This window comes from Podarcis gaigeae (assembly GCF_964106915.1).
Source record: "Podarcis gaigeae genome assembly, chromosome: 1".
Lineage (NCBI taxonomy): Eukaryota > Metazoa > Chordata > Lepidosauria > Squamata > Lacertidae > Podarcis > Podarcis gaigeae.
The window spans coordinates 14998464-15142642 of NC_139678.1; the positions used below are offsets into that span (position 1 = coordinate 14998464).

Genomic DNA, 144179 nt, shown 5'->3' on the forward strand with positions numbered 1-144179 from the left:
GTTATGCGCTTCATTTCTCTCTCTGTCTCTCTCTTTGTGTGTGTGTGACAGAGAGAGCGAGAGAGAGAGCTTCTCTCATTTGCAAATCATAGATTATATTTATCTCTACTCTTCATCCTTGCCAAACTCTCAGAACTCTTGAATTAAGGAACTATGTGCCTGCATGTTGGGCGCTGAATAAAGTCAATGCTTGGAACTCCTTTGCTGTTTTTGCTTAATGAATACATGACAAAGGAATATTGTTTCCATTTCAGGTTTGTCTCGGTATGCATTGCCCAGGTTTGCAGAGATGAAGGCAATCAGTAGTGATTTGCCCCCGCTATAATATTAGCATTGGTCATAGAAGATCATTGAGTTGGAAAGGACCCTGAGGGTCTTCTCATCCAACCCCCTGCAATGCAGGAATATGCAGCTGTCCCATGTGGGGATCGAACCTGCAACCTTGGTGTTATCAACACCACACTCTAACCGATGGAACTATCCACAGTTGCTCATAGGACCAAGTAAAGGTTGGCAGTCCCTGGTGTAGTGGATAGTATGCTGGTCTTCAGGGTAAGGTTTAAAATGACTGTTTCAAAGCTCCAAACTTCCTCTCGTCCTGCTGCTTCTACCAGGGGAAACCAGTAAAAAATGTCTTGGACACCCAACTTGCTCCAGCCAGTGTGGCCAATGACCAGGCATGATGGGAGCTGCAGCTCAGCAACATTTGGAGGGCTCCTGGTTTGAGGAAGGGCTACTGAACGCCGTAGTAAATGCGAAATGCCAGCACCTGGTTAGCTTTCTAAAAGGGAGCAGATGGCACTGTGGACTAAACCACCGAGCCTCTTGGGCTTGCGAGTTGGAAGGTTGGCGGTTCAAATCGGCATGATGGGCTGAGCTCCCTGTTGCTCTGTCCCAGCTTCTGCCAACCTTGCAGTTTGAAAGCACACCAATGCGAGTAGATAAATAGGTACCGCTCTGGCGGGAAGGTAAACGGCATTTCCTTTTTTAAAAAAAAGGTAAAGCGACCCCTGACCATTAGGTCCAGTCGCGGACTCTGGGGTTGCGGTTGCTTTATTGGCCGAGGGAGCCGGCGTACAGTCATGTGGCTACCATGACTAAGCCGCTTCTGGCAAACCAGAGCAGCGCACGGAAACGCCGTTTACCTTCCTGCCGGAGCGGTACCTATTTATCTACTTGCACTTTGACATGCTTTTGAACTGCTAGGTTGGCAGGAGCTGGGACCAAGCAACAGGAGCTCACCCTGTTGCAGGGATTCGAACCGCTGACCTTCTGATCGGGAAGCCCTAGACTCTGTGGTTTAACCACCCGCGTCCCATAAATGGCATTTCAAAGCACCCTGGCTTCCGTCATGTGTTCCGTTGTGCCAGAAGCAGTTTAGTCATGCTGGCTGCATGACCTGGAAAGCTGTCTATGGACAAACACTGACTCCCTTGGCCTGAAAGTGACATGCGCTCCGCAACCACATAGTCAAATTTGGCTGGACTTAACCGTCCAGGGGTCCTTTACCTTTCACCTTAGCTTCCTAAAAATGAACCTTTTGTCCCCTGTAGCTAACGAATGAAGAGGGAGGAGCATTTCAGGTGGCGCTGCTTTTTCCTATCACCTTTCATCAGATCTTGAGGGAATGTTGCCTACTCTTGTGTGTGTTCTTGCACGCATACACACACACACACACGGTAGCCTGAGTGAGTTGGCATGGTAACTCCCTCTTGCTAAGTTACTAGCATGTACAGTTCAGGTCCTGATCAGCAATTACAATGTCAAAAGCCTCCAGGAATGTGTGTGGAAAGTGCTGCTCGTTAAGTCGCTTAATCTCTTTCGAGGAGGGGGTAGGAATGGGTCTCATATTGCAGGAGCACCAAACAGTCCTCCATTGAAAGGAATCGCCTTTGTGAAGGACTCAGCAGGTGTGTGTGTGTTTGTGTGTGAAGTTATTAAGCCCCCATCGGGCCACGCATTCATCGCTGAGAGGCGCAGGGAAAATATATCGTGAACTGCATGGCTGCGTGGGTTGCGGAGAAGCGTGCATTGCAGGCGTTTTCTGTGAACATTCACCACTGGATTCAGGCTCCTTGGGGCTTAGCCACTCTTCCTCTTGCCCAGAAGAATCGCAGGAGTCGGTGGTCCTCAGCTGTGGGTCAGCAGCCTGATTCTGCATGCAAAACCAATGGATGGAAGAGTTTGACCTAACCCCTCCAGCCTACTAGGCTGTTCCTCCAATTCATACATAAGTATGGGAAAAGGTGGTGGGTGCTGCAGAGATGTACACAATCGAGTTTGTGTAGGCTTTGTCTCCTTGGAGAAAATGCTATAGATTTTTTTTTTTTTTGTAAAAATAAAAAAGCCCCGTTTATTTCCTTTCTCTCTCCCACCTTTTTTTTTTTTTTGCACGAACCCCGTCTCGTAATGCAAGGAGCAAGCTTAATTTCCCCCCGTGATTCATCTGATTAATGGTGCCTCCTCCTGCCAGTTCTGAATGGTGAGTATTTAATCCTATTTAACTCCCGGGACTTGGTGTGTCATTAGAAGACTAAAAGGCATGATGCGCCAACCAGATGGTGATTCAAAGCGATCATGTGGGAGGCAAACAAAGGCACGCTTGCCTTTCTCTCCGCTTAATGATTATTCCATTTCAAAGTGCCGGGGCCTCGTCCGCGCAAAGAACACGGGGCAAGGCCACCCTCCCACTGCAACGCCGTGCAGAATCAAGGACGGATCAAGGACGGCATGGCGTGACTTAGGTGCGGCAAATGCAATTATCTGCTTTGCTGGCAAAGATGCTGGCCGCGTCGCCAAAGGACAGAACAGCACAGAGGAGGAAATGAGGCAACAAAGGCACCCCTGTCACAATGTCCATCCGAGCACGGAAGTGGAGGAGGACATCAAAAGAAGAAACTCTTGCTTCTGAGCCTTTTGAATAAGAGTGTCCCAGAGCGCAAGGCTTCTGGGTTAAGAGCACAGTGGTGTGGGGCAGGCGCCCCCAAACTCGGCCCTCCAGCTGTTTTGGGACTACAATTCCCATCATGCCTGACCACTGGTCCTGTTAGCTAGGGATGATGGGAGTTGTAGTTCCAAGGGCCAAGTTTGGGGGCACCTGGTGTGGGGATTCTCAGTGGCATAGCAGCTCCTGCCAGTGCTCCTGGCAGACCAAAGTTGTTCAGCTCTTTGTAGGAAATAGAAGTTGTTCAGCTTTTTTTAGGGGAGCAACAAAGGTTATTGAGCTTTTCTGGGATAAATCACAAAAACTTCAGTAGCGGGCAGTGGCTCCACCCTTCTGCAAGCTGGCCAAGTGAAGACCATTAAGAAACAATACAGGGCCCATGAGGGCTATTGGCAATGCAAGAGAACAGCCACCCACCCTGAGGTGTGAATAGAGTGGTCTGGAATTTTGCCAAGTAACTGGGTGTGAGGTGACATGAAAAGAGAGTCTTGAGCAAGGGTGACTGGGAAGAGGAAGGAAAGAAGACCGGAATCCATCTTGGGTAGGTTGGCTGAAGGCTAACTGCACTGCTGTAGGGGACAAGCTCCTCTTGAAATGACCATGCTGAAAGATCTGGACTCCCTCCATGCAGACTGAAGGCGCAAATAGGTGAAGGAACCATATTTCTTAAAGCTACGACAGTCTCTGCCGTATCTCCATTCTCCAAAGGACCATAGACCCTGAGTGAGTGCCTGGGACCCCATGGGCTTTTGCCATGGCTCAGCTGAGAGAGGGGAAGGCACCCAACTTTTGTAACAATACATAGGGCCATGTGGCCATGACTTCTCCCATCTCATTTTCCCATGGCATGTTTGCCTGTCCTGAAGCATCCCACCTGTGGGAGCTATTCTTTTGCCCCCACAATGTGTGAGAAGAGTAAGTGGAGGTAGGCTAAAGCTCTGCACACATCCAGTGCGCTCCCGCTGCTGGTTTTTGAAGCGGCACGCGCATGACTTCCGGCACAACCCATATGGATCCTGTCATTTCTTGAGAAATGCTGCTTGATGTGTTTTTCCTCAAACCAGCTTCAACCTGACGAGAGAACGTAAGCCACACACACTCACTCTGAAGTTAAGCCAGGTGTACACATTTGAGACAGCCGCTGCGCATGCAGAGATGACCGCTTTGCTTCTGGGGTGCAGGGTGCTGCAGGGGCAGGGCAACCAAACAGGCAACGTGAGCTGGGGGGAGACACCCCCGTCTCCTCTCTGCAGTGTACGTTGTTGTTGTTTAGTCGTTTAGTCGTGTCCGACTCTTCGTGACCCCATGGACCAGAGCACGCCAGGCACTACTGTCTTCCACTGCCTCCCGCAGTTTGGTCAAACTCATGTTGGTAGTTTGGAGAACATTATCCTCATCTTCCACCGTTATAACTTTTATATGCCTGTTGTCTTTGTCCATGGAGGTTTCTTGGCAGGGATACTGGAGTGGCTTGCCGGTCCCTCCTCCAGGTGGATCACTTTTGGTCAAAACTCTCCACTATGACCTGTTCATCTTGGGTGCCCTGCTCGGCATAGTTCATAACTTCTCTGAGTTATTCAAGCCCCTTCGCCACGGCAAGGCAGTGATCCATGAAGGGGTCTGCAGTGTACATTAAGGTGGAAATATGACTTGAAACGCAGTGGCAGAAACCAAACAACCTTGCTGCATCTTAAGCCACCAATGTGTACATAGTCTAATGTGTACATGCATTGTAACTCTAGACCAGGCATCAGCAAACTCGGCCCTCCAGATGTTTTGGGACTACAATTCCCATCATCCCTGACCACTGATCCTGCTAGCTAGGGATCATGGGAGTTGTAGTCCCAAAATATCTGGAGGGCCGAGTTTGCCTATGCCTGTTCTAGACAGTGGCAACTGGTGCCCGTTAGGCCTTGTGGGGCTGAGCGCAGGGGCCCAAGCCAACACACCAGTTCCCACTGCACTTTCAGCAGGATAATTTGGTGGTGAAATTCCACAGCCAGTTTTGCTCTGTGACTGTTGTGATAGTGGGACTGTGATGGCCTGGGAATCTGATTCAGAGGCTGAACCTGAAGAATCCCAGCCTCCAGAACCGGCTGAGCCAGGGCAGGGGCTTGAATCTGAAGGGCCCGTACCTGTGCCAGATCCTCAGGAGCAGACACCAGATGTATCAACTCTGGCTCCGGAGGTGATTGAGGACCTGTTGCCTGCAGGTGCTCCTCTCCCAGCCCTGTCAGGGGAAGGTGAGGTTGCCTCTGGGTCCAGTAACCCTCCAGCCTCTCCTGAGCTGCAGAGGCTCAGGCCAGAGAGGCGGAGGGAACTAAGTTCCCGCAGGAGGAGTGCTCACCTCCAGGCCAGGCGAGACGAGTCACCTGTGGACCGGGGCCGCCCTAGGCCCCAGAGGAGATGAAGGCCAGTCAGCCCAGTCCCAGGTTGCGGGAGCAACATCGCTGGAAACCTGTTCCTGCCAGCACCCTGACCTGCTCTTCCAGATACAGATAGGTAGCCGTGTTGGTCTGCCATAGTCAAAACAAAATAAAAAAAATCCTTCCAGTAGCACCTTAAAGACCAACTAAGTTAGTTCTAGGTATGAGCTTTCGTGTGCATGCACACTTCTTCAGATACACCGAAGTGTGTATCTGAAGAAGTGTGCATGCACACGAAAGCTCATACCAAGAACTGACTTAGTTGGTCTTTAAGGTGCTACTGGAAGGAATTTTTTTTGTTTTGACTGCTCTTCCAGAGTTCCTGACCACGCCCGGCTCCTTGCCTTGGACCCCACTTCGCCCTGGACAGACAGCCTCCAGACCCTCGACCCAGGACCGGACTCAGACCACCCCGCATGGTAACCCACCCCCCCTCCGGACCAGCACAGTGACCTTCTGTGAAGGTTTTCTTGCCTCTCATTGCAGCAGAGGGGTTCCTTTCCCACCTGAGATATTGAGAAACATGGAGAAATGACCACACAGATAGCCATCGTTAAACCAAACCGTCCACACGGTCCACCTCTCCACCAACCATCCTCTTCGGGCACAATCATCATGTCCTGCCTTATCTTTTCGTGATCTCTGGTTGCCAAGGGAATATCGTGTTTCTGAGTCGAAATCTGAAGTTGTCTAGCGGCTTCAGAAATTCTCTGCTTGGAGCAATATCACAATTTTTCAAATGAACGCCCTGCTGGCGATCTTTCCAGTGCCACATGGCTCGGATGGCATTAATTTGGCCAAAGGACAGAAAAATGAAAGCGCTGCTATTTGCACTCTGGGCGCCCGATACTTATCTATCACAATTTGACAGCCAGGCTTCTATTTAAGGATCGGTGCTGAAGAGAACGGCATCTCTGGGGAGACTTTCTAAATGGGTCATGCTTGATCAAATATATATATATATGAGTTGTCACTGCAGTTTGACAAAACCTGGAGCTCGAGCAAGATTTTAGGTGTCCAGCCAGGTGGAATTTCAGGGGGAGGGGTGTCAATCCATGGCTCTTTCTCATTCTGGGAGGGTTCCTGCTACATAGATGTCTCACGAGGGGCTTCACAGAGGCCTGTGAACATTCATCACCAGCATGTCCATTGCAGGATTTATCAATATGGCACCCTTCAGGTCTTCTGCTGGCACCTACAAAGCCTCTGAACACCCTCCACACTGCCCCCTTGGCAGGGGCGCCATCTTGCCCTCAGGATTGTGGGTGCCAGTTTAATTCAGAAGGAGTAAGCTCCACAGAGGTCCAAGGATTGCATCCTGACTATATCTCACGTCGGGTGGATCTTGTCCATGTTAGAATATGATTTGATCATTAGTAACAAAAGATTGGCAGTGGAAAAGAACTGAGTCAGCTGGTTTGACCATGAATCCAATAATAATAATAATAATAATAATAATAATAATAATAATAATAATTGTCAGAGCTGCCCCAAGGTCCCAGCTCACAGAGGACCAATGCCAGGTCGTCGTTATATACAAAAGTCTTTATTGAAGTTCAGTTTCCATTTCAAAGCCGTAGCGCGCAGCTCTACATCTTAAACCCTAGACTGCCGAAGTTCCGTCTGAATCTCCTCCCCCCTGACACCAGTTTAAGATTCTAGCCCTGCTCCACCTCTTCCTCTGCCCTCTCCTCCTCTGGGTCCTCCTGTCCGCTGAGGCATTCCCCTTTCTGGACTCTTCTGACGCTTAGTCGCCTGACTCCTCCCCCTGCCTCCGGCGGGCTTTAGGACCTGGTTCCCAATCCTCGTTCTCTGCTGTCCCGCGCGCCTGTACATTTGAACTTGGCTCTCGCGCCAACCCAGTGACCTTCCTCCTGACCGTTACACTGCTTCTATCACTGCTTCCCTCTTCCGGGATGCTGGCTGGACCTGACCTCCCCTCCGTTGCCTGACTCTCCGATGGAGGCGTGGTCAGCCCTGACTCATCTTCTCTCTCTGCTGGGGGAGATGCTGGCCCCAATACCTGGGACTCTTCCCCCCCCCCACTATGCTCTGGTGGGGAAGCTGGTCCTGATCTCCAACTGCTGCTCTGGGAGTCCCCGCTGGCCCCTTGCTTCTGGAGTGTCCCCCTTGGGACCCCCCTTGCCCTGGCCACCGGCGCCCCCTTCTGTGAATCTTCCGATTCGCTGGAGAGGCTCATGGAATCTCTCGGGCCACTGTCATCTTCTCCTACGCTGCCCTCAGATTCTTCCCCTTCGCTCTCCATTTCCTCCCTTCCCTGTGCTTCTGCTCCTGAGCCCCTGACATCCATCCCCCCTCGAAGCCCCCCTTCCCCCCTCTCCCTCTTCTGGTGTGGGTTCCGGGTACTCCAGTGTTGTGGGGGTGAGTGCAGGATACAGTTCATCCCCCCTGGGGTGCCGCCAGCCGGCTGGATCCTGCCAGTCCGTGACGGGCTCGTCGACGTCGATCTCCTCTGCTTCCATTTCTCTGCAGGTGTGCTCGAACCCAGGATCCTCCCCCAACACGTCCATGTCCCCCTCTCCCCCGTTGCCTCGGGTGACGTTGCGTGCAAGGGCCCTCCCAGTAGTTCCCTGCTCCACCCCACCTCCGGTTGATTGTCCCACCAATAAGAGCGGTCTGTGCCAAAACCAGAAATTGATCCCTCTGGGGAGCTAGTCTCTGGCGCCGTTTCCTCAGCTGATGAGAACCCCTGGAACGTGCTGGCTGAGAGTGTGGGTGTGAAAAGATATTCATCAAAATAATCTGCCGGCATGGGTCTGTGTGGGAAGAGTGCATGAAACTCGTCTTTGAGGTAGTGCTCCTCCACCGCATAGTAAGGAACCCACCTGTTGTCGCTTGCCGGGGTACCTTCCCTGGCTAGTAGATATTCAACCCCCTCTTCCCCCCATCTCAAGTCTAAAATCTCTGTGGCCTCGTTGAGTGGCACCGCCCTCGATGACCCCCCCTTCGTGGGTCTGGTGCGTTCCCTGGCGCCTGAAACCTGTGGGGTGCCTTATAGGGTGTGAGCACTGATCTATGAAAGACCGGATGCATTCTGGAACCCTCCAGGAGTGTCAACCGGAAGGCTACTGGATTGATCTGTGCCTCGACTTGATAAGGCCCTAGCTGCTTGTGTCTGAGCTTCTTCTTAGCTAACGATCTGGCCGGCACTGCCTGGGCTGCTAACCAGACCCAGTCCCCCACCTGGATGTCCTCCCCAACTCTCCTGTGTTTGTCTGCCTGCATTTTGTAGGCGTGCTTTGCTAACTCCAACTGCCGTCGGAGTTGCTCGTGGACCTCCTGTAGCTCCGCTGCCAAGGCCTCTGCTCCCTGTGGCTCCCCTTCCCCCACTCTTTCTAATCCCGAGAAGGTTCTGGGATGCCGCCCATTATTGGCGAAGAACGGTGTCACCCCCATGGACACGTGCTTCGTGTTGTTGTAGGCAAACTCGGCCAGCGGTAGGTAGTCCACCCAGGTCGAGGGCTGTTGATTCGCGTAGCATCTCAGGTACTGCTGCATGATGGCGTTGACCCTCTCCGCTTGTCCGTTGGTCTGCGGGTGCCGTGCCAATGCTAAGTTGATCTTGACGTTCAGGATGCCCAGCAGCTTCTGCCAGAAGTTCGAAATGAACTGGCGACCCCGGTCAGACAGGATGGACCGCGGTAAGCCGCGCACTTTGAACACGTGGTCTATGAACAGTTTGGCGCTCTGTTCCGCCGTGGCCACCTTCGCGCAAGGAATGAAGTGCGCCATCTTGGTGAACATGTCTACAACCACGAGTACCGCCGTCTTGCCCCGCAAGCTGGGCAGATCTGTGACAAAGTCCAGGGCCACTCTCTCCCACGGTTCGAGCGGCATCTGTAGCGGTTCCAGCAGTCCCGCCGGCGGCCTGTGTACTGGCTTGGCCCTTTGGCATGTGTCACACCTAGTAACGTACTCTGTGACTTCTCCCCTCATCTTGGGCCACCAGAAATCTCTGGCTACTAATTTCGCCGTCTTGTCCTTGCCGAAGTGCCCGGCGCTGGGCGCATCGTGTAACTGCTGCAGTACTTTCACGCGGAGTTCGTCTCCCGGCACGTAGAGGGCCCCTTTGCGGATGAGCAGTCCGTCGCGTATCTGAAACTCGTCGTCCTTTGCTGTGCCTCTTCGCACCTCCTCCATCTTGGATTGTGCGAAGGAATCCGCCTGCAGCGCGCGACATACCGTGTCCAGGTCCACGGTAGCTGAAGCGCATACCCACGCTTTCGGTGCGAAAATGTGTTTGGCCGCCACCGGTGCCGCTTCCTCGAGATACTGCGGCTTCCTGGATAGCGCATCCGCCATGACGTTGTTGTCTCCCGGGATGTATTCTATCCTGAAGTCGAAATCCGCAAAGAACTCCACCCAGCGGATGTGTCTCTGGTTCAGGAACCGTGCTGTGCACCAGTACTCCAGGTTCTTATGGTCCGTGCGGACCTGCACTGTGTGTTTGGCTCCGATGAGGAAGTGCCGCCACGCCTTGAAGGCTGCATGAATGGCCAGCAACTCCCTGTCCCAGATGGTGTAGTTCTGCTCCGACTTGCTGAGTTTCCTGGAGTAGAAAGCACACGGCCTCCAGTCCCCTTGCGGATCTTGCTGCAACAGGACCGCCCCCACGGCTCTGTCCGAGGCGTCCGTTTCAACCCTCATTGGTCGGCTGGGGTTGACGTGTAGCAGCTGTTCTTCGGACGCGAAGAGACGCTTGAGTCTCTGAAAGGACTGCTCCGCTTGGTCCGTCCAGACGAATTTCTTCTTGGAGCTGAGGGTGTCCGTGATGGCAGCTGTCTGCATCGCGAACCCCTTGATGAACTTGCGATAAAAGTTGGCGAAGCCGACGAACTTCTGGACCTCCTTCCGATTGCGCGGGCTCTTCCAGTCCAACACCGAGCGGACCTTGGTGCTGTCCAGGGCGAGTCCCTTGTCGGACAGCTTGTAGCCCAGGAAATCCACCTCCGTCATGTCGAACTGGCACTTCTCCAGTTTGGCGTAAAGTCTGTGCTCCCGTAGTCTCTGCAGAACTTCCTTGACGTCCTTCTCGTGAGCCTCCTGCGATTCCGAGAAGATCAGAATGTCGTCCAGGAAGCAGACGCACTTCTTGTAGAGAAGACCCGCTAACACGTGGTGCATGAAGGCTTGGAAACAGTGGGAGCCATTTTGCAAGCCAAACGGCATAACTCTGTATTCATAGGTGCCCAACGGCGTAAACATGGCTGTTTTCCACTCATCGCCTTCCCTCATGCGTATAAGGTTGTACGCCCCTCGCAGATCCAACTTGGTGAAGATGCGACCCTTCCTCACCGTCGCCAGCAGGTCGTCGATCTTGGGCATGGGGAATGCCGTGGGCTTCGTCCTCGAATTTATGACCCTGTAATCAACTACAAGCCTCTTTTGGGGCGTGTCTTTTTTCTTCACAAAAAACACTGGACTGCCCCCCACTGCTTTGGATTCTTGGATGAATCCCCGCTTCAAGTTGTGATCTATGAACTCCCTGAGTTCCTGCAGTTCGTCTTCAGACATGGAATACAGTTTTCCAGTCGGCAGCGTCGCCCCCGGCAGGAGGTCAATCTTGCAGTCGTAGGGCCTGTGGGGAGGCAGCTTGTCCGCTTCCTTCTCACAGAAGACCTCCAAAAACGCCTTGTACTTGTCGGGTACCACTTGCAGCATGCCCAAGTGTAGCTGTGGTTCATCCTCTTTCCCCTCATCTTCCTGGCTGGTCAGGATGCAGTGTTCTGCGCAGTAGGAGGAGCAGAAGGTCAATTGACGCTGGTACCATGCTAATGCCGGGCTGTGCCTGTCCAGCCAACTCATGCCCAATACTACGGGTGTGTCTGACAGGTGAGTGACGTTGAAGCTGATGACTTCGCGTGATTCCCAATTCGCATCACCATAGGCGGTGTTTGCTGTACCACCTGTCCTCCGAGTAGCTCCCTTCCATCAACGTTCAGGGGCATAGTGGCTGGTAAAAGCGCTATGCGATGTTGCGTGACGAAATCCCCTCCTATAAAGTCTGCATTACTGCCAGAGTCAATGGTAATAGGGACTTCCATGGTGAGTCCATTGGGGAGCTGGAGTGATGCAGTGAGTTGCACCACTGGTTTGGGTGGGAGGGGGTCTGTGGGCTGTAAAATCCCTGGGGACTGCTTCACTGACTCGCCTGGCTGGGCCCCAGTGCCTCTGTCTCCAGCCAGACTCCGTCGTTTCCCTGCAGTTGTTCCCCCTGCTGAACTGCTTCCTTTACTGTTGCTGAGGCTGCAGTGTGCTTGTGGAGCCTCTGGGGACACTCTTTCGCCATGTGCTGAGCACTGTCACAGATGTAACACTTCCTGCTCCCTCTAGGAGGCTTCGCCTTGACTGCTCCTGGTGTTTGGGCTCTGGTTGCTGTCTGAGCCCTGGCACCACCTATCTCCATCGGCTCTTCTCCCCCTCCCAGTGGAGGCGTGGACTGGGCGCGCGCTGTCTCTCTGGGAAAGAAAGGAGGTGATCTGGCTGGTGTGCGTCCCCAACGTCCTTCATCCTTGCTCCAAGGGCGTTCTTCCAGACGCACCCCGATCGCCAGCGCTCTTTGGACGACTTCCTTAGTGCTCTGGGGTCTCTCCCCCCTCGCAATTTCATCTTTCACAGCCCCATTCAGCCCCTCCCAGAACAGGTCTCAGACGGCCGCTGAGTTCTTTTCCCATCCCAGCGCATTAACCAACGCAAAAAAGCGGGAGTGATATTGTCTCACAGTGGCTTTGCCCTGTTTCAGTCCATGCATTTCCCTCCTGGCAACGTCCACATCCACTGCAGATTGAAAACAAGCGTCCATAGCCTTAATAAAGGCATCTGAATTTTGGAGGGCGGGATCATTGTCGCGCCAAAGATTGCGCAGCCACGCTTTAGCTTCCCCATGCAGATGAGTTAGTATGAAGCCTACTTTCTCCTCCTCATCTCTAAAGTCTTTCTGAAGCAACTTGAGCGCGAACACTACGTCTGCTCTGAAGTTAGGATACTGCTGCAGGCTCCCATCGAAATGAGACACGAGGCTGCCCCCCCTCTTTCCGAGGCCAATCCCCTCCGGCTTGGCACCTGGCAGCCCCTGCTTGCTCAAAATTTCCAACCTGGTTTGCAGATCCTGGCAGAACGCGGCTGCTTCCTCCTCTCTCTTTCTGGATGCTGCTACTTCCATGGAAAGCCTCGTGACTGCTTCTTGCAGGGCTGTCATTTTCTCCTCTGTATCCATCCTTCCCTATCTTCGTGAGCTCGCAAAACACCAAGCTTTGCCCCTCGCTGCGTCAACTCACGCTGCAAAGGTTTTAGGGAGACGGAACTTACTGTCAGAGCTGCCCCAAGGTCCCAGCTCACAGAGGACCAATGCCAGGTCGTCGTTATATGCAAAAGTCTTTATTGAAGTTCAGTTTCCATTTCAAAGCCGTAGCGCGCAGCTCTACATCTTAAACCCTAGACTGCCGAAGTTCCGTCTGAATCTCCTCCCCCCTGACACCAGTTTAAGATTCTAGCCCTGCTCCACCTCTTCCTCTGCCCTCTCCTCCTCTGGGTCCTCCTGTCCGCTGAGGCATTCCCCTTTCTGGACTCTTCTGACGCTGAGTCGCCTGACTCCTCCCCCTGCCTCCGGCGGGCTTTAGAACCTGGTTCCCAATCCTCGTTCTCTGCTGTCCCGCGCGCCTGTACATTTGAACTTGGCTCTCGCGCCAACCCAGTAACCTTCCTCCTGACCGTTACACTGCTTCTATCACTGCTTCCCTCTTCCGGGATGCTGGCTGGACCTGACCTCCCCTCCGTTGCCTGACTCTCCGATGGAGGCGTGGTCAGCCCTGACTCATCTTCTCTCCCTGCTGGGGGAGACGCTGGCCCCGATACCTGGGACTCTTCCCCCCCACTATGCTCTGGTGGGGAAGCTGGTCCTGATCTCCAACTGCTGCTCTGGGAGTCCCCGCTGGCCCCTTGCTTCTGGAGTGTCCCCCTTGGGACCCCCCTTGCCCTGGCCACTGGCGCCCCCTTCTGTGAATCTTCCGATTCGCTGGAGAGGCTCATGGAATCTCTCGGGTCACTATCATCTTCTCCTACGCTGCCCTCAGATTCTTCCCCTTCGCTCTCCATTTCCTCCCTTCCCTGTGCTTCTGCTCCTGAGCCCCTGACAATAATAATAATAATAATAATAATAATAATAATAATAATAATAATAATAATATCATTTATACCCTGCCCATCTGGCTGGGCTTCCCCAGCCACTCTGGGCGGCTTACAATATATCTAAAAATATAATAAAACATCAAACATTAAAAACTTCCCAATACAAGGCCGCCTTCAGATATCTTCTAGAAGTCAGAAAGTTGTTTATTTCCTTGACATCTGATGGGAGGGTGTTCCACAGGGCGGGTGCCACTACTGAGAAGGCCCTCTGCCTGGTTCCCTGTAACTTCAGTTCTCACAGTGAGGGAACCAGCAGAAGACCGTCGGAGGAGGACCTCAGTGTCCGGGCTGAAAGATGGGGGTGGATACGTTCCTTCAGGTATACTGAGCTGTGGCTACTATGAAGAATCTAGCTGCTATGAAGTAACTGCTCAATTTCTCTCTTCACTCTTTTCTCTCTTACAATAACCTTTATTTGGTGCTTCTTTCCCCCCAACAGATGGCTGTTGATAGATTTGTATACTATCCATCCCACCGGGTTGCCTCAGCCACTCAGGGAGGCTTCGAACAAATCATAAAACCACAGTAAAACACCAAACATTTCCCTATACAGGGCTGCCTTCAGGAATGTCACCAACGTTCAGGTATGATGGGAGTTATAGTATAGCCCCATATGGAGGGCTACTGGCTCCCCATTCCGCTTCATCCAAGAGTGTGCCAAGCTCTCTCACCGCCCCCTCATAACTCTCCCACAGAAAACCTAGCACCTGAAAGTGAATGGTACCCTTTATATTTTCTTATGGCGCAATTCCAGTTACCTTCCAGGAGACTTCAGTTCTTTTGAAGCTCACACAATATGTACCGCTCTGCCATTAGTGTTCCAGGAACATCTATCCGAGGTCAAGCACAGGGTGCAACATGAAGTCCTCCCCAAGGGGTATGTGTAGGATCAAACTGAAAAATCCCACTTTAGAAAACAAAACAGAAAGAGAATACAACGAAACTTGGTTCTTTTGAAATTGACATTTTAGTCATAAAGCCTGGGCAAGCACTCAGGGTTTTAGAATGGGGGCGAGAGGGAGCAGGGGCGACTTACGCATCAGCTCTGATGTGGTTTGAGAAGAAATGAAAAGGGATAAAAAGAGTTTTCACACACACACACACACACACACACACACACACAAACATCCAAAGCTTTTGTGCTGCTAGTGAGATGTTTCGAGAAAGAACTTGTGAAGGGAGGCCATGCAAGCTGCATTCTTCAGCATATTATGTCTTTGTATCTTTATTGGTATAATTTATTGTTAATTATGAGGAGGTGGTTTAATGTTATTGTATACTGAGAAGAGAAGACTCCCTGGAAAAGACCATGATGTTGGGAAAGATGGAGGGCACAAGGAGAAGGGGACAACGGAGGACGAGATGGTTGGACAGTGTTCTCGAAGCTACCAGCATGAGTTTGACCAAACTGCGGGAGGCAGTGGAAGACAAGAGTACTTTGCATGCTCTGGTCGATGGGGTCACGAAGAGTCGGAAACGACTAAATGACTAAACAACAACAACATACTGATTAAGATGCTTTCAGTTATTTTTTGTGACTATTCAAATGTTGTCATTTTTTCATAATTAAATCACTCTCGATGTTGTAAGACACCTTGAGTAGGGTTTAATTGTGAGAAGGAAAACATACAAAGAAATTCTGATCACTGTTGGTGGAAGCGACATAACTTCCACCACCCTCCACACCTGAGTGTAGGAGTGGATTCTGACACTAGGAGAGCATATATTGTTTAGCTATTATCTTTCCTTGCTCACTTTAGTGAGATCAGCAGAGGACCATCCCTTGTAGCTCAAACTTTGAAGCTAAGTCGAGGTTGATTTAACCTTCTAGAAATAATAATCCAGGATGCTTTAAGGCAGACTGGATTTTCCTTGTATTAGCCCTTTCCTTCCCCCTCAAAAACAACTGGGCTGCAGAGCTCAGACATGCACGTGTGGTCAGCCTGGAAGCACAACAAAGAAAAAGAAAGATGTCCAGGCAGGAAGGAAGTATGTAGTGCAGGCATAGGCAAACTCAGCCCTCCAGATGTTTTGGGACTACAACTCTCATGATCCTTAGCTAACAGGACCAGTGGTCAGGAATGATGGGACTTGTACTCCCAAAACATCTGGAGGGCCTAAGCCTGATGTGGTGTTACAGCCTCCTGCCAAAGCAGACAAGGGAAGTGATCTTACAGAGTTCTCTCTAGCAAATTTTGCAGGAAAGCTCTGTGAGCCTCAGCACCCTCAACAAACTACAGCTCCCAGAATTCTTTGGGGGAAGCTATGACTGTTTAAGGTCATATTACTTTCAAAGTGTTGGTGCTGACCTTTAAAGCCCTAAACAGCCTTGGTCCTGTATACCTGAAGAAGTGTCTCCACCCTCATCATCCAGCCCAGACACTGAGGTCCAGCTCTGAGGGCCTTCTAGTGGTTCCCTCACTGCGAGAAGTGAGGTTACAGGGAACCAGGCAGAGGGCCTTCTCGGTAGTGGCGCCTGTCTGTGGAATGCCCTCCCAGCAGATGTTAAGGCAATAAACAACTATTTTACTTTTAAAAGACAACTGAAGGCGGCCCTGTTTAGGGAAGTTTTTAATGTCTGACACTGTTGTTTTTAATATTTGGTTGGAAGCCGCCCAGAATGGCTGGCGAAACCCAGCCAGATGGGCGAAGTATAAATAATAAATTATTATTATTATTATTATTATTATTATTATTATTATTTAAATGCATGGTGTGGATGTGACCAAAGACAGGATGAAAGAAATCTGCTTCTTTAAACGTCTCTCCTTGTCAAGCAGATAGAAATGTATTTTCTGGTGAACTTCTGAATTATGAGCAAGAATCTCCTCTACAGTAAAAATAGTTCTTATTTTCTGGGGCCGTGCTGCCTACCTACCACAGAGCAACTGCTTGATGTTTGCTGAGTGGCAGCCAGGAAAAGGTCTGTCCTTTTTCTGAGCATGCAGAATGTAAATGTAAATAATGTCCTTTGGCAAGGAATATCTATGCAGTTTCCATTCAACATCTGTGGAGGACAGTGGTGGCGACTACTGGAAAGCACGACTGAGTGAAACGAAAGGCCACAGGCACGGACAAAGGCTTCCAAGGATCAGGCCCCGAGTAATTGGATGCATTAAAAAATAATGGTGTGCTCTGCTGAGCTGGCTTAATAGGGAACTGATGAGGGTGACATTTAGCAAAGAGACAAAAATTGATATATAGCCTTGGATCACACAGAATATGTCTCTGTTGGAGTCCTCACCTACTCGCCGTTTCATTCGCTAAAGCCAGCTATGCATGTGGCTTCTGTGGCTTCTATACTGACAGGTTCATTTTAAGAATCATAGAGTTGGAAGGGACTTTTGAGGGTCATTTAGTCCAACGAGGGATGGCCCAAGATATGGCACCCCAAAATGGCGACAAGGAAGAAGGGTGAGGAAAGATTTACCTCAGGTACAAGGCGGGAAGAACAGTTTTACATCAAGATCTGCTGCCCTGGTGGATCCTGCCACCCGAGGCAGTCTCCTCACCTTGCCTCATAGCTGGGCCGGCCCTGAGTCCAAGCCCCGGCAATACAGGCAAGACGCAGTGTTGAATTCTTGGAAGATGCAGCACCATAGCCTGCCAAGCAGGTACCGGCCAGATATTTCGGCCTGCAGTTTCTGTCCGAGCCAGCCATCCTGTTCATGGTGCCAGCCAACCATGCCCTTTCCCAAGTGAAATATACTTGGAGTCGAGAGTGAATTTCATGCTCTTTATTCAGCTCATAGTGGTGAGGAGGAATGGAAGTCCCCCCACAATATCTGCTTTATATACATTATTTACACAATGGGCTGCAAGTGATTGGCTAATTCCGGGATTCTCCTGTAAGCCAATCAGGTTTGGATTCACTTCCACCTGTAGCTGGATTGGGTGGCTCCTGCAGACCAATCATACTGCTGCATTGTTCTAGGACCAATCAGACTGCTGCATTTTGGATCCTATTGTTCTAGGACCAATCAGACTGCTGCCTTTTGGATCCTATTCAACTCAGTACATAACACCAAGCTACACCATTCCGTTCCCTTCCCCCCGTCAATAGCCAGGCAGTGTTCTCTGTCCACTGAGCATGCACAGTCTTCATTGGTCGGTCTTTGGCAGCGTCCGATTTAGGGCAGTGTGAGCAGTTCCCCGCACAGGTATCGAGCCGAGGGGGCATGAAACTGAGAAGATCCATGATTGAGAAGATCCATTTTGGGGCACCAAACTTTGGTCTCGCCCAGGGCGCAATATTATGAAAGATTCCCTGTTATTTGGTCCCATCCTAGGTTTTCTTGTGCAAACCTTGCTTCTCCCTCAGATGTGGCAATGCCTTTCTTTCTGGTTCATGGATGGTGCTAATTTGATGAATAAAGGATCTTGCTATTCCTATACAGCAGAGAAAGGGAGCCTGGTCAAGTTGACGTGACTGAAGCAAAGATTTTGTTTTGAATCTGTGTATAGCTGTGCACACAACTAGATCTTTATAACACATTCCTTCCCTCAAAGAATTCTGGGTACTGTAGTTTACCCTTCAGAGAGCTGCTGTTCCCAGAAAGGCTTAAAAAACTACAGTGCCAAGAATTCTTTGAGGGGCGGGAATGTGCTTTCAAAGCTTATTGAAAGTTGCTTGGAGTTGCTGCATGGCAAAAAAGGCGACCAATAAATTTAAATAATATCCCCTATTGCGACTGAAGCCATGGCTGCTGCTGCTTCCTCCTCCTCCTCCTCCTCCTCCTCCTCCTCCTCCTCCTCTTCTTCTTCTTCTTCTTCTTCTTCTTCTTCTTCTTCTTCTTCTTCCACGGTAGCCTTGAGGGCATTCACAGTGCGTGTACATTTGCAATTGAAATTACTGAACTGTACTTTTGCCCTTTTGTGCTGCAGGGTTACGTTCCTGATTACATAATCCATACAAGTCAGTGTATGGATTTCCCTGTTATCCGTGCTTCCATGTAGCCCTCCAGATGTCGTTCAGCTACAACTTCCCTGACCGCTGGGCCATACCGGTTGGAGCTGATCCTTAGTACAGTGGTACCTCAGGTTACATATGCTTCAGGTTACATACGCTTCAGGTTACAGACTCCGCAAACCCAGAAATAGTACCTCGGGTTAAGAACTTTGCTTCAGGATGAGAACAGAAATCGTGCTCTGGCGGTGGAGCGACAGCAGGAGGCCCCATTAGCTAAAGTGGTGCTTCAGGTTAAGAACAGTTTCAGGTTAAGAACAGACCTCCGGAACGAATTAAGTAATTAACCTGAGGTACCACTGTATATTGGATAGCCAAATAGAACCTTCATGTTCAGATGCAGTATACCTTTATTTATTTACTTCGTACAATTTATATACCTTTTGATTGTGAAAACCAACCAACCAACCAACCAACCAACCTACCTACCTCAAAGTGGTTTACCACAAGAATAAAACAGTAAAAACAACAGCTACTGAAAACATTCAAATTATAATTAAAATCGGCAATGAGCTAAAAAAAACAGATGAAAGCACATGTAAAAATTATGCATAGCTGAAAAGCAGACACTATGAGCAAGTAGCAGAGAAAGTCACTAGCTTCACTTGCAAACTCCCAGAAACTTCTGAGTTTTGATTTAGGAATTGGAATAGAATAGATAAGGCCTTGGACTTCTCCAGCGAGGCTGTTCTAATGTTCTTGACATTTCTACATTGAAATTGCTCTGTCCCAGACTCTCCCCAATCACCTTTCAGCAAGGCTTCAGCAACTTCTATCTCCCCTCCAGACATTTCCAGCACTGTAATATCCTGTTGTCACGTAGCATCGGGTAGGTGTTCAAGCCTTTAAGTGTGGGTTTCACTGACAATTTCCCAGGGTTAACAGCGGACAGTGTGTTTATTTGAGAGAAAACGAAAACAAATTCACCGTAAACCGGAGCAGCGCGTGCAACTCACAACCTCCAGATTCATCTCTCCCCAAGTAATCCCCTCTACTTGCATGCCTCTCTCACTCCCAATTATCAGCAGGCAAAATCCCAGCAGAATTTCAAGGCTGCCTTCAGCTTCAACTCCCACGTTCATTTACTAAAAGACACACATAGAGACCTCTGCTGCCTTGCGATATATCTTCAAGGGTGGAAAAGGCTCAAGAGTAAACCTTACACAAATCCAGAGTTCCTCAGACAGTTGGATGGCACCTTGTAACCTTCCGGCAACTCCTGCAGCCAAGCCGGTGGTTAATAATAATAATAATAATAATAATAATAATAATAATAATAATAATAATTTTTTATTTGTATCTCGCCCTCCCTGGCCAAAGCCAGGCTCATAGCGGCTAACAACAAGTAAAAATAACACAGTGTACATAAAATCACACAGTCTATTAATTAAAATACGTTCTAAAATCAATTCAGAATCAAATTAATGGCAACCATTGGGCTAGAGTTCTATGAGGATTACAGAAGGAGAGAGGGGGTCAGGCTGTGCCCTGGCCAAAGGCCTGGTGGAACAGCTCCATCTTGCAGGCCCTGCGGAAAGATGTCAAGTCCCGCAGGGCCCTAGTCTCTTGTGACAGAGCGTTCCACCAGATCGGGGCTTTCCTTTGGACCACATCAGCCAGGCCAAGAGGGGAGTCTTGTCTTCTGGGCAGTCCAGGACCTCCGCTTGTGGTCTGGAGAGGTCACTTTGGTGCTGCAAATGCAGCAAAAACAAGGGTGGGAAAGGGAAACGTTCAGTATCCCATCCTGCATGCAGTTGTACAGATGGAAACCAGGTCCTTGTCCATTCTGCTAACCAAGGGGTGGGATGCTGCTGTAGTTTGGGGAAGAACTCTAGCTCATAGAGGCTTGGCCATTTGCTTAGCCTTCAGAAGGTTCAACCCCTTCCTGTTGAGAATTCCGTTCCACCTTAAAGAACAGACATGTGGAATTGTTGCATGCCACATGTCTGTTTACATTCCAGCACAGCTTGCTGGGAACTTCCGTTTGTGTATAGCTTTTGCTTTAGCAGTTTTCTCCAAGACGACACGAGAGAGAGAGACACCATGTTTCTTTGTTCTGATTTATGTGTATTAAATCTGTAGCTGTAGCACGATTTATGCCTCATGCCTATTTCTGTGTGCGAACCACACTCTGCTAATTGCGTGCCCTGGCTTTTGAAGTTTGCGTCGCTGATTTACGTTGGAGCACAGGCCGATGGAAGGAGACGTCCGAGCTGGGCTTGCCAGCTGGCCCTTCTGCATGTTGACACTTTCTGCCTCCAGGTAGGGATGGGAACATTCCTAACCTGGAAATTCTGGAGAGCTGTTCCTAGTCTGTGTGGACAGTACTGAGCTAGATGGAGCAAGGATCGGAGTCAGGGGAAGGCCACTTCCTGTGCTCCTAATGACATTCTTAGCATCCCACGCAGTTGGGCCATTTGTTGCAGCAGGGCATGAGGACAGCATCGTGAGGTCGCTGAGTCCCCCTGAAAACCCTTGCCTCTCTCCAGAGTCTTGCACATCCTTAGCACCCATCATGACTTATGAAAATGTTTACCATGGTGTTTTTATCTTCACATTTGCCCTTTACAAATAATTGATATTAATCCAGTATGAGCCTTTGCTGCTAGACTGCTGGCTCTGCCCAGGGATTTCTTTTCAAATTTAGCACCTGAGAGCGCCTCTGCAAGATGGGAAGAAAGTGGTGCTTGGGGCGACGTGCCATCACCGCACCACGGAGGCGGGAGATGTTTCTGTTCCTTTGATGGGACCAGAACTTCCTGCACTAATTGCTCGGCATTTATTTCAGATGCTTTGCTCTATTGTGCCCTTCTCCTATTTATACCCACCCTCTTCAATCCCTTCGTGAAGCACAATGAAAGGAGAGGTCGAGAGGGCGCATTACATGAAAAGCCGTTTTCAATTGGCTTCCGCATCTCAGATGGATGAGGATAAAGGACTGCGTTAACTGGGTGGGATAAATTCTGCTACTGTTATGGTGTAAGAGCGTAAGAAGAAACACAGCTGGATCAAGTCAAGGCCCATCTGGTCCAGCATTCTGTTCTCACAGTGGTCAACTCCATCCATCCATCCATCCTTTTGTTGGTATGCTTCTTTTCCATAGTTCAAACCATGCTCAAGGTGGCTTGTTGTTGTTTAGTCATTTAGTCGTGTCCGACTCTTCGTGACCCCATGGACCAGAGCATGCCAGGCACTCCTGTCTTCCACTGCCTCCCGCAGTTTGGTCAAACTCATGTTGGTAGCTTCGAGAACACTGTCCAACCATCTCGCCCTCTGTCATCCCCTTCTCCTTGGGCCCTCCATCTTTCCCAACATCAGGGTCTTTTCCAGGGAGTCTTCTCTTCTCATGAGGTGGCCAGAGTATTGGAGCCTCAGCTTCAGGATCTGTTCTTCCAGTGAGCACTCAGGGCTGATTTCCTTCAGAATGGATAGGTTTGATCTTCTTGCAGTCCATGGGACTCTCAAGAGTCTCCTCCAGCACCATAATTCAAAAGCATCAATTCTTCAGTGATCAGCTACTGGAAAAACCATAGCTTTAACTATAAGGGCCTTTGTTGGCAAGGTGATGTCTCTGCTTTTTAAAATGCTGTCTAGGTTTGTCATTGCTTTTCTCCCAAGAAGCAGGCGTCTTTTAATTTTGTGGCTGCTGTCACCATCTGCAGTGATCATGGAGCCCAAGAAAGTAAAATCTCTCACTGCCTCCATTTCTTCCCCTTCTATTTGCCAGGAGGTGATGGGATCAGTAGCCATGATCTTTGTTTTTTTGATGTTGAGCTTCAAACCATATTTTGCGCTCTCCTCTTTCACCCTCATTAAAAGGTTTTTTAATTCCTCCTCACTTTCTGCCATCAATGTTGTGTCATCTGCATATCTGAGGCGGCTTACAACATAGAAAAAACAACAACATAATTACAAATGAAAAATGAGTGAGGTCCCAACTAAAGAAGAATGGCAACGTAAGCTGATGGAATATGCGCAGCTTGCGGAGTTTTGTTGTTTTTTCTTTTTATATATATAGAAATATATAGAATATATAGAAATATATAGAAATCTTTTCTATATATAATTTATTAAAATAATTCAACATTAATACATACATATTACGAATATACAGACAGACAAACATGCATTTCATACAATCCTTAATATATTTATTGAATATATGGGGGGGGGATTGCGTACATTTGCAAGCATGGCCAGCATTAAGATAAATTCAACAGTGTAAATAAGTTTTGATGGATGTAATAATGGAATAGAGAATGGTTTAGTTTATGTAAAATATGCAGGGGTTTATGTTATGTAAAATGAACCATGGAAAAAAAGAGAAAAAGGGAAGTCGTTGATATTTTAAGGTGGTTTAAATGAATATTCCAAAATGTAAAACAGAATGTATGTGTGTGTGTGTGTGTGTATATATATATATATATATATATATATATATATATATATATGCTTTCGTAGATTTTCACGGGTACAGGAATGCAGGTTTTGGTGTCCTCGGGTGTCTTCCCGTGTAAAAGTTGGGGTGTCTAGGCGACGTTTCGACGAGGTCTCACTCGTCATCTTCAGGCTGGTGCTTTCGGCTTCTTGTTACTGGAACAGAGCGGGATCTCAATGTTTGAGTTCCTATAAATACTGTAGAGGGGGTGTGGTGTCTAGCCTCCAATGTTCTGGGCAGAGAGGAAGTTCCCAGGCTAGTGTGCCTTTTCTTCTTTTGTTCCTTAATTACTTGAGAGATACCTTGAGTGATTTCTTGAGTGATATCCTGAGTACCACTTAGGTGGGTCATTAGGTGTGGATTAGTTGCTAAAGTCTTTGTGTCTTGACCTCTTGAACTTTGTGAAGAGTTTTCCTGAGAAGATGGCTGTATTGCACTTAGTTGTGCTTTGGCTTGGCTTCGTGTATAGGGGCGAGCTGTGGTTTTGTGGCTTGTGTCAGCCAGATCTGTGTAGGGATTGCAGGGGGGTGCAGCATCCGGAGGTGCCACCATGGATTGGCTACTGGATGGTGTCAGTAATTCATCTGTGGAGAGGGTCTGGGTTTGGGTCTGGTGTGGTTGATTGGTGTTGGCGTTCTGTGTGCCTCGTGAAAATCTACGAAAGCAAATATCTTACCTCTACGGGGAGGAAACCTTCCAGCTGACAAGAACCTACGAGAAACTAGAAGTCCGAAGAGCCACCATCTTATGTGATCTCTTGTTCCTACGCAACTGCCGAGACAACAAATTAATTCCCACATGCTTCCAACTTAAATTCCATTCTAAAACCCCAGCCACCGAAAGGATCCTGAAACGAACTGAACTATCCCTAATCAGAAACGAACTACACAAGAAAAGATACCTACTAGACCAAACCAACAAAGATCTACTCACTCTTCACCTCAAACTCTGTAACAAAATCCACCCTGCACTCTGGGACAAATGCAAACAACTAGCCGTCTGGAGAGCTGAAACGGAGACCTCACATAAGACAGACACACACACCAACAAACTCCACAAACTAGAGAAACACCAGAAGCCCGGCCACCCTCCACAGCAACCCATGAAACAAACAGTACATAACATATCAGACAGGATCCTCACCACAACTGAAACCAAAGTACTCTCCAAAGGTTTCAACTTTGCAGTCGCCCCGAGACGCATCCCCACGGAAAACATCATATGCGGAGTCGAAGCTAGCCTAACCAAATTCAACCCAGATGAAGCCAATAAAATCAGACTTGAAGTCACCAACATCCTCTGCTCCAGCAAACCACCCAGAAGCAATTTACACAAAGAAGAACAGAAAGCACTCACCAACCTGAGGAAAGACAACAACATAATCATTCTCCCAGCAGACAAAGGTAATGCCACAGTGGTGATGAACACATCGGACTACCAAGCAAAACTATCAAAGCTACTCCAAGATCCTGCCTACAAACCTATAAAAACAGATCCCACCACCTATCTGGAAAAAACCACCAAATCCAAAATAAAAGCCTCTCCTATCAGTGAAGAAATCCAGCTAAGAATCATCCCCAGAGAAAAATCATCCAGATGCCCCAAACTCTACGGCCTCCCCAAGATACACAAAGAAGGAACACCACTCAGACCAATAGTCAGCTCCATAGGCTCACCTCTACAAAATCTCGCTAAATTTCTCGCCAAGCAACTTCAGCCCTATGCAGAATCCATCTCTTCACACGTACCAAACTCCTTCCAGTTCATAGAAACAATAAAGAAGCAAAACCTACATCCTAATGACCTACTTGTGAGCTTCGATGTTGTATCTCTCTTCACACAAGTGCCCATTAATGAAGCCTTGACAGCTATTCAAAACAAATACAATCCCCCCGAATACATCTTGGACCTGACCAACCACTGCCTAACCAACACGTACTTCATCCACAATGGACAAAGATACAAACAGATAGAAGGAGCACCTATGGGATCACCCCTCTCACCGGTCATCGCAAACCTGTACATGGAACACTTTGAAACCAATGCTTTAGACAAGTCAGAACACAAACCCAAACTTTGGCTCAGATATGTTGACGACACCTTTGTAATTTGGCCACACGGGAAGGAAAAACTGGATAGCTTCCTCACACATCTCAACAACTTACACCCCAAAATACAATTCACTATGGAAATAGAAGCCAACAACCAACTTCCCTTCCTTGACGTCCTAATCTACAAAAAACCTGATGGCTCCCTAGGACACACTATCTACCAGAAAAAAACACACACCAACCGCTACTTACATGCACAATCACACCACCACCCTGCACAAATAAACTCCGTAGCCAAGACTCTCATCTCCAGAACCAAACGCCTGGCTGACAAAGACCACTTGACAACTGAGTTACAGAATCTCTCAAATGTGTTAATTGCCAATGGATACCAGCAAAACAGGATTACGAAGCTAATCCAAAAGGAAACACCCCCCAAAAACCAAGACACAGAAGAAAACAATGGCATGGCCCTCCTTCCTTATATCAAGGGCACTACAGATAAAATTAGCAAAATCCTCCATAAACACAATATCAAAACAGCCTTTTGCACCAACCAAAAAATAGCCAATATCCTCAGAAACCCCAAGGATAAAATCCAGTTGGAAAACCAAGGGATCTATGAAATACCCTGCAAAGTCTGCCCAGCCACGTACATTGGACAAACAAACAGACGAATAAATGCACGTATCGCAGAACACAAGAATGCCGTCAAAAAAGAAGAAAAAACTTCCTCTCTTTTCCAACACATGAAAGAAACAGGACACGAAATTAATTTTGCAGATTCCAAATTGCTCTTTAACACGGAACATCACCACAAGAGAATAATCATGGAAGCCATCGAGATAGAGAAACACCCTCACAACATGAACAAGCGTGACGACACATCCCGCTTGCCAGACATCTGGAAATTAGCCCTCCCCACAAAAACTGACACCAGATCCAGAGGCACACAGAACGCCAACACCAATCAACCACACCAGACCCAAACCCAGACCCTCTCCACAGATGAATTACTGACACCATCCAGTAGCCAATCCATGGTGGCACCTCCGGATGCTGCACCCCCCTGCAATCCCTACACAGATCTGGCTGACACAAGCCACAAAACCACAGCTCGCCCCTATACACGAAGCCAAGCCAAAGCACAACTAAGTGCAATACAGCCATCTTCTCAGGAAAACTCTTCACAAAGTTCAAGAGGTCAAGACACAAAGACTTTAGCAACTAATCCACACCTAATGACCCACCTAAGTGGTACTCAGGATATCACTCAAGAAATCACTCAAGGTATCTCTCAAGTAATTAAGGAACAAAAGAAGAAAAGGCACACTAGCCTGGGAACTTCCTCTCTGCCCAGAACATTGGAGGCTAGACACCACACCCCCTCTACAGTATTTATAGGAACTCAAACATTGAGATCCCGCTCTGTTCCAGTAACAAGAAGCCGAAAGCACCAGCCTGAAGATGACGAGTGAGACCTCGTCGAAACGTCGCCTAGACACCCCAACTTTTACACGGGAAGACACCCGAGGACACCAAAACCTGCATATATATATATATATATATACAGACACACACACACAAACACACACACACGCATATATACATATAGATAAAAATACATAATTACAAACATAAAAGCAGTCATAAACAATAAATATAACATTAAAAACGCAACAAAATTGAACAGTTTTCATATAAATCACAAGAAGATCTAAAACAAAGATACAAAAAATTAATATAAATAACAGCAACAACCTCCCGCTAAACAAACCCCAGTCCAAGAGTCTGTCCAGCAGCCGCAGCTTTTGTAGCTGGAGTCAGTCAAGGCCCCGCTCTCCCAGGGCAGGTGGAAAAAGGCCTGCAATGTTCGAATGCTGCTTTGTTTTTGCGTTATGTCCCTAGGTATAAAAGTTGGAGAAACAACAGCTGAGAAACTCTTCACTCTGATTGAAGTGGAATGTTTGGGGGGCTTGCGTAAATGCACCAATCGTACAAAAATTATAACTATTATGTAAGTACAAGTGGGTCCCTCCAACAAAATGTTGCAGTGCATCCGTGTTCTCGAAGCTCCCAGCATGAGTTTGACCAAACTGCGGGAGGCAGTGGAAGACAGGAGTGCCTGGCGTGCTCTGGTCCATGGGCTCACGAAGAGTCGGACACGACTAAAGGACTAAACAACAACAGTGCCCTGAATCCCACGTTTTGAGCCACCCCACAAACTGAGTAACTGACACAGCAAACCGGGGTCACAAGGTAATGCCCCCCCACCCAACTTCCTACATTAATTATGGTGCTGAAGTGTGAAGAGACGCATGATGAAGAGAAAACGTGAATCACTGATATCTCCTGTTGCATCACCGCCATGGTTTGTAACAGCTGGAGCTGTAACGGAAGAGGCAGGAAACCAGTGGCCATCCAGATGTTGGTGTACTCAACTCTCCCCAACCTCAGCCAGCATAGCCAGTGATTCTGGAATGATGTGAGTTGGAATCCAATAACACCCAGAGGGTCAAAGACTCTCTGCCCCTGAGCTACAGCTACTTGCAGGTAGCTGCTGTGCCACTTGAAATAATCTTGCTAGCCTGCTTGGAAATGATACACCATATATGAGATATGGAATCCTTTTGACTTACTCAATGCGCTTGCTGTGTGTTTTTCTTAGAAATCTCTGAGGGTTCGTATAAACCCAAGCCCCTTCTCAGAACTGCAAGGCAGAGATAAAATTGAAGGAAGTAGGATGGCAATGATATCTCTTGATTAAATGCTTGTTTGCACGATGCACCCTCAGCATTTGATCCTGGTGTTCATGAGAGGTTGTTGCCATGGTGACACAAACCTGTCAATCTCGATTCATCTCCTTAACAGCTTCTGTTTAAATATCACCTGTTTCAACTGCAGTTTGCACAAGTGTCCCCCAAAGGCTCCTCTCATCAGCTTCCACAATCTCTATCTGAAATTATCTTGCTACTCAGAAAAGATTTGTAATTTAAAAAAAGAGCTTAGATAGAAATATGCAACGGAGAGGCTGGCTGGATTCTAACTTGAAAAGGCTTTTACATATCTTTCAACAGTCATCTTAATCCTGCATTATCCTTTACAGTACTTTCAGTTTGCAGTGAATATATGACAACAAAATAACAATAAAATTATCACTAAAAAAAAAATTACAGTTAAAACCACAACAGAACACATGTTTGTAGCTATTCTCACAAATATATGTATTTTTTGTGCACACTTTGAGCAGAAACTGCATCACAAAATTTGGAGAAGTGTGAATTTCAAAGGATGGCTGTGTTCCAATTCTTGTATTGTTTGAAAACCATGGATTAGGTAGATTCACCTTCAAATGTTAACTGAATCAATTTCTATCCCATTCCTAACTGGAGGGCCTTATGATGCCCACCAGAGCATTAGAACAAACAACCAAGAACATTAATTGAAGAAAGTGGAAAGCTGGTGTTTTCTCATTTCAGTGAGCTAAACTACCTTTCGATACATCGCAGGACACCTGAACTTCAGATCTCACAGCAGGAGAGGAAACTTGAGAGGTCAGAGATGGCTCATAGAATGGTAAAGACAAAATAAAAAAATTCCTTCCAGTAGCACCTTAAAGACCAACTAAGTTAGTTCTAGGTATGAGCTTTCGTGTGCATGCACACTTCTTCAGATACACACTTCGGTGTATCTGAAGAAGTGTGCATGCACACGAAAGCTCATACCTAGAACTAACTTAGTTGGTCTTTAAGGTGCTACTGGAAGGATTTTTTTTATTTTGTTTTGACTATGGCAGACCAACACGGCTACCTATCTGTAACTAGAATGGTAAAGGTAAAGGGACCCCTGACCATTAGGTCCAGTTGTGACCGACTCTGGGGTTGCAGCGCTCATTTCACTTTATTGGCCGAGGGAGCCGGCGTACAGCTTCCGAGTCATGTGGCCAGCATGACTAAGCCGCCTCTGGTGAACTAGAGCAGCACGGAAACACCATTTACCTTCCCGCCAGAGCGGTACCTATTTATCTATTTGCACCTTGACGTGCTTTTGAACTGCTAGGTTGGCAGGAGCAGGGACTGAACAACGGGAGCTCACCCCATTGCAGGGATTCGAACCGCCGACCTTCTGATTGGCAAGTCCTAGGCTCTGTGGTTTAACCCACAGCACAATGATGAAAAAGCTTAGGATCTCTCTCTGGGAGCAGAGAGAGGAAAGTTTACTGAACTGCATAAATGAAAAAGCTGGGTATGTTTAGCCTGGGAAAGAGGAGACTGAGAGAGAGGAGATATGATAGCTACCTTCAAATATCTTGTCACATGGAAGATGGAGAAAGCTTGTTTTCTCCTGCTCTGGAGGGTAGGACCTGAACCAATGGTTTCAAGTTACAAGAAAGGAGAGTCCAACTAAACATACAGAAAAACTTTCTGACAGTAAGAGCTGGTCAGCAGTGGAACAGACTCCCACGAGAGGTGGTGGACTCTGATTCTGTGACATAGGACTGAACTGCATTGCTTGTTTGCAGTGTGTTACTTTGTTGTTTTGTTCATATACAGTGGTATCTCGGGTTAAGTACTTAATTCGTTCCGGAGGTCCGTACTTATCCTGAAACTGTTCTTAACCTGAAGCACCACTTTAGCTAATGGGGCCTCCTGCTGCTGCTGCGCTGCCAGAGCCCGATTTCTGTTCTCATCCTGAAGCAAAGTTCTTAACCTGAAGTACTATTTCTGAGTTAGCGGAGTCTGTAAGCTGAAGCGTACGTAACCTGAGGTACCACTGTAATGCTTATATGTGTGTGTTTTAAGATTATTCTGCACTAAAGCTTTGAAGCTCATTATTGGGGTGGAAAGCTCATTTATTCCTACACAAGATCAGGTTCAGGGATTCTGCTGAACAAGTCTAGCAATGTTGACGACTCATAGGTCACCAGAAGGCACTGCTGCGGAAGCTGCGTTCCCTGCATAGCAGGGTCTCTCTGCTAATCATTTCCACTTGGCCTGATTGAAAGGTCAGTGGCACCTCAGGCCACCTATCCTATAAGCTATCAATGGCTTCCCCCTTTTCTCTTCCGCTTATGTTTCACTCTCCTTTTCTGCAAACACCCCATTAGACACAAACAGCTATTTCTGTGCCATCAACACATCTCAGATGACTTTGCTCAGTGCAGTGTATAATTATCCAAACTGTGAAAAAGTAGGAAAAACTGATAACGGAACTCCTATGAATATGGCCGTGACAAAATGTGAGAAGGTATTTATAAACGTCGCTTGAAAAAGCAGATTATTTTTTTTTTGTAAGGTTTTGGCTGGAGAGGTGAGGGAAGAAAACAGGTTCACAAGAGAGCTACTTCTCACCTGAGCACTGGCTGACCTCGAGGAGCAGCTTTTATTGATTTGTTCACCCTTCTGGACACAAACTGATGGTGCGTTTCATGAAATACATTTGGAAAGTGTGCTGGTTTCACCAAGCTAGAACTGTCCTTATTTACCTGGGTTGCTCCAGATTGCCAGGATACAAACCTGCTTTTGCTGGTCTGAGGTTGTCTTGTGAACATTCTTCGCATGAGTTGCGAGAATGATCATCCTTCAGGGTTTACCTCCCTTCCCAGGATCTCTAGAGTGCATATATCAAAGGGGGGTGTGGGTGCCTCTTTTGGGCAAACACAACATCTGAAAGGGGACCGGCCTTTTCCAAATGTCACTTGCAAGGGCTGTGTTGTGTGTCAGGCTGTTAGGCAAGGCTTACCTTTCCCCCTTCTCTGTAGATACCAGCACAGAGCGAAAGTAGTCTTTTTCCAGCATCAGAAATGTTTATTAAACACAGCACAAAATCCAGCACCCGTTCTTACTGTGCAGGTGCTCCCAATTGAGTTCCTCCCACTTCCCTCTAGCTACTTCCATCTTCCTGTCTCCTAGCCACATGGTCTCTCCACCAATAAGCCTTCTGAGAGGCCACCTAATCCAATCGTCTAGCTCTAGGACTGATAGGCTGCTCACTTTCTAGTGAGGGAGAGTTAACCAGCTCTCTCCCCTCCCATTCTTCTTCCCCTTGTTGTTCTCCTTCCAGTTCGGCCCAACTATCAGTCTCCGAACTGTGCCCCTCCACAAACCATTGCTCTAGGTCAATACTATCCTCCTGCTCGTGTGGAGCTTCAGGATCCCAGCCTTGCTCCCACCATTCCTCCTCAGAGCCAGTGTGGTGTAGTGGTTAAGAGCAGTAGTCTTGTAATCTGGGGAACCGGGTTCGCGTCTCCGCTCCTCCACTTGCAGCTGCTGGGTGACCTTGGGCTAGTCACACTTCTCTGAAGTCTCTCAGCCCCACTCACCTCACAGAGTGTTTGTTGTGGGGGAGGAAGGGAAAGGAGAATGTTAGCCGCTTTGAGACTCCTTCAGGTAGTGATAAAGTAGGATATCAAATCCAAACTCTTCTTTTACCCTTCAGCCTGACCCCTGACAGCGTGTGTGTGTGTGCTTCATGTCTTGCAAAAGCATAGAGAGTGCTCAACAGCCCCGAAACTCACCTGGTGCAGAGCAAGGTAAGATCGCAGAGGCAGCCAGCACTCCCTGACCCCCGGCAGAGAAAATTCCCCCCAGGGATGGATTGCAGAATCTCTTCTACGAAGCTGCTCCTCTTTGCTTCATTTTCACCAGGAGGAAGGCCCAAGGCCTCCCAAGTGCTTTTTAGGTCAAATATTTAAAAATCTCTGGAAAGTGCACTATTGCAGAGCAAAATTACAATATACCGTAGAGATGTCAGCATTGTATAGTTGTGTGTACAGTGCCGGATTAAACCCAGTGGAGGTTCCCAGGCAGTCAAAATCTCGGGGCTACTCTTGTGCAAGAGCTCTAGTGCAGGGGCCTGTTCACTCCATTGGAGATTCCTCCATGAACTGGATTGCACATGCGCAGACGTGATTTCTGGCACCATGGAAGCAAGTCCCCACACCACGCTGTGCCAGTTTAGTGCAGCATGCGAGGACTCACTGAACGGGCAGCTCAGCTCAGGGGCAGCTCAGGGGCCGGTTAAACAACCCCTGTGGGCCACTTGTGGCCCATAGGCCTTAGGTTGCCGACCCCTGCTCTAGTGGAATAACATTGAACTAAGAAAGCTTAATTGCAATTTTCTTTCAAGATCAAATCAATATTATTTTGATCCGTTGTCATGGGGCCCCTAAAAGGTGTGGGGCGCATAGGCCAGTGCCTACTCTGCCTTTTTGGTAATTTGGCGCTATGTGTTTATGTGGAGGGTGGGGAAAATGTTCAGGACAGTGATCTTTACTATGACAGTTGGGATATTGTGAAGTCTGTCCTTATTTTTATCTGTGAAATGTTGGAGGGTGAGTTTTAAGCCCTACCCAGGCACAACTGCATGGAAGGACATGCTGGCTGGCCTACAGGACCGGCCCTACCATTTGGCAAAGTGAATCAGGTGTTTCAGGCAGCGTGGGGAACGTAGCACAAGAACAAGATGGCGGGAGGACAGAGTTGTGTGTGCCACTGACGATGTGACCTCCATCCCATAAGCTAGGCAGCTGGCCTCAGCGGTGGTGGAGGACTGTGTCCTGTTGTCTACATAGCCATGTGGAAGGAAGTATGTGGAATGGCCGGCAGGATGCCATCTTGTCCATCGCTTCAGGCAGCAAAATGTACTGGGCTGGCTCATGCAGAATACATGCTCTGCCACTGAGTTAAGGACCGCCCCTGCTGTTTAGGGGCAAGTTAAGCAATGAGGTTGTGTGGCAAGCAATGGATGACTTCTAGTAAACCTTAAAATGCTTCTCTGCCTATGACGGCAGCTTAGCTGGCAGAAAAACAACAATAAGTGATGCTGTGTTTTTTGATTGTTTGTTTTTAAATCAATATATGGGCTGCCTTTCAAGGTAATTGTTGTTTCTGTAAGTGTGGCTTAAAATCTAAAACCACAATGGACAACAAAAGAAACGCATAGCTATTATTGATCTTTCTGCTGCATTCAACTCTGTTAATCGAAATAGACGGCGGGAGAAATTTCAAATCACCAATACTGACTTCAGACATTTACTATTGATCTGAGAAAAGAGGGTCAGAGTAAGTTTACTTGGTGGGATGACTGGTGCTTTTAAAACGTTGCAAGGAGTGAAGCAAAGTTGCATTCTGGCTCCCACTTTTTAAAAAACTTTTAAAAAAATGTTTTGGGTGCTATATTTAGCCAACGAAAACTCCCCTCCCCTCCAAGAATTAGGAACAGAAATCTATGCAGATGATTTAGTGCCCTTCTCCCTTTCCCAATAGGGACTTCAAAATCTCTTGGAGGTGTATCAGCACATGTTTTAAACACAAAAGCCTATCTATAAATTACTCTTAAGACCAAGATTATGATTTCTGGCAAACACAGTGCTAGGTATAAACGGTGTTTAGATCAGCAAGCATGCTCAGTGGGCATAGAATGCTGGCTGACTGTTGGGGGAGAATAGGAATGGGAAATGGCAGGACGGAATGGAGTTTCATATCGAAGGGCATGGCTGGCTGAAACCCTGAACAGAAGCACTGGCACGCTACAGCACCTAAGTGTAACAGATGTGATTGCAATTTCCCCCTCAGCTTCTTAAAAACCTCTTAGCTGTACATCATTTTTAAAGTGGGGAGGCGAAAGGAACATTAAATTTGCCCCAATGCTACTGGCACTGACTGGAACGGAATATATTGAAATACTATATTTCTGTGCTATTCCCTCCCCCCCTAAATGAATTTAATGTGAGCGACAAACTCAGCAGTTATTTTAAATTTTTATACTAGCACCACCTCGTTTGAACATTTTGCCCTGAAAGTTCACACAGTGATGGTGTGCTTTGGAAAGTATCATATATTCATATTATTCTGCCAGCTACCGTTTATTCTTCAAACCTGCACTATTTTGCAGGAATTGCAGGCAATAAATTTCCCATGGTGAGCTTGTTCCTACACAGCCTCTAATGACACTCCCTAATTTGCAAAGTGACAGTGCTCCGTGTCATATTATCTAGTCATTACAAGGCTTACTCTGTAGTCTATTAATTTTAAACCCCCGTTCAGAATGTCAGGCACAGAAATCGCTGCTTCTTAATTTTGGGTTGAAAAAAAAAGGCACAGGAAAGGCGTCTCAGTGAAGCAAAATACATTGACTTCTTGGATTCCTTACTGATAGGGGTGGCAATGGAATCTGATGCAGTTCATACTTAATTTTTAATATATTTTATTAAATTTCTGCAAATTTCACATAGAATTCCAATACCTTGGTTCTCAAACGCCTTGGTACTCAAACACCTTGGTTTTCAAACACAAAAAACCCAGAAGTAAGTGTTCTGATTTTCGAACATTTTTTGGAAGCCGAACATCCGATGCAGCTGTCAGCTATTGTTTCCGGGGTACCTGCACCAATCAGAAGCTGCGCCTTGGTTTTCGAACATTTCAGAAGTCAAATGGACTTCTGGAACGGATTAAGTTTGGCACTTTGGTTTTTGCTATTTATTTTGCGTTTTTGCTTTTGAAGCTTTTTTGGTTAATTTGTTTTTGTGACTGTATGGAACCCAGTTTGGCTACTGATTCATTGATTGATTGATTGATTGATTGATTGATTGACTGCGGAAATGGATAAAAGCCCCCCATCCAAACAATCCACTGCAGGTAACAAAAAAAAATTAATTTTAATTTTTATCATCTACGTCTTATTTATTTTATAGTACAGTGCATTGATTATTGCTTTCATTTTATGGATCAATGGTCTCGTAAGATAGTAAAGTTCATGTTAAATTACTGTTTTAGGGGTTGTTTTTAAAAGTCTGGAATGGATTAATCCTTTTTGCATTACTTTCTATGGGAAAGCACCCCTTGGTTTTGGAACGCTTTGGTTTTGGAACAGACTTCTGGAAGGGATTAAGTTTGAGAACCAAGTTACCACTGTACATTTTTTAAAAATCTTTTGTTTTATCAACTTCCCATTCCATTTTCTGTGGGGGTTTTTTTAAAGCCTCATTGCTGCACCCTATCTTTGCCCTTTTATATCGTAACCACAATACAATCATATAAAATTATTCCTGTTACTCATAGTTCAAATCCTGGTGGTGAATTCATCGTATTATAATATTTCTTTAAATAGTTTGAAAAAGGCTTCCATCCTTCCATAAATGCAGTTTGTGGGATGTGAAACACAAGAGCAGTCAAGTACAACATCCCTAGAGTGGACATAAAAGGGGATGTCGGGACCAGCCAGTCGGAACTTCCTGTTTCTCCCAGGCTGGGACAGACTTCCTCTGCATGTGACTAGAGGTGGATGTGACCTCACCTGCCCAGGTAACAGAAGAGCAGGACTGGTCAGCCATCTCTCTCTCTCTGACCACATTCGTTGAAGAAGCAACATCTGCTTCCAGCCAAGAGAGGACAAAGAGACTGTCTCATTATGGGATAGTTTCCAGGTGTATATTACTTTTCTAAACTAAGTCTGCCTTCTGGGATCCAACTGTGAACAAAATGTGTGAGTAAACTCTTTTTATACTTTTATAGAAGACTGTGTCATGTCTATCTTTTTATGAGGGACTAAATGGGAAATTACCAAAAGGAAAACATATTTTAGAGGCTATAGCGAGCCTGAGCTAATCATCGGCTGTGCAAGTTTAAAAAGGGGAATGTTACTCTGCTAAATTGTAGAACTTGCTAACACAAGTTGGAAAGGATATAATCAAACAATATATCCTCTCCTGCATCCCTGAACATTCCCACACAGTTCATATTGTAATGTCGCAAGTACTGCCCTTCAGCATTGAATATTCCAGGATCACATTCACCCAGTGCTATACCAGCTGCACTGGCTCCCGGTGGAGTACAGGATCAGGTTTAAGGTGCTGATTTTAACCTTTAAAGCCCAATATGGCCTAGGACCCTTGTACATACGGGACCGCCTCTGCTGGTATGCCCCACGGAGGACCTTACGGTCTGCTAACAACAACACCTTGAAGATCCCGGGCCCCGGGGAAATTAGGCTGGCCTCGACTAAAGCCAGGGCCTTTTCGGCTGTGGCCCTGGCCTGGTGGAACACTCTCCCACAAGAAACCAGGGCCCTGTGGCATTTGACGTCTTTCTGCAGGCCCTGCAAGACGGAGCTGTTCTGCCAGGCTTTTGGGCAGGATGAAGTTTGACTTACTTTGTATAAAACAAGCATGTCGGAGGCCCCCAACCCACTTTCAGGTCCTTTTATGATCAGTGGAAACAGTTGGTCCTGGCAAGTATTAACCACTCTCAATTCCAACCTGATAATTGCCACCTGCCCACATTTTCACTTGTCTGAATTAATTCTGAGATGTATTTCAATTAATTGATGTCTGTTTCTATGCATATTGTGTTGTTTTTATGATGTTAGCCGCTCTGAGCCCGGCCTCAGCCGGGGAGGGCAGGATACAATTAAAATAATAATACAGTGGTACCTCTTTAGCTAATGGGGCCTCCTGCTGCCGCCGCACTGCCAGAGCCCATTTTTTGTTCTTATCCTGAAGCAAAGTTCTTAACCTGAAGCACTATCTCTGGATTAGCAGAGTGTGTAACCTGAAGTGTATGTAACCTGAGGTACCACTGTAATAATAATAATAATAATAATAATAATAATTGTTATTATTATTAGCATTCCTGTTTGTCGTTTTCTTAGGTTTGTAATTGCTCTCTCTATATGTTAACTGCACTGCGGTCTTCTTCATCCCTGAATCCTAGATGCAACTTGGCAGTCCCCACCTTGAGAGAAAGTGGTCAAAACGGCAATCACCCTTCCCTTGGCTTCTGTCACCCGCCTTCATTCTTTGCTCACTGGCTAATGAGGCTCCTCTGAAACATTTATGACTGTCTTCACACAGCCGGCAAAGTTCAGCCGGAATAAAGCTGGCAAGGAAGATGCCAAAGGAAGCTCTGGGCTCTCCGAGTCCCTCAGTCTGTTGGTGGGTGCTAATGAAAGCAGCTGCACCATGCTGGGCAAGGTGCCTTTGGTGAAGGCGACATTGCTTAGGACTTTCTTTGTGAAATTTTAATAAGTTTATCGGGGGCTTCGGTTGTGCTCGAAAGCAGGAACTTTTCCAGCAGCGCAAGGTGCAGCTGAGACTGCTGATGAGTCATGGCCGCCTCTCCATTTGTACGCCTCACTGTGCCCAAAGTGGCTAATAATCACATGAACGCTTTAAGAGGTATTAGAATCAAGTAGAAATAATATCTATAAAAGGGACCCTTTATATGTCCAGCTGTCCTTTGTCAACAACAAATTGTTGCTGTTTTTTGTGTTGAATATATGCTATATGGTAATTTATGGATCTAATAGGGATCTAAAGCCATTTGCACATGCAGACTGTAGGTACCCTATATATAGAAATTAGCAAACCAGTGATATTTTAGGGAGCAGGCTAGCAGGCGGGGCCAATTACCTACATCATACACAACACAAAACACTGTTGCTGTTTGTAGGTTTTGTTTGTTTTTTATCTTATATTTTGGAAATGTAGATCCAGTTTTTTTCCTTTAATTTTTTTGGGGGGCCCCACTCTCTTGGGATCCTAAGCTATAGCTTGTTTAGCTTATACGTAAATCCGGCACTGATACTGTGCTATATTACTATGTTATTCTGATATGTTTAAATGTTTCTTTGATTGACCTTGAATCTTCCTGCCACATTTATCATTCTCTTTTGCCACACCAGTGGAGCTCACTGCACCCTTTGAGAACCACCAAGTCAACTTGTTTCTAAGACTCAGAAACCAACTCCTGAGGGATATCTCTGTTGGTAGAGCTTGAGACTCTTAATCTCAGGGTTCAAACCCTGTGTTGAGTGAAAGATTCCTGCACTGCAGAGGATTGGACTAGATGATCCTCAGGATCTCTTTCAACTCCATGGTTCAAACAGCTAAAGACGGAGCCTTTGTGGTGGCTCTCCATTTGCGGAACGCCTTCCCCAGAGTCTCTCACCTGGTATCCATGCTGTGGCTTTTGGGTGCCAGATAGAGAACTTGTTTGTTTGTTTGTTTGTTTGTTTCCAGGCTTTTTAGAAAACATTTTCATGCCCCTTAGAACTTTCACTCTGCTAGTATCCTCTATTGGCAATCTTATTAAAAACACAGTTTTTAATTCTCTTTTCTATTTTAGCTATTGTTTATGCTTTTAACCTTTTTTCTAAACTGCCCAGAGAAGTTGGGTTCTTGGGCCTGTTGGGAAAGACAAGTATTGACAAATATAAAAGTGCTGTGTGAGGGAAATATCTAAACACCCTGATGGATAGAAAATGCAAAAACTGCCACAGCAAAAAGCTGGGCAACTGTTTTGTAGCAGCATCAAAGAGCTCTTCGTCCTTTAAATCCAGGTTCACCAAGCTGGGTCCCTGCAGATGTTTCGGAATACAGTTTGAGCTTGTCCCCAGTCGTTCCATCAGCCTTTCAACAACCTGGAGCCATCTGGATTTTTTTGACCAGCTCCCAATGACAATGCTGGCTTGAGGTGGGGGTGATGGGAGATGTAGGTAAAAACATCTGGAGGGCACCATGTTGGCAAAGCCTGATTTGTATCGTCTCCCATCCCTTGACAAAGTCAGTCAGTAAAGCGGGGGAAATGTGTCAGGAACCAGCAGATGAAATAAGGTCTAAGGAACTCGTACCTATTTTTAGTCAGACTCCAAGTTAAATAAAGTGGCTTATTCATCGGTGAGATCCTAGATGAATTCCAAAGAGGACAAAGAGGCGTGTGTCTCAGCCCTTCCTCCCTCTCCAGCACTGAACACACACACAGAGCTAATGTCTCCCTGCCTTGTTCCCAAAGTGATTCGGAAAGAAGTCTAAAAAAGTGATTTGCTACATCAGCACAAGGAGCTGTTTGGCTGCTTTTCTGATTACTGCATTTTTCCTCATGAAAAGGACAGGAAGTGATCAAAATAGCCTTGCCTGCAAGCCAAATGACTTCACTATATGCTTCCACATAGAAGAGTCAAAGTCTTGATCAGTCCCAGAGGATGAGAAAAAAAATGTTGGTTGTGTGTTTAGACAGAAATGCTCACACTTACCAGAGAGAGTCAGAGAACTGTCGTGCCCATGGGCTGTTTCTGTTCCCCTGCAGTGAAATGATCATTAGCATTGATGGGACTGTGTGGGTTGGCTTTATGGGGCAAGAAAAAACACAAGAGAAAAAGCAAGTTCACTCACTCTTTCTGACCCTGACATCTAATAGGTCCAGTAACGCTACTTTAAGGAGAACAGGGAAGTAATATTTGGACTTTGTATTAGCTGAGCGCAAGTCAGTCCCCTGCCCCCTAGCAATATCTGCAGTTTATTTTAAGTTTAAGCATAAAAGGTAAAGGTAAAGGGACCCCTGACTCTCAGATCCAGTCGTGGACGATTCTGGGGTTGCGGCGCTCATCTCGCTTGATTGGCCGAGGGAGCCGGCGTACAGCTTCCGGGTCATGTGGCCAGCATGACTAAGCCGTTTTTGACGTGCTAGGTGGGCAGGAGCTGGGACCGAGCAACAGGAGCTCACCCTGTCGTGGGGATTCGAACCGCTGACCTTCTGATCAGCAAGTCCTAGGCTCTGTGGTTTAACCCACAGCGCCACCCACGTCCCATAAGTTTAAGTATATTAGCACCCAAAAGTAGTGCATATGTCTAATAATATGGGAGAAGCTGGTTGGTATTTTGTATGATTCATAAATTTAATTACCAGTTCATTCATTAAGCGGTGGGGGGAGTCTAAACTGTTGTAATCCTTTTTTCCCTCTTTTTTTAAAAGAGAAGGTTAAGATTTGGCTTCCTTTCATAGGCTGTCAGAATTAATAGACTTCCTAATATGCCGGCACAATCTCATGTAGTGTGCTGATTTTGAAAAGTTTAAAAATAGGTGCATGTCCCTTAAAATGGAAAGGACAAGCTCTTTCTCAATGTGTCTGAGACACGAGGACAGATTAAGAATTTGCCTTGGCTTTTTTCAAAAAAAAGCACTGTGGGTTTCAGTCCCCAAATGTAGCTACCAGCGGCAGCACCATAAAATAATAATAATAAACTGGGGCGGCAGCAAAGAAGGGGTAAGCCTATTTCTAGGTGGGAGAGCTGTGCCCCACATGTTAAGACCTTTGAAATAAAAATAACATTGTATGTCCAGGAGTCCAGCAATGCCAGTTTAGCATGCCCAGCATAGGGGGAGGGGCATGGGACAGTTGCCCCAGCCGCAAAATTGTTAGGGGGCACAAAATTTCAACATCCGGTGCTGCACACTTTGTGTCAGGAGTCCAGTCCCCGGCTTGATCACACAGTAAGTGCAAAAGGATGATTTATTGCCAAAACAACAGATAGCTCTGTACGGCTCTAACACAGCCTCCCGTATCACGATGACCCTTCTGAAGATTCCTTCCAGTTACAGAAGATATTGAACTTTCTCACTTTGCACCTCTTGATTTGTTTCCAGTTTAACAGCCCTCCCCTTAGCTTACTCTTAGGAGGGATTGTCTCAGCTCCAATCTCTTCCCGTTCTGACAAACTGCTTCCTTCTCTGTTTATGCCAGTTTGCACTTCTTGAGAGCATTGGCTGGGTTCTGCCCGCTCTCAGCCATTCCCTTGTCAACTGGCATTCCAAGGGGCGGGGGAATTGGCACTAGCCGATGCGCAGCCTGCCTAGCATTTAACCCTCTCTGTTCCTGGCTGCTTTTTCCAGCTGGCTGCAAACCTTTCCTGGGAGCTGGCTCGTTCATGACACTTCTGTTGCTGGGTTCTGTTGAAAACGGCTTCTCCATGGGAACCAGGAAGTAACCACTCCAGACAATGGAACAACTCTTCTTATCTCTGCGGCTGTGATCTCCTGGGTGATGTGGATGCTGTTAGGCAGTTGAATGAGCATGCGTACTCTGTCTGTTTCTCTCCCTCCCACCCCACCTCTGTGTAGCCCTGTGTGCTGGCAACCCACGCTACACCACTGCAGCAATGTGGGGAGCGAGCTCCTTTTTTGGGGGGGGGGTTGCTCTGAGGAGAGGTTGGGAGGACTCCCAGAACAGCTTGTGGGGTGAGGAAAGTGGAAATAAATCTTTTTAAAAAATATCATTTTTTTTAAAAGAAATGTTTATTATACCAGCTCATCAAATCAGCTCCATTGTAGGCTTTTTAATTGACCAAATACGTCTACAGGCCACACAATTGTTGAAGGTTATATACAGATGGCAATTTACAAAAAAATGAAAGAACTACAAAGGAGCAGGTTTCAACAATATATTATTCCATAAAATCTCCCCCCACCCTTAAAAAAAAATGCACTGCATGTAATATACTACAAAAATATGATCAAACATCTCAAGGGGGATTTTCTTCTCATTTTTTAAAGTTTCTACAAAGCATTTTTATCTAGAAGCAAAAATAATAATACAGGAACCACCATTAGGTTTATCAGACATGACAACACCACTGATAAAACAATGTGATATATGCGATTTCAATAAAAGATTTGTTTTCCTAAACAGTTCCCCCTCTTCCTCTTCTCAATTCCTTGCACAAGATCTTCCACTACTTCTCACTGAGAGGGAGGTAAAAAAAGAAAAATACTTAAGAGATAAAACATTTAAGTCCAGGATCAGTACATTAACTGTGCCCTGGAGGGGTAAAATATGAGAAGGGTGTTCTGTGCCACCCTGAACGCAGGAAACTGCAAAGAAATAGATCCTATACTCATGCATTTTCTTCAAGAGAAGGGGGGAAATACATTAAGGTAAACCCATTCGAACTGAGCAGTGACTCAGGCCAATTCTGGCAAACTGGCCAAGCAATCTGAGCCTATGCATGTATGGATTGCAGGATGTGATCCCCCATTAAAAAGTCATACCCTGTCATCAACAACCAGGGCATGGGGGCTGGAGCTGGAGCAGGTGTGCTGGTGGGCAGGCAGGTAAGGTGTGCTCCACCTACCCACTCTAGGTCAGGGAGAAGAAGTGACAGTTCTGATGAAGTTCTACATCATTACCGATTGGTTTTAATGGGGATTAATCTATAAACCTATGTACACTTACTTGGGAGAAAGCCCTACTGAACACAGTTGGACATCTCTCTGGGTAAACGTGTAGGTTTGCACTCTGAGTCACACCACTGATTTTAACTGGCTGAGGGTCAGAAGCTATTAATTTGCTAAATGCATATAGCAGGGTTTTCTTTTACGCGTTAGAGAGGAAATGCAGGCTATTTGGATTTACAAGCACTGGACTGTCCTCTTATAAAAAGGCAAAGGTAAAGGACCCCTGGACGGTTAAGTCCAGTCAAAGGCAACTATGAGGTTGTGACACTCATCTCGCTTTCAGGCCGAGGGGGCCAGTGTTTGTCCACAGACAGCATTCCAGGTCATGTGGCCAGCATGACTAAACCGCTTCTGGTGCAATGGGACACTGTTAACGGAAACCAGAGCGCACAGAAACGCCATTTACGTTCCCGCCGCAGCGGTACCTCTTTATCTACTTGTACTGGTGTGCTTTTGAAACTGCTAGGTTGGCAGGAGCTGGGACAGAGCAACGGGAGCTCACTCCGTCGTGGGGATTTGAACTGCCGACCTTCTGATCGGCAAGCCCAAGAGGCTCAGTGATTTAGACCACGGCGCCACTCGCGTCCCTCTTACTCTGCTCATGTTGCTGATGGTAAGCTCTTAATTTACTTTGGAAGTGAACCTCACCTAAGAAACAGCCGACTCCAGTGTCCCCCTCTTCTGAATCACGTCTCATTTGCTAAAGTGATGCCTCCTTGAACAAGCCAAGTATCGAAAGGGAAATGGGAGTGGAGTATTGTGGAGCTTTGGAGACCCTGCTCTCAAGATTGCTAAGCAGCTCCAAGCCTCACTGCTTAAACACATCCATGGCTCCCAAGGCTGCGCTGAGATGCATTCTTGTTGACAAGCACGGCTATATTCTCTTCTTTAAGAACAACAACAGTGTAGCACGCAAATCCAGGAAAAGACCCACGCTTTACAACTTCGCATGCCTGCAGGTGCTTCCCCACAAAGTCACGCAACCCCTTGAAATAATGGGGAGAAGGCTTTGAGGGAGCGAGATGCCTGAAGAAGCTCTTGAAATGAATGCCTCCTATGGTGGTCGCACAAGGATGCTGGTCTTTCAAACCCCTGTACCTCCTTAAGCACAGGAAGGTTGCAAATAACTTAGAGCAGAGATGGGGAACCTGTGGCCTGCCTGGCGTTACTGAACTACAACTCCCACCGTGCCTGACTAATGGCCATGCTATGCTTGGGGCGGATGGGAGTTGGAGTCTGGGGGGCCACGGGCTGCCCCTCCTTGGCTTAGATCAGCAGTTCTCAACCTGTGGGTCTCCATATGTTGTTGGACTACAACTCCCATAATCCCTGAGCTCTGGCCTTGCTAGCTAGGGGTGATGGGAGTTGTAGTTCAACAACATCTGGGGACCCACAGGTTGAGAAAGGCTGACTTAGATCATTCTTGTTTCAAGCCACATGCAAGATTGCAGAGGTTGTGCACAGATGAGGCAGGTGGAAGGATGTCTTCCAAGGGTCAATACTTTGGCCCCCCCGGGAATACTGTACAATGCTTTTCCCACAGGGCGTACATGGACCAAATTGGTGGTTGGAGGGATATTCTGATATGTTGTATTTCCCCATTTATTTTTGGTCAGTGCAAAGTTATTCAGAGCAACTGGTGAAAAAAAAGACAGGAGAGAACTGTCAGGTACCAAGGAGGCCTCTGAGACACTCCTGAACAATTACACTATAAGCTGGGGGTTCCAGATATTCTTTGGCAAAACACATTCAGCCCAAAAGGTCATTTGGTGACAATAAAAATGCAAAATTCAACTGAATTTAACATATTGTTTCCCAGGACAACTACTTTATTTTTTAAAGGGTGGGGGCACACCAACCTTCAGTGCCCCCAAAATAAACCACACCTTTACACACTAAGGTTGCTTTAATGGAGAAAATGTTTCTTTCCCCTCTACTACTAAAACGTCTACTGCACAGAAGTCTTTAAGTAAGTATATTAAAATCCAGCTACTAAGAATGTATAAAAAACTGTCTTATTAAAGCATTTGTTGGTCAAATATCTCAATAAGTTCCCCATGCGCTGGGGAGAAAATGTCAAGTCCGTAAGACATTTTGGAAAGGAGCCAGGAGCAATATTAGCCTGTATCACTTACCAGTAGAAAAATCTAGAATTTGGTAACTCCAAAGTTCGGAGACTAGAAAACCCTGGTTCTGTGAGTTTGTTCAACTGGCCTGCTTTATTCTGTTGCACAATATATAACAGAGTTTGAGCACTGTATATTCAGTATAGGATGAACAGAGAAGCAGCAGCATTTTAAGAGCAGTCACACCAGGGTGGAGCCTAACTCTGTAAACTGAGTTATCCCTTAAAAAAAGAAAAAGCAGCAGATGCACATTTGTGCACATGTCTATGGACATATGTGTTAATTCTTCATCTTACTTTAAAAAAAACCCAAGCCCACTTAAAAGCCACTATTGGGAGAGTTGGTGATGTTACAGGAACTAGCCAATAGGTACCCTTCCATGACAGCCTTCATCAATTCCAGCTAAAGCACTCTAAAAAAAACCCTTCATATGTGGGTTTTCAAGAGAGGTGGGAGAAAAAAAAACTTCATACAGAGGATTGTTATTAAACCGCCTCTGGTGGGAAGAAAAAGCTGTTTACACAGAGGACTGGAGATGCTATTAAATCGCCTGCTACACTTACAATGTCAGATATGTCTTCAGCCTTATTTTTCAGGGTCTGTCATTGAAAGGGGGGAGGCAGAGAAGCAAGTGATGCAAAAATGGGGGGAAGCACGAAAGGATGACTGAGGAAAAGACGTTGGGTTGTGTGCAATGTTAGTCATACATAGATCTATTGAAAGGAATAGACATGACTGACTTAGGCCCATCATTTGCAGAGGATTACATTTTCTTTAGCGTTTGATTCCCCCGTACCCAAGCACATAAAGAGTGAACTTTGGTTTCCACCATGTCCTGGAGAACTTTGGTCATCAAAGGTTTTCAAAATATTAGATCAACAGTACATTGAGAATGATAGGTCCTTCTTGCTGAAACAGATTGTGGGGAGGGTCATCGCCTTGCGACATCAAAATGAGGGCAAGAATGAGGGGCAACTGGACTCCTCTGTCAAAGCACACACCATACAAACCTCTATCAGCTTCACCCCAGTCAAACTGTCATGGCTTCCCTCCCAAAGAATCCTGGGAACTGTGGCTTGATGAGAGGGCTGACAATTAGGAGATTACTAGGCGTCACTCATAAAACTACAGTACACAGAACTCTTGTGCCAGCTTAAGCTTACGGTGCAGATAAGGCTGCTAGTATCAGTGGCTCTGTTCATGGCACCCGCCAATTTAGGGAACCTTTTTCAACCCATTGGCTGCATATCCTCACAGGGAACATTCGAATGGTGGTGGTGGATGGTACCAGAGGCAGAAATCCAGTGGATATGTGACTCTTACTTTCAAATAGCAGGCAACATGAGAACGGGCCTTTTCTATGGTGGCTCCGATTGTGGAATGCTCTCCCCAGAGAGGCCTGCCTGGCACCATCATCACATGTCTTTAGGCGCCAGGAAAAACAATCCTTTTTACCCACTGAATAATCTATGGGCTGTTAAAGCTGTGGAGTAGGTGGACTGTTATTATGACTGTTTTAGTATGATCCTGTCTGTTGTTATGCTTTTTATTATGTTTTCATTATTGTGCTCTGTAAAATGTCTTCTTAATGTTGTACACCGCCCTGGGATCTTTGGCAGTGTATAAATGGAATAAATAATGATAATAATAATAATAATAATAATAATAATACATTCCAGCCACACACAAAAGTCAGAGGTTCCTGCAGCCACAGCTCTCTGTCTTCAAGCAAGAGGCATTGTCACAGTTCAAGCCAGGCAAAAGCACTTGAGGAGGCCACGGATCAAGGCCAGGGAGGGGCGTGGCCTCTGGGGTTAGGGGCGTGGCCTAGTGAGAGTCCCGAGGGCAGCAGGGACAGGGAGTCCTGGAGAGACACATTCAACCCCCGGGGCCTGAGGTTTTCCTCCCCCTGTACTAACACCTCAGACCTGGCCACGCACACGCACAAAACCCTCAGCAGACTAAATAGTCAAAATAAGACATTATGGTGTGAGGGACAGTACTAATTAGGCAAAAGATGCACCCCTTTACCTGTTCCAGCCAGTCTTGAGACCCCAAAAATGTATGTAAAAAAGTCAGCAGGGTGTATATATCTATAATTATATATGTGTGTGTGTATAGATATATATATTTGTATATTTAAAATGTCATAAAAATAGCAACAATATTTCCTATCAACACCCTGGAGTAAATTCGACCTTGATGTAAATAGCAGCAATTGTTCCCCTGGTTTGGCAGGGGGCGCTCAGTTACACCGCGGCAGAATTTGAACCACGAGAGCATCGCTTGCACAAGTTGTAAGCAAAGCCCAGCCAAGCAAACTAACACAGAACTGATTCGATTCACAAGCACTGGTGAACACCTAGTAAATGCACACTGATAAAGAACTCCTTAAACTTTTGTTTCGTTGTCTTTAAAATACACTGTGTCAGTAAAAGGCTGGTTCATTTTGATTTGCACACAAAAAGAGAAATTGGGCAGTGGGATTAGGTATATTTCCCTTGTTCTGCGCCACTTAAAAGGCAGTCCTAAATATTCTATATAGCCCAGATTCAAAAGTTAAGCTCGTGTCTCTATACAAAAAAAAAAAAAGGTACAAAGTCAAATGGTGCCATTATATTACATCAATTATCCATAATATCACAGTGCTAGTTTTTAAATGGCTAAGAGAAGAGAGGCTTAATAGATTTAAAGACTTCTGTAGCCATGCAAACCCTTTTCGCATTGCCACGGATTGCTGATCGTAGCCTTACTCGAACAAGGCAATTTCATTTAAAAGTGCTAACTGCAACAAATTCAGCTTGCTCATGTTTAGTTTACATGTTTCGTGTTTACTTTAATAATCACTGGAATGTATTTCCGCAATGCGATCCGCTTCCTCCCAAAGGAGATTTAAATGATATGAACGCCAGCCTGAAAAGGTAAACTTTTTGAGAGGAACAGTTCTAAAGCCTACAAATTTCTGGTCACATACTAACTTAATTTTTTTTTTAAAGGAAAAAAACCCTTTTAAATAGATCACTCTGACATGTCTTCAGAATATGCTAGCTTTCTGATTAAGTTCACACCAAATCTCCGACTTCTGGCCCACTGAATGAAGTTCCTCAGTCATCATCTTCAGTTCTGGTTTCAGCGGATTCTGTACTGTCTCCCATGTCCTGATGTGGCGAAGCACCTGGAGGAGAAAACGTTTACTGGCTGTTTAGTTTCAGATGAACTTTCACTCGTCTGCAACATTCAGCCGCCTGAAGCAGTCCCTATTTCATGCTAAGATCAACACTCTTGCAGCACTGTCAAGATACTGGTCCTTGACTTTATCTACCCCTTTCTCTTTTTTAAATTAATCCATTTGTTTTTTAAAAGTGTCAATGGAACAAAAGGGAGGGGGTATCAAAAATGTAAACTACAAAGTGTCACCTCCGGGAATGACAAAAGTACGAAGATACAGCTCCAAAGGGATAATAATACTCATGTCATCTACCCCTTCATAGGAACACAGAAAGCTGTCTTATATGGAGACCTCGTCTGCACTACACATTTAAATCAACATCATAGTACAGTCATACCTCGGGTTACAGACGTTTCATGTTGCGTTTTTTTGGGTTACGGACGCGCCGAAACCCGCAAGTACTGGAACGGGTTAATTCCAGGTTTCGGCGGTTGCGCATGTGCAGAAGTGCTAAATCACGCTTTGCGCATGCGCAGAAGCACCAAATCGCAACCCACACATGCGCAGACGCACCGTTGTGGGCTGCGAACGTGCATCCTGCATGGATCACGTTCGCAACCCAAGTGTCCACAGTACATTGGTACCTCCAGTTGTGAACGGGATCCGTTCCGGAGGTCCGGTGGGATCCCTGTTACCAAAAAGGACCAATGCAGCAGCGAGCAGCAGCTGCAGATTGTTGGAAACAGGATGTTGATGTTTGTGACTGTTACCATGGGAACAAGGGGGCAGTCCATTCACTGTACTGAGCACCGGATGTTAGCTCAGTGTGTGTTATATGACCTGTAGTGGAAGTACATGGCAGGAGTATATTCTCTCTGCTGTTGAGTGCAGACATGTTTCTCTGTACTGCTGCAAAAGACAGAAATAAAGCAATGTAAATATATTTCTGTCTGTCTCTTTCCCCTCCCTAGGGATAGCAGGGCAGAGGGGGAAAGGAATGGTGTGTTCTTCTTACGTCTGAGAAGGATCGCCGATAAGAGACCTCGCCTGTTTTCCTGCCGGGAGTCGCAGCGGGGAGGTCAATAAGGAAATCAGCCGGTGCCTAGCAAAGTGGCACATTCCTCTGACAAGGCTTGATTTCAACAAGGTTTCTGCAACCTGAGGATCACTGTTCTGCGCATGTGCGCAGCGGCAGGCTGCTTCTGGACATGCGCATGCGGTAAAACCTCGTCCGATACTTCCGGGTTTGCCGCTTTTGTAACATGGAGTTTACGTAACCAGAGGGTTATGTAAGCCGAGGTGCTGCTGTACCCTAAAACAGTCATGGCTTCCCCTAAGGAATCCTGGGACTGTTGTTAGGAGACTGCCCTAATCCCCTTGCGGAATTGCAATTCCCAAAGTGGTTCAATGTGTCAGAGTGGTGCATAAGCGCATCCTTGCAGAGAGAGAAGTCAAGAAATGGTTAAATGAGCATTCTTGTCTTGCACCTGCAGCTCATGGTCACGAGCTCAATGAACTTGTGAGGTGTGTCAGAGGCAAATAACTGCTCTAAGGAGAGTATACGTGGTCTTGTGTTATCAACAATCTGTGGGCTGGAACCTAACCTTCCTGTCTTGGGTCGCTGCTGTGAGGGTGCTTTGCTGGAAACACTTCATCGCTCTATTCTGCAAACTGCCAGTCTGGAATGAGAGGTAGACCGAGATATGACCCCTTTCTACTACAGTCCTGAATGTGTTTAACTACACAAGCGATCAAAACCTCTGAGGACCCTAGGAATGCTAGAGAACTGTTCTTCTGCTAAAGGTAAAGGGACCCCTGACCATTAGGTCCAGTCCAGTCGACTCTGGGGTTGCAGTGCTCATCTCGCTTTACTGGCCAAGGGAGCCGGCATACAGCTTCCGGGTCATGTGGCCAGCATGACTTAAGCCGCTTCTGATGAACTAGAGCAGTGCACGGAAATGCCGTTTACCTTCCCGCCGGAGTGGTACCTATTTATCTACTTGTACTTTGAGGTGCTTTCAAACTGCTAGTTTGGCAGGAGCTGGGACTGAGCAACGGGAGCTCACTCCGTCATGGGGATTTGAACCACCAACCTTCTGATCGGCAAGTCCTAGGCTCTGTGGTTTAACCCACAGCGCCACCCGCGTCCCTTGAGTTCTTCTACTACCTGTCAGTAAAAATATACTGTTGCTGGCTGTCAGGGAACTGCCATCGGAGCTAGAGGCGGAGGGAAGGCTCCAGAGGGATGCCAGAGAGGGTCCCATCAGGGAGAGAGGCAGCCCATCTGCTGGGGAAGGAAATCAGCGTAACACCAGTGGAGAAGGGGGGCAGATGGGGGAATCGGAGAGGAGGCTCCAGGACTCTTCACCGGAGACCAGCGGAGAGAGCACGGGTCCTCCGCTGCCCACACCCTCCCTGCGCAGAAGACTTCCGCACAGGGAGAGTAGGAGGAGACTTGGCGTCAAAGAACTTCTTTGCTGGAAGAAGTTCAAGAAATGCCCACTGACAGATTCTGCCAGCGACTGAGACAGCCACGGATGGGTGGCTGTCCAGACAGAAAGGGTTCACCCAGGTAACCCAGCCAGGTGTGGCGACAACTTACGCACGAGCAATCCCTAGAACCATTAAACTGACCTTACTCAACTATCCGGCATATTTTCTTCTACAAGCAACGTCCTGTGTTCAATGCATAGCTGTCAACCTTTCCCTTTTCTTGTGAGGAATCCTATTTGGAATAAGGGAATTTCCCTTAAAAAAAGGGGGACGTTGACAGCTATGGTTCAATGACATAATTCAGTCTGCACTCTGCTCATGCCGTAACACAACGATGAATTCCTCATCCCAGGAAAAGTCTGGGAACTGTTGCTCTGTGGGAAGCCATGGCTGTTTAAAGTGGTGTGACACAGCCTTATAGCAATATAGAGTGCAGATGAGGCCTTCCTCAGAGCACCAGTTAATCTACCTCAGCAAGGTTGCCAGAAGTCAACAAAACTTTCTAGGAAAGCACTCTGGCGATTGTCAAAGGGACGCACTGGGGTGGAGATGCTTCATCCTGCTGTATCCTTTTCAGAGGGGGGCAGGCTTCTCCTTGGAAATATTGGGGGGCCTGCCCCCCCCCAGATGGTGCCCCTGCAGGGAGGACTCTAAAAGAAGGTAGGGAAACTTGGAGAAGACCACTTCTGCATTCCCATGGTCTTCAGATAAGCAGCTTGGAGGGTGACACAGAAAGGAAGACCGGAGGCCTCACAGCTCTCAAAGAGCTGGGAAGGGATGTCAAGAAATTGGCAGATTGTACACACAGTCCCTGTGGCTTCAGAGGCAAAGGGGCATGTGGGATTCTGAGGGGAGCCAGGAAGGTTGCTCTTCTTCCTCCCCGATGAAGAGCAGGGCCTCTTGCACCTGAGGAAAGAGCAAGGATGAATTCCAGTCGCCCTCTGAGGGTGAAGTAAAAGAGGTTCTGTAACATTTCGTGACTCACGAGGTGCAAAGCAAGTTCCATGGCACTTCATGTCTCTGAGGGGCAAAGAAACAAAGAGCAGGATAGCTCAGTCAGGAAGAGCATGGGACTCTTAATCTCCGGGTTGTGGGTTTGGGCAAAATATTCCTACATTGCAAGGCGTTGGACTAGATGACTCTCGTGATCCTTTCTGACTCTATGATTATGTCACTTTATTACTTCAGTACAGTGGTACCTTGGGTTAAGTACTTAATTCGTTCTGGAGGTCTGTTCTTAACCTGAAACTGTTCTTAATCTGAAGCACCACTTTAGCTAATGGGGCCTCCCGCTGCCACTGCGCTGCCGGAGCACGGTTTCTGTTCTCATCCTGAAGCAAAGGTCATAACCCGAGGTACTATTTCTGGGTTAGCGGAGTTTGTAACCTGAAGCGTCTGTAACTTGAAGCGTATGTGACCTGAGGTACCACTGTACTCTGAAGGGTGAAGAAAGAAGCTTTGCCCTATAAAAAGCGACCTATGAATACAGTCAACCAACCAACTAATCAATGCAGCAAATAGGGGCAGTAGTTAGGGACAGTCAATGAAGAGGCACCAGCTTGTTATATTCTTTTACAGGAGATTTTGCACAACATAGGCATGGCATACCCTTCCGCCATTTTGAAAGTGTCGTTTCAGGCTCCCCTCCCACCCCCTGGTAGAGGTTAAATTAAATGACCCATACTTTCAAGATCCATTTTCTGCTGTTGAGCCCTCTGCGCAGCGAGAGCCTTCTTGTCCTCCATGGATTTCAGATCGTCTGGTGGCCAGCGAAGCTCTCCGCTTTCAACATCCCCCGTCTCGGATGGCTCTACGACAATGGAGGGTAATCTTTTCGACAGCTTGGGGTACTTTTCATGTGCCTCTGGAAAAGCCTAAGGTGATATTTCATTTCATTTACATTATATATTATTTTTTGACATTTCTCAACAGAGAGCAAGGGGCAGACAAGTCTGGATCTCGGGTGCATCGACCCGCTGGGGAATTCATCAGGACATGCCTATGAAAATGAAGGTGAACTACACAAAAGCAAGGGAGTTGTTCTTGTGCAGCTCCTGTTCAGCTCAAGGAGGCGCATGGAGGAGAATTTTCTGTGGATCATGCTCCGTAGTAATGAGTGGAAGTTGAGAACCATTTGTATTTTCTGCTTCACACACCAAAAGGATTTGAAATGGCTGAAGACAATAGCAAAGATTCATTAACAAGCTGATTTTCCAAATTTCAAAAAAGAAGAAAGGTCTTAACATCCTCTAAAGGTAAAGGTAAAGGACCCCTGACAGTTAAGTCCAGCCATGAACAACTCTGGCGTTGTGGCGGTCATCTTGCTTTATTGGCCAAGGGAGCTGGCGTACAGCTTCCGGGTCATGTGGCCAGCATGACTTAGCCGCTTCTGGCGAACCAGAGCAGCGCACGGAAACGCCGTTTACTTTCCCGCGGGAGTGGTACCTATTTATCTACTTGCACTTTGCCATGCTTTCTAACTGCTAGGTTGGCAGGAGCAGGGACCGAGCAACGGGAGCTTACCCCATCGCGGGGATTCGAACCGTCGACCTTCTGATCGGCAAGCCCTAACAACACCTACTTTTAAAATAAATAAATACCTATCCTGTTTGTGGAAGGGGCAGCTACTTCATGACCAGTAGGTTTGAATGCAATGTCTTCCTGTGGCTGTATGCCTTGTTGAGAAAGTTATTTTACTGGAGAGTAATCTGGAGGAGAGTGGATTTAACTGATAAAGGTTTATTTTCTCAATTTGGATGTGGAGTCCTTTTCACTCAAGGATGAAGACGTCAGCTTGAGACATGCCAGAACATTGAGAAAATGAGTTTTAAAGAAAACCTTCCTTGCACCCATGTGGTTGCCTCTCTACAAATTAATGATTTGAAGCCGTTCTCATTGGAACGAGACCCAGGGGTCCCTCCGCCCACAGCCTCCATGTTGCCTGCTGGCTAAAGTAGTTGCCGACCAGACATGGTTGCCATGGAGGCAATTGAAAAGGAAAAGCGGTTTAACATTCACACTCGGTCTCTGGTAACTACTAAATCAAAACCTTCATCTTCAACCCTTTGTGCTGCGTTATGAGTTATTCATGGTTTCTTGGGGCAACAGTCGTTTGCTGTGATGCGTTGCTACTGACGCCTCATCCTTCTGGGGAAGAATATGGCGCAATGCAAACAACAACAACAACAACTGGTGTTTAATAACCCGCTGTGAAAATGCGTGACAATCCCCAACCCAAAGCACGGTGTATGCTCAATTAACAAATATATTTTGGTAGGTGCAGAGAGGATTGCCAGTGAGCCAAATAAATAAATAGCTGGAAATATAAGAAGAGCCTGCTAGAACATCAGTTCCAGCATCCTCTTCTGACAGTGGCCAACTAGAAGAATCTTGTAAGCTAGCATTCCGACAGTGGAGGTAGCAAATACTTGAAATGAATCCATCAATATCAATAGGGATGGTTGAATCCATTGATTCAAGTTGATGACTAATGCAAGTCCATGGATCTCATTGAGGGGTCTACCCCGAGTAGGACTTATTTAGATACGACACTCTGTCCCAGGCCACCACCATTATATGCTTTCTCATTCATCTCGGTGCTGTCAATGCCACTTGTCGGATCATATTATTCAGGAGAATGAATGCAGCTCTGCAAGGGAAAAGATGCCTCATTCATTCGAGCACATTTCTGGCCTCAGCCCTGAATAAATATGTGTCGTCTGCCTGACCACCTGTTGAGTGGCAATGGTAGCTATTCTCAATCTCAGAGCTGCCTATGCAGTTAGCAAGAATCCTTTTTTTTTTTAAAGTGTAACACTCAAAATGATAAAAGCTCGTTCTGTTGTGAAGGACTACATGAGTCCTCTATACCCAAGTACCACTGAAGGAGAGAGCCGTAAGAAGAAGAAAAACACTTAGTAAGTTAATATGTCTGTGTGGGTGTACATGTTCTGTTGCACTAAGTTCCAGAAACTTAGTGGATCGTGACATTTACTTGTAGTTCTTGAGTTTCTTCCGAGGTCTGAAGGAACTGGTCAGAAATATTTGAAGGTCTATCAGTAAATTTCAAGTCCTCCTGACAGCTCTCAGCAAAATGTCATCTTCATTCTCATCATTTGCTGGCAGAAGAAATTTGCCACGCACCATGGGCGTATAAATGTTAAACCTCAATACATTCATGACAATTCCCAGTAGGCTGCCTAAACTCTTAAGAATTACCAGTAAATATAAACCACAATCCAAGTTCTGACATTTACTAGAACTAACACATATTGAGAAGAATTCACACAGTTGGCATAGGAATTGTTACCAGTAGTATCAGAGGCGTGAAGAAACATGTGATATTCTAGCATCAGACATAATTCCCCAAAAGATGCCATCCAGATCTGTGGCAACATCTGGGTAAGAAGTGCTCATACCTTTCGTACCTTGTTCCAAACCCCAAATTAATTAAAAACTTAAATCTCTGCAATGCTTTACACTCAGTTGGGCTTAACTTTTGAGCAGACATGCTTAGCATGGTAACAGTGAAATTCTACATGCATTTACTTTGGTGTAAGTTCCACTGTGTATAATAGGATTTACACTGGGGACAAGGATGAGTTCCAAATGAGGATCCTTATTTATTCATTTGTTTACTGAACATGAACTGACTGTGGCTGATGTAGTCTAAAACATCTAGAGAACATCAGGTTGACAGAAGGCTTCCATAAAGGCATAAATTATTATAAAGAACTGTATGCTGTTTTAAAGGAGGTAGGCAACCTAAGGACCAGGGGGCAGATGTGGCCCAATCGCCTTCTCAATCCAGCCCACTGATGGTCCAGGAATCAGCGTGTTTTTACATGAGTAGACTGTGTCCTTTTATTTAAAAAGCATCTCTGGGTTATTTGTGGGGCATAGGAATTGGTTCATTCCCCCCCCCCCCAAAAAAAATATAGTCTGGCCCACCAAATGGTCTGAGGGACAGTGGGCTGGCCCACAGCTGAAAAAGGCTGCTGACCCCTGCTTTAAAGACATTAAGACTGCAATCCTATCCACACTTGCCTAAAGCCTACCCCTGAGTAGGATTAGACTTAACTGTGGATGCTTTTAAATCAAGCTGCAGAAGTTTATTGAGTTACTACTGTTAGGTCCTGGGGGGAAACTGAGGTCTCGACTCAGGTAAAAGCCTGGCCTACTAAACCTCTGTGGTTATTAACTCAGTCTGAAAAAAGTCCATTTGGGGAACACCTTGGGATGCGTATGGATTGCTCTGATGGCATCATTCTCACCTTATTATTTTGCATGTTAATCCCCTGTAAATGGACGCCAGCCAGGAAAGAGAGCAGCTCTCCAGTCTCTAAAGCAGAGGTCCAAAAACAGCTGTCCAAAAACGCTGCAGCCAGAACGGGGTAGCTATTCCAAGTGTTGACCGTTCCAATGCATAAATCAGGACTGGGTAACCTGCGGCCCTCCAGATGTTCTGGACTATGATTCCCACCATCCCTGACCATTGAAAGAGGCTGATGTGAGTTGGAGTCCAACATCTGAAAGGCCACAGGTTCCCTATCCCTGCTGTAGATCCTGGGTATACCTTTTCGGTTTTATGCACTTAACTGATGCACTTAGCGTCGATGTGGCTGCACAGCTGACTGCTCTGCCTGGGCTATGATGAAACATTGTTAGCTGCCATTGAAGCCGACATGAATTTCGCCCCAGGCTTCAAAGGAACAGCAAAAGAAGGAAAGAAGAAAGCCTGGGTCCTACTCCTTATAAAACGTTTTTTAAAAGAATTCTATTTATATATACAGTGTACATGTAGCATGCTCTTCTCAGTGGCTCCAGGAAGCTAAATACTTTTGACAAACATTAAATAGATAAAATGAGTTGGCTGTAGCATGGTGTGTAATTTGCCTACATTTACCTGGCTGGAGGTGCCTCCTTCTTCCTCAGGCTGGCTCAAGGTAAATTCCTCCATAACAGGTTCGCGGGTGTTCATCACCTCCGTCATGCTGCAATTAGGAGAGGTTTGGATGAATTCCACACACAATTTAAAAATCTACATCGAGGGATGGCCAAATGTGTCAACGCTAGTTTCTTTCCGCCTCTCATTTTCCCAGTCTAAAGTTCAGCTTGCCACATTTCTGCATCATTTTCCGTTATAAAAAACCCAGCAACTCACAAAAAAAATTGCTTTTGCATGTTTGTTATGTAGCTCTCCCCAGTTTACACATAGTTGCAAGTACTTGCACCTAATGCATCGTAACGCTGTATGCAAAATTTCCCCACGTATATACATTTTTGTAAAAAAAAAATTAACAAAATTTGGAGAGGTGAACTTAACATTAAAGTTAAGAACTGAGCTGAATTTCCTACCCCAATATACATATACATTATAAAACTCTGTGCCCCTTTAGAATTTATGTATCTATATTTACACTATACGAGTGAAGTAACCTTTGACACTTGAGGTGCATATTTTTAGATGCTACTCTATTCTTGAGGCTATAATTTGTTTCGAACTGTTAGTAATGTTGTATGTTCAAATGGTTGTGTCCCATCCTTAGATCTCAGCGCGAAGAGTGAGCAATCAATCAATCAATCAATCAATCAATCATCACCAGCAGCATAATAACAACTGTAGATCCATTTAATGGAACTGTGGGGGAACTGTTCAGCACAGAATAAATACCTTGCACCAATGCTATTGAACCGCCCTGCTCACAGCTCTGCCAGATGGTTGCTCCTCTGTCTGGGTTCTGTTATGCAAAGCTCTTTAAGAATCCTACCCTTATGAGGTATGATTGGAATTCATAGGCACGCTGATGCTATTCTAGGGTGTTTTGAGGTTCTGCCCAACGGAACAGCCTGGAGCAATTGTTTCATGAAACAGGTGAACTGTCAGTTCTCTCTCCCCCCCCCCCCCCCCGGCCTCATTCACTTCATTACAAGGGAACACATTCGGGGTTAAGTTTGCCAACACCTGTCTCCTTCCCCACCTGCTCTGGCGCCCTTCCAGAAAGCGGTAATGACCTCAGCGAGACGTGAATTCTGTGCTAAGGACAATTATACACAGTCGACGTGGACTTAATCTGAGTCAAGGTCAAGTCTGTAAAAAATTTTTAGTAGTGTTGCTGATAGGCAATGTTCTGCCCTACCACGCCAAACATATTGTTATCTTCACCCACATTATTGGGGTCTTTTTTTCCCCCTCGCCAGCATTTTTCAACTGCTCCACGGACATTTGACTTCAGCCCTATCCACCACCAATACGTGGCCCCAACAGATGACCCCCAAGGGAATGCAACTGTCAACTCTTACACTAGGAAAGAGATTGAAGCTACATGGACACTGCTTCTTTGAAACATATGCTTTTACTCTGTCCCACACTTACTAAGTTTCAGGAGAAAGTGCTGGACGCTTGTAAGATTTTCAGAGGTGAATATGCTCTTGAACTATATACCCATTGTATGGAAATTGACAATGGGAGAGAAAATGGATTCTACACACCCTAACGGGATGGCATGACAACATTGGCAACAAATGAGCAGACACCTTATAGACAGAGACTTTCTTTGGACAAATACAATGCTATTTGGAATGAGTTGACACAGAAGATATTAGGTTGTCGAAAAGTATATGTGTATTAGGATAATAAGAACATACGGTACATATCTGTATATTAATGTATGGTAATGTAACACTATTGTTTCTTTTTTCATTCTCACTCACTTTTTTCTTCTTTTTCTCACTCTGTCTTCTCATAAATGAAATTCTCTTAACAAAATATTAATAAAAATATTGAAATAAAAATAAATAAAGCAAAAGTTCCCTTGCTGTAGCTGAACCTCAGGAGCAGAGGACAACCAGGGGGGAGGACAACCATTCCCCCTACACCAGAGGTGGAGAACCTTTGCCTTGTGGGCTCTCCATTTGGCCTGCCAGGCCACTTCGTCCAAGTCACACCCACCTGCCCTACACCATAGGAACATAAGAAGAGCTCACCAGATTGGCCCAATGACCCATCCAGCATCCTGTTCTCACAGTGGCCTACCAGATGCCTGTGGGAAACCCATTAGCAGGACTTAAGCACAAGAGCGATTCTCCCCTCTTGTGGTTTCTAGCAGCGGTGTACCTTGGTAATACGGCACCCTGTGCGAGGCCAAAATTTGGTAGTCCCTAAGCCCCCTCTCTGCGGGACGCGGGTGGCGCTGTGGGTTAAATCACAGAGCCTAGGACTTGCCAATCAGAAGGTTAGTGGTTCAAATCCCCACGACAGGGTAAGCTCCTGTTCTCAGTCCTTGCTCCTGCCAACCTAGCAGTTCAAAAGCACATCAAAGTGCAAGTAGATAAATAGGTACTGCTCCAGTGGGAAGGTAAACAGTGTTTCCATGCGCTGCTCTGGTTTCGCCAGAAGCAGCTTAGTCATGCTGGCCACATGACCCAGCAGCTGTCCGCCGGCTCCCTCGGCCAGTAAAGCGAGATGAGCGCTGCAACCCCAGAGTTGGTCACCACAGGACCTAATGGTCTGGGGTCCCTTTACCTTTAAGCCCCCTCTGTTGCTTCCCAAAGCCGGGTAAGCGAGGTGCCAGGTTTTGGGAAAGGGGCACGAGGCTCTGGGAGGGTCCAAGAGCCCTCTAGTCTTCTTTCCAAAGCTGAGCACGCAGTCAGAGCCCCGCCAGAGCCCTCGCGACTCCTTCCCGAAGGTGCCCTCTCAGCTCAGCGCCCTGTGCACTGCCCTAAATCCGCCTCTTGTTTTCAACAACTGGTATTCAGAAGCATAACGCCTCTGACAGCAGAGGTAGGAGATAGCCATTGTGGCCAGGAGCTGCTGCTGCACGGCCTCCAGTGTAGGGCAGGTAAAACTCTGACTCAGCTGAAAGGCATTTTGCCAGCATTAGTGAACAGCTGATTGGCGGTGCCTGCAAGGGCCTATTCAAAATGCTGGGCAAGATAAGAGCTTTGAAAGGGCCTTCTGAAGACACGTGTGGGCAAAGAATGAAAATTAAAATAAATCACCCTATGACAGGTGTCTGGCTCCACCCGCCTGTCAAATGCAGCCCACAAGGTGTGTGGGGGAGATAGCTACCTGGCCCTTTGGCCAGATTCATTCTTCCTCCTGCCCTACCCTACAAAAACCCTCATTCAGCACCAAAACAGCAGGCGTTCATGTGTATACGTAATCATAAGAGTTACCAAGCCCCACAATTTTTACTCCCACCCTCCACCCACTCTCCTGAGCAATATTCTGCACTGGTGAGATTCTAGTGTAGAAAAAAAAATCATTTTGATTCCGAAGGCAAATGTTTTCAGGGCAAATAATAATTACTGTCAAGCCTCGTGGGCTGCTCACCATGTTGATATGCATCCAGTTCATTGCCACGGACTCTGTGAAGCATATCATTAGGAGATTTAGGTCAAGGTGTCAGCAGGATGCTAATGATACCCAGCTCTACTTCTCTGTAACATCTGCATCAAGAGAGGCTGTGTGCATGTCCTGAGCTGGTGCCTGGATGCAATCATAGGTCTGATATGGGCTAATAAACTGGGCCTGAATCCTGATCAGCACTAACTTTCCAAGGGCAAAAAACCTCATGAGCAGACCAGATCGGGGCCTGTAATGAGATGCTACTGGCATCCCAGCTGCTCACTGCGGGACCTATCCCTTAAGAAACAGCTGCTGCAGACATGCCCAAAATTAGGAAAGACAAATGGCTCCGTCTGGGAGGGGGAAAGCAGAGAATGCTGCATGCCACAGCCACAACAGATGCCTGAATGAATCAGCTTCTGTGCTGATTAAATTAGACCATTCTCCTCTCTTTTCCCTGCTCCGTTGCACGTAAAGGGGGGATTTTGTGGCGCAAGATGGCAGGACGGGTTATACTTTATGCCATTCCAGGGGGGAAAAAACAGAAAACCAGATACATGGCAGAGGATCAGGTTTGAGCTAGGAGGAATTAAAAACGGCTCATGAACTCCACACGGAAGTGCTTGCCCGAGGGAAGAGGCGAGGTGGGCAAGGAGCGCAGGAGCAGATAATGCCGCCTGCAAGAGCAGCGAGGCTTAAATATCGAGGTATCTCCTGAAAAATACTCCGCAGAAATATGGCTAATGGGGAGGAATTGCACCTGCCCATCCATGCAGTTGCAAGATAACAAATGGGCTCCATGCTAGGAATTCTTTATAGCTGACTGTCAGTCACCAGGAGGTTCAAAATCCCTGAGGATGGGGAGGCATGCAGGGACTGAAGCCACTGTCCTAGACTGAGGTCAAACCATAAGATGCCTCCCTTATAGTCCACAAGGGAGCTGGGAAGCGATGGGGGGAGAGCTCTCGGACAACAGGCAGAATAAAAAACGAGGAGCACAGGATGCTTGGGAGCTGGCGGTTTCTGGCTAGTGTGGTCTCCAGGAAATACAGATTGTTGCAACTTGGCACTGCGGCTTGGTGGGAAACATTGGCAGGGAGAATTTAATCACTTCAGGAGCAGAGAAATGTGGTGTGCATACCAGCCTGTAGCAATGAGAGGGCTGAATTTCTAAAACCAAAGAGTTTTAAATAAATAAATAAATGATTTAAATATGTAAGGGGTAAAGGTAACGTAAGGTAAGGTAAAGGACCCCTGGACGGTTAAGTCCAGTCAAAGGTGACTATGGGGTTGCGGCGCTCATCTCGCTTTCAGGCCGAGGGAGCCGGTGTTTGTCCACAGACAGTTTTCTGGGTCATGTGGCCAGCATGACTAAACTGCTTCTGGTGCAACGGAACACCGTGCCGAAAACCAGAGAGCATGGAAATGCCATTTACCTTCCCGTCACAGTGGTACCTATTTATCTACTTGCACTGATATGCTTTCGAACTGCTAGGTTGGCAGGAGCTGGGACAGAGCAACGGGAGCTCAGCCTGTTGCGGGGATTCAAACTGCCAACCTTCCGATCAGCAAGCCCAAGGAGCTTGGTGGATTAGACCACAGCGCCATCCAAAGTCGGGGTGGATCTGTAGCAACTCCACAGTGACAAATGCCACTCTGCAGTTGTGCAACAGGCATCTTTCCTTTGTCGTCTTTTTAACATGTTGCAAGGATGGCTTTCAAAATCAGGGCCCAGGATTGAATTCTGGCAAACAAGAGCCCTATTTGCACATGGAAAGCAAAGGTTTAAAATATGATGGCATTTCTGGAAGCAACTTCAGAAGGGCTGTGGCTCAGTGGTTGAGGATATGCTTTGCCTGCGCAAGGTCACAGGGTCAGTCTTGAAGAGCCACTGTCAGTGGTTTGGTTCGCACAGCAGACTAATCCAAACATCAGCTTAGCAAGATTGTGCAAGCTCCTCTGTGGTCTTCTTTTGCTGCCATGCCACACTAAACCAAGGTTTTTTCCTGGGGGTACGCAGGGGTATGCATACCCCTAAACATTTTGTGAATCTTTGTGCTTTTGTCCATTTACTGTATTTATTTTTCCCAATTTGAACTATAAGATGGTGATTTTCTTGAGTTAAAATGAGAGTACCCCTAAACATTATTTTTTTTAGAAAAAAAAGCACTGGCTGTGTGTGTGTGCGCACACACACACACATAGAGGAATGCTGGTAGCACTTTGGCCAAAGATCAAGCCTCTTGAGCTTGCTGATCATAAGGTCGGCAGTTCGAATCCGCGTGACAAGGTGAGCTCCCATTGCTCTGTCCCAGCTATTGCCAACCTAGAAGTTCAAAAGAATACCAGCACAAGTAGATAAATAGGTACCACAGTGGCAGGAAGGTAAATGCTATTCATCATTGTCAGGAATTATTGGTGGGTGCTAGCAGAGATAAGAGTCCAGGAATCCAGCCATATTTACAAAGATTTATCGGTTTCTTCTCGCTATTTACAAGAGCTCTAAAAGTCAGTCTCCATCATGGTGAGTCAGTTGCCTCGACTGAAGGAGTTTTCGGTTTCCCCCAGCATATCCATTTCCTGAGCCCAACCCACTTCCTTCCTCTGTTACGAGAGTGCCTGGGCCCCAGAAGTGGATCCCCCCTCTCAGATTCATTGCCTCCTGACAGCCCTTCGTCACCTTCCTCGTCCAAGGAAGAACAGCTGCTAATTAATGGGGGCTTATCTCTGTAAGTCCCCATTCTCTCCCCCTTCTCTGCCTCCAATTCCCTCACAATCATGGTGTTCTGCGTGCAAGAAGTTTAGTCATACTGGCCACATGATCCGGAAAAGTTGTCTGCGGACAAACACTGACTCCCTCGGAGATGAGTGCTGCACTCCATCGTCAAATTCGACTGGACTTAACTGTCCAGGGCTCCTTCACCTTTACCTTACCTTTACACTCACATGCACAAATAAGGATAATAATAAAACAGCCCACAGTGCCTTTATAAGAAAGAAAAAAACCCTGGTTCCTCATAGAGAAGATGGCAACATAATGTTGACCATGCCTCTTTCAGGCATATGTCCTGCTGTGTCCTGTAGTGCCTTCTTTCAGGTCAATAATTACTCTTCTTGTAAACTTTGGTTTAGAAGAAATCCTTGATCTTTGTGGATGTTCCCACACTTTTAAATTGTATTCCTGCGATGTGAGGACTAACAGATGGGCAACAGAAGTGAATCCTGAGAGCCCTTATGGCTTCAAAGAGACTTATACTTCAAGGCTGGAAGGATAAACACTCACCATCCATTTCTCAGTAGACTGAAAATCTCACTGCCCTTTCTACATCTTGTAATTGCCAATATCTGGATTTCAGTTTGGACGTATGGACCGCTTATACGAAGTCAGGAATGACAGATTATTTATATTGTTAATGTCAGCTGATGATGTTTTCATTTTTTGATGTTTCATATTTGTAATAATAATAATAATAATAATAATAATAATAATAATAATGCATATGCTAGCACCACTTGATCTATCATGGTTTGAAGGTTGATGGCACTATGCAGAAATAGCCCATTCTCCAGTCCTTTCTAGGGTTGCCATATTTTAAAAAGTGAAAATCCAGACACAAAAGTCATTGAGCCTTTTTTCTACAAAATCTCCCCCATCCCCAAATATAAAAAGGTAAAGGTAAAGGTACCCCTGCCCGTACGGGCCAGTCTTGCCAGACTCTAGGGTTGTGCGCTCATCTCACTCTATAGGCCGGGAGCCAGGCGCTGTCCGCAGACACTTCCGGGTCACGTGGCCAGCGTGACAAGCTGCATCTGGCGAGCCAGCGCAGCACACGGAACCCCGTTTACCACCCCGCCGCGGGGATTCGAACCTCCGACCATGCGATCCGCAAGTCCTAGGCGCTGAGGTTTTACCCACAGCGCCACCTGCGTCCCTTTCCCAAATATAGTTTTTACCAATTTCACCCAATTTTTTTTTTAAAAAATCAACACTTCCGATATGGGTCTGGTTTTCCCATACATTTTTGCCACTTTTCGAAAATTCCACCCAGATGCCATTTTCGACAGACAAATCCCAGCTATATCCAGGAAATCCCAGACGTGTGGCAGCCCTAGTCCTTTCTGGACTGTACCACTTCGGCACAGGAAGTGAAGGGTTCAGCTCCCCACAATAAAACTGCACGTGAAAAGTTAGCATATTGACAGGGCAGTTAGAAGAAGACAATTCGGGGGGGGGGGCAGATTTCAGGGTTCATATTATTTTTTATTCTCACAACAAATTGCATAAGGCAGGTTAAGATGAGGAAGAGGTTGTGTTCAGACTGTGTGCCAAACCATAGTTTCTAAAAACAAACCACCGGCTCACACTATGAAAGGGAGTAGTGAGGCCTACCTCAGTAAAGGGCCTACCTCAGTCAGGGTTCCAGGATTCAGGGAAGCCTGCAAAGGATGAAGGAAATGTGCCACCTCAGTCACGCCAATTCATGGCAGAGGAAGAGCTGAGGGGTCAACCATAGGACCAAGGCAAAAAGCACAGCCCCACAGGTCTCTTCTGCTTACTTTGCCTATTTGCATGAGAAGAGAGTGATTTTATGCTTTTGTGTATGGCTTATCCAACCTTAATTAATGTTTCTGGTCTAAGGCACGGTAAAATGGAAGTCAGTTTTGGTTCTGAAATCTATTAAGCTTCCTGTAACTGGCAATATCACCGAAAAATTGATGCTGCTGGAGAAGAATATTGAGAGCCCCATGGACTGCAAGAAGATCAAACCTATCCATTCTGAAGGAAATCAGCCCTGAGTGCTCACTGGAAGGACAGATCCTGAAGCTGAGGCTCCAATACTTTGGCCACTTCATGAGAAGAGAAGACTCCCTGGAAAAGACCCTGATGTTGGGAAAGATGGAGGGCACAAGGAGAAGGGGACGACAGAGGACAAGATGGTTGGACAATGTTCTCGAAGCTACCAGCATGAGTTTGACCAAATGGCAGGAGGCAGTGGAAGACAGGAGTGCCTGGCGTGCTCTGGTCCATGGGGTCACGAAGAGTTGGACACGTCTAAACGACTAAACAACAACAACAAACTGGCAACAAAGAGACAGAAACCTACGAATTAGAGAATATTTAAAAAGATATTCTGAATTCATCATTAAGTACTGTCAGAAGGCCACTGAACTTCATCCATAATGAACTCAGTCAATATGAGATGATTCGCTAGATGTAAAATTAATCTTTCACCCAGGCCCCATTTCACTGTCCAATGTTGTGCAAATTTCTTCCTGTCTTTGTCTAAAATTTAAAACACTAATTGCTCATGCACTATAAAACATTTCCCATTTCAATGGCACTTTTTACCATCTCTCACGTTACTTTTAAATGCTAAAATTGCCAGTAATAAATAGTAGCCATAGCAATGGAAATGAAAACAATAAATAGTGGCTAATGAAGCAAAGGACTTAGTTCTCCTTCGATGGATGAGCTGCTCATATGCAGCCTTTATTGTCTTCTAGCAGGGAACTTTTGGGACATTTCTACTTACCTGCAGGCCTAGTTAAACTGGAATGCAAAAATGTTTTTTATAACTGATTTGTTTGTTTTTCTTTTGGTGGGGGGATCACTTTGGAAGAGGAGCTTTGCAGAGGTCAGCAGTGGGCCGGGCGAGGTCTCTGCACTCCTTAGCCATGTGTAGCTTCAGATGTTAAAACAGGACACCTCTCTCCATGGGACAGACCTGGATTTAAACTCATGGATCTGCTGCCGTTGAGCCTTGTCCGGAAAGGAAAAATGGTTGCTATACTATTCAGTGAAAGCAAGTATCTTCAAAGTCTTCTAGCACGGACCTATGGTTCAGAATATGTGCTTGGTAGACAGCCCTCGCTTGGGAAGTGAAACTATCACATATAGTTACATAAGAACATAATGTAAGAACATAAGAACACCCTGCAGGGTCAGGCCAATAGCCCATGAAGTCCAGCACCCTGGTCTCACAGTGGTCAACCAGGAAACAAGCGAGTAGAACTTGAGCACAAGAGCAACACTTCCCCTCCTGTCATTTCCAGCAACCAATATTCAGAAGCATTGGTGCCTCCAGCAGTGGAGGTAGAGTAAAAGGTAAGAAAGGTAAAGGTAAAGGATCCCTGGACGGTTAAGTCCAGTCAAAGGCAACTATGAGGTGTCTGGCGCTCATCTCACTCTCAGGCTGAAGGGGCTGGCGTTTGTCCACAAACAGCTTTTCCGGGTCATGTGGCCAGCATGACTAAACCACTTCTGGTGCACGGAGGACCGTGACGAGTGCCAGAGCACATGGAAATTCCGTTTACCTTCCCGCCACAGCGGTACCTATTTATGTACACTGGTGTGCTTTTGAACTGCTAGGTTGGCAGGAGCTGGGAGAGAGCAACGGGAGCTCACTCCGTTGAGGGGTTTTGAACTGCTGACCTTCCGATCAGCAAGCCCAAGAGGCTCAGTGGTTTAGACCACAGCGCCACAGGTAGAGTTTGGTCATCTTGGCCAGTAGCCATCCATAGCTCTTTTCTCCATGCATTTGTCTAATCCTTGGTAGTTTGTTGAAGCTACCAAGTGTTTGCACAATAACGTAGATAAATGCAGTTTTCTTGTTCTGCCAATGAACCATCTATGGCCATCCATGGTTTTCTGTCATGGATGCTTTAGCTGAGATTCCTGCATTGCAGGAAGTTGGACTAGATGAACCTTGGCGATCCCTTCCAACTCTACGGTTCTATGATTCTGCGACCCCACAAAGGCATTATTTCTTTTCTATAAGAAGGAGCTGGGACGTGGGTGGCGCTGTGGGTTAAACCACAGAGCCTAGGGCTTGCCGATCAGAAGGTCGGCGGTTCGAATCCCGCGACGGGGTGAGCTCCCGTTGCTCAGTCCCAGCTCCTGCCAACCTAGCAGCTCAAAAGCACGCCAAAGTGCAAGTAGATAAATAGGTACCGCTCTGGTGGGAAGGTAAACGGCGTTTCTGTGCACTGCTCTGGTTCGCCAGAAGTGGCTTAGTCATGTTGGCCACATAACCCGGAAGCTGTATGCTGGCTCCCTCGGCCAATAAAGCGAGATGAGCGCCGCAGCCCCAGAGTCAGTCACGACTGGACCTAATGGTCAGGGGTCCCTTTACTTTTTATGAAAAGGAGCTAAGTTTGCAACTGGGTACAAATGCTCTCAAGAGTGCAGTCTGCCAGGAGGACACATGATATAATTTTGAGAATTTAAACCACACATGAAGCAGTTTTTGGGGGGTTTTGTTTTTTTAAAAATTAATATTATTTTTTGACAAAAACAGGAAGAGGAGGTTGAGCACATGCTAAGAGCCACAGCATCTGAGCATAAATATCACATTTACCTTCCAAGCACATGGATGGATGCTGTCTTCAGAAAAACCTATGCCTGCTGCCAATGTTCGCTTTGGGGAGGAAGTGTTTGTGCAAATTGCGTCAAACACTCGACGTATCTGAAAATGACAACCTTGCAATGAATCAGAGGATGTAGCAAAAGTGAGGAAGCTTGGAGAAATGGCAAGGAAGGATGAGTGTGACGAACGTGAAGGACACGGAGATTTTCATACAATTCCAAAGCCAAGAAGAAAACCAAATGCCAGTTCCGGTGTATACATTTGCTGGGACCAACCAACTCTCATGAGTAGAGCTGATTCATCATAGGAAGGTAAGAAGCTGCCTATGTGAAAAAGCGGCCTTGGCCCAATATACCTGAAGGAGCATTTCCACCCCCATTGTTCAGCAGGGGCGCCGACTTATAAAAAATATTGGGGGGGCCCATACCGGGGTCCTGCCCCGGGAAGTTTTCTAAGAGCCGCTCCCGGCCTGTTGCTGCTGCTGCCGCCCGCCTCGTGGCCCCCTCGCCAGCTGAGGGAGGGAGAGAGACCGAGAAGGAGAGAGATGCGTGGTGGGCAAGGCAAGTGCCCGCCGCGCCTCGCCTCCCACCGCCCCTCGTGCCGGCCGCCCCCTCCCCTCCCTTCCCCGCTTGCTTGCTTGCTCGCCCTCCTCACCCCAGCTCTTGGCCGTTCGCCCCAGGAACTCGCCGCTGTTGGGGTTGTAGATGAACCTCCGCCACTCGGCCATAGACTGGCTGAAGGGCTTCTCCTCCTCCTTGGCCATAGCGAGAGAGAGAGAGAGAGAGAGAGAGGCTGAAAAGAGAGAGGGAGCTCGGCGGTTCGCAGGCGGTTTTTCCCCTGCCGAAACAACAGCGGCTCCTCAGAACCGCTAAGTAACTCTCCCTCAGGCGCCCGGCGGGAGAGCAGAAGAGAGGAAAAGGAAAGAGGGGCTGGGCCAGTCGCACGTACCGAGCAAAACTACTCGCGCCACCTCTTTTACTACCGTAATAATTATTTGTTTTAACTCATTACTGAATGTATTTTAAAAGGTAACTATCATCAAACAAGGAAAATAAAAAATACCAACATAATTTTGTGATTTTACAAAGCATAATATAACTACCGTATTTTTCGCTCTATAACACGCACCTGACCATAACACGCACATCGTTTTTAGAGGAGGAAAACAAGGGAAAAAAACATTCTGAATGAAACAGTGGATGTATCATTTTTGTGCTTCATGCTGTGGCCACAGACATGTGATCTGATGGTGAATTTGGGGTGACCCAATGCAAAAATCCTGAGGATCCATGTGGATCCATGTTTTGTAACCACGTTTTTGCACCATTGCAGCCCCAGGCAACAGTGGGTGCGTGATTTTGGGGGGGCAGGCTGTAGCCATGGACATGCTATGTGCTCTGATGGTGAATTTGGGCTGACCCAATGCAAAGATCCTGAGGATCCATGTGGATCCATGTTTTGTAACCACGTTTTTGCACCATTGCAGCCCCAGGCAACAGTGGGTGCGTGTATTTTGGGGGGCAGGCTGTAGCCATGGACATGCTATGTGCTCTGATGGTGAATTTGGGCTGACCCAATGCAAAGATCCTGAGGATCCATGTGGATCCATGTTTTGTAACCACGTTTTTGCACCACTGCAGCCCCAGGCAACAGTGGGTGCGTGATTTTTGGGGGGCAGGCTGTAGCCATGGACATGCTATGTGCTCTGATGGTGAATTTGGGCTGACCCAATGCAAAGATCCTGAGGATCCATGTGGATCCATGTTTTGTAACCACGTTTTTGCACCATTGCAGCCCCAGGGAACAGTGGGTGCGTGATTTTGGGGGGGCAGGCTGTAGCCATGGACATGCTATGTGCTCTGATGGTGAATTTGGGCTGACCCAATGCAAAGATTCTGAGGATCCATGTGGATCCATGCTTTTTAACCACATTTTTGCACCATTGCAGCCCCAGGCAACAGTGGGTGCGTGATTTTTGGGGGGCAGGCTGTAGCCATGGACATGCTATGTGATCTGATGGTGAATTTGGGCTGACCCAATGCAAAGATCCTGAGGATCCATGTGGATCCATGCTTTTTAACCACATTTTAAGTGGGGAGGGAAGGAAAAACACAGAAGGGACACGGAGCAGGAGAGGGGTGTGCAGAGAAGCAGCTGGCTAAGAATGCAAGAGAGGGGTCTAACAGGAGGAGGGAGGAAAGGAAGGCAAAAGTTTTCCCTCACCTACCCACCCAAGTCAGCCAGCTCGCGCGCTCTCTCTCGCTCTCTCTCTCTCCCTCCTGCACGGAGCACAGAGACACACTCTGCTTTCCCTCTGCCTGGAGGGGAGGGGCTTTCCCTGCTCTTTGTTCCGTTTGAGCAAACACAGCAAGGAAACAGAGCAGGGTGGGCAGTAAGACCCTGAGGCAGAATGCCGGAAAAATACGGTAATAATTTTCTTAAATTATTGGGGGGGCGGAGCCCCCCCAAACGAATTTTTGAGGGGGCTCGGGCCCACTCAGGCCCCATGGAGTCGGCGCCTATGTTGTTCAGCCCAGACACTGAGGTCCAGCGCCGAGGGCCTTCTGGCGGTTCCCTCACTGCGAGAAGTGAGGTTGCAGGGAACCAGGCAGAGGGCCTTCTCGGTGGTAGCATCTGCCCAGTGGAACACCCTCCCATCAGATGTCAAGGAAACAAACAACTATCTGACTTTTAGAAGACATCTGAAGGCAGCCCTGTTTAGGGAAGCTTTTAATATTTGATGTTTTATTGTATTTTTAATATTTTGTTGGAAGCCGCCAAAAGTGGCTAGGGAAACCCAGCCAGATGGGTGGGGTATTAATAATAATAATAATAATAATAATAATAATAATAATAATAATAATTATTATTATTATTATTATTATTATTATTATTATTATTATTATTATTATTATTATTATTTTGGTCCATCCAACTCAGTATTGTCTACACTGACTATACTGGGTCTGAGGTGGGAGTCTCTCCCAGACTTACCAGGAGATGTCATGGATCAAACCTGGGACACTGCTAAAATGAAGTGAATTTGCCAGACTTGAGGTTATATTATGAATCTGCAGCCTTCTGCTGGTTGAAAGATTGGATCTTACTGGAAAACACTGATGTCCTAGATCTGGAAGGGTTTGACAATGCTTTGGGGTGGCATGCATATTTGTGGTATGACAAGGTTAAAGTGCACAAATTGTTTAAAAACCACATTGTTAGGAGAGCAATTTTAATGGTCTGGACAAAATATAAAGACTTATTGGAGAGTAAGACTCCGAGGTGGCTCTCACCGGTGGAGGCCAAGGCACGTAAGAGACCTAACATGGAAGCCAATTGGCCTAAATATGGGGAAATTATTGAAAAGATTGGAGACAATTGGAGGTTGCAGAGCTTGGAAAAATTAAAAAACAAGGTGCGAGATTGGTTGCATTATGCACAAATTCAAGAGGTCTTTAAAGTAGACAAGAAGGTTGGATTCCAGGTGGAAAAATCGAAACTAGAGACAGAACTGTTAGAACCAAAAAGTAAACTACTATCGAGAATGTATATAACCTGCTGCTTAAATGGAATACTCAGGATGAGACAGTCAAATCCGCCATGATAAAGTGGGCGCAGGACTTGGGGCATAACATTATGTTTGAAGACTGGGAAAGGTTATGGAACACCGGAATGAAATTTACGGCATGTAGTGCCTTGAAGGAAAACATTATGAAAATGATATACCGGTGGTACATGACCCCAGTCAAGCTTGCTAAGATATATCACCTGTCTGATAATAAATGTTGGAAATGTAAAGAGGCGGAAGGGACATTCTTTCACCTCTGGTGGACCTGCCCGAAAGTGAAGGCCTTTTGGGAAATGATTCATAATGAACTAAAAAAGGTACTTAGATTTACCTTACCTAAGAAACCAGAGGCCTTCCTCCTGGGCATGGTGGACCAGAGAGTGCTTAAGAAGGATAGAACTTTTTTTATGTACGCCACTACAGCAGCAAGGATCCTGATCGCAAAACATTGGAAGACACAAGATTTACCCACACTGGAGGAATGGCAAACGCAGTTGATGGACTACATGGAATTGGCCGAAATGACTGGCAGAATCCGAGACCTGGGAGAAGAAACAATCGAGGAGGACTGGAAAAAATTTAAGGACTATCTGGAAAAACACTATAAGTTGTATGAATGTTAAAAAAATGCACCTTTTAGGAAACTCTAGCTTCAGTAATGTTAAATTAAAGAAATGGAAATTAAGGCACAGGAAGTCTGAGATAAGAATAAGGAAATAACTTTATTGTGTTTAAATGAAAACGTACATGATTTGGGTTATAATACATTTGAAATTGGGTAACATGATAAAACGAAGGATACAATAAGTAATGAAATAAGTTAACAAATTGCTGATGTTATGTTCACAGAGAATGCAGGGTTGGGAGGATGTGGGGAAGTCCAGTAGATTTGGAAAAAAGAACAAGAAAATTTGTAATCTTCTTATTTTACTTTTATAACATGCTCTTTATTCTTTTTTCTGTATTTTACAAATTTAATAAAAAATATTATAAAAAAAAAAATGAAGTGAGTTTCGGGTAACAAGGAATAAGGTGCTGGTTGGTGAATGTACAAGAGGTTCAAGACTCCATTCAATTCTGTTAATCTGTTTCCTGGGCTCAGAACTTTGATGTTTTTAAGTGTATGGCTTTTGCAACAGAATTGACTTGGTGGATTTGGGGATTCTAGTTCAAAGAAAATGAACCCATCTCACAAGGCCTAAACTCTTCCCACCCCTGATCTAAACAATTATTAAAACGGACAAGGATAGCACGCCCCCAAGCACATACAGTGGTACCTCTGGTTACAGACACTTCAGGTTACAGACTCCGTTAACCCAGAAATAGTACCTCAGGTCAAGAACTTTGCTTCAGGATAAGAACAGAAATTGTGTGGTGGCGGCATGGCGCCAGCGGGAGCCCCCATTACCTAAGTGGTACTTCAGGTTAAGAACAGTTTCAGGTTAAGAATGGACCTCCGGAACGAATTAAGTTCTTAACCCGAGGTACCACTGTACTAAAATGGAACAAAATGATATAACACCAGCAGCTAGGAAACTGAACCAATAAGCCAAAGCAAGCAAAGAACAGAACAGATTTATAAAAAAAAAAACAGACAATGCAGTAAATCAAATTAATTCCAGCCCCCCAAAAAACAACTTTGAGTGAGCAAGACAGACTTTGCCTGGAGCCTAAAAGATAAGAAAGAAGGTGTGAGATTTCCCTTTCGGCTGGTGGGTAGTTCTCAAGCATTAAACACTGTTTACTTGGTAGATACTCCTACTTTTAATTTTTCAATATTCCACATCGATCTCCCAGCCCGTGGATGGAAATGTGGTTCTCTAACCCCAGCAGGCTGGGAGTTACAGATGGAAGTGGACGGCAGGTGACGACGGGTTTGGCATTCCTCCTCCTACTGGCTGTGTCTCCCCTCCAAATCACCCCTGGTGCTGCTTCCCCTCATAGCCTTGCCAGCCCAGGTTCCCTCACACGACGGCCACAGAACAGCTTATCGCTGCCACATGGGTACTGAATAAGCCCAGTTTTATTTCCCCCTGGTAGAATTACAGCCGGGCCTTGCTTCTTCAAAGTTCCCGCATTCTGAAAAGTACGTGAAAAGCCGCAGTCATGAAAGCTGCTTAGCACACACGCTTTGCTTCTCCCCACCCCCAAGGAATCCTTTGCCAAAAGTATTTTTATGCCGCCACAGCTATTTCCTCAGACGCAGAAAAGGCGTTTTCGCCAAAGTGAATAGCAGCAGTTTGCGCACTGCGTGTCCTCCGGTGACTTGGATCCCAGCCCAAGCGATTAAACAAACCTTCTTGTTTAGGAACCCCTTCTTTTGCCAGAATTCATAATAGCAGATTAACGACACACTGATTTCATTCAAAGAGGGTGATTAGGCAAAATTGTCCCTTGTCTTCTAATGCCTATTCCTTGACCAAGCCCCGGGCCCAATAGCATGAGAGAGAGAGAGAGCACACACAGGCAGCATTCGGGTTGTGCGAGTGCACAGCAATTACCTCCGTGTTTCCAAGCTAATATTAATAATCCTGTTCCTCCTAACACAACCCCCCCCCCGCCACCGCCCCCAACTCCCTTCCAGAATTCTGCTGAAAGCTCCAGGCAATTTCACCCAATTATCAAATCAAAGATGATGACATCTTTCCTCCTTGTGAAATTCATCACCCGGTTCAAGTTGCTTACATCTGTTTTGAAAATGGGACCAGAGACGGTAGCCCTGGGAGAAAGCTCTCTGCTCATTATATCAGCACCCGCTAATTTTCTGCCTGGACAAGTTGACCTCATGTTGCTTTTTGAAAAGGCAAGCAGTTACAAAAGCTGTTATTGTGCATGGAACAATCTATCTGGATGAGAATACGTAAGAACATAGGAACCTTCTCCATAAAGCCATAGTCCATGAAGTCCAACTTCCTGTTTTCACAGTGGTCAACCAGAGGTCTATGGGAACTCCACAACCAGGACCTGATCTGTGCTTCCCAGAGACTGGCGTTCAGCCATGGTAGAACATTGTCATTGCGACTAGCAGCCACTGATATCATTATCCCCCATTAATCAGCTTTTAAAGGATGATACCTGAAGGAGTGTCTCCACCCCCATCGTTCAGCCCGGACACTGAGGTCCAGCACCGAGGGCCTTCTGGCGGTTCCCTTACCATGAGAAGTGAGGAAACATGGAACCAGACAGGGGGCCTTCTTGGTAGTATCACAGACCCCATGGGACACTCTCCCATCAGATGTCAAACAGATAAATAACTATATGACTTTTAGAAGGCAGCCCTGTATAGGGATGTTTTTGATGCTTGATCTTTTGCTGTGTTTGATGTTTTCATTTGTTGAAAGCTGCCCAGAGTGGTTGGGGCAACCAAGTCAGGTGGGTGGTATAAAATTATTATTATTATTATTATTATTATTATTATTATTATTATTGCCATCCAAGTTGGTGATAACCACTACCTTTTGTGGGAGTGAATTCCATAAACCAGGCGTTTTGGTGTTCAACGTTTTGGTGCTGACCTTTAAAGCCCTAAATGGCCTTGGCCCAGTATACCTGAAGGAGTATACACCCCCATTGTTCAGCCCGGACACTGAGGTCCAGCTCCGAGGGCCTTTTGGCGGTTCCCTCCCTGCGAGAAGTGAGGTTACAGGGAGCCAGGCAGAGGGCCTTCTCAGTAGTGGCGCCCGCCCTGTGGAACGCCCTCCCATCTGATGTCAAGGAAATCAACAATTATCTGCCAAGTCTTAATTGTCTTTTTCGCAGGCGTTCACCCCATTTGTTTCCCACCCTACTGTCAAGGATCTGAAAGCAGCATTCATGTGTTACCTCATTTCACCCTTACGCCAGTTTTGTATGGTACGAAAGGCTGAATAGCCAAAGGTCTCCCCATCAGTTTCATAGCCGAGTGTGGATACGAATTCAGGCCTCTCTAATCCCCATAGAGGCTTTTGCAGTACAAGTGCTGAATTCTCTGGCTCACTCTGATCCAGTGTGGCCATCCTTATCTGCTGTGTGCTGAGTGCTTCTCTGTGGTTACTCTCTCAGGAGGGATGGGTGGGCAGATATGAATATTTAGCACTTCGGAAGGTTCCTGAAACCAACGGTGGCAATGATATAAAATGTGTAAAATTATTCTCCGAACACGACCCAGCAGAGATAAATTCTCCCTCGTGTGGGGGATCCTGTTTAAAACCTCCCACTCCTTTTTGGATTCAAATCTCTTCTCTCTTCCTCCCTTCTCTCTCCTAAGCAACTGGGGAAAGCAAGGAATGTCAGGGACTACAAATTAGAGAGTTGTTTTCTATTCTCTGTTTCCAGAAGCCGCTCTTGTCTCCTTCCACCCACGCTGTGCTTGAGTTCCCCCTGGTTTCTATACGGCCGGAGATACCTTCCTCCACACAGATGTGTAGATTAGCTCTAATGATGTTGGTTTTATCTCCAAAAGCCAGGGAGATAAAGCAACTTATTGATGTGAAGATTCAGACGTCTCCGAATGGAGCACACTGCATGTTCTAGAGAGCGAAAGAGAGTGGGAGGCTGCTCTTTCTGGATAATATAGTGGGGGGGGGATCCTACAAATCTTCTGGGGGTTGAAAAATGCCTTTAATAGGCAAAGCCATCTCTTTCCGCAGTAGAGAAAACAGAAGAGGCTTTCTACAGCACACTTTGTAAATACAAATATAAATGCCACATGTATTTCCAAGGGCATGTACACACTGGGTGATGTGCATTCAAGTGCTGGATGCAAGGCACCTCTTTGGGGTGCTGTACATCTCCATGTCCCGCCTGTCCCCAAGTATTTGTTGATCTGAAGTGAATTCTGCTGGAAGGGTTACAAAATCTATTCCCTGGGATATCTCAGTCGGCAGAGCATGAGACTCTTAATCTCTAGGTTGTGGGTTGCGGTTCGAATCCCCGCAACAGAGTGAGCTCCCATTGCTCTGTCCCAGCTCCTGCCAACCTAGCAGTTCGAAAGCATACTGGTGCAAGTAGATAAATAAGTACTGCTGCAGAGGGGAAGGAAAATGGTGTTTCCGTGCACTCTTGTTTCTGTCACGGTGTTCCGTTGTGCCAGAAGCGGTTTAGTCATGCTGGCCACATGACATGGAAAACTGTCTACAGACAAACACCGGCTCTCTCGGCCTGAAAGCGAGCTGAGTGCCACAACCCCGTAGTCACCTTTGACTGGACTTAACCGTCCAGGGGTCCTTTACCTTTACCTGCACTTCCCAAGCGCTTGCTAGCTACCTGTATATGCAGAGGGGCCTCTTTCAGGTCATCTCTTTTGGGGCCAGGCCTACCAACATTGCAGGGCTAACCATGCTTAACTTGCCTATGAATGAAATGGGCACAATATTAAGCAGTTCAGCAACTTAGCCTCCTCTGTATACCAATAGATACCCTCTGTTTATCAGTATATCGACACACTAATTCATTGAACAACTTGCCACGGGTGAATGGTGAGGAGATTTCACCCCTCCCATATCCAAGAATCTGCTGATGTTCTCTGCTGATTCTCCAGAGAGGAGGGGGCGGTTTCTGCTCTCTACTTATTCCACTCCAGCCTCACATCGGAGAGAGAGAGAGACTGAGTGTTAGAGATCGTGTGTATAGATAAGGTTGCTGCTAAGAGCAGCTGCAGACACTCTGTGCAGTTCAGCATTTTTCGTTTAGACCTCATTTAGCTCTGTATATAGTTGTGTATTATAGTTGTAGATAGAATAAAGCAGATATTATATAGAGCTGCTCTCCGAGTTGTTTATGCTCTGCTGTACTCTGCTATAGTCTGATGTGCGACGACTGTCTTCTTGTGGAAGTGAATCCGGTGCTCACAACTCTATGCTGTGAGTCCACAGCACTTTGACCTGTTCCTGTGCAGAAGGTGGTCTCTGGAAGTGCTACCCCAGCTCGCCTGGCCCAGTCGGGGCTGAAGTGGATGAGTCCAGTCGGTGGCACTGGCTCAAGGGCGATGCTGACAGATGGGTCCTTCATTGGTTACAATTGTCGCCATCTTGCGTTGGGGGTGCTCAGATTCTCCAAGTCCATAAGGACAAACTAGAAGCAGAATTTTTGAGGTAGATTCTCATGAAGACGTTCTTGCCAGCAAACTTGAAGCGTTTTCCCCTCGGTTTAGTTTATTGAAGAGGGATCCATATTTTCAACAGCTCTTACTTTTGTTTGCTTCAGAAAAAGCTTTTACTGCCCCTGATTTCCAAACAATGACTTTATCTTCTTTGGAGGGAACTTCATCTTCTTTGGAGGGAAAGAATGAAAGGATTCTCCAATATACAGCAGATCCATGTTTGGGGTACTGGGGAGGTGGAAGATACAGTAGAAGATACCTTTTGCATTGTCCCTTGTATAGAGATCTCAGAACTTGCCTTTTGGGATACTTTTTGAGATCTACAGAAGGTTGGAGCCTAACTGATATTACTTGTGATCTACTGAATGTTGGGAAATTTCCATTCCACCTTAAGGAGCAGACATGGAACTGTTTCGTGTCACATGTCTGTTTACATTCTAGCACTGTTTTGCTGGCGTTAGCGGAACTTCTGCTATGTTATTACTTTTGCTTTTGACTCTCTCACCGAGAAGACAAAGAGAAAGACGACATGTTTCTTTGTCCTGGTTTATGATTAATAAATCCGTAGTTGTAGTATGCTTCCACAAGCCTCATGCCTATTCTGTGTGCGCAGTTTGCTCTGCAAGAAGATCAAACCTATCCGTTCTGAAGGGAATCAACCCCGAGTGCTCACTGGAAGGACAGATCCTGAAGCTGAGACTCCAATACTTTGGCCACCTCGTGAGAAGAGAAGACTCCCTGGAAAAGACCCTGATGTTGGGAAAGATGGAGGGCACAAGGAGACGGGGACGACAGAGGACGAGGTGGTTGGACAATGTTCTTGAAGCTACCAACATGAGTTTGACCAAACTGCGGGAGGCAGTGGAAGACAGGAGTGCCTGGCGTGCTCTGGTCCATGGGGTCGCGAAGAGTCGGACACGTCTAAACAACTAAACAACAACAACAAACTGGCAACAAAGAGACAGAAACCTACATGACTAAACCACAACATACAGGGCTGCCCTCACATATCTTCTAAAAGTCAGATAGTTGTTTATTTCCTTGACATCTGATGGAAGGGCGTTCCACAGGGTGGGCGCCACTACCGAGAAGACCCTTTGCCTGGTTCCCTGTAACCTCAGTTCTTGCAATGAAGAAACTGCCAGAAGCCTTTAGAGCTGGACCTCAGTGTCCAGGCTGAACGATGGGGGTGGAGATGCTCCTTCAGGCTACAATACAAACAGAGTGGCCAAATTCGCAATAGCAGCTCAAGAAAATTGCCACAATTTTCTAAACATGTACGCCGTGGATTGCAAGGAGGACCATTCACAATAGTGTTTTGTTCTAAATGTTTGGTGCGTGTTCAGCCTATATAAACAGAACACTCTGAGGCAATTCTAACTAGACTTCCAACAAATGAAAAACCACTCATCCATCATTCATGCTTATCTCCATTCATGCTGCAAAAACCTGGGTGTAGCACTCTTAACTTCTAGACTTTAAAATGCAGAGCTACATAAGAACTTAAGTGAAGAGGTTTTTATCTCATCGTCATTATTCGGAGACAACAAGCGATACGTGGGGAAAAGAATTTGGGGGCATTTCAGGACTGAAGGCAAATCCTAGACTACAGGAGCCACAATGGAAAGCTGCATATATTTGTGAGGTAAAACTAGGTCACCACAAAAATAAGGCTGAAATTATTATTATTTTTTGGGGGGGGGATCAGACTAGTGTACAAGTGCGACTTACAGGATCTACTAGAACCTCAAGGTCTACCTCAAGTGGAGCTCAGGAGGAAAGACACATCCCTAGAATTTTAGCTGGTAATTATTTTGACCTGGCTGGTAATTATTTTATTATTTAGACAGCTTAAGGGGGGGTTGGTTAAGTGCTCTGTGCATTTTCCTAAATATAAAGAAATAAATAAGGTGCTTTTGAACATGTGGCTCAAACACGCGGCTCAAATCTGTTAACAGTTTCTGAAAAATGCACTCCTCACTTTCTGCTCCTCCTCACAAACTTTCTTCATTTCAGTAGCCTAGTTTGCAGCGGTCACTGGAGTGAAGCAACTTGCAGATATACCACAAATTGCCCAGGGATCTAACAGTAGATCCCAACCAACCACCTGCCCACACCTGGACTGGCATACTTACTGAAAGTTGCAATGAATGTCCACTTTGATGCGGAATCGGATTTTTTCATCGTTGATTGCTATTGGAAATGGCTGAAAAGTAGCTACCCCTTGACAGTGCAATGGGTTGTTGTCAATGTTGGCCATACAGAGGCCCTGTTGGTGGTGGCTCCACTGGGGGTTGCCTGGTTGGCTGTGAGCTGCGAAACGGTCTTCTTGGTGGTATCCCCCACATTGGTGGAATGCCCTCCCTAGTGCGGTGCCTCAGTCTCCCAGCATGGGACCATTCCTGTTACCCAGGCATTTGATGGCTGAAAGTTCTATGCATGGAAACCCTGAAATTATTAGCTTGAGAGCAAGTCATTAATTTTAGGTTTAAACTGTTTAAATAGTGGTTTTAATTGTATTGATATGGTTTCCATCCTGGGCTCCTTTGCAGGAAAGTGTGAAGTATAAAGCTAATAAAGTACAAACTAATACTAATAATACTCATGGTATAGATATTAATGGGCACGAATAACTTAGGTCATCTAATTTCAGTGAGTCTACTCAGAGTAACACTTACTTGAATACAACCCATAATCTCCATATTTGGGGGTGAGTACCTCCTTTTCTTTCTAAATTAGTTTTTCGAACGTTTAAACATGTCAGCAAGGCAATCTGTCTCTCTTTCTTATCGGTACAACAACAATGAGAAAAACCCAACATGTTGGAAACTAATCTTGTAATTTTCCTTTGCTGCATCAGCCTTAACTGCTGTTTATGTTAACTGCCACTGTCATAATCTCCTCGCCCACAGTCTCATCCGGCTCAAGACTTTGTCTGAGCACAAGACACGTCAGCGCAAGGACCCTTTGTGTCCTTAAAAAGCTGGTTGATGCCCATAAACAGATGAACAAGGAACTTGAAGACATCCCATAGGCACTGGGTTGGCCACTGTGAGAACAGGATACTAGATGAGAAAGACCTTTGGTCTGATCCAGCTGGGCTCTTCTGATGTTCTTGTGTGCACACCAAATTAAGAACATAATGTTAAGTCAGATTATGACTTCGTGTGAATGAACACAGGGTGTGTTGCAAACGTTGGAATGCAACTCAGCTTGTACTGGAGGCTGTTGAGTCCGCATGGGGAGAAAGCAGATAGAGAGACAAACCTCCAAGCTTCCTAGGCTGTCCTTTCACCCACGCCCTCCAACATTTTGAAGCCAAATTCCAGGACGCCATTTTCCCACATGCCATCTTCCGATTTTTTATCGCGTGAGGATTGCGGCCATTTTGACTGCACACTGCAGCTCACCCCCCACAAACAAAAAAACACATTTCAAGGGCACAGCAGCCAGAAACATGCAATTTGGGGTTCCACACAAGATCATAGCCTCAAAAATGTTCTTTTTCAGGGGGGAGATTCATGCAAAATTACAGGGAACCTGGCAGAGGGCCTTCTCAGTAGTGGCCCCCTCCCTGTGGAACACCCTCCCTTCAGATGTCAAGGAAATAAACAACTACCTGACTTTTAAAAGACATCTGAAGGCAGTCCAGTTTAGGGAAGTTTTTAAGGAATGATGTTTTTATTATATTTCTAGATATGTTGTAAGCCACCCAGAGTGGCTGGGAAAACCCAGTGAGATGGGCAGGGTACTTTGGAGAGGAAGCGTCTGAGAACAAAGACAAGGCACAGCTCTTTGTATTGTCACCTTAGTTAGCTAGAACTAGGATACTTCTTATCAAGTATGTATTTTCTTTAATACACTTAACTTTTTATTTCCCCAAACTTAAGAGTTCCAGTGTGGTCATAACCAAGGGTAAAGCATGCTCCTGCCGTCAGGGATAGAGTGATTGGTTCAGCTTTCAGGCTGCGTGTTTACCCTGTGCACATATTCCAAGAGGTTCCTTGAGGTCACAGTGGCATTGCTCCTACCCCAATTAACAATAATAATAATAAAATTTTATGTATACCCACCCTTCCCAGTTCAAAAGCCAGGCTCAGGGTGGCTAACAACAAATTTAAAACACTTAATTGTAAAAGCAGCATAAAATACACTATAAAAAGAAGAAGAAGAAGAAAAAGAGTTTGGATTTGATATCCCGCTTTATCACTACCCAAAGGAGTCTCAAAGCGGCTGACATTCTCCTTTCCTTTCCTCCCCCACAACAAACACTCTGTGAGGTGAGTGGGGCTGAGAGACCTCAGAGAAGTGTGACTGGCCCAAGGTCACCCAGCAGATGCATGTGGAGGAGCGGAGAAGCGAACCTGGTTCACCAGGTTACGAGTCTATCGCTTACACCACACTGGCTCATGAATAACAATAAAATTCAAAATTCAGAAATCAATTTAGAAATCAATTTAATTCTGCTGCTGGTGCACTTGCTGCGAGCTAAGTTACAGCTTGACTTAGAGCTTGCAGCCAAGTGTGTTGCCAAAACCTGGGCTCACGATTTCGATTTGCCTTGCTCCAGATGAACCATGAGCCGCACAAGGTTTGTTCTGGGATTTACAGTTCACCCTTTTTGTCTGGAGGAGATAAACCATAAGTCCAGGTTCAAACACGCTACATCAAACTGTGACCTAGCTCTCTACAGCACAGGATCGGGGTGGCGGTGCAGCAACTGCGATCTCCCCTTTTGGAACCAAAGCATTCGCGCTGGGCCATAGTTTGCCTTACTGTGCCACCTGAACCATGGCAATGTCTTGCGCTCAAAACAAAACAATGGACCAGATACAATTTCAAGCTTCCTGATCAACAAAAGGGCTAATAATGTATTGGCAATATTTATGAAGCACTTATCAATTGTTTCTTAATTCAAAATCAAAAGCCATATAATACGTGAAAGAAGTCACAAAGAAACTATTGAAGTTGCTGGGATAATGAACTGTAGTACACTTTTGAGTGAGAGCTGATCCACAATCACGTTATGTACCTTTGGGGACTATTAACTTGCTGATGAAGAAATATCATTGAAGCAGTTCATTATTCAGGAAGAACTCTTCTGTTTGCTGTTTGTTGCTGCTGTGCTTACAGCACCACCCGGCTCCAGTTCATTCTCAACCAAACTTTGATATAGATACGAACCTCACAAAGGCTTTCTGCCTCAACTTCAGCGCTTCTTTGTGGTTACACACCATTCTAAGCATTCCTGCTGATGGAGTATTTATTTGACTTCTATTAGTTTGTGACTTCTTGCACGTATTATATGGCTTTTGTTTATGAATTAAGAAACGATAGTGTTTCATAAATATTGCCAAAGTGGTACCTCTGGTTGCGAAAGGGATCCGTTGCGGAGGCCCGTTCGCAACCTGAAAAGAACGCAACCTGCATCTGTGTGTCTGTGCGCACGGGGGTTGTGCTTTCTGCTTCTGCAATTATTTAATAGTTTGCATGCATCTTTCGCTACCATTACTGGACTAAGTTATATCTCGATTAACTTACGATTTTTTTCAACATTCAAGGGTGAAGAAACATTTTAAGTGCAGAAGGAGAATTGGTTGAACACACACACACCCCTTGCACTGAAACATAAAAAGGTAAAGGACCCCTGACGGTTAAGTCCAGTTGCGAACAACTCATACATATATTTTATTTCCTGGTTCCCAGGTTCCTAGCATGCCATGGTAGAAGAATCATCAACATCATTTTCTCCTTCACTGGAGATTTTTTAACAGAAGTTGGATGGCCATCTGCCAGAGATTCTTTAGCTTTGATTCCTGCATTGCAAAGGTTTGGGCTAGAATCATAGAATCATAGTTGGAAGAGACCACAAGGGCCATCGAGTCCAACCACCTGCCAAGCAGGAAACACCATCAGAGCACTCCTGACATATGGTTGTCAAGCCTCTGCTTAAAGACCTCCAAAGGAGACTCCACCACACTCCTTGGCAGCAAATTCCACTGTCGAACAGCTCTTACTGTCAGGAAGTTCTTCCTAATGTTTAGGTGGAATCTTCTTTCTTGTAGTTTGGATCCATTGCTCCTTGTCCGCTTCTCTGGAGCAGCAGAAAACAACCTTTCTCCCTCCTCTATGTGACATCCTTTTATATATTTGAACATGGCTATCATATCACTAGATAGCCATTGGGTTCATTTCCAATGCTACAATTTTATTATTCTATGACTGTGCTACCTTTTTCAGTACCTACAGGAAGGTGGTGGCAGACATGATTCTAGTTCCTCCACCACCATCTCCTCTTCATTTCATTTTAATTTTGGACAGGGTTTTAGAAATGCGAATGTTCCCAATCCGTCAGACAGAGACGCATGCTGCTCACTGTTCTTTACTGAGCTTGAAGTGCAACGACCAAATGTCTGTACATGGTTTCCCCCGAGCAGAAGGCTGTGTGGGCAAGTCTTTCAGAACATAAGCAAGGACCAGACAATTGTCAAGACAGGGGAGGGAAATAAAATGTGGGGAGGGGGGAGAAAAAGAAGCAGAAGAGATTCCAAAATGTCTGCTTCCCCCCCTCTTTCTCTCTCTCTCTCCTGTCCCTGACCCCTGACCAGCAAATAATGTTCCAGTCCGTTCATCCCACACAGTTAAGCTACAGAGGCAAATTATTTACGGCAAGAAAAGAGCAAATTACTACATTTTTCTGTGCCTAAGACGATGCTTTTTGCTAAAAAAAAAAATTAGGCAAAAGTTGGGTGTTGTCTTATACAGTGGTACCTTGGGTTACATACGCTTCAGGTTACATACGCTTCATGTTACAGACTCTGCTAACCCAGAAATATTACCTCAGGTTAAGAACTTTGCTTCAGGATGAGAACAGAAATCATGCTCCAGCGGCGCGGCGGCAGCAGGAGGCCCCATTAGCTAAAGTGGTGCTTCAGGTTAAGAACAGTTTCAGGTTAAGTACGGACCTCCGGAACGAATTAAGTACTTAACCCGAGGTACCACTGTACACAGATAGTGGATGCAGAGGGGAGATGTGTGATTAATGGCAGCAGCAAACAGGATATCAGCAGCGGTGACTGGGCGGGTGATTGGTGGCTGCAGCAAGGTCTGATGGTGATTGGCTGCGGCAACTGGGCAGGCGATTGGTGGCTGTGGTGAGGCAGGCAGGTGATTGGCGGCTGTGGCAAGTGGGCGGTGGGCTGTTGGTGGCGGTGAGCGGGCAGACAATTGGTGGCTGTGGCAAAGTGTGCGATTGGCAGTGGCTGTGGCAAGCGATCGGCAGTGGCAGGTGAGTGACTGGCGGAAGTGACCTCCCCCCCCCAAAAAAGGTAAATAACTTAATTCTTAATTTGGGGTTTAAAAAAATAGGGGTCGTCTTATACATGGGGACGTCTTATACACAGAAAAATACGGTATGTTCACTGGTGATACATACTCCTAAAAGCTTGGGGCACAAACTGGCTGAAGTTCAGTACAGCGGTACCTCGGGTTAATTCATTCTGTAGGTCCATTCTTAACCTGAAACTGTTCTTAACCTGAGGTACTACTTTAGCTAATGGGGCCTCCCGCTGCCACCACGTGATTTCTGTTCTCATCCTGAAGCAAAGTTCTTAACCTGAGGTACTATTTCTGGGTTAGCAGAGTCTGTAACCTGAAGCGTCTGTAACTTGAGGTACCACTGTACTTCCATCCCCCACTGAAGTCCTGAAATCTTTGACTGGGTTGTGTCCTTGGCGTCTACAACAATGGGCAATGAAATATAATCAGACTTCTAAGTGGTTTAAGAAGTGAAAAGGCCAAATACATAAGCATTAAAATATAAACATCCATATCCAAAATACCATATTTACTCAAATCTAATGCTTACCTTTTGGGGCCAAATTAGGCTGCGAAAATTAAGGTGTGCCTTAGATTCAATGGCATGTTTGACTCGAGTAAATATAGCTTACAATAAAACAATCCCATTAAGACAATACAGTGAGTAGAACAAGAGACTCGGGTCGAGAGACCAGTGTAAACAGGTGTGTCTTCAAAAGCCGGCAGAATACCAATTGAGATGATGCCTCGTATTTCAGCAGAGTACTGGAAAATTTCCAGAATACTGGTGTCACTAGTGAAAAGACCGCTTCCGTTTCACACGTGTAGGATTGCACTGCAAGGCTGTAATCCTATGTGCACAATTCCTTTAGAATAAGCCTCATGCAATCCAATGAAACGGAGGAGATTGAGGGGAGGGGTGGTGCTGCATATATGGCCACCTGGCCATCTACCGTTAACTGGGGTGTCAGGGGGTGGTGTGGTAGCAAGGTTAGGACAGTTTGGTCACAAAGACTGGCTCTGCTGGTGCAACTGAGCCACCATGACCTCTCTGCCTTCTGCCCCACCATTCAGATATGAAGGAGCAATACCACTGCTGGGAGAGATGTCCACAGCAGCACCCCTCTCCACCAGCCATTCCTCCTACCCAGGAAACATGCATATAGTGATTGTTAGAATTGCAGTCATGGGATTTTTGTCTTTCACATGACAGTATATGTTTTGACTCCACAGAGTGGGAAGCGACAAAGACAGGATGTTTGTGTTACTGTGTTCCGTGCAGTGGCGTAGCGTGGGGGGCGCAGGGGGGGCCGGCCGCACCGGGCGCAACATCTGGGGGTCAGGGTTAGGGGGCGCAAATCCACGGGTTAGGGGGCGCAAATCCATGGGTTAGGGGGTGCAAATTACTTGCCTTGCCCCGGGTGCTGACAATCCACGCTACGCCACTGGTTCCGTGAAGTGGGACTATTGTCCTTTGTTTTTTCTCTCTTTGCTGTCTGATGCTAGAGAGAGAGGGAGCCATGTTGCAGTGCTCCACGTGCCTCAGGTACCTCAGGATGCAAATGGGATCCGTTCCGGAGCCCCGTTCGCATCCTGAAGTGAACGTAACAAGCAACAGCACTTCTGCGCGTGCACGGGTCACATTTTGCCTTTCCATGCATGTGCGTGACGTCATTTTGAGCGTCTGCGCATGCGCGAGCGGCGAAACCCGGAAGTAACACACTCCGTTACTTCCGGGTTGCCGCGGAGTACAACTCGAACGCGCTCAACCTGAAGCACATTCAACCCGAGGTATGACTGCATGTGTAAATAAAGTAGATTAGCCAAAATGCTGAGTTGCTGAGGTCTGTCACACAAGGTGCGAAGACTCTGTGGATCCCTAAGTGTGCCGGTGTCGGTTGGCATCGGTCGCTGAGATGTTTGGGCTGAAGAAAGCTTTTGAAGCTCCCAAACGAAAGACCAGGAGGGAGAGAACATGTCAGTCGGGCATGTGTCTCTGCCAGGGTCCTACTCGAGTGTAGGCTGAACTCCTGACATTCGTACCTCCGGTTGCAGATGGGATTCGTTCCAGAGCTCCCGTCAGATCCTGAGGTTTTTGCAACCGGAGGTGCCTGTTCTGCACATGAGTGTGGCGCAATAGAGTGCTTCTGCACATGCGCGCGTGGCGAAACCCGGAAAAATACTTCTGGGTTTGCCGCATACGTATCCCGAAGGATACGTAACCAGAGGTGCTCGTAAGTAGAGGTACAACTGTATTACGCTTACATTTTGCTTGGATCGACCACAGCCTGGCCTTATATGCACACCATGCTCATTCCTCACACTCAACCAAAACACTTCTTGCTTTGTCAGACCTGAAAGACGCAGAGCAGGCCACTCCATCAAGTGGGGTACAGGATCCCCTGACTCCTTTCACTTCCACCTGCACAGACCATGAGAAGCGCCATATAGTTGCACGAAAATGCAGAACTTTTATTAAGTCAAGACAGCATACAGCATGCCGCATCGACAACGGCGGGTGCCGTCGCATCGTTGTTGACCGTGTACAATTCAGAACGCAGACCAACTTGGACCAATATTGTGAGTCACCTAATAAACAAACGCCAAAAGCAGAGAGCATTTTATGGCAGCGACAAAAATAATATTGAATATGGGTAGGCAATATTCACTCAGCTCTAGCAGGAACACAGGGAAAGAGACAGATGGGTTAGAGTGCAATTCACTAAAATTTAATGGGACATCTGTCAATCATTGCAATTAACTACAGACTGAACCCACAGATTACAGTTATAATAGGTACTCTCTGTTCTATGGGAGTTTATTTCGAACAATGTATGTATGGTTAGGTTTGTACCATTATAAGGAATTGGTGGATGTCTTCTTGTGATTTCATTTCTTTTCTTTTTTACAAAAAGCTAAAATCAATTTAAACTGAGCTTCCAATGTACTAAGGATTGCCACAGAGCAATGTAATGTAGTGTCTCAGAAGTTAGTTCAGTTGCACAGAAAAGGCTGCACTCGACTATGGGGTGAAAAAGAAAGGAAATTGTTAATGAACAAAAAAACCCCCAGCCCTGTGGGTTCCAAAGCAAGAAACTGTAGCCAATGTGCTGAAGGTAAATGTAAAAGCAAGAGAATGAACTGAAAATGACAGGCCTGCCACCATTAGATTATTGCAACTTGATGTGTGGTTTTAAGGTCATGATCCTGCGCTTCATTTGACATTGGGAGTCCTAGGAGAATGCAAGCAGTTTTTGCTTTTTGGTGTAGCTTTATCATAAAACCATGCCTTATCCCCCCCCCTTTCTTTGGTAAAATTCTTTTTTAAAGTTTCAAAAGTAGTTAGACAATGCCTTCAAGAAAGCACTGCCCTGGGAGAAACGGGAAGCTGATTTCTACCAGACCACACTATAAGCAGTATATAAATACTTTCATAAATAAATAAATGCGAAATAGGAATTCGTTTGATTAATTTGGTTGGGCTTACGCACACCCCCATGCCAGAGAGATTGATGGACAGACAGAGAAGCGTCTCTGAGCATGGACAGATTGCCCTTCCTCACCAGCCAAGCCCATCTCATTCTCGAGCTTTCCTCACAAGAATGGTGCCTTTCCCTTGAAGACGTTCTGTTTACAGGCTGTGGGCAAAGACAGATGCTGACAAGAAGAGGCACAACTTTTCCAAATTCAAACCAGTCCACGAGCACATGTGAAATATGACAAAGCTTGATTTGCTTAATGGCCTGCCAGAAGTATGAGGCCTACTGAGCAGCGCAGAACTTGGATGCCCTATGCAAAGGAGGCTCAGCGGTTGCTATGGTAACAGGACAAAGTACTGCCACACAGGAGACTGGGACTAGTGCTCCTATCTTCCCCTCGAAAATTATCAGGAGTTATTTGTTTGCTTATCTTTATCCTTATTTATTGGGAGAATTTATATATTGACCTGTGCAGGTTCATAAGCAAACAGCAAAAGCACTAAAAGTGCCTATACATACAACACAGTCACATCATCATCGCACAATAAAACCATCAGTGTTTAAGAGTATGTGAAAAATAATTCCAAAGTCTGGGAAGCTAAGAAGGGTTTTTGCCTAGAAGATATCCCATTGCAAGTCCGGCTTGTGGGTTTCTCATATGTATTCAGTTGGTTGCTGTGAGAACAGGACGCCGGACGACTTGGGCCTTTTGCCTGATCCAGCCAGGCTCAGCAGCTGAAAAGGCCCTTACTCTGGTCCCCACTTGCTTTATCTCTAAGGTAAAGGTAAAGGGACCCCTGACCATTAGGTGCAGTCGTGACCGACTCTGGGGTTGCAGTGCTCATCTCGCTTTATTGGCTGAGGGAGCCGGAGTACAGCTTCCGGGTCATGTGGCCAGCATGACTAAGCCACTTCTGGCGAACCAAAGCAGCGCACGGAAACGCCGTTTACCTTCCCACCAGAGTGGTACCTATTTATCTACTTGCACTTTGAGGTGCTTTCGAACTGCTAGGTTGGCAGGAGCAGGGACTGAGCAATGGGAGCTCACCCCGTTGTGGGAATTCGAACCGCCAACCTTCTGATCGGCAAGTCCTAGGCTCTGTGGTTTAACCCACAGCACCACCTGCGTCCCGCTTTATCTCTAGCCTTCTTCTAATCCAGGAGAGGATCATTGGAGAGGATCTCAGCAACGAGCATGCCAGCTTGGTCCCCTCTCCCTTCCATTGCCGTTGCCGTCCATGAGCTGAAGGCCACCTGTCGGAAGCACAGATCCTCCAGGACTTGTAGATGTTCTCTCTGCAATGGAGAACTCTGGGAAATAAGAGTTCTGCATAGTGAAGGAATCCACCACGAGTGAAAGCTGACTCCCTGCAAGTCACAGAAGTGATGGGGACCAGGGATTCCTGAATTTCAAGAACACCCAAAGCAGGTTTCGGATGACAAGGGCACCAGAGAAGGACTTCTACAGAAGATCTAAATAGCCAGGATATTGGACATTCCTCATGGTACCTGAATCCCTAGCCATGCTAAGGCTTTAAACATCACAAAGGAGACTAGAATCATCCTCAACAAACAGCGTTTGAAGAAGCAGGCACCATTGATTTGCCACCTGGCTTGTTTTGTACTTAATCTGACAGCTCCCCTCCCTGCTCTTACATCTCACACAACAGTTTCTTTTAAGTAGGTTTCCTTGCATAAATCAATTAGCACATGTAAATGAGCATGCATGCCTGAAGGGGGGGTTGCGGAGGCGTCTCCACCCCACCCCACTGCCCATTTCCTCTAGGAAGGATGGCAACCTATATCCACAAGTCAGCTTGGCATGCCCAGAATTGGACCTATGATTCTTGAATCCCAGGCGAAGTTTGAAAAAAACTCTCAGTAGAAAGGAGCTAAAGGTGAGAGAGACAGATAGCGCATGATTAGACAAAATTGGCAGGATCGCTTATTTTTCAATTCCTCCACTCTAGGCATCGTTCGGTGCCAGTTTCCTGTAGGGCTTAAGCTGGGAATAATGAGCATAAGGTAAGATAGTGAATGCAAACCTTCTTCAGAAATTCAACTCCAACCCACAACAAAAGTTTGAAATGTTGGGTGGGGGAAATCACTGGCAGCCATGTATTTAAAAAAGAAAAAGATTTATATTCCGCCCGTCATAATAAGATCTCAGGGCAGTTCACAGAAACCATAGCCTTTCACGTATTGGGACCTCAGCTTGTTCAGTTTCAAGATGGGCACACACAGCCCCATCGTTCTGCCCGGACACTGAGGTCCAGCGCTGAGTGCCTTCTGGCAGTTCCGTCACTACGAGAAGCCAAGTTACAGGGAACCAGGCAGAGGGCCTGCTCGGTAGTGGCACCCGCCCTGTGGAACACCCTCCCACCAGATGTCAAAGAGAACAACTACCAGACTTTTAGAAGACATCTGACGGCAGCCCTGTTTAGGGAAGCTTTTAATGTTTGATGCACTACTGTATTTTATTGGAAGCCGTCCAGAATGGCTGGGGAAGCCCAGCCAAATGGGCAGGGTGTTAATAATAATAATAATAATAATAATAATAATAATAATAATAATGTCCTGTGGTTGGTGCCTTGGTATTGGAGATTGCATCTAACCAACTATCTGTCCCAGCTGAAAAGGCAATGGGTCGAGGCAGAGCTCAGAGGCAGAGCAAACGAACTCCAAGATCTTCAGCAAAATTCCCAGCATGCCCAATTAAAATATCCCCATTAGCAGAGCTTAAGAGAGTCGTTGCAAGTCCAAGGAGGCCACGCTGAGCTGGAGAGTTATCAAGGTCTATCTAATCTGCTTCCAGCATGGCCTGACTCATACATTTATGTAAGACACCATCATACATCCATGTATAATAATAATAACTAATAATAATTATTATTATTATTATTATTATTATTATTATTATTATTATTATTTATTTATTTATTTATTTATTTATTTATACCCCGCCCATCTGGGGGGTTCCATAGAAACCAAAAATACACACGTTAAAATATCACACGTAAAATATCATACGTTAAAAACTTCCCCTGTAGAAAAACATAAAGTGGGCTCATCAGTTGCACATGTTAATTCATTTGAATCTGTGTTAAATAGTTTAGCTGCATGGTGGGGGTGTGCATGCAAAACGACTGTTGCTTAACAGAACCCACAGGCAGCGTCCTCTGTACCCATAATATTGACTCCAAAATCAGCCGTCTAGGCTCTGTTTTGCTTTGGGAGGTGTGTGTCGGGGGCAGGAATCGGTTCTCAAAAGGCTGTGCTGTGTGACATTTTTTCCCTTTCTTCCCACCAAGCACTGAATGTCTTGCTCGCCAAGCTCAGGGACATAAAACGCTGCCTTTGTCCAGGTTACGTGTAGGCGGGCAACGCACAAGTTTCCTTGCTCCCTTCCTCCACCTCCGCTTCAAGGCACTTCAGTCGAGAAAACTGTTCTTTCAATCCCTGGCTTCTGTCAAACGATTTATCACTCAGTGGTGGCAAATTAAGGGATGGCTTTGTAAGTGCAGGTAAATAGGGACTTAAGAGTAGGGGCCCTCCACTCCCCAGGTGTGGCAGCTGCTAAGTTGGAAGGCTGGAGACAGAAGTCAACAAGACAATAAGAGCCCATGCATTGCATAAAGGAGGTCCCAGATTTATCCCCAACATCTTCAGGTCAGGCTGGGGAAGACTCTGGTCAGACAGTACTGAGCTAGATACACCAATGGTCTGAATCAGGGGCTGTGTTCATCTCCGCCAAGCTAAGCAGTTGGCTCCTTACCTCTCTCGCCCTGACCTAGCCACTGTGATCCACGCGACGGTCACCTCCAGACTGGATTATTGTAACTTGTTCTACGTGCCCTTGAGACTGACCCAGAAACTCCAGCGGGTGCAGAATGCCATGGCGAGACTCCTTACGGGGTTCTCACCGCGGGATCACATTCACCCGGTGCTATACCAGCTGCACTTACTCCTGGTGGAGTACAGGATCAGGTTTAAGGTGCTGGTTTTAACTTTTAAAGCCCAATACGGCCCAGGACCCTCGTACCTACGGGACCGCCTCTCCTGCTATGTCCCACGGAGGACCTTACGGTCTTCAAATAAAAACATCTTGGAGATCCTGGGCCACAGGGAGGTTAGGCTGGCCTCAACCAGAGCCAGGGCTTTTTCGGCTGTGGCTCTGATCTGGTGGAACGCTCTGTCACAAGAGACTAGGGCCCTGCAGGACTTGACATCTTTCCGCAGGGCCTGCAAGACAGAGCTTTTCCACCAGGCCTTTGGCCAAGGCACAGTCTGACCCCCTCCCTTTGCAGTCCTCACAGAACTCTAGCCATTAATTTGATTTGAACTGATTTTATAATGAAATGATTTTAGAAAGTTGTATCATTTTACTGTTGTTAGCCACTCTGAGCCCGGCTTCGGCTGGAAAGGATATAAATAAAATATTATTATTATGCTAAGTCGTGGCACGTGGTTTGTTTAAACCAGGGGCAGCCAACGTGGTACCTTCCAGACTATATTTTTATTTATTTAGGAATTTATTTGCTGCTTGCATTTTAAGAGAGCGGAGGATCTCTAAGTGACCTACAACATATCTTAACACGTCATCAATAAAGATCAAGTACAACAAAATCCCACACATTGTAAAACACCTTACGAATTAGGGCATCGTCTTAAGACTCAGAACAAACGCTGCACATGGAAAACAGCTACAAAGATACAATGAAAATCCCACGTTTTGAAACATCATTACCAGCTAGACAAAATATCCACTTGCTAAACATCGAAATAAAGGGTTACAGATGAGAATCAACAAAACAGAAATCTTTTGTGGGGCTCCAACTCCAGTCACCCCTGACCATTGGGGATAGCTCAGTTGGTAGAGCATGAGGCTCTTAATCTTAGGGTTGTGGGTTTCATGTTGGGTGAAAGATTCCAGGAGGCTGGACTCAATGACCCTCATGCTCCCTTCCAACTATGATTCTATGATTCATTGCCCATGCTGATGAGACCTGGAGTCCAGCAATACCTGGAGAGTTGCACATTGACTAACACTGGTTTAAACCAAGGTTCAAAATTCTCCAGGGCACAAGGCGCATTTCACACCAAGTGAAGATGCCCGGGTGTCAGGATGGCCTCTGACGTTGTCACCATCTGGAGTGCATGCCTGGGGGTTCTTGGATCTCGACTGTTTTCAGGAACCAAAATTTCAGAAATTCAGGAACCAAAAGTATTGAAGTTGTATTGACTTTTGAGCCGTCTGGCTGAAAAACAGCAACTAGGCATTCCATTTTGGCGACTGTAACCCTGGTTTAAGGAGCCGTTCGGTGCCTAGTTTATATATCTGAATTTCTAACGATGGTTGAAACAATGATGTTGCATGACTGAGCTCTGGAGTGCTCCCATTCCGCTTTTCCCTTAGCCCATCCAGGAGTAAGTCTGGACTTAGCATGGTTTGCTACTCTCCAAACCACAATGTGAAGCCAAAGTTTGTTCTTGGCTTCCCACTGGTTGTGGCTTTCGGAGAGAAGCAAAGCAGCAATGCTGGTTCAGACATCAGACAGCCAGTTGGTTGGTTGGTTGTTTCCTTCCAGCTGGAGGAAGAGAGTTGTGCAAAGAGAAGCCCTTGAACTGCATGTGCCAACATGCAACTCTTGCACATTGTGGTTTAAGCAAACCACCCACCTTGGCTCAGCATTACAGGCAAACGCAGCCAGTGTTAAGGTGTCTTCCTCTGTCCTAACAGTGGTTGTGTGGTACCAACCGCAACTCTCCCATCTCAAGAACAGCGGCATCAGCAATCTTTTTTTGTTCACAACGTTGTGCATGTTTTGGTGCTGTTACTAAACTCTGCAAAACAACCGCCGGAGATAGCGGGGGGGGGGGGGAGAGAAGAAATGTGTGTCCTCATCACAGCCAGCAATAGCTCAATCACACTCCCTTAATGGCATGAAAATGACAATTCCTAAAACCACTCCAAAATATAGAAAATGGGTTCTCACTGCTTATGTCCAGCAGAATCAAAACTATTGCAATTTAAGGGATTGGGTTTTAATCCTCCACCCACCCAACTCCCCTAAGCCTGTTAGCATACAGGGGAAATGCTAGCTTTTTCCCTAACATGAGGAAGTGAAAATGCAAGCAGGTATCTGTGCAAATTAACGGAAACATTCTTACAGTGCTTTTTCTTCCTGGCAGTCAGTCTCCGGGATTCATAGAATCATGGCCAGCCAACCTCTGCTTAGAAACCTCCAAGGAAGGATATGCCACCACCTCTCATGGGAGTCTGTTCCACTGCTGAACAACTCTTACTGTCAGAAAGTTCTTCTGAATGTTTAGTTGGAATCTCCTTTCTTGTAACCTGAATCCATTGACAGTGTGAAGAAGTGTGAAGAAGTGTGCATGCACACGAAAGTTCATACCAAGAACTAACTTAGTTGGTCTTTAAGGTGCTACTGGAAGGAATTTTTTTATTTTGTTCTGAATCCATTGGTTCGTGTCCTACCCTCCAGAGCAGGAGAAAACAAGCTTGCTCCCTCCTCCATATGATGGCCCTTAAGGTATTTGAAGATGGCTATCGTATCTCCTCTCAGTCCCCTTTTTTCCAGGTGAAACATACCCAGCTCCTTCCAGTGCTCCTCATAAGGCTTAGTTTCCAGAGCCTTGGTTGCCCTCTGCTGCACACCTTCCAGCTTGTCAACATCCTTCTTAAATTGTGGTGCCCAGAACTGGACACAGTATTCCAGGTGTGGTACTATTACTTCCCTTGATACTTTTGTTGATGCAGCCTAGAATAGCATTAGCTTTTCTTGCTGCTGCATTACACTGCTGACTCATGTTCAGCTTGTGGTCCACCAAGACCCCTAGATCCTTTTCACCTGTAAGCCAGGTGTCCCCCATCCTATATTTGTGCATCTGGTTCTTCCTGCCTAAGTGCAGAACCTTACATTTGTCCCTATTTAAATTCATTTTGTTAGCTTGTGCCCAGATCTCCAATCTGTTAAGGTCATTTTGAATTCTGGTTCTGTCTTCTGCAGCATTAGCTACCCCACCCAGTTCGGTGTCATCTGCAAATGTGATGAGCATCCCCTCACTTCCTTCATCCAAGTCATTTATAAAGACATTGGACAACAAGGGGCACAGGAAAGAACCCTGCGGGACCCCACTTATCACTTTTTTCCAGGATGACGAGGAACCATTAATGAGTACCCTTCGGCTTCGGTCAGTCAACCAGCTACAAACCCACCTAACAGTTACCTCGCTCAACCCACGTCTTACCAGCTTCCTCATGAGAATATCACAGGGGGACTTTGTCAAAACAGGGAGAAAGTTCATACCTTCAACCAGAAATGAATGTTGCTGCCAGTTTTACAGGGCATAGTGGATTCATTATTTCTATAAATGTAATTGTAGGTGTGAAATTTGCCAACCTGATGGGAAAATGTCAGAAGGCGGGGGTGAGGCTTGCTTTTTTCCCCCCACACCACCAGGTTAACTGCAAGGGAGAAAGAGAGCGCTGCTGGGCTGACTAAATTTGGAGCCTTTGGCGTTTCTGAAGAATTGGGAAAAGGTGGAACAAATGAACGCTAAACATAGATGCCGCGGTAATTTGCCGGGTTCCATTTGTGACATAGTTGTGATGGTGCTGCCCCTGGTGTGGTAAAAAAAAAAATTCACCACACCTTCCTTGCACCCAGTTCTACCCAGTTTACTTTCAGTTGTGGGAAGGGTCAGCAGTTAAGATGCCTAAAGTCCTGTACACAGGTTTTTTTCCTGGTGGTACGCAGGGGTACGCATACCCTAAATATTTTGTTATGGCCGACTCTGGGGTTGCAGCGCTCATCTGCTTTATTGGCCGAGGGAGCCGGCGTACAGCTTCTGGGTCATGTGTCCAGCATGACTAAGCCACTTCTGGCAAACCAGAGCAGTGCACAGAAATACCGTTTACCTTCCCGCCAGAGCGGTACCTATTTATCTACTTGCACTTTGATGTGCTTTCGAACTGCTAGGTTGGCAGGAGCTGGGACCGAACAACGGGAGCTCACCCCGTCGTGGGGATTCGAACCGCCGACCTTCTGATCGGCAAGCCCTAGACTCTGTGGTGTAACCCACAGCGCCACCCACGTACCTATTTATCTACTTGCACTGCATGCTTTTAAACTGCTAGGTTGGCAGGAGCTGGGACAGAGCAATGGGAGCTCACCCCTTCATGGGGATTCGGACCGCCGACCTTCTGATCGGCAAGCCCTAGGCTCTGTGGTTTAGACCACAGCGCCACCCGTGTCCCTAAACATTTTTTTTAGAAAGAAAAAAGCACTGCCTGTAGATACCAAGTGGAGAAGAGTGGGAGGGAAAAGAGGCAGGATGTACACACAAGAGCATGCATTTAAACCCAGGTGCATCTCTGCATGGCACTGCTTTCAACGGGATACACCCGCAAGCTAATCCACTGCTGTAATGCATGTCAGTTTGTGCAGCTGCTGGTTTTTTGGAAGGAGGGAAGGAAGTCAAGAATAGTGCTAGGTCTGAGAGGGTGAAAGCGGGCACATTGCTAGGGGGGGCATGTTAGGGAGTGGCAAGATTACTGACTTGTTGCGGAAGCGCTGCGCTGTTCCCCACCTGGAAGTGTGCAGCTGAAGCAGCCTCTGGGGCGGCATTTCTTAGCGCCACTAAATTGGATTCTCAGTTTGGCTCTCCCCCCGCCCCACCCTGAACCGCAGCAGGTAGACTAAAGAAGAATGCACAGCCTTTCTAGCAAGGACTAACACCAGATTGCATGGGAGCAGTGCAACCCTGCTGCTTAACAGTGTTGATTATGGCAAACAACCAGCATACTGATCTGCTTCTTTATCCCCCGGCACCTCTCTGCAGAAGCCCCGGTGCAAGTGGTGGGGCTCAACTCTGTGCGCCTGACTTCTAGACTGTGCAAACTGCCCCCTCATCCTGCCCCCATCCAGCAGCAGAGTTCTGCTTTGGCAGCTAGGGGAGAGGCCATCCTCAGCTTGGCTGTGTGGCCACAGCAGGCAGTTCACTGGGCTTGAAGCTGGGGAAAGCAAGGCGCAGTCGGTTTCAAGCACTGCGTGTATATGCTTATGGGCAGGACCCATCAGTGCCAGCGCTCAAGGTGGCACCTGGCAGGAGCTTCGCAGGGGAGGAGAGGAGTGAACAGAGCTCCCTGCCAGCAGCAACAGCAACAGCAGTGTCAGGCAGTGCCTGGCTGGGCCACTGAGACCAGCTAGAGAGGCGGAGAGCGGGCGCTACAAACTCGCAGGCTGCGCTGGCGATGCTGTTCCTCCGGGGGCACTGTCGCCGCTCCAGCACTTCCTCCTCCTCCTGGCAGGCTCCTGCCATCGCAGCTGCTTCCTTAGCAGCTCACTAGAGGGCCCTGGAGCACAGCCTGGTGAGTCTTGGGAAAGGGACCAAGTGGGAAGCTGGGCAAAAAAAACACACGTTCCCTTCATCCGTCCGTCCATCCCAACCCCCAGAGTCTTGAGCAAAACTGGGGTGGGGGCTTTTGAAAGAGTGAACAGAGATGGAATGTGGGGGGGATCAAGAGAGAGAGAGACTTCTAGTATAATTAATAATAATAATAATAATAATAATAATAATAATAATAATAATAATATTATTTTGGTAGCTTCTAGTTCAGAAGCCACTTCTGCACCATGCAAATGCATCAATCAGCATTTTATATATATATATATATATATATATATATATATATATATATATGCTTTCGTAGATTTTCACGGGTACAGGAATGCAGGTTTTGGTGTCCTCGGGTGTCTTCCCGTGTAAAAGTTGGGGTGTCTAGGCGACGTTTCGACGAGGTCTCACTCGTCATCTTCAGGCTGGTGCTTTCGGCTTCTTGTTACTGGAACAGAGCGGGATCTCAATGTTTGAGTTCCTATAAATACTGTAGAGGGGGTGTGGTGTCTAGCCTCCAATGTTCTGGGCAGAGAGGAAGTTCCCAGGCTAGTGTGCCTTTTCTTCTTTTGTTCCTTAATTACTTGAGAGATACCTTGAGTGATTTCTTGAGTGATATCCTGAGTACCACTTAGGTGGGTCATTAGGTGTGGATTAGTTGCTAAAGTCTTTGTGTCTTGACCTCTTGAACTTTGTGAAGAGTTTTCCTGAGAAGATGGCTGTATTGCACTTAGTTGTGCTTTGGCTTGGCTTCGTGTATAGGGGCGAGCTGTGGTTTTGTGGCTTGTGTCAGCCAGATCTGTGTAGGGATTGCAGGGGGGTGCAGCATCCGGAGGTGCCACCATGGATTGGCTACTGGATGGTGTCAGTAATTCATCTGTGGAGAGGGTCTGGGTTTGGGTCTGGTGTGGTTGATTGGTGTTGGCGTTCTGTGTGCCTCTGGATCTGGTGTCAGTTTTTGTGGGGAGGGCTAATTTCCAGATGTCTGGCAAGCGGGATGTGTCGTCACGCTTGTTCATGTTGTGAGGGTGTTTCTCTATCTCGATGGCTTCCATGATTATTCTCTTGTGGTGATGTTCCGTGTTAAAGAGCAATTTGGAATCTGCAAAATTAATTTCGTGTCCTGTTTCTTTCATGTGTTGGAAAAGAGAGGAAGTTTTTTCTTCTTTTTTGACGGCATTCTTGTGTTCTGCGATACGTGCATTTATTCGTCTGTTTGTTTGTCCAATGTACGTGGCTGGGCAGACTTTGCAGGGTATTTCATAGATCCCTTGGTTTTCCAACTGGATTTTATCCTTGGGGTTTCTGAGGATATTGGCTATTTTTTGGTTGGTGCAAAAGGCTGTTTTGATATTGTGTTTATGGAGGATTTTGCTAATTTTATCTGTAGTGCCCTTGATATAAGGAAGGAGGGCCATGCCATTGTTTTCTTCTGTGTCTTGGTTTTTGGGGGGTGTTTCCTTTTGGATTAGCTTCGTAATCCTGTTTTGCTGGTATCCATTGGCAATTAACACATTTGAGAGATTCTGTAACTCAGTTGTCAAGTGGTCTTTGTCAGCCAGGCGTTTGGTTCTGGAGATGAGAGTCTTGGCTACGGAGTTTATTTGTGCAGGGTGGTGGTGTGATTGTGCATGTAAGTAGCGGTTGGTGTGTGTTTTTTTCTGGTAGATAGTGTGTCCTAGGGAGCCATCAGGTTTTTTGTAGATTAGGACGTCAAGGAAGGGAAGTTGGTTGTTGGCTTCTATTTCCATAGTGAATTGTATTTTGGGGTGTAAGTTGTTGAGATGTGTGAGGAAGCTATCCAGTTTTTCCTTCCCGTGTGGCCAAATTACAAAGGTGTCGTCAACGTATCTGAGCCAAAGTTTGGGTTTGTGTTCTGACTTGTCTAAAGCATTGGTTTCAAAGTGTTCCATGTACAGGTTTGCGATGACCGGTGAGAGGGGTGATCCCATAGGTGCTCCTTCTATCTGTTTGTATCTTTGTCCATTGTGGATGAAGTACGTGTTGGTTAGGCAGTGGTTGGTCAGGTCCAAGATGTATTCGGGGGGATTGTATTTGTTTTGAATAGCTGTCAAGGCTTCATTAATGGGCACTTGTGTGAAGAGAGATACAACATCGAAGCTCACAAGTAGGTCATTAGGATGTAGGTTTTGCTTCTTTATTGTTTCTATGAACTGGAAGGAGTTTGGTACGTGTGAAGAGATGGATTCTGCATAGGGCTGAAGTTGCTTGGCGAGAAATTTAGCGAGATTTTGTAGAGGTGAGCCTATGGAGCTGACTATTGGTCTGAGTGGTGTTCCTTCTTTGTGTATCTTGGGGAGGCCGTAGAGTTTGGGGCATCTGGATGATTTTTCTCTGGGGATGATTCTTAGCTGGATTTCTTCACTGATAGGAGAGGCTTTTATTTTGGATTTGGTGGTTTTTTCCAGATAGGTGGTGGGATCTGTTTTTATAGGTTTGTAGGCAGGATCTTGGAGTAGCTTTGATAGTTTTGCTTGGTAGTCCGATGTGTTCATCACCACTGTGGCATTACCTTTGTCTGCTGGGAGAATGATTATGTTGTTGTCTTTCCTCAGGTTGGTGAGTGCTTTCTGTTCTTCTTTGTGTAAATTGCTTCTGGGTGGTTTGCTGGAGCAGAGGATGTTGGTGACTTCAAGTCTGATTTTATTGGCTTCATCTGGGTTGAATTTGGTTAGGCTAGCTTCGACTCCGCATATGATGTTTTCCGTGGGGATGCGTCTCGGGGCGACTGCAAAGTTGAAACCTTTGGAGAGTACTTTGGTTTCAGTTGTGGTGAGGATCCTGTCTGATATGTTATGTACACATATACATATATATATATACTGCATGTTGCAGGTGGCAATTTAGTGCCACTGCCACAAATGAGGAGCGCCCCCCCCCCCCGAGTTCACAATGGGGGTGGAGGGATGGGGGCGGCAGTGATGCTTTTACCACCTGCGGCAAGATTTACAGCTCTGCCCCTGGCCAAGTACCCCTGCAAACTCAGAGGTTGTTCAGAAAAGCAGAAATATCAGAGACACGGTGTGGAATTTCCAAAGACATGCACTGAGAACACAGAGTGAGCCAAAGCAAGAAACTCGAGAGAAGTAAAAGCTTCAAGTTTCTCACATTCCTAGCATCCAAAGATCTATATTTTAAACACTGCTGTCATTCATCAAGGATGTTTGGGCAGCACATTTTCTTGATGCAACAACAGAGACTTTTTTCCAGAGCAACCACTATTATTGCCAAACACTTTGCTTAATAGTCTCTCCCACTGCGACCCCCCCCCCTCCAAAAAAAATGATTCCTTGAACATCATTTCTTGCTGGCAGTACATTCTAACAAATGCAATGGATGTAACCCTCTGCATTTTGTGGAATGGCGGTGGAGAACATACTTGTCATGCAATTGCAGGTACTTTGGTACAGGTAAGAAAGAGGAGCTCTGAAACCCTAGAGAATGGCTGCCAGCCAGAGTGGACACTACTGGTCTAGATCAGGCATAGGCAAACTCGGTTCTCCTGATGTTTTGGGACTAAAGCTCCCATCATCTCTAGCTAACAGGTCATGGATGATGGGAATTGTAGTCTCAAAACATCTGGAGGGCCGAGTTTGCCTCTGCCTGGCCTAGCTGGACCGAATGCGCTGGCTTGATGTAAGGGCGGTTTATGTGCTTGTATTTATTCTTTCAGATATTATGTGCTCAAGGTACACAAGCACTTACAGGAAGGAGCACAATGCCTTTTCCAAGCAGCCGTAATACAATGCACAGGAATCTGCGCCCACTCGTTTTCTGCTTTCACAAGGCTAAGGAAGAGGCGGGTGTGCAATTTGCAAAGTACCGATGCTAAACAATGGCTCAAAAAAGATGCGGCTGGAAGGATGCTACTAGCAACATCCCTAACTTTTACACCAGCCTTCGCCAGCCAGGTGTCCTCCAGATATATTTTTTTAGGCTACAGTGTGGCTGTGCTGCTTGGGGCTGAAAAATTTATACAGCCTGGAGTTGAAGCCAAATGCCCAACAGGATTGCTGAAGGCTGTTTTACATGTTCCCCCATTGCCATCCTGGTGAACAGAGCATTGGCCTTAAACCTGAAAGACGTGGTACTGGAATCTGCCACATCACATTGTGGACTATTTCACCCACGTACATTTTTAGGTGCTCGCACTGAAACCAAACGTGCCTGAGAGTGAAACACTTGCTTACAAACCCATACATCACACAAATACAGAGAATCAGAATTGGAATGGGGGGGGGTCCCTTTTGGGTATGTTCTGCAGTCAGCCTGGCTTTGCAACTGCAGAATGCATTCCAATAGTTCTGTAGGCAAATCCTTCGCTTTGAGACTTGGTTGGGCTTCTGGGGGCTCCTGAGCTGGGACATGGAAGACAAGCTCAGTTTGCAAGTACTATGCAAACTATCAATAATGGCAAATTGGAGTCATGCAATTACTTCACTGACGTTCGCGGAGACAGCAGTTGCTTGCTCCGACACTTACAGAAGCCAGTTTGCTATTACCGTCATTTTTGTTCCCTTTTGGGGTGTCTGTTGCAAATCTTTACCATTTCTCTCTTTCCGCTTCATGCAACACACAGGATGTTTCGTGACTGAGGGCGAAAAGCTGCAGATTGTAGATTAGACTATGATTCCATATACCCATCTTATTTCCACAAATAAAAGGTTGCACTCAAAAACTGGAGCTGGGAGCCACAAGTGTTTTCATTCTTCCTCTCTCCTTCCCATTTTGCTCCTCCGTGCTGCAGACTGCAATCCTAAACATACTTTTCTAGGACTAAGCCCTGTTGAGCTAAATTCTATTTGCTTCTGAATAGAGATGTATTGGACAGCACGGCCAGTTCCCGGCTGGCGATGCCGCGTGCCAGTGAATTCTTGTTAGCAAACTGACGCTGAAATCTTAACTTTCTCCTAAAACCTTTCACCACTGCTCTACATGAGAGACAAACCCCTATGATAGACCAGAGGAAGGCATCACCCTGGTTTAACTTCTGGGAAAGTAAGAGCTAGGAGAAGGGAAATTACCAGATCCTCCGATTTAACTCCCCAAAGAAAATCCCCGACCACAAAAATGATCCTAACTCACAGGTATAACAGCTACTGTTGTTCTGATTCCATCATGCATGTGTGGTGCTAGTTCTGCTGTTGATACTTAACCTTGGTTCTTTACCAATTTCCTTCACATCCTCTCCACTTATTCCTCTCCCCCCTCCCCCCCCCCCCGCTCAGTCTTATCATTCTGCATTCTCGGGCTGCACCTCTTCCTTCTGCCACCGATCTGTGCTTGCCAAAACAGTAAGTGTTTGACTTCCCTGGGCATAGCTCACTTGGTTAGAGCACGTTGCCGAAAACGAAAACGCGAAGGTTGCAGGTTTGATCCCCTTGTGGGACAACTGCATATTCCTGCATTGCATGGGGGGGGGGGGTTGGACTAAATGATCCTTGGGATCCCTTCCAATTCTATGACTTTTTGGATCTACTCTCTCTCTCCCCCCCACTTATTCTTACATTCACCAACTCGAGCCAGGTGCAAAAGATATATAGTACAAACCCCCTGTTTATTCTGCATCCAGGCATCTCCCATTGTGTGTTTGGGAAGCATAGCTCAGTCATTATGAACATGAGACACATAAACTCATGGTTCTGGGTTTGAATGTCAGGCAAAAGATTCCTGCATTGCAGGGGGTTGGGCAAGATGACCCGTGGGATCCCTTCTAGTGTTTTGACACACTCTCCACCCCACCCTTCAAACCAGCTTCAATCCAAATTAAGAAAAACAATGTCCCAACTGCCTCTGAACACCCTCCTGAGCTCAGGAACAAGTTTTGGGAACCAGAACTGAAGAGGGCTCACTCATCCTTTTGCACAAAAGTCACAATCCTGCTCCAGTTTGCTCCTCTGAGCACGTCCGGACGAAGGGTGGCTATTTAAGGAACATTCCTTCTGATTTGTTTGTGCAGAGGTAAGAGGACCCATGGCGTCAAAGTTCCCCCACGCGTGCCAGTAAATGTTCCCATCACTTTCCTTATCGCAAGAAGCCTGATCTGTTCAGGAAAGCAGGTCTGTTGCACAAGACTTCCTAATCAACGCCCATGGAGAGACCTGGATTTGCCAGTATATGGCTGAATCCCACCCAAAAATAGCAGCCAGTCCAGAAGAGCTCTTTGTTTCTTTGAAGGGGAAAAGGGCACCTTCTTTTTCCTGCTCTTGCTGATGTTAATCAGTCGAAAGTCAGCAGCCCTTGACAATCTACTGCAAAACACGCAGAGATCTACCCAGTGGCATAGCGTGGGTTGTCAGCACCCAGGGCAAGGCAAGTAATTTGTTCCCCCCAACCCGTGGATTTGCGCCCCCTAACCCCCAGATGTTGCACTCGGTGCGGCCGGCCCCCCCTGCACCCCCCACGCTACGCCACTGGATCTACCCGTTCAGCCCAATCTACCTTCTGTCCACCCCTGGTGCTTGGGTTTAAAGGCATTTGCTGAGAAAGCTCCTGGCAACCTCCAGGTTAGCTGTCCTGAACCTATGCACAGTTCTCTACACAGTTCCTTCAAATTCCTGCACACTCTCCTTACATCAGCCCAGACTCAGCACTCTCCCTTGTGCTCCCCAGTCACCTGCCCCTGTGCTTGCTCTGAAACAGAGGTTTGGATGCGCCCCCCTTGTCCTGAATGCTGTAGTTGAGATTCCTGCATTGCAGGGGGTCTGACTAGATGTCCTTCAGGGGTACCTTCCAACTCTACAATGCTATGATTCTTCTGCTTCTACCTCATCCTTTCCACCGCCTCACCTCTGTTCCTTCCACCCCTCAAGCCGCCATCCAAAGCATGCTTTCTTGGAAGACAGCCCTGGTAAAATCAACAGGGCTTACTTTGGAGTAAATGTGGCTTGCAGCCTACTCTTTTTGCTCCCCATCTCTGCTTTTTCCTTCTGCACTGTGACACTTCCACACGCCCCTGCTCCAAAGGCTGCTGCCAGAGAGGGCCAACAGCGCAGGGTTGTTGTTGTTGCTGCTGCTGTTTTTTAAAGGGCCAGACAATCACCTGCAGGTAACATTATCAGAGACAGGTGAACCAGAATATCCATATCTAAAGGAATAGCTCTGGTGAGGGGAGGCTACAGCTTTTGCCCCTGTGTCCTGCCTTTGAGCTTCCCAGGAATAAATATCGGGAGACCCCCCGGCACTGGATCAGGCAGTGGGATCATTATATCATTCCTGCCTTACAGCAAGTCACATCTAGCTAAATATCGCCTACACTGGCTGGCAGCAGCTCTCTGGGGTCTCAGGCAGGCTTCTCTCCAAGCCCCACCTGGAGATGCTGAGGAATGAACCTGGGACCTTCTGCATGCCAAGCACCAGGGCTTTTCTTCAGGAGGAACTCACAGGAACTCAGTGCCGGCACCTCTCAGGTGGGTACCATGCCCATTCTAAGAGAACGAGGGTGATTGCATTCATGGTGAGTTCCGGCACCTCTTTTAAATAGCACTGCCAGGCACAGCTACCGCTTTGCCCTCCAGCCGTGTCGGCATAGCTCAGTTGGTTAGAGCATGGGGCTGATAATGCCAAGGTTGCAGGTTCGATCCCCATATGGGACAACTGCATATTCTTGCACTGAAGTGGGTTGGTCTAGATGACCCTCAGGGTCCCTTCCAACTCTATGATTTCTATGAATGCCTCTTTTCCTGTCTCCTTTCCAGCCCCTCAACTGTAACCCGCTTCTTCCTGCCCAGCTTGTCGTTCCTCCGGATCCACAGCTGTCAACTTTTCCCTTTTCTTGCGAGGAATCCTATTAGGAATAAGGGATTTCTCTTTTAAAAAGGGAAACGTTGACAGCTATGCGGATCCCTGCCTTCTGTCTCCCCCTGCCTCGGGTCCCAGCACCCTTTCCCTCCTGGCCCCCCTTGTCCCCCTCCCTTGCCCCTTCTCCCTGCGCCCTCGGGAGCCGGGACGGCATCCTTCTTTCGTACCCGGCCACCGCGACCCCCTTTTCCTGGGGCGGGGAGAGACGCGGGAAACCAGCCCGTCTCCGGTGCCTGGCAAGTCCGGCGCAATCCACGCGGCTCTTGCGCTTACCTGTCCGCGGCGCAAAGATCCGAGGCGCTGCTGCCGCCGCCGCCGTCGCAGCTGCTGCTGCTTCTCCTCCTCCGCGCGCGCGCAGCCGAGGCGGAAAGAATCGGCGAGGCAGCTTTAGGAGGCGCGGGGCGGAGATCCAAAGCGCAGGGCGCGCAGCCTTCCGGAGCAGCGAAGCCAGCGGGAGACGACGACTCTTCACGCGCAGCACCGGGCACCGCGCAAAGCTGGCAGCCGCTGCGCCTCGATCGTGGCACGCGAAGCCGCGCGGAGACTTCCAGGAAAGGGGGCGGAGTGGAGAGCTGGGGCGGAGGAGAGGCGAGCAAACCCCACCCTCGGGCTGGGGCGGGGGGAGAGCTGTGCGCGGCGGCGAGCCCTCGGGCGAGCGGCAGCCCCACGTCGGGGTTGGGTTCCTCCCTTGGCGATCCCGGCGCGCCCTCTTCCTCTCCACCCGACGCCGTCTCTTGCCGGGCGCTTCGTTGTGAGTGCGGACGAGGCTGCTGGGGTTGGCGAAGTTCCCCGGCGCTGGAGACTGGAAGAAGGCACCCACGCCCCCTTCTCTCTCCGGGAGCAGAGGGCTCTCGACGGCCCTGGCCCCAGTGATCCATGCGACGGTCACCTCCAGGCTTGACTACTGTGATTCGCTCTACATGGGGCTGCCCTTGAAGCTGTCCCAGGAACTCCAGCAAGTGCAGAATGCTGCAGCGAGGCTCCTCACGGGGTCTCTGCCATGGGAGCATATTCACCCAGTGCTTTTCAAGCTGCACTGGCTCCCGGTGGAGTACAGGGTCAGATTTAAGGTGCTGCTTTTGACCTTTAAAGCCCTTCACGGCCTAGGACCCTCGTACCTACGGACCGCCTCTCCTGGTATGCCCCACAGAGAGCCTCAAGGTCCATAAATAGCAACACCCTAGTGGTCCCGGGCCCTAAAGAAGTTAGATTGGCTTCAACCAGAGCCAGGGCCTTTTCAACTCTGGCTCCGGCCTGGTGGAACGCTCTGCCTCATGAGACCAGGGCCCTGCAGGATCTGATTTCTTTCCGCAGGGTCTGTAAGACAGAGTTGTTCCGCCTGGCCTTTGGCTTGGAGCCAATTTCATTCCCTCCCCCTCTTTCTTTTTCCTTTCTCCTCCTGAGTTGAGGCTGCATTTTAATATTTTAATGTTTCACTATTTTAATTGTTGTATTTTAATCTTGTTTTTAAGTTGTATTCATTCAACTTGTTTTTATTATTGCTCGTTAGCCGCCCTGAGCCCGGCCTTGGCTGGGGAGGGCGGGGTATAAATAAAAATTATTATTATTATTATTATTACTGCCCTGAGACCTCCGGGTATAAGGCGGTATGGAAACCCAATAAATATAATAATACTGCTAGCCCCAACAGCTCGGCTCCGCCACTGCAGTTGGAGGCAGCAAGATCCGCTTCACCGTGGAGCCGGCTCCCAGGATAGGGGCCGTGGGCTCTCCTTCCTGTGAGGTTTCCCACCAGGGGTTGGGTGGCCATCTGCCATGGACGACCTAGTTCAGGTGCCTGTAGTGCGGGGTCGACTAGATGACTCTGGGTGCCCCTTCCAACTGTTCATTTCTGTGATCACAGCCGATTCCTAGGGGCCGAGGTCCCTTCGCCCGCGCCCCTCAAGGTTGATGGGCATTGGCATTCAGATGGGGGGGGGTGCCGTGATGGATTATGTGGGGCGGGTCTTCCTTGGGCCACCCCAATATTTTATTCAAGTTGGCATCCCTGTCTGTTTCTCTGAATACCAGTGGATGGAAACCACAGGAGGGGAGAGCAGGCCTCGACTATGGTAATACAGTTGTACCTCGGGTTACAGACGCTTCAGGTTACAGACTCCACTAACCCAGAAAGAGTACCTCGGGTTAAGAACTTTGCTTCAGGATGAGAACAGAAATTGTGCGGTGGTGGCGAAGCAGCAGGAGGCCCCATTAGCTAAAGTGGTACCTCAGGTTTAAAACAGTTTCAGGTTAAGAACGGACCTCCAGAACGAATTAAGTTCTTAACCCGAGGTACCACTGTATGTTAGGATGCAGGTGGTGCTGTGGGTTAAACCACAGAGCCTAGGACTTGCCAATCAGAAGGTCGGTGGTTCGAATCCCCGCGACGGGGTGAGCTCCTGTTGCTCGGTCCCTGCTCCTGCCAACCTAGCAGTTCAAAAGCACGTCAAAGTGCAAGTAGATAAATAGGTAACACTCCGGCGGGAAGGTAAACGGCGTTTCTGTGCGCTGGTCTGGTTCCACAGAAGTGGCTTAGTCATGCTGGCCACATGACCCGGAAGCTGTACGCCGGCTCCCTCGACCAATAAAGCGAGATGAGCGCCGCAACCCCAGAGTCGGCCACGACTGGACCTAATGGTCAGGGGTCCCTTTACCTTTACTTTACCTCCCTACTGAGGTGCGTTTGTCACCATCATTTTATAGTTTTAAGACACAACTTTATCAGCAAATGTTTGGAGCAGGATAGACCTGCTGCTATTAGTAATTGTTCTTTTGTGATTTGATATGTATTTTTAAGGGTTGTGTTATTTTGTGAATTTTAAAAAATCTGTCTTGCAAAACAGACACACACACACGGCTTGTGCAAAGTGTGGTGTAACATTTAAAGTAAGCAAAATAAAATATTAGAAAACAAGTCAAATCCTAAGCAGTTGAATCCTACCAGGAAGGAGCCGGGAGCCGGCCTTTCCTCCTCCCTCTCCAAAAGGCCAGAAAAGAGAGGGATCGGTCTGGATCTTCTCAGTGGGATCCAGTGGCGTAGCATGGGTTGTCAGCACCCGGGGCAAGGCAAGTAATTTGCGCCCCCTAACCTGTGGAGCCAGGTAGGGGCAGAGAGCTGCGAGTGCGAGTGCGCCCCCCAGATGTTGCGCCTGGTGCGGCTGGCCCCCCCTGCACCCCCCACGCTACGCCACTGGTGGGATCCATTCCGTGTTCTCAAGGCGATTGCCGTGAGCCCTGCTGTACTCCCCCTACGGAAGCATTTGTTCAGAGTGTATATTAAGGACCTCTTTTCACAGAACTGTTTTGATTAGGGAGAGAGTTAATCTGAAAGCACTTTGCAACACACTAAGCAGAGAAATTAGTAATATTAATAATGACTGGGCTAAAGTGGACTAGTAAATTGAAGTCAGGGCGGGTGCCAGGATCCTTGCTGAATTCCAGGACAAGCAGCACACACCTAAGCACTCAGTGCTTGTAAGTTTGTCACACAGTTTTGTTATCGTCGTTTAACCATTCATAGGTGCAGTGTGTGTAACTCTTTGTCCCATCATGACCCCAGTAAGAATCCGCCCCATTTATGTCAGTGGCAACTTCCCTCCCGTTGCAAATTGGCGCTGTGCAAAAGGCTGTGTGCAAACAGGACAATGGGGGGGGGGGCAAAGAGTTAAAGCAGAGGTCAGCAAAGTTTTTTAGCAGGGGGCCAATCCACTGTCCCTCAGACCTTGTGGGGGGGGCCAGACTATATTTTTGGGGGGGAAATGAATGAATTCCTATGCCCCACAAATAACCCAGAGGTGGGTTTTAAATAAAAGGGTACATTCTACTCATATAAAAACACGCTGATTCCCGGACCATCTGTGGGCCGGATTTAGAAGGCAATTGGGCAGGATCCGGCCTTAGTTTGCCTACCCATGAGTTAAAGCAACCTTCCCCCCAATATGCATTTTTGTGTGTTTTTCTATAATTTTTATTAAATTTTCTGATTTACATTTTAGAATATTCATTTAAACAATCTCAAAATATCAATGACTTCCCTTCTTCTCTTTGCATGGTTCATTTTGCATAACATAAATCCCTGCATATTTTATACAAACTAAAACATTCAGTATTCCATTATTACATCCATCAAAACTTATTTTGTTGTTGTCGTTTAGTCGTGTCCGACTCTTCGTGACCCCATGGACCAGAGCACGCCAGACACTCCTGTCTTCCACTGCCTCCTGCAGTTTGGTCAAATTCATGCCGGTAGCTTTGAGAACACTGTCCAACCATCTCGTCCTCTGTTGTCCCCTTCTCCTTGTGCCCTCCATCTTTCCCAACTTCAGGGTCTTTTCCAGGGAGTCTTCTCTTCTCATGAGGTGGCCAAAGTATTGGAGTCTCAGCTTCAGGATCTGTCCTTCCAGTGAGCACTCAGGGCTGATTTCCTTCAGAATGGATAGGTTTGATCTTCTTGCAGTCCATGGGACTCTCAAGAGTCTCCTCCAGCACCATAATTCAAAAGCATCAATTCTTCGGTGATCAGCCTTCTCTATGGTCCAACTCTCACTTCCATCAAAACTTTTAAAGAAGATTGGAAAATGTTCATTGAATATATGGGGGGAATTGTGTACATTTGAAAACATGGGCAGCATTAAGATAAATTCAAAACTTATTTACACTGTTGAATTTATCTTAATGCTGCCCATGTTTTCAAATGTACACAATTTCCCCCATATATTCAAGGAACATTTCCCAATCTTTAAATGTACCTCCTATATGCATTTGGATCTGCAGGTCTAGAGTTCCGATCCTGTGTACGTTTACTTCAGAGTAAGCCACCCATCAACCCAGCAAAGCTTGCTTCTGAGTAAACAACATCCCACAGCACAGGACCCAGGATTGAAAAACTCTGGTCTTGAAAACTTCTCAGGCTCCTCTGCAGGATGTGGCAGTTCTATTGAGGAGGTACTTGTCAGATAATTAGATGTGGGAATGGTTTCCTGAGCTGAAGCGAGAAAGTTTGAAAACAACTTCTTTGGAGTTAAACCTCCAGTATTAGAAATAATCGAGATGTCATTTGAAAGAGAAACCTCTGAGGACAAAACTCAACCTGAGTAAGGATTCTAACAGACTAGACGGATTTTGGAGACATTTTGCTAGAATACCATGACATTTCCACCACATCTGGTGGACTGCCTTCCTATTTATTCAAGTCTTAAGATATTTGCATATTTTTCTCTTTTTTATAAATAAATCTACCCATCACCATCACACAGAGGATGGCGTTACTTCAAGACATCCAAACAAACCCATTATTACAAATCAAGTCTGCTGCCTTTATGCAAGAAGAATAAGTCAGCTTCAGAACTAACAGTCAACGTTCAGTTTGTAGGTACAGGAAAGGCCTAGTAAAATATTGTCTTTTCATGCAAAAAAAATCCCAGGTTCAGTTCTTGGCACGTCCAGGAAGGACTGGGAATGTTCCTTGCCTGAAATCCTAGAGAGCCACGGTTTGGAAGGGATCCAAAAATGTCAATATTACACATTAATGAAGCTCAAATTCAAGTTACCTAAGTCAAGTGGATTGGGAGCTATTGCCCAGCAAACCTACTTCCAAAAGCAACCAGACTATCTGCAGGAAGGATCCTGAGTGCAGAGGGTCCTGAGTTCTAATCCTGGCATCTGCAGGTAGGGCTGGGAATGTCTACTGTTTGGAACCCAAAGGACACACTGCCAATCTGTGTAGACCATGATGAGCTAGACAGGCTAACAGTCTTACTTGCTATATGGCAGGGTCCTACGTACAAGACTGCAATAACGTTCTCTGGAATTACCAACTGGATAGTTTCCTGGTGTTCAGTGACAGCATTGTGAAAATAATATTATTAATTATCATTTATTTAGGATCACAGTATGGAAGGGAACTTAACAAAAAATTTACTCCAGCCCTAGAGTACTGGCAAGAGGACAGCAACTCCTTTAAATCCCATCCCGTGAAGATTTCAGTCTTCATCAAGTCTGAGGAAAGGACTGACGTGATGTGATCTGTTCCTGAGTTTAGGCAGGGAGAGGGGGGAGGCAGGTGCTTCCAAAGAGGAGATGCTTTTCAAGACAGCCAGAGACAGCATAGACGGCCGGGTGTTAAATAAAGAGAGCCTGTCCTTTCGTTCAAAGGTGGGAGGTTGGTGTGTGTGAAAGCCTGACCCTGAAGAAACAGTAAGCAGTTTTACTGAAACGTGTTTATAAGCCACCTCTTGCTAAGGGGTGTGGGAAATTGCAGTCAAATGTAACTAGCAAGCTTAGGACTAGTTAATGCATGAAGGGGCTAAGCCCACAGAAATGTATTCCTAGATTCAGTTAGATCGTGCCCCCTCACTTCCAGTGAAGATGGAAGTGAAGCTTCTTTCTTCACTCTCTTCCACCATGTGAAGCTGACCAGGGAACACGTCTGGACTTGACCACTACGAGTCCAAACCACATGTCCAAAAATACCATTCTGTGTTTTGTAACTCAGGAATTTTCTGCTTGTGTTTTCACTGTTGAATAGAATAACTCATGAATCTGACCTTTGGAGTTTGTAAGTAAAGCATTTAAAATTACTATCAGTGTGGTCTGTTCATTGCAAGAGAGGTATAATAATTTAATAATAATAATTTGTTATTTATACCCCGCCCATCTGGCTGAGTTTCCCCAGCCACTCTGGGCGGCTTCCAATCAAGTGTTAAAAACAATACAGCATTAAATATTAAAAACATCCCTAAAAGGGCTGCTTTCAGATGCCTTTTAAAAAGAAGATAGCTGCTTATTTCCTTCACATCTGAAGGGAGGGCGTTCCACAGGGCGGGTGCCACTACCGAGAAGGCCCTCTGTCTGGTTCCCTGTAACCTCACTTCTCGCAATGAGGGAACCGCCAGAAGGCCCTCAGCACTGGATCTCAGCACTGTAGAAATGGGGAAGCACTGTAAGTGAACTAAACAGGATATTAAAAGTATTCAACAACTTATATTCCTAATGCTTCACTGTCACTGCACTTCTGTGACTTACAAACTCTGCTAGGGCTATCTTACTGGTGAGTAGCTTTAGGCCTGCACTTTGGATCTAGGTATCCAGCCAGTTCTTTTATTAATGATCCCACACAGATGATCTATACATTATTTTCCTTCCCACAAGGGGAAACCTGTTTATGAATACTTTGTTGAAAAGCAATCAATAAATATTCTCAACAAAACAGTAACTGTTATGTGAGGCGTATTCTGTACCTAAAAACATACTCTTTAGACAGGGGTTGCCAACCTTTTGGAGCACATTTGGAATTTTGAGAAAGAGCTGTGAGCGCCAGTCACAAGATGTCCGCCTTTGGGCATAACACAAATGGCTGCCACATCTAAAACAGCAAAAGAAATGACAGGGCCACAAAACAGTGCAGGCATGTGTTGCTCCCCCACCACAACAATGAGGGAAAGGCACCTATATCGGCCTGTACTGTACTTGCTCACACAGAGAGGATCTTTGTGCCTCTTCTTTGTTCAGAACAGATGGGAAAGGGGGGTGTCGAATTGTGGCATTCAATGAAATGTGGCATATTTAAAGGAGATAGGCTAAGCCACATGCGCAGCCTGGGTGTCATTTTGGACTCACAGCTGTCCATGGAGGCGCAGGTCATTTTTTTTAAAAAAAAATATTTATTAACTGGCCAATCACATCAAATTAAATCACATCACATAAATTCCAAATTACAAAGCCAAATTTTTAAATTTTGTTGGGGGAACCCATACTTCAAGATCCAAAGGGGGATTCAGATCATCTTCTTATTACTGCGTTAATGTCCAAATCAGTCCCAATCAGTCCAGACAAAGTTCATAATTCTATCCAGTCTTATCTTGGTGTTTCCACATCATATCTTGTTCATATAATTTCTCTTTTTCCTTTACGATCTCTTCTGTTAGTCTCCTTAAGCCGATAAGCAAATATAATAATCCTGTGTGAATTTCCCGTTCCTCCAATCTAAGTCCAGATGGTTTTCATATATCTCCTTCGTAGATAACATCGCTCTTTCCATCATAAATTAGGCATTTGTCACTCTTAAGTCCCACCGAGGAGTTGATCCACGATATGTAAACAGCTCTATTTCTCTCTTTCTCCTCCCAGACCCAAGAGCTGCAACAATGCCTCCCAAAATGGCGATGGCATTTTTAACTGCGTCATTCCAAAACTCTTAGCTTTCCAGCTTCGTCTTGAAACATTGCTTTGGTTCGAAAGTTTATCTCCTCATAGCCTTAAATCCACAGCTTAAGTCCTTTTCTGACTCATTAGGGGAGGGGATTCTTGTTTAATCACATAAAAAAAGGAAAGGCAGGTTTTTCCCCCCTCCCCCCTCAGTCATTTGTCGTACCATATCTTGACGTATCTTCTCATATTTTATTCTTGTCTTGTTATCAGAGATCTCTTCTGTCAGCAGTCTTTACTACCCCTTTTTCCTTGAAGTATGTGCAATTTATCTCATCCAAATTGTTTCTTTTGAAGATTCTTGCAACTAGTGGCGCGGATCAGGGAATGCCGGAATCCCACAGGAGGGCTTTGTGCCTAGTGCCCCCACCCCCACAAATTCGGGGGTGGTATAGGGCACAGCAGGCAAGGGCTGTCCCCCCCCCCACAATCCTGGGGGGATTAAGGAGGCTAATTACCCCCATCATAGCCTCCAAATTACCTCGTGTGGGTCGGAGAGATGTTATTGTCAGCCATCTTCCAATGCGCCACCTAGTGGCCCCCCGGAGGCACAGGTCAATTCTGTGTCCAGGGCAGCTGTTTATCAGCTCCATCTGGTACGCAGGCTGAGACCCTATCTGCCCACGGACTTTCTTGCCAGAGTGGTGCATGCTCTCTTTCTTCGACTACTGCAATGCGCTCTAAGTGAGGCTACCTTTGAAGGTGACCTGGAAACTACAACTAATCCAGAATGCGGCAGCTAGACTGGTGACTGGGAGTGGCTGCCAAGACCACATAACACATAACACCTGTCTTGAAAGACCTACACTGGCTCCCAGTACGTTTCCAAGCACAATTCAAAGTGTTGCTGCTGACCTTTAAAGACCTAAACGGCCTCGGTCCAGTATATCTGAAGGAGAATCTCCACCCCCATCGTTCTTCCCGGACACTGAGGTCCAGCGCTGAGGGCCTTCTGGCAGTTCCCTCACTGCGAGAAGCCAAGTTACAGGGAACCAGGCAGAGTGTCTTCTCGGTAGTGGCACCCTCCCTGTGGAACGCCCTCCCACCAGATGTCAAAGAGAAGAACAACTGCCAGACTTTTAGAAGACATCTGAAGGCAGCCCTCTTTAGGGAAGTTTAAATGTTTAGCAGACTACTGTATTTTAATACTTTGTTGGAAGCCAGCCAGAGTGGCTGGGAAAACCCAGCCAGATGGGCAAGGTATAAATAGGTACCACTCCGGTGGGAATGCCCTCCCACCAGATGTCACTTGATCTCCCATTTGATCTCCCATTTTCGGATTATTGATCTTTAAACCAGACCCAGGCTGTCAATAGAGAACTTCTCAAAATTTAGGCCAGTCCTCTGTAACATAGGACACATGGCCACATTAGTCCATAGGGGTCAAATTAAGAGATTTGGAAGAGAGAGCCTACTCTTCAGTAGCAGAGTTAAGCACAATGATCAGTGGCGTAGCGTGGGTTGTCAGCACCTGGGGCAAGGCAAGTAATTTGCGCCCCCTAACCCGTGGATTTGCGCCCCCTAACCCTAACCCCCAGATGTTGCGCCCGGTGCGGTCGGCCCCCCCTGCACCCCCCACGCTACGCCACTGACAATGATGATTGATTGAAGCACGTTAAAACTTTGTTAGATTTATATTTTCCCTAGTCTACCTTTAAACAAATGGCTGCCATGAAAATACTTAGGCTAGAATAAATCACAGACACTTAGCCTTACATATGTAAATGTTTTACTCACCAAGTTTTCAACAAACAAATTACAGCAAAAAAATTTCCATCCTCTGGCAGAAAAATAATGAAGAAAACAGTTCCAAACAACTTTTAAAAGAAAATAACTTCTTTTCCTTACATAAAGGTTAACACAATCTTTGGGTTAGCAAAGATACAGGCTTTAAAATCTTCTTTAGAGAGATTCAGGGAACTATGACCTCATGGTTCCTTCCTTGCTTGTTCCGGGAAGCACAAAGAGAGAGAGAGAAAGGGGGTGGCAGCAGAGGCTGCTGAGAACCTGCTAAGCCACACCCACATTGGCAACTTGAGCGCTGAGCTCAGGTTAACCCTTTCATGCACACAGTGTGAGTCAGTAACCGTACGTTACAACGGTTATCCCTACTGTGCCTGCTGTGAAATCTTTTTTGTGATTTTGTGCTGCTCTATAATGCCACCCTGGACTCTTTGGGGGGGGGGGGAAGGGTAGGACATACATTTAACAATAAATACAAAAATAGCTTTAAGCACCAGATCATGGGTTAATGTGCTTCTGGTCTACGCACCTTAAACATTTTATTGCTCATTTTATGTGAGTGACATTAAAAAAAGAAAAAACCATACACCTCGAGAGAATAACAAAAAGGTAACTTGATAAATTTTAAATACAAACATGACAGATAATCATTCCATTTTCCTAGAAGCTGGCCCATCATTGGAGTGCCATAAATGTTGAGTAGTGCAGGCCTGAAACTACAAGCAGGAAATCCATCAGGTAAATTAGCCACTGTATAAATGCATCGCCTTCTAGAAGTGCAAATGTTGTGGGCCAAAGTAAATGGAAGTTGAAAAGCCTGGAAACCACCTAAGAATGAGCCTGTAGCAGGAATGGTGTTGTTTGTGAACCTGGAAGACAACGTATGACCTTAGACTTGAGAGTGCCTCCTAGGACATCTTTGTATGTTACAGTTCCACATCTGGATTCCAAGCAGGGCTGCTTTTTTCCAGCCAGAGCACACCTGAGCGCAGTTCTGACACCTCTCAGGTGGGTACCATTGCAGGCTGGCACTCCCCTCAACTGCTTCTTGCCATTATGTGCTAGTTATCTCGCGCTTGGACTACTGCTGACATTTAAAGTTGCTTCGACAGCTCTGAAGCTGTGTCCAGGGCAGCTGTATACCTGCTCCATATGGTACGCAGGCTGAGACCCTACCTGCCCACAGACTGTCTTGCCAGAGTGGTGCATGCTCTAGTTATCTCCTGCTTGGACTACTGCAATGCACTCTACGTGGGGCTACCTTTGAAGGTGACTCAGAGACTGCAATTAATCCAGAAAGCAGCAGCTAGACTGTGACTGGGAGCGGCCGCTGACACCACATAACATCAGTCTTGGAAGACTTACATTGACTCCCAGTACGTTTCCGAGCACAATTCAAAGTGTTGGTGCTAACCTTTAAAGCCCTAAACGGCCTCGGTCCTGTATACCTGAAGGAGCATCTCCACCCCCATCGTCCAGCCCAGACACTGAGATCCAGCACCGAGGGTCTTCTGTTGGTTCCCTCGCTGCAAGAAGTGAGGTTGCAGGGAACCAGGCAGAGGGCCTTCTCGGTAGTGGCGCCTGCCCTGTGGAACGTCCTCCCAGCAGATGTCAAGGCAATAAACAATTATTTTACTTTTAAAAGACAACTGAAGGTGGCCCTGTTTCGGGAAGTTTTTAATGTCTGATGCTGTATTGTTTTTAATATTCGGTTGGAAGCCGCCCAGAGTGCCTGGGGAAATCCAACCAGATTGGCGGGGTATAAATAATATGTTGTTGGTGGTTGTTGTTGTTCTGAGTAGCCCAAGACGAACATTTCAAGTCAGAACGGAAGCTGCCCATATGTCCCGGGACTCAGAAAGGTCAGCGAACCCTGGTGTAATCAATACTGAGTTTGATAGATCAATGGTTTAACTTGTGCTATGTCCACACCACGTCTTTAAAGCACTCCAGACTCCTGGCATCTGTAGTTTGTTAAGGGTGCCGGGAATCGTAGCTCTGCAAGGGGCAAACTACAGTTTCCAAGATTTTTTCGGGAGGCAAATTAGATTTAAAGGAATGACACATCTGCAACCTCTCTATTCTAAGATGTGTCGTTTGAGCTGGTCCTGTTTGCAAGTTTCCCCACATACTCCTTTTCCTCCCTGGAGCAAAACGGTGTTGTTTGCTTCAGCTCCGAGGACGCTTTAAGATTTGGCCCCTCTCCGGGTTCAGCCTTCAATGAAGCTGCATCTGGGGTTGTTGTGCAAGGGAGAAGTGGGGAAAGAAGGAGGCAGGGCTGCATTGTTTGGCCTTCCGGCCCACAAACTGAGCTTACACTGGCAACGGATGTGGGTGTCACCTCGAAGCTCGCAGCAAATCGATGTGACTTTTAGAGCTGCATGGCTCTGTAAGCAATCTGTACCGCTCTCGCTGCCAGCCCGTTTCCTTGTAGGTGGTGGTGGTGGAAAGCTGGGAATAATGTGCTTGCTTTCACACTGTATCCCAACAGCTTGTAATTCAGTGCTGGCAAATACACAGGAGCCCGTTGACCTTTTCTTCTAGCATGCAAATACAGGGGGGCAGGAGGGGGGCACACACCCAGAATACACACACACACACACACACACACACACAGATCAGCAGTTCCCAAACTTTGCCCCCCACGGATCACTTGGAAATTGCTGAAAGTTTTTGCAGACCACTTAATTATTATTTCCCCCCTGCTCATTAAGAGCAGTTGCAATGCACTGTGCTAAATACTGGGCCATCTTCAATTATATTTGCATTGCTTCTTTATATTTATATGATATTTGCATTCTTATCATGCAATCTGTTGTATTGCCGTTTGAATACCATAGAATCCATATTATAAGTACAGTGGTGCCCCGCAAGACGAATGCCTCACTAAACGAAAAACCCGCAAGACGAAAGGGTTTTCCGATTTTCTAGCGGCTTCGCAAGACGAATTTCCCTATGGGCTTGCTTCGCAAGACGAAAGCCCATAGGGAAATCTCCGGGGACAATGGGGAAGCGCAGCGTGCCTTCTCCTCTGTTCCCGGACCTGTCCTAAGGCTTGCAGTGGGAGGTCCGGGAACAGAGGGGAAGGCGCGAAGGGCTTCTCCTCTGTTCCCGGGGCTTGCGGTGGGAGGAGGGTTTTTCCTCCCCACCGCCAACATTCAGAACAGCATTCTGAATGTTGGCGGTGGGGAGGAAAGCCCTCCTCCCACTGCAAGCCTTCAGGACAGGTCCGGGAACAGAGGGGAAGGTGCGCAGCCTGCTGCCCCGCGCGAGGGGCGCTCTTAAGCAGAGCGCCCCTCGCGCGGGGCCGACATTCGCCGCTTGGAGAGCCCTGCGGGGAAGTCCTGCAGGGTTCCCCAAGCTGCGAATGTCTGCGCCGCGCGAGGGGCGCTCTGCTTAAGAGCGCCCCTCGCGCGGGGCAGCAGGCTGCTATCCGCAGCTTGGAGAGCCCTGCGGGGAAGTCCTGCAGGGTTCCCCAAGCTGCGAATGTCTGCGCCGCGCGAGGGGCGCTCTGCTTAAGAGCGCCCCTCGCGCGGGGCAGCAGGCTGCTATCCGCAGCTTGGAGAGCCCTGCGGGGAAGTCCTGCAGGGCTCCCCAAGCTGCGAATGTCTGCCCCTCGCGCGGGGCAGCAGGCTGCTATCCGCAGCTTGGAGAGCCCTCTGGACCTCTTCTGAAGGTGGGTGGGGGGCAAAAGTCTTTGTCCCCCCTGCCTGCCTTCCCGGGGGATTTTAAAATGCTGGTGGGCGGCAGCGCTGCCGCCCGCCAGCATTTTAAGATCGCCCCGGACAGCGGAGAAGTCTCCGCTGTCCCGGGAAGGGGGGGGGAAGCAAAGACTTTCGCCCCCCCACGTCGGCCTTCAGAAGAGGTCGGGGGACAGACTGTCCCCAAACCTGGTCTGAAGGCGGTTTCCATAGGAACGCATTGATTGATTTTCAATGCATTCCTATGGGAAACCGTGCTTCGCAAGACGAAAAACTCGCAAGATGAAAAGACTTGCGGAACGAATTAATTTCGTCTTGCGAGGCACCACTGTACTTCTTATATAAGACACATCGTGGACCACATGAATAGAAGCTTGCGGACCACTGGTGATCGGAAGACAACCCTTGCCATTGACTGCAAGGACCAGTTTACATAGTTGGCAGGTTCAAGCAGTGAAGCTTTTCCTGAGTAATAGGATGCAGGGAAGGACTGTGTCTTTGCACTCCTGGGGGAAAAGAACTCTCCGCCTCACGTGCAGAAAATTAGTATGGCAGGGAGAAGGGAGAAGCTGATTCCTGTTTCTTGAAATGCCAGGATTTATATGCAGTAGTTTGCTTGCTTGCTTGCTTTAAACCTGGGAGCATTCTAACATGCACTGTAATGCCTGCAGCCTGAAATAATAGAACCGTGGAATTGTAGATTTGGAAGGGACCACAAAGGTCATCTAGTCCAACCCACTGCAGTGCAGGAATCTTTTGCCCAATGTGGGGTTTGGACCCATGACCCTGAGATTAGGGGTCTTGTGCTCTACCGACTGATGGTGGTAGTTAAGAAAAAGCTTTTGAATGTGCAGACTGGGATTATCTGGTTTATTGTGGCAATGGTCTTGCCTTTTTTCAGCTACTGTATTTTTCGCTCTATAAGACGCACATTTCCCCCTCCAAAAATCAAGGGGAAATGTGTGTGCATCTTATGGAGCGAATGCAGGCTCCTTGGCTTCAGCGATAGCAACATGAAGCCTCTGAAGTGCAGTGGGAGCTCCCGCTGCGCTCCGAAGGCTTCGGGTTCCTTTCGCTGAAGGGTAGGCACCCTTTCAGCTAAGGCGCAGCGCCCCTTCAGCTAAGAGGGAGGAGAAATGGAAGGGGCTCCGTTTCCCCTGCCGCTTCGCTGAAGGGGCGCTGCGCAGAGAGGGGGAGAATTTTCCCCCCTTGTTCTCCCCCTCTAAAACAAGGTGCGTCCTATGGTCGGGCACATCCTATAGAGCGAAAAATACGGTAATACTAGGTTTATGTGGTAACTCCTGGAAAAATTAGAAGCAACCTCATTAAACCATCCAGTTCTCCCCCCCCCCCCATGGACTCATATGCACTTTTTGCAGGCATGTGTATAGCAAGGGATGCCAAATTTTGACAAATCTAGATGGCATCTGATGTTATCTGCATGCAAGCCCTGTTCTTGTTGCTGCTGCAGCTATTCTTGTCTGTTCTGAAACCATGTTCACAAAACACTCTGGATTCAGAGGGTTCTCTCGCCTGTGTGTTTAAAAAATTTGGGCCACTTTGCTTGACTGAAGCTGTTAATACATAGCTGTCAACGTTTCCCATTTTTTAAGGGAAATTCCCTTATTCTGAATAGGATTCCTCGCGAGAAAAGGGAAAAGTTGACAGCTATGTGTTACTAACTTAGGGTGCAATTAGATGCGATACAGAAAATGCATGTTGCTGTAGTTCGGTGAAAAGGCAACTGCCTTGCATGCAGAATGTCCCAGGTTCAGTTCTTGGCATCTTCTAGTAGAATTGGGATTGTCCCCAGCCTGAAACCTGCACAACTGCTGCCTCTCCTGGTCTATATTACTAAGCTAGCTGGGACAGTGATCCAATTTGGTGCAAGGCAGCTCACAGGTGTCGAGTTGTACCCAACATTTGGGGAGGGGCTGACCAGGCCTCCTCCCGATGTGACATTCATGCGCCAGGCCATGCTGGTCCGCACAGCTTCTCCTGAAGCTGCACAGCACACGACAACATCCCGCCAGGCCTCCTCAAGGTAGGGGGAAGAGGTTGAGCCCCATCCCAGAGGACATTGTAGGGGCTGTAGAGCACTCAGCCCCACAGAGTTGGCACCCCTGAGTTGACAGATTCCTCTTTTCCTCTCTTTCTGTTTGTTTGTTTGTTTGTTTGTTTGTTTGTTTGTTTGTTTCTCTCTCTCTCTCTCTCTCTCTCTCTCTCTCTCTCTCTCTCTCTCTCTGTGTGTGTGTGTGTTTTAAATACAGGTAATATCAGAAGTCACCAACGATGGGGAAGTCAGAGCTGTGGTGTCCGGGAAAAGAGGACATCCCCTGCTACTTTCACAATTGTCTCAATTCCTTCTTGGCTGTGCCACCAGAGGAGAAAGTGGCCACCCTGGCTATAGTTGATAAAACTGTGACACTGTACTCAGCAGCCAATGAGACAGGGCCTCAAAAACGGGGGGGGGGAGGGGGGAGAGAAGGGAAAGGGCCAGAATTCCTTTGCATGCAGAAGGTTCCAGTTTCGATCTGCAGTTTCTCCAGGTGACACTGTGGAAAGGCTGCTGCCTGAAACTCTGGAAAGCTTCTGCCAGTCAGTGTAGACAACACTGAGCTAGATAGGCCAGCGGTCTGATTCATTATAAAGCAGCTTTCTACCTTCCTAAAGGTCCTTAGTTTTCTTTTAAAGCTCGCACTGAATTACTATTAAGGTAGATGCGGATTCAGGGCTGTGCAACTGGTTCTACTGCACCGGGCGCCAACACGAGAGGGCACTGCCGGGCATTTCAGCTATAGCGTAGTTACTGAATTGAGCAGAACAGAAGGCAAGGGGCTGTAGGGCTGTCCAATTTTGGCCCTGCACCGCCGCTGAAATCTGAAAGACCAAAGACCTCGGGACCTGAAGGAGCGTCTCCACCCCCATCATTCTGCCCAGACACTGAGGTCCAGCGCCGAGGGCCTTCTGGAAGTTCCCTCACTGCGAGAAGCTAAGCTACAGGGAACCAGGCAGAGGGCCTTCTTGGTAGTGGCACCCGCCCTGTGAAATGCCCTCCCATCAGATGTCAAAGAGATGAACAACTACCTGACATTTAGAAGACATCTGAAGGCAGCCCTCTTTTTAATGTTTGATGTATTACAGTATTTTAATATTTTTTTTTTGGAAGCCACCCAGAGTGGCTGGGGAAGCCCAGCCAGATGGGTAGGGTACAAATAATAAATTACTATTACTATTACTATTACCTGATTAAGGAACGGGTTTTGTTTTATTTTGCTCCACAACTCATCTCGAACTGCTCTCTAGCCGCTCACTGTCAATTGGGGGGGGGGGGGCGCTTTCCTTTTTACAAAGCAAAATGAAACTATTTAGCAGCTTAGCATCTAAAGCAGGGCAATAATTACCCAACAAACCATGAACTCTGCCAATCACTGGAGGAGGCCGGGCGATTTACAGCTTACCAAAGAACAGATGCAAGCGTTGCCTTTTCGTCTTGCTGCTTAATGCCTCTCTAATAGGCCCCCTTGGATTCCATGTTGTTTTCAAACTGTTCCCCCCTCCTCACCCTCTTAAATGGAGTTTTAAGTCGTCTCTCCAAATGCACTGCATACAAAGGGAGATTCAAAGGACTCTGGAAAGCTGGAGGTGGTGGTGGGGAGCTGTTTGAGATAATAGTTTTAGGTACCACAGGACGGGACAGATTCTGACTTTCTTTCAAACAAATGCATTGTTAGGAGTTGCGGGGGTCAGTCTGGATGATGCCCTGGGTAACCCTTTGTGGTTGTTTAGTCATTTAGTTGCGTCTGACTGTTCGTGACCCCATGGACCAGAGCACACCAGGCACTCCTGTCTTCCACTGCCTCCCGCAGTTTGGTCAAACTCATGCTGGTAGCTTCGAGAACACTGTCCAACCATCTCATCCTCTGTTTTCCCCTTCTCCTAGTGCCTGCAATCTTTCCCAGCATCAGGGTCTTTTCCAGGGAGTCTTTTCTTCTCATGAGGTGGCCAAAGTATTTGAGCCTCAGCTTGAGGTTCTGTCCTTCCAGTGAGCACTTGGGGCTGATTTTCTTAAGAATGGATAGGTTTGATCTTCTTGCAGTCCATGGGACTCTCAAGAGTCTCCTCCAGCACCAGAATTCAAAAGCATCAATTCTTTGGCGATCAGCCTTCTTTATGGTCCAGCTCTCATTTCCATACATCACTACTGGGAAAACCATTTGGAAGCTTATAGGTTTGCCCAAAAAGGGGTCGGTGCAGATTCACAGCAGGTTCACTACTCATGATATTGTACCCATCTGGGAAGACCTGGCAAATCCATTTTCTCATTGGCCCTTGGTCCAGCTCTCACTTCCATACATCACTACTGAGAAAACCATAGCTTTAACTATACCTTTGTTGGCAAGGTGATGTTTCTGCTTTTCAAGATGCTGTCTAGGTTTGTCATTGCTTTTCTCCCAAGAAGCAGGCGTCTTTTAATTTCGTGACTGCTGTCACCCTTACAAACCTAGGGAAGCCTGACAACTAGTCCCTTTGTCAAGGTAATGGCTTTAGGTGGCCAGTTATGTGCTCATCAGCATCTCAAAGAATGAGCCAAGTGAAAAGGGGTAGGCATTTTCCTGAACACCCCTGGGAAGAAGAACAGTAGCCAGAGTTGTTGTTGTTATTGTTGTTGTGTGCTGGAAGCTGGCAGAGACAGAGACATGTCTTGCCTGTGCTGGGCTTTGGGGCTTTCCTGGAAATCTGAAGGAAAAGCAAAATCTTGGGGAGTGTTAATGCAGCGAGACCCTGCATTCTAAGCTCAGGTTTCTATTGCGCTGCTGTTCACCTTTGGGCAAAATTATGTGTCTTGCTGTGGGGAAATCATGCAATTTACCTACATAAGGTTGTCATTACCCTCCTTGCTGAACTTCGGGCACATGATGAAGACTTCCTTGTCCCAGCAGGCATTTTAAGGTAGTGTTCTGGTTTTGTGATAATTTTTTATTGTTTTGTTGTCCCGTTTCCTGTGGATTGTTTCCTCATTTGAATAATGAAGGAGCATAGAAATGTCTTGAATGAATGAATGGGGGCAGGAGTAATTACATTATTCCACCCCATTCATTTCAGTGCAAAGGAGCAAAGGAGCTGTTATTGGTCCTGTTATAAGAATTTTAAGGTCATAAAATATATATATATATTTTAAAAATGTTCATAACTGTATATATAAACCACATGTCTGAAACCCCATAGACAAGGTCCTGAACAAATGGACCTCAAATATTTCTCTGCAAGGTCAAAGTGAGAAACCTCCCCATTGTCTCTTTCCTCACAAATCCTGTCCTCACAAATCCTGTCTTAAGGGCACATTCAAGATATGAACAGGGTGAGCCTGTGACCTGTGACCTAGATTCAGGAATTAAGTTGTTATAATAACATAAGAGTGGCCAAAACCCAGATAATGCAATCAGGTAACTTGCCAGACAGGAGATAAACAACGTGCTCAGATTTCTGTTGTAGACCGCCTTTTCTGTGATGTAGGTATGATGTTTCTGGGGATGGTCTGGAGTTTGAGGGTGGGCAATTCCAAAAGTCTATATAAAGGGCGGGCACACCTTAGTTCTGGGTCCTCCTCCTCTCTCCTGCGTGTGGGGGAGCACCCTGTTGCAACAGTTAATAAAGATCAGGCTTACTAGCTGCTTTGCTTCTCAATAGTCTCTGGCTGGCCTCTGTTATTTTCTCCTACTGATAGACAACCTAAAAAAGGACTCTATACAGTACAGGCTCTTGGGTACCTCATAAGGGAAAAGGAGCAGTTTTTATTTTTATAATAGTCCTGTCTACTTAATCCACCCAAGCCTGTCTTCGCATGCAGGGGAAGTCCTTAACTCAACAAAGGTTCGAGACCCAACAGCTACCATCACCTTCTTTACAGCCTCAATTATTACGCACAATAAATGTGCACAAGCTCCACGTCAGCTTTAATTGTGAATTTGCTGGCATGTGATTGAATCCTGCCCCAAAGGGACAAGGGTCTGGAAGTGCCAGCAGTTGAAGTCTTCCACACCCACTGCTCCCTTGAACTGGGACTTGAAAGAGGCCAATCCAGGCAAAGGGAGACATCTGAACTCTCTGTCAGTTAGCAGATATTTCTTGATAGCTTTCTTTTTCTCTGAGCTCTGGAGCAGGAATGTTGCCTGGATACCTCCGGCACTTTTTAACAGGCTGCAGAAGGGATGCTCGCCTTCAGCTCCCCAAAGCAGATCAAAGCCTGCCGAAAGCGAGAGAGATTTCTCTATGCCTGTTTCCACCATGGCTCAGGTGAATCACTAAAACGTATTATTAATTCCCTTTGCTCCTTGAATTAACCTTGGAATACCCCTGGAGGCATGTGTCACTTCTCACCAGGGAGGAAGAGACAGAGCGATGGGGTCATTGGAGCTGTGTTTGCTAAAGAGCAGAACAGCTTAATTAGTATTAGCACCTTGCCAGCCAAGAATGATGCCTACCCATCGCTAATAGAGAGGCTACAGGTCCGCATAAAATGTGCATATACTAATTTATATGTGTGGATGCAGATTTAGAAAGAATGACTGTAATTGAAATGGAAAGAAATGGGAGAATAAATGTGATGGAAAATAAATAAACGGAGCACAGAGAGAGGAAGCGCCATGGTGCATCTGCCCCAGAGAAACCGGACACCTTCATTTGCCCCAGCTGCAACAAAACATGTCTCTCCTGTATCGGCCTCTGCAGCCATGGCAGGCTTTGCCTCTCCAACGGTTTGACTTCACCCGCAAAGGCACATTCTTCCATCGTCTCCCAAGACACAATACACACCTGGCTGTCATTGGAAAGACTTGAGCCCTGATGATTTTTGATTACGGCAGCAAAAAGAGAAAAAATTAAAGTAAGCAGACTGCTGGGGTAAGGTGGTGTGGTTTAATAATCTGCACTCAACACAGCGCCCTGATGGGATGTAACTTTTGCTCTATCAGACCTCTGCTTTTAAGCATAGCTGTCAAGTGTCCCTTATTTGGCGGGACAGTCCCTTATCCCAGCGCCATGTCCCGCTGCTGTCCCTTATTGATGAGGCTTCGTTTGGCTGCTGGCTGGGCTTTCTGCCTTTGGCTCGGAAGAGCTCAGAAGTTGAACATACCTGTGCCCAGAAAATCCCTTATTTTGGCTGCTGATCCCTTATTTTTGAGGCTGCTGGTCCCTTATTTTCAAATCTGTAAGCTGACAGCTATGCTTTTAAGTTGTCTAGGGGTAATCCTTGGAATAGATCACAAGAACCCTGTGAGGTAGGTTAGGCTGAAAGACTGCAAACGGCCCAAGATCACCCAGAGAGCGTCATAGCTGAGTAGAGATTCGAACCCTGGTTTTCCAAGTCCTAGTCTGACACTCTTAACTACTAAAAAAATCAACTTTTGCAGGAAACACTAGTGGCACTTCAAAATTCACTTGTTTGCAAGTCACCCAAAAGTTCCCTGTTCCGTTGAAATTTGGCAGAGGGCCGGATGACACACACGGTCACAGAAAATATGTTGTTCCAATTAAATAGGTACACTTTGCCAGTTAAATGGGCAAGCCGTTCCTATTTGCACTATTGAATAGGAGAATATTTACAGTGTTGAATGCTGTTGAATAGGGATAGGGGACATTATGTTAATCTTGTGGGAGAATGATTTATATTCCCCTACCCCATCCCATGCACATATATTCAGAAGCATGTTTGACCCAGCTTTGCTCCTGCCCCCTTCACTGGCAAGATTCGGTGATGTTTTAGGCTACACCAAGGACAGTGTAGATTGGGTGTCATTCATGCCACGCAATTACAAAAGTGCACTCGGCACAGACCTTGGAATTATTAAAAAACAACCCAGCTCTTCTGCTTAAGTCTAAGGTTCAATTAATACATAGCAGAAGCTAAGTAAATCTCACTGATTTCAGTTGAGCTTACTCCCACCAAGACAATGTGCATAGGGATTGCAGCTGCAGTGCGTGATCACTATTAAGGCCATGTTATGTACTGAGTTGAATAGGATCCAAAATGCAGCATTCTGATTACTCCTAGAACAATAGGATTCAGAATGCAGCATTCTGATTGGTCCTAGAACAATAGGATCCAGAATGCAGCACAGGATTGCTGATTGGTCCACAGGAGCCACTCAATCCAGCTCCAGGTGGAAGTGAATCCGCAACCTGATTGGCCTACAAGAGAATCCCGGAATTAGCCAATCACATGGGGCCCATTATGTAAATAATGTATATAAAGCAGAGACTTTGGGGGGACTTGCATTCCTCACTACTATGAGCTGAATAAAGAACATGAAATCCACACTCGACTCTGAATATATTTCAGGCCAACAATGCAAAGAAAAAACATGTAAAAGAACAGGTGTAGGAGAATGCAATGGTGAACAGAATATGTCTTTTTAAAATCCACCAATTCATTTTAAGACTTAGGCTGTGTGCACATGAACCCATCTGTAGCGCGAAAATATAGTTTTTCTCAATCCAGAATCACTCGTGCTCATCCTCCGCATGCTACTTTCTGTTGGGCAGTGTTCTCGAAGCTCCCAGCATGAGTTTGACCAAACTGCGGGAGGCAGTGGAAGACCGGAGTGCCTGGCGTGCTCTGGTCCATGGGGTCACGAAGAGTCGGACACGACTAAACGACTAAACAACAACAAAAAGAAGATCCTGACGTCCAAAAGAATGGGTGTGGTTACTTGTTATGCATTTGCAAACCCTCCCTAGGTTAGATTATCTGTTTCATTTCCTTCTCTGCGCATGGCCCAGAAGATGGAAGTGGCGACTGTGAGCTTGGTGTGCACCCACCCACAATGTCATTGGGCAGAGGCAAACCCTCCAACACATTCAGCCTCAAAATTAGGACTTGTGTCTTCCTGTCTGTGCTCCCGCACGAGTCACATGGCCTGCACAATATCATGGAGCCCCAAGGGCGCTTTTCTTGGGGTGAGACTGCAGTGCAAAATCGCGCAAGATCACGGCGACCAAAATAGCAGCCATGATCTCACAGGAGGAGAAAAAAAATGGGATGTCCCAGTTATTCCAGGAAGTTTGCAGGGTGTTCAGGTGCGGATAAACACACACAAAACTGGGACCACCTACATTTGTTCTCAGATGAACACACTGCAGTCATGCAGAATCCTTCTGCGATGAGCTTTTATTTTTGGAATGAACTAGTTTCTCAAGAAGCACTTTCCAGGGGCAAAAAAAAAAAAAGCTTGCCATAGACCTAGGCTATATGTGGGCTATGTAGGAGGAAAAACAAGTCCATTGATTCTAAAATAAAAAATACAGTGGTACCTCAGGTTAAGTACCGTACTCAATTCGTTCCGGAGCTCCATACTTAACCTGAAACGATTCTTAACCTGAAGCACCACTTTAGCTAATGGGGCCACCTGCTGCCGCCGTCCCGCCGGAGCCCGATTTCTGTTCTCATCCTGAAGCAAAGTTCTTAACCTGAAGCACTATTTTTGGGTTAGCGGAGTCTGTAACCTGAAGCATATGTAACCTGAAGCGTATGTAACCTGAGGTACCACTGTATCAGATTTTTCTCCTTCACCTCCAGCAGAAACACTGGAAACGATAGATCTGTGACTACAGAGTTTTCAGTGGGTGTTCCAAGGGCCTCTAGGATAAATTTGCTGCACCACCATCAGAGGGAACCTAAGCTCCAACCTAACCTCTTTCATCCAACCTTCAAGGAGAGGTGAGGATTGCTCTGTAAGTCTCATTCCACAAAGTTCCTTTCCAGTGTTCATTAAAAGGTTCCTGTGTACATCTCCTGCCCATTTTATTACTTCTTGTTGAACATGGCTGGGGTGATTAATGAGGAATAGGCCCTCTGAACTATTCCTTGAATAGCCTCCCTTAACTGCCTCAACATTAGTTTCTGCAAGAGGAAAAGCTTTAGGTTTTATTTTACTTTTCACTATCTTTTTGGCTATTTTAAATCTGCATAGGAAACCAATAACAAAAGTCTACCTCGTTGCCCCTCACCAGGGAACAGAAACTACAACTGGGACAATTAAGAGAAGCGTTCCAAGGGGTTATTAAGAGTTTATTCAAAATCATGAGTTCCTCAGCCAAGTTCAACAGGAAGCAATAAAACAGGTGGGATCTGCAAACAGGAAACTTAATTAAAGGCACCAGAGTCCTGAACAGACTTAATAATATTTTGAAGGACAGGATACACCGTGGACAGGGTGGGGCCTGTAATTCTATTCTACAGCAAAAGAAAAACTTGAGATCTCGAGAGAAAGTAACAGGAGAACACTGAACTGCAACAAGAACTGATGATTACATCTCTTGAAATATCTGTAGAAATTGTGAAAATAAAGAATGACAATTCCAGAAAAAAAGAGTCTGCATAGGAGCAATATTTTTTAGTGTGGCACCACTGCCATTTCTCTTAATACTTGTGGACTGTAGGGCCAGTGCCAGATTTATGTATAAGCTAAACAAGCTATAGCTTAGGGCCCCACTCTCTTGAGGCCCCCCCAAAAAAAAATTAAAGGGAAAAAAACCTGGATGTACATTTCCAAAATATAAGATTAAAAAACAAATAAAATAAAACCTACATACAGCAACAGTGTTTTGTGTTGTGTAGGCTCCTACGAGGTAAGTAATGGACCCCGTCTGCTAGCCTGCTCCCTAAAATATCACTGCTTTGCTCATTTCTATATCAATTACTTTGACAAAATATATATTCTGTTATGTGCAAATGGCTTTGGATACCTATTAGGTCCATAAATGACCATATAGCATATATTAAACACAAAAAACAGCAACAATTTGTTGTTGACAAAGGACAGCTGGGCATACAAAGGGCCCCATTACCTTCAGTAGCTTTGGGCCTCCTCAAACCTAAATCTGGCCCTATGCAGAGCACAGCCTTTTCTCTCTTCTAGCCCAGGCATATCCCTTCCTCCTCAACCCTGGCTAGTTTTTCTTTTGCTTAACTTTCAGGCTGTTGTAGGCTTGGTTCATGCAACACGGTAGGCCAAACCGTAACTCACTCTGACTGTTGAACCATGCAGTGCTCATCTTTTTTAGTGCTGTGTTGCCCATATCATTGAAACCAGGACTTGTAATTAAGTACTTTCCGCACTAACTACAAGCTGTCCCAACATTCCCAGCATGTTCGCATTCCTGTCTCAGCGACATCTACACTGGCTTGGTCATATCCACAGCATGGGAGATGGCAGGATCCCAAGGATGTGCTCTGTGGGGAGCTAGCTTCAGGCACCAGGCCCGCTGGCAGACCAACTCTGTGTCACAAAGATATCCCTTGCCAACATGAAGGCTGGCAACCTCAACCCTGCTGGATAGCAATCCCTTGCAGAAGACCACAGGGTCTGGAGACAGACAGACAGGTTGTGTATCCGCAGCAGTGACCACAGGAGGAATGAGCACTGGGAGGAGCACAGAGAGAAGAAATGCCCTGTTGCATCTGCAGCAATACAACCAGACACCTTCATCTGCCTGCCCCAGCTGCAACAAAGCATGTCTCTCCTACATCTACAACCACTGTAATCTTCCAATGGTTTGACTTCACCCCCCCAAAGGTGCACTCCTCCATTGTCTCTTGAGATAGATGGATACCAGCCAGATCATTAACCATAAGCCAGGGGTCAGCAAACTTTTTCAGCAGGGGGCTGGTCCACTGTCCCTCAGACCTTGTGGAGGGCCGGACTATATTTGGGGGGGGAAATGAACGAATTCCTTTGCCACACAAATAACCCAGAGATGCATTTTAAATAAAAGGACACATTTTACTCGTGTAAAAACACGCTGATTCCCAGACTGTTCAGTCCTCCACATTTCCACCTCAATTTGCATATTTATTTTAAGAAGCAAGTCCTCATGAAAATTCAGCAGCAGCTCAGTGCAAATTGCTTCCAAAATACACGTCTTTGGATAGAATCTTGCCTAATACATGTTCTTTGCAAAGCAGTTTCCCCATACATGATGCCTTTGTATATGCTGTTTTCACTAATATGTACATTTTTGTGCACATTAGTTGGAGGGAGAAATGCGTTGCAAAATTCAGAAAAGTGTGAATTTCGAGGGATGGCTGCATTTTACTTCATGCATTGTTTTGGAAATGGCAAATTAGGTAGATTTGCCTATAAATGTGGGCTGAATTGAATTTCAACCCCCTCCCCCCCCTGCTACAGCTCATAGTTCATGAGGAGAGGGCTTAACCAGGAACCCAGGTTCTAACAACATGCCAAGTCAAATGTTGGCTTAGCTCAGTGCAGTGTGGCAATAAAATGGACCAGGGAGAAGCAAAGTGACTCTCCTGGAGCCTGGTCGTCCCTGAAAGCTATAGTTTGGCTCACTGCAGGGGCTGGCAACCATTTTGGACCCAGGGATGCATTTTAAATTTTGAAACAGTGCTGTGGGTGCCCAACACAAAATGGCTGCCATGGGGTTGCAGCACAGAGCTTTCTAAACTGTGTGCTGCAACACATTAGTGTGTCAGTTGCAGTGTGTAGGTGTGTCGCGCAAGCACTCCCTGTGCTCCTCCCAGGGCTGGAAAGGAGTTAGTTTAACCTCTGGTTTGCTAGTAAAATTGAATTAGTGTGTTGTGAAAGGATGCATGTCTAAAAAGTGTGTTGTCAACGTGAAAAAACTCTGCTGTGGCATATCACACAAAATGGCTGCCATGGGGCTGTGGCATAACACAAAATGGCTGCCATGGGGATCAAGGCATAGCAGACTAGAGAGAGTTCAGTCACGGCAAAGCTTTCCCCCCCATATTATTAGTATTATTTATTAAATTTCTATACCACCCTTTACCCAAGGATAACAGGGCGGTTTACAAATAACTCCCACCCACAGTTTAAAAGATCATAGATTATTTAATTAGTCAAAGGCCTGGGGGAAGAGAAATGTTTTTGCCTGGCACCTAAAGATATGTAATGAAGGCATCAGGCAAGCCCCTCTGGGGAGAGCATTCCACAAGTGGGTTTCTATAATCATATTTCCATACAAGAAGAGGCTTAGCCTGCTGAATTTATGCCTAGAAAATAAGACAGAAGCCGGGAAAGGGTGTTAAAGGGGGAGGAGAAACAGCAGCAATTTAGGATCCTAAGGATTCCTATTGCTTTGTGTCTAAACAACTCACCTGATAGCATCTCCATCTTGACTGATAACACTGACAGACGTGAGCAGCCATTTCACAGCAGTCGCTTAGAAGGGTACATGCATATTTTGCTTCATAGGTTTATTTTGGGAGGGGGCAGAGACTTACTTTATAAGAAAGAAGAAGCTCAGAGTTGGGGGCCCCTTCCTGGTAGTCACTGGTAGCCAGGGGTGGATTTTGCTAATATGGCATCATGAGTGAGGGCAAAATTTGGCGCTCCCCCCCTAAATATTTCTTATCTTCTCAATATTCCTTTTTGTTAAGTAGTGGGTGGACATCGCAGACGACACAGAGATTACTCCAAGTAGTTCTTTATAAGTAAGCTGGAACTGAACTGAACTGAACTGATCAGCTCAGCCAGCCTGCTTTTACAGTATAGGCAGCCGGCTCTCAACATTGTAACAACAACCCAGGATTTCCCACCTAAATTAACTTACGTGGACCTGAGTGAAAATTATATACACAATACCCCTGGTGTCCAGGGTGAGAACTTCAATACATAACACCTTTGGTACTTTGAATAGGTACCTGCATAAATATAGCTTGTTGGGGTTTTTTTGTGCCCCCTCAGCTTGACGCTCGGTTAGGGGGACGACTGCCCATACCACCCTAAATCTGGTGCGTCCCTGTCTTGCTGCCGTGTGTGTGATCCAAGTCATAAAGTTTTAACTGATTCAAACTAACTTCATTGTTACATATTAATATTAGCCTACAGTTAGCTTTGGATTGTTCCCCCACCCCCCCCATCTTACTATGGGTCCATCATGGCTACCTGTGGTTTTTTCAATGAGTTGTTGTTGTTGTTGTTTTTGACATGTAGGATTTCTTGTCGGTAGCAGCAGCACCTCAGAGGAGAAATGAACCATCTCTATATGTCAAACCATTTTCAAATTGGTGTGTGCAGGAGAGGAATGAGCTTCCTTACCCCTGCTGTGATCATCTCTCTCTCTCTCATTCTCTCTCTCGTTCCATGATTGGATCACCTTCCCCATTCAATACTGTGCAACGGCTCCTTAGTAACGGAACGAAAATTCAGCTCCTTCATCCCGGTGTTACATGTCAGCCACAGAACAAGCATTTAACTGAAGATACTGTTTCTTCCACAGGCCTTCACCCCGCTTCTCATGGTCATTGTTCTCAGCGTGAGATATAAGTGATGGCAAGCGATTATTGTGAAAAGGATCGGTCACTGTTTCTACACTGAGCCAGAACCTTCTTCTTTTTAAAAGCTGTGTCTCCTGGACCCACAGATTAATTCAAGGGCAGCTTGGCATCCGTTTCAGCCTTTAATCCCAAAATGCCCTTTGACAGAGAGGGATATATCTGTGTGTATGTGGCGCTGTGGGTTAAAGCCTCAGCGCCTAGGGCTTGCCGATCGAAAGGTCAGCGGTTCGAATCCCTGCGGCGGGGTGCGCTCCCGCTGCTCGGTCCCAGCGCCTGCCAACCTAGCAGTTCGAAAGCACCTCCGGGTGCAAGTAGATAAATAGGGACCGCTTACCAGCGGGAAGGTAAACGGCGTTTCTGTGTGCGGCTCTGGCTCGCCAGAGCAGCGATGTCACGCTGGCCACGTGACCCGGAAGTGTCTCCGGACAGCGCTGGCCCCTGGCCTCTTGAGTGAGATGGGCGCACAACCCCAGAGTCTGTCAAGACTGGCCCGTACGGGCAGGGGGACCTTTACCTTTACCTTTATGTGTATTGTACAAACATGTTCAATAGAACGCCAGTTTCTTTCTTCTCAGATTGTACCATTATCTCCACACACACACACACACAGCCTTTTAGCACTTGGGACCTGAAAACATTTATTACTGTTTATTATTCTCTAGTTTACCTTTGATGGCTTTAAAAGAGGATTGGACAAATTTGTGGAGGAGAAGGCTATCAATGAGTACTTGCCATGGTGCCTACGTTCTGCCTTCATAGTTGGAGGCAGGAAATGATTTCTGAATACCGGTCGCCGGAAACCACCGGAAAGAGGGGAGAGTGCTGTTGCCCTCAGGTCCTGCTTGCAGGTTTCCCACAGGTTGGCCACTGTGTGAAATGGATGCTGGACTAGATGGGCCCTTGGCCTGATCATAGCTGTCAACTTACAGATTTGAAAATAAGGGATCAGCAGCCTCGAAAATAAGGGATCAGCAGCCAAAATAAGGGATTTTAGCTAACCAGCTCCTTTCCTTTTCCCCATAACAGTCAATCGAAGGAGCCTCCAAAACAAATCCAAAAGCCCCTCCCCTCCCACGAGATCACCGCCCCCATTGTACTCAACCAGTTCCTTTCCTTTTCTCCCACCATGTGCCCCCGCTCCAGACAGGGTGAGTGGGCCGTCGATGACATATTCATCCAATTCCGAGCACAGGTATGTTCAACTTCTCTGCCCCTCCGAGCCAAAGGCAGAAAGCCCAGCCAGCAGCCAAACAAAGCCTCAAGCGGTGGTTCCCACAGCGCAGCAAGCTGGCAAAGGGGATGCAGCAAGGAAAACCACCGTCACCTCTCCGCTGGGAAGTGCTGAGCAAAGGCAAGTCCCCAGGCAACGCGGCCGGGCACAAGGCATGCAAGCTCCACCCCTCAGTCGTTCTTAGACTCCTTATTGGGTGAGCAACACAGCCAAGCAACACAATTGGAGCCTCCCTCCCCTGGCAGGGAGGGAGAGGAGCTGCTTCTTTTGAAACCCGGGAAATTTAAGGGACATCATCAATCCGGGACAGCAGCAGGAAACTGCACTGGGATAAGGGAGTTTCCCGCCAAATAAGGGACGGTTGACAGCTATGGGCCTGATTCAGCAGACTCTTCCTAGGTTCAATGCATACAAAGCCTTCTGCCTCCCACTTTTTACCCCGCAAAACTGTTGGGATGATTCCAAGGAATCGGGGGCAATTAGCAAGCCCCAGCTGGCTCCAGCCCACCAGCCGGTAGCTAGGCAATCTCCGGTCCTTGGCTCAGCATGAAACAGCGACCCACAGCTTCAGAAGCCTTCAGAAACTGGAGCACGCTCTAATCAGCAGAGTAAATAACTCTTCGCAACAGAAGGGCAGATAGAGGCTGTGTAAAGCATATTTACAGGCATTTTATTCAGCATCAGGACAAAGGAAAAACATGTCTTCTCCCCTTCGTGTCCAAGCAAACAGTGTAAGCAAAAGGAAGTTCCCAGCAAGCTGTGCTAGAATGTAAACAGACATGTGACATACAACAACTCCACACATCTGTTAAGGTGGAACGGAATATCATAACAAAAACAACCCTGTAAAATAGGTTAGGCAATGGGATTGTGACTGGCCCAAGGTCACTCGGTGAGCATCGATGCTCAGTGGGGTTATGAGCCTACAGCACCCGAATCTTACTCTGACCCTCTAACCCAGAAGTAGCTAGTGTGGTACCCTTCAGATGTTGCTGGACTATAGCTCCCAGCAGCCCCAGCGAGCCTAGTCAATGGTCAGGGATGATGGGAATTGTGGTCCAACAGCAACCACATTGGCTACTCCTGCTCTAACCACTACATGGCATCACCCTGGTTTTAGATTACAGTGGTACCTTGGATTACAGACGCTTCAGGTTACAGACACTTCAGGTTACAGACTCTGCTAATCCAGAAATAGTACCTCGGGTTAAGAACTTTGCTTCAGGATGAGAACAGAAATCGTGCGGCGGCAGTGGGAGGCCCCATTAGCTAAAGTGGTACTTCAGGTTAAGAACAGTTTCAGGTTAAGAATGGACCTCCAGAACGAATTAAGTTCTTAACCCGAGGTACATTGGCTACTCCTGCTCTAACCACTACACGGCAGCACCCTGGTTTTGGATAACAAGCAATGCTGCTTTTCATTTCTGTGACATTATATCGTATGGCTCCTAGCACTTGAATTGATCTGTAAGGCCACATTTTGTCCATGTTATTTCTGTACCAGTTTGCCAGCTCTTTTAGCATTGGCCCAGATAAGGTAAAGTAAGTAACATGGTAATCTTTAGCCATTCCCTTGGAGGGGACTGTACAGAAAGAGAAGAGGAAGACATGCAGTCTTGCTAGTCAAATTGGCAAGGGGTCCTACTAACTTTTTTCAAACGGTAACTCTCAACAGTATAAGGACTGAGCTGGGGGGGGTCAGACAAGGGGCGGGGGCACAGAAATGTGTTGCCACAGACTGGTTGGACACAGAGGAATGGTGGGAGGAACCAAGTGGGGAATCACCAAGGGAAGAAGGCTCAAAGCCCAAGAGGTAGTGGTGGGATAGTGATCAGAGGAAGAAGACTGAGAGAAGGAGGCATTGGAAGATGAAGAGGTAATAGGACTCAGTGAGCTGGTAGAGTCTGAGGCAGAGAGAAGTCCAGAATAAGAGACAGAAGCTGAAGCAATAGAATGGGAGGAGAGAGGCGAAGAGGCAGAGAGAGATGAGTTAGGCTGGGGAAGGGTCACGGGTATCTCCCCCTCCTGCTGCAACAAGCTCTCATCCCCTCTAGTCTCCCAGAACCAGAAGAGGCATGAAAAGAGCAGAGGAGCAACAGGCGCAGTCTCCAATTGCTTGGAAAAACCCTGGAGAAGAGGGGACACAGATGGCTGTGAGGAGGCGGGACACTTTCAGTCTTGGCAACAGATTTTCATGGAGTAAGCTGGTTTTCATGGGAAGGAGCTGCTCTGCTCATTAGGCTTGACACTCAGCCAAATCTGCGGAAAGGGCCACTTTTGAACTGTGTGATTACTGACTGACTCCTTTGACATGTGTGCAGGAGCAGGACAATGTATTTTTCTGCCCTAGGTAAAAGGCAAGGCTGCATCCTCCCTGTTCCGCATATAAAAGTGATGGCAGCTGGCTAGCTCAGTGTGGCACATACAGCCTGCCTTCCAACACCTTGTGGCCACCCTCCCCTCAGCATCTCTTGCCTAAGGGAGTTGCCTCACTCAGTCTAATGGTTGGGCCGGCCCTGGAAACACACAAGAGCCAGGAAGACCGCTGCTGCTCAGGCAAAGTGTCAGTCCAAACAGGAAGCCTTTTAAACGCCTTCCATGTCCTCCTTTCTTTTTTTTGCAATGTGCAAGTGGGCCACCCTGCTTCTTGCTGAAGCCCTGTGCACGCTTCCTTGGTTCTGCTAAACTCCGTTGGGTTTACTTCTGAGTAAAATCGCATCAAATGAGTTGCCTCGGTCCAGAGCTCACTTCAAAGCAGGCCTACACGGTTGTGAGTCATCCTTGCTCCATTATAAAGTGAGGAGGGGGAAATTAACTCTATGGTACGGCTAACTCAGCGACGCCGGATCCCTGCCTCCTTTCAAATTGGATCCCACAAAGACAGCAAGCCCACATCTTTTGCTCTGAGCTCCGCTCCTTCTCGGTGGAACATGGGACCCCAACAGCACCGAGTGGGTGTGAGCAGAGAAGCTAATTCTGAAGTCCCGAAAGGGTCGGTCTCTATGCTATAATCAGCTTGGCGAAGCTTTCATGGCAGCGTAAACAGGTGCTATAGCAGAATTACTGCTGCCATCTCCACTTAAACTACACATCACTATTGTGCTTAAATGCACCATTTCGCACGGCGTTCATGGGCTTGCATTGTGTGCATGCTGTGTGGGCTGTGTGAATGGAAGACTCTATTGTCTGATACTGTGCCCTGTTGCCTGATCCTTATGCAAGCGAGAGGCGGTGGCACAGAGTAGATTGATGAAATTATATCCTATAACTCAGCTAATTGAGGCTAATCCTTATCCAAAAGGAGCGGGGGGGGGGGGGGAGGAATTCTCCTAGTCCTAATTTTATTTTATTTTACTAGGGGCAGCAATTGTAGGATCATGCCCACAGTGCTTTGGGGAAAGAAGAAGAAGAAGAAGAAGAAGAAGAAGAAGAAGAAGAAGAAGAAGAAGAAGAAGAAGAAGAAGAAGAAGAGGGGGGAATAATCAGTATGTGCAGAAAATCTGCAGCTCACAACTCAAAAGAACACTTGAAATCTGCTTAGCAATTTGTAACGCCCACAGAAACACAGTGTGGGAATGTTTCAGTGTGATACAAATCCACTTATCCCTTAACTACAGCTCCAGAATTTTTCAGAAGCCAACTCACAACCAGAAAAGGCAGAAATGGTGAGGAGGAGGGGGAAAGCTTACATGAAGCCTGTTTTGAGTAAGGGGGAGGTGGCGTGTTTCTTTTTCTTCTGTCTTCTTCTTACGCTGTTTTATGCCATTACTGTTATTTTTATTTATTTTTTTAGAACCCACTGCAATTATTACCAGCGCAAGCCTTAACCCCAATCATCACTTTGCTGTATTTGCTGACAGTTTGGAATCCAAATGTCTTCCTGCCCTGACAATGTTCTCTCAACAGATTCATTAATGCCTGAAAAGGCCACTGCAAATTTCGCAAGAGAGTCTTGGTTTTTATTTGGGGTTTTTGTTGTTGTTTGTGCATCGTGTTATTGTTCCTGAGTTTTTGAAAATCTCCGCACATTTTTGACAAGCTGCTGTCTCCTTTCTCAGCAGGCTTTTAGCATCACATTAGTCACGTATTGCTTAACTGGAATGGCTTTGGGCAGCACGATGGCCTGGCAAGACTCTGTGATTTGTGGTTAACCAGGCTGAATGTAGCCGTCACTCCCATCAGAGAGGCAGGGTGCTGCAGTGGTTAGAGAGCCTGACCGGACAAGTGTAGATTCAGGTCCAACACTAGGACCCATTCCTCAACTGTGAAGTTCTCAGCTGGGTGAAAGTCTCTGGCCTGGTTCACACATCACAGTAAGCCATAGTATAATTTTATTTATTTATTTATTTATTTATTTATTCATTCATTCATTCATTCATTCATTCATTCATTCATACATACATACATACATACATACCCTGCCCATCTGGCTGGGTTTCCCCAGCCACTCTGGGCGGCTTCCAACAAAGTATTAAAATACAGTAGTCTGCTAAACATTAAAAGCTTCCCTAAAGAGGGCTGCCTTCAGATGTCTTCTAAAAGTCTGGTAGTTGTTTTTCTCTTTGACATCTGGTGGGAGGGCATTCCACAGGGCAGGTGCCACTACTGAGAAGGCCCTCTGCCTGGTTCCCTGTAACTTGGCTTCTCGCAGTGAGGGAACTGCCAGAAGCCCCTCGGCGCTAAACTTTAGTGTCCGGGCACAACGATGGGGGTGGAGACGCTCCTTCAGGTATACTGGGCCGAGGCTGTTTAGGGCTTTAAAGGTCAGCACCAACACTTTGAATAGTGCTTGGAAATGTACTGGAAGCCAATGTAGGTCTTTCAAGACTGGTATTATGTGGTCTTGGTGGCTGCTCCCAGTCACCAGTCTAGTTGCCACATTCTGGATTAGTTGTAGTTTCCAGGTCATCTACAAAGGTAACCCCATGTAGAGTGCATTGCAGTAGTCCAAGCGGGAGATAACTAGAGCATGCACCACTCTGGCAAGACAGTCCGTGGGCAGGGAGGGTCTCAGCCTACGTACCAGATGGAGTATGGCTTAGAGGTGGGGGAGGCTGGTCCATTGGAGCAGACAGAGCACTGCTTCATCAACCTCAACCTGCCCTCAGTCAGCCTTCAACCGCCTTGTTGGCATCCATCTGTCTCAAGATACAATGGAGTGTGCCTCCAGGGGTGAAGTCAAATCACTGTGTTAGCAACACCGAAGTGACTTCTTTGGGGCAAGCCTGGTCCAAAGGAAAGCAGAGCAATATGTCTGGTACCAGCTTGGCTGCAGGAGTTGCTGGAAGGAGGTGTACAAGGTGCCATCCAACTGTCTTAGGGACTCCACTCCAGATTTGTTATGTACTGAAGTTCTCACCCTGGGCCAGCAGGGGGATACTGTAGATAGTTCAGGTTCACATATGCAAATAAGGGATCGAAAGTGACGTTCAGTGATTGGATAGTTACAGAAAATGGTTACAGTTGCATTCTAAGTGGAGCTCTATATAAGCAGGCTGGCTGAACCCTTCAGTTCAGTTCTGTTCTGGCCTGTGAATAAACAAGAGCTGTTTGAAGAATTGCTATGTCGTCTGATATGTTCACCCACAACTTAACAAGATTTGTGTAGGTTCTACCCCTTAGCCTTTTCTTCTCTCACAGATGTCCTGCAAAGCAGCAGATTTTTAGAATCAAAGTCTCATATTAGGTCCTTCACCAGCCATCCATCACCTTCCTGTGTGTACATTCCCCTCAGTAACCCAGAGTAGAGAGAGAGGAAAGCAAGGAAAGAAGAAAAAGAAGCAGGAAGATAAAAATCATAATGAAAAAAGAAAAAGAAAAGAAAGCAAAAGAGAGAGAGGGAAATAAAAAGGGCTTCCAGTTTTCCGTCGGTTAGTTATAGGTACAAATATTTTTCAAAATATTCACTCCAAGGTTTTAGCCAGTTGTTGTTCCTCCTCCTGCTAGGTGATGTTTCCCCAGTCTTCAGATCCAGGCACCTCTAGTTCATTCATTTCCCCTTCCACATAACAAGTCTAAAGGAGGTTCTCCCATTATTATCATTGATAAATGTCCACAATAGTCTTCCTCCAGTCCAACATAACAACTTTACCTCCAAAAACTTCAACAACCATTCCCCCATGTTGAGATCATGGTTAAAAATGTCCCACTTTTCCTTGGGCTGTCCCTATTTTCATCGGAGAAATGTTGGAGGGTATGGAGTTCTGTGACACCCCCCCAGGCCAAGGGAATACCTAACTATACAATCTTCAGAAGACACTTGCATAGGGGAGTGGTTTTTTTTTAATGTTTCATGTTTTATTATGTTTTTAAATATGTTGGAAGCTGCCCAGATGGGCAAGGTGTAAAAAATAAAATTATTATGATTAATTGCAAGAGCTGTAGAACTCTATCTCCTACCTGCATTGTATATTTAATCTGCAAGAACCCTAAGTAGAAGTTATATGTCCTTGCATAGTTTTTATAGGAGGGAAAAAAGAACTAATTAAAGGGTTAGACGACCCTGGGCTGACTTCTGCAAATGGGAACTAGAGTCTAATTCCCACACCTTTCCCAATGAAAACCTGCTTTTTAGTGCTAAATCGGAGCAAATATCAAGTCACAGAAAACCCATATTGTCCGAAAACCAGATTGTCCTACACTCCTACTGAGCACTACAGTGCTGTTTTCCCTGAGGGGCAGGGGAAGCAGCAGGACAAGAGGAAGTTTGGATCAGCCCTCAGCAAGAGGCTTATTTCTATACATCGTACAGAAATAAGAAGCTGTTTTAACTCCTCTGCATGTTGAAAGGTTAGTAACAAGTGTTTCATTTACTTTTAGCTCCCTCTTGTGGTTCTTACAAAGAGGCTTTGTTAGGAACGTAGCATTTTTCTCCTGTTACAAAGCCAGTGCTCCCCCCCCCCCCAAAAAAAATGTTTAGGGGTACAGTGGTACCTTGGTTCTCAAACTTAATCCATCCCGGAAGTCTGTTCCAAAACCAAGGCGTGTTTTCCCATAGAAAGTAATGCAAAACGGATTAATCTGTTCCAGACTTTTAAAAACAACCCTAAAAAAAGCAATTCAACATGAATTTTACTGTCTAATAAAATTTCCATAAAATGAAAGCAATAATCAATGTGCTGTACTATAAATTAAATAAAACAGTATTGTAGATGATAAAAAAAAAAATTCTTACTTGCACTGATTATAGTCATTGTTTGGATGGGGGACTTTTATCCATTTCTGCAGTCACATAATCAATCAATCAGTAGCTAAACTGGGATCCACACAGTCGCAAAAACAAATTAACTGAAAAAAGCCTCAAAACAAAAAAACGCAAAATAAATAGCAAAAACAAAAGCACCAGATATAAGCTCCACATATCACCTTAGAACACTGCAATTGGAAATGGAAGTATTGAATTACAATGGGGGTGACGCAAATAAGCAGCGCAACAGGGAACACAGGGGGACTCAAAATGGAGCATTTTCGGCTTCTGAAAAAAGGTTTGAAAACCGGAATACCTACCTCCAGTTTTGCAGCGTTCGGGTTCCAAGTTGTTCAGGAACTAAGCTGTTCGAAAACCGAGGTACCACTGTACTCTCATTTTGACTCAAGAAAACCACCATTTTATAGTTCAAATTGGGGGAAATAAATACAGTAAATGGACAAAAGTACAAGGATTCACAAAACGTTTAGGGATATGCATACCCCTGCGTACCCCCAGAAGAAAAACACTGTACAAAGCTATATTATATTGGCTCCCTCAAAAAGAAAACTACACATGCTGATATTGTGTTTGAATATATATTGTTGTTGATAATAGTCATTGAAAAACTTATGGATGTTGTGGTACTAATATTACTTGTTTATCTCATATCTTGGGAATCTTTGGGCATGGGCATGTAGCCAGGATTTATGCTGGGGGGGCAGGCTTCATGTTGAGGGGACAGAACCTCAGTTGGTTAAGTATTTTTATTGATTTACTTGATCTAAGGGGGGCCAACTGTGCCCATGTCTTTGAGGAACGGCCGTCGCTCAGCAACAGAGCATCTGCATGCATGCAGAAAACCCCAGGTTGGATTCTGCAATTCTACAGCCCCTCTCTATCCTTCTCCAGCCATACAAGCAAAATGCATCATCAGTGTTCAATAGCACATTTTAGTCAGCCAAAAAAACCCCACGTGAAGCAGGGACAGCAAGGGGACATGGCTGTGGAGGCATGAGGTAAAGATAAAAGTAAAGGTAAAGGATCCCTGAATGGTTAAGTCCAGTCAAAGGCGACTACGGGGTTGCAGCACTCATGTTGCTTTCCAGGCCAAGGGAGCCAGCATTGGTCGAGAGACAGCTTTCCAGGTCATGTGGCCAGCAGGACTAAACTGCTTCTGGTGCAATGGAACACTGTGATGGAAAACAGAGCGCACGGAAACGCCGTTTACTTTCCCGCCACAGCAGTACCTATTTATCTACTTGCACTAGTGTGCTTTCAACCTGCTAGATTGGCAGTGTCGACATGCAGCTGGCCCGTCTCCTTCCAGCCGTCCCGCTGTGAAGACCCACTGGCCTCTGCTCCATTGTAAATCAGCGACCCGGGCTTCAAAGCCAGGGCACACTATCAGCAGTTCAAACTGCGCACACAGAATAGGTGTGAGGCTTGTGAAAGCATACCACAACTACAGATTTATTAATCATATATCAGGACAAAGAAACAAGTCGTCTCTTTCTTTGTCTTCTTGGCGAGAGAGGCAAAAGCAATACACACAACAGAAGTTCCCAGCAAGCTGTGCTGGAATGTAAACAGACATGTGACATGCAACAGTTCCACACATCTGCTCCTTAAGGTGAAATGGAAATTCTCAACAGGCAGGATCTGGGACAGAGGAACGGGAGCTCACCCTGTCACAAGCTAAGAAGATGCTGCTGCAGTTCTGTATCTTTTCTCACGTACTCCATCTGCAGCTCTCAGTTCCATCAGGTGGGGCGGGAGGAAGGGGGGGGAAAATAGCGCCCAAAGTAAACCTGCAGATCAGTCCATCACTGCTAGTCTACCACTACAAATCTATGGGAGAAGCGCCTGCGGTCCTTCCTCTGCTTTCCCCCTCTATGGTTAGCCCTTGGAACACCTGCCCGTGCCTCCGCCTCCGCCTCCTCCTCCTCTCTCTGAACTGCTTTCTCGATGGTTGCCCTCTCTCTCCTCTCAAGGCTCCTCAGCAATTCATAGGCCGCACCAGGCTGCCCATCTCACCTGGGTCCTTCGGAGGCGCAGCCGCTGTACGGCCTAGCGGGAGCAGCGGCGACAGGCAGAGGGGAGGCCCCAGGCAGAGACACTCAGTTCGGCAGCCGCGAGGAGGATGGTGGCGGAAGGGCCCGAGGCTCCCGCCAGTCCCGGCAGGGGGGGGCTCCCTGGGGCTGAGGCTGGTGAGAGGAGGCCGGAGGGGGGTGGGCCGGGCAGCCAAACAACACAGTTGGAGCCTCCCTCCTCCCTGGCCAGCAGGGAGGGAGGAAGAGGGGATGCTTCCTTTGAAACCCGGGAAATTAAAGGGACATCATCAATAAGGGACAGCAGCGGGACACAGTGCGGGGATAAAGGAGTTAACCGCCAAATAAGGGACGGTTGACAGCTATGCCCTGGATGTGGGGAGACTCCTGAGGTCCAGATAGAGATACTCGGAAGGCCCCAGACCTTTTCCAGAAAATGCCACCCTGCCTCTCTTGCATTTCTGAGTGTCATGTTGGCAAAGCCGCTGCACGTTGTCTCTGAGGCCAGTGACCTCCGCTTGACAGAGAGCGAGATTTTCTTCAAGCTGAAGGAGATTTGGGTGCCAGCAGGAGCGACATTCTTGCCAGCAGGAAGGCGAGGAGAATGCTGGAAAACAGAGAGCGCTGTAATTAAGGAGATCGGTTGGGACCTGTCTGTTAAGTGCGCAGGCCGAAAACAGGGCTGTCACTGGAGCTGTCGTGATGGGCTACCGGAGAAAAACACCTGAACCACAACAGCTAGAAATCTGTTTGTGTGCCAAGTAAAGGAAAGTGTTTATTTAATCTCCTCTGTAGCCAAACAACACTGGTCTCTTTGACGCTACAGGGAAGTGACAGCACCAAAAATATAGCCTGAAAATTAGGGGCAGGAGGGGAAGATGTTGCAGAAGAGATGCAGTTAGTGCATAGAGTTTCAGATGAAACTGCTTTATACTGAGAATATTGGACAAATTCACTAGTGGCTACTAGCCATGATACTGTTGTTATAAGAATGTAAGGTCTCAAATATATAAATTAAATGTTCATAAATTTACAAGGCAAACCCATACATATGTGTGTGAAATAGTACAGGAGAACAATCCGGAAACCATTTTGACTCTCCCAAATTGGCCTCAAATGTTTCTCGGCAAGGAGGAAGGAAATGGAAAAGCCTCTCCATTGTGTTTTGCTTACCTGTCTTTAGGGCATCTTTGTATGAATAAGGTGAGCCCGTGACCTGGATTCAGGAATTAAAGTAGCCTATTTTTCCGTCCATAAGACACCCTCATGTATAAGACACCCCCTATTTTTGGAGACTCTGATTTAAGAAAATGGGGGAGATGTATCCGTGTATAAGACGCCCCCAAATTTTTGACATTATTTTTTAGGAAAAACCCTAGTCTTATACACGGAAAATACAGTATTTACCATCACAAAAGAATGACCAAGTAAGCAATCACTGGCCATTGTCAGGTATCCTGGCAGACAGGATTTCTGTTGCAGACTGCCTCCTTCTGTAATGTATGTATA

General features: G+C 46.7%; 1 protein-coding gene and 1 long non-coding RNA gene across 3 annotated transcripts; both read right to left on the reverse strand.

Moving 5' to 3' along the window:
- Positions 1–19017: 19017 nt before the first annotated feature.
- On the reverse strand, positions 19018–19772 carry LOC310852212. The gene is made up of 2 exons (XR_014568039.1): positions 19708–19772; positions 19018–19405 (listed from the first exon to the last, which is right to left on the reverse strand). It is a non-coding gene; the product is annotated as an uncharacterized lncRNA (long non-coding RNA).
- A 21312-nt stretch (positions 19773–41084) lies between these two features.
- On the reverse strand, positions 41085–104784 carry LBHD2 (LBH domain containing 2). Of its 2 annotated transcripts, none has more exons than XM_083738889.1 (5): positions 104504–104784; positions 55736–55823; positions 51515–51704; positions 43455–47343; positions 41085–43307 (listed from the first exon to the last, which is right to left on the reverse strand). In XM_083738889.1, exons 2-4 carry the CDS (start codon positions 55820–55822, stop codon positions 47273–47275), a joined length of 348 nt encoding a protein of 115 aa, XP_083595015.1. In that variant the 5' UTR covers position 55823; positions 104504–104784; the 3' UTR covers positions 41085–43307; positions 43455–47272. The 2 variants fall into 2 exon arrangements, with proteins under 2 accessions (XP_083595015.1, XP_083595014.1); XM_083738888.1 differs by lacking the exon at positions 104504–104784 and adding an exon at positions 56504–56616 and having other exon boundaries at positions 41085–43322; positions 43480–47343.
- Positions 104785–144179: the final 39395 nt, after the last annotated feature.

Coding starts and splice junctions, on each gene's coding strand:
- LBHD2 (XM_083738889.1), bottom strand. CDS start 55,822: ATGACGGAGGTGATGAACACCCGCGAACCTGTTATGGAGGAATTTACC. Junction 51,705..55,735: donor AAGGAGGCACCTCCAGCCAG/GTAAATGTAGGC, acceptor ATATCACCTTAG/GCTTTTCCAGAGGCACATGA. Junction 47,344..51,514: donor GCAGAAAATGGATCTTGAAA/GTATGGGTCATT, acceptor TTTCTCCTCCAG/GTGCTTCGCCACATCAGGAC.